At 45.4% G+C, this 143,567-nt stretch overlaps 1 protein-coding gene and 1 pseudogene across 5 annotated transcripts; one reads left to right on the plus strand and one right to left on the minus strand.

The window, feature by feature from the left end:
- The first annotated feature begins 5,919 nt into the window (after positions 1–5,919).
- On the plus strand, positions 5,920–102,909 carry LOC146785740 (5' exonuclease Apollo-like). 5 transcript variants are annotated; one of them, XM_085634961.1, is made up of 5 exons: positions 5,920–6,078; positions 6,206–6,427; positions 31,819–31,984; positions 63,378–63,560; positions 100,598–102,907. In XM_085634961.1, exons 2-5 carry the CDS (start codon positions 6,239–6,241, stop codon positions 101,803–101,805), a joined length of 1,746 nt encoding a protein of 581 aa, XP_085491087.1. In that variant the 5' UTR covers positions 5,920–6,078; positions 6,206–6,238; the 3' UTR covers positions 101,806–102,907. The 5 variants fall into 5 exon arrangements, with proteins under 5 accessions (XP_085491087.1, XP_085491090.1, XP_085491088.1 ...); XM_085634962.1 differs by having other exon boundaries at positions 5,927–5,945; XM_085634964.1 differs by lacking the exon at positions 63,378–63,560 and having other exon boundaries at positions 100,598–102,909.
- On the minus strand, positions 21,434–22,680 carry LOC146785741 (small ribosomal subunit protein mS31 pseudogene; annotated as a pseudogene).
- Positions 102,910–143,567: the final 40,658 nt, after the last annotated feature.

The raw sequence follows: 143,567 nt of genomic DNA on the forward strand, positions 1-143,567 counted from the left end.
GGTGAGCATACTCCTTACATTCAAATAGAAAGTGTGCCACAGTCTCTTCTCTGGACGTGCAAAACGGGCAGAGATCAGTGGTCTGATCTTTGGATTTCCACCGAGAGGTAAACGCACGAAGAGGAAGAGAACCAATTCTGAATTTGAAGTAAAGGGACCTATCAAAGGGTCTTTCGATGATATCTAGGTATGGTTCCCGGAAAGGTAAGTCCTTGAATTTCAGGAAGTCCTCCGTGAGGCTGCCCAAGGCGTTATTAGCATTCCGCTGGGTCGCGATCCAATTCCAAAATAATTTCTTCAAGAATGCTTTCGGAGGAGAAGACCTATTCTCCCAGGCTTCACTTAGACCCAAATCACATAAAAGGGCTTTCAAGTCTCTCAGCCATTTTATCTTGTGCCACCCGGGGGATGACATTACTTCGGAAAGGCCCTTTGCATATTTTGCCAATTCAGGGACTCTCCACAACCTGGCCCATAAGAGTAGTGGGCGAAGTTTTGCTAGATCGCTAATGGAATGGCGACCCAAATCTAACAGCAGCGGGATCATTGGAGTGCCCTGAGGAAGTGACATAATCGCTCTATAGAACTTCCTCTCAGATCTTATTAACTCACTGATATTGTATGAGCCCCAGAGTTCGGCCCCATAGAGAGCAGAACTGACTCCCCTAGCAGCATAGATTTCAATGACAGGGGCAATAGGTCTAGATGCACAAGCGCGCTGCTCTTTCAAAAGTGCCCCTGTTACCCTCTTGTGTGCTAGTAACATTTTGCTTAGATGGGGAGCCCACTGCATATTATGTGACAATCGGATTCCCAAGTAGTCGAATACATCCACCCTCCCCAAGGGTATAGCGTTCAATTGTGGGGAACGAACAGATTTTTTTGGGGGGGGGTTCATCACCAGGAACTTGGTTTTTTCAGTATTGATAATCAAGCCCCTTTGTACACAAAAATGCTGGAAGTTGTTAAGCAATTTTTGGAGGCCCATCGGGGTTTTAGACAGTAAGAGCGTGTCATCCGCAAAGAGGAGGGTCGGTATGCGCTCACCCGCTAGGGAAGGTTCATCTGAAGGATCTTTCAGCAGATGCTCGACCACTCCGTTGACATATAGTGAAAAAAGGGTGGGAGCAAGAACACATCCCTGACGGACCCCTCTCTCAACCGGAATTCTACTAGTCTTCTCGCCTTCTGATCCCCATCTAATCTGGGCAAAAGTGTCTTCATGGAGTCTTACAATTAATCGTAAAATATAATGGGGTAACCCCATGTCACCAAGCACTCTCCAAAGACTCAGCCTAGGGACGAGGTCAAAGGCAGTCTGCAGGTCAATAAACGCAAGATAAAGACTGCCTTTGCCTATGACCACCACCTTCCAATATATTAAGAGAAGTCTGAATGCTTGTTCTATTGTGCCAGTACCTGCTCTGAAGCCTGCCTGGTAGTCGGAAAGGATGTTATTATCACTAATCCATTGTGATATTCTTAGCAACAATACTTTACCGACCACCTTTTGAGTTATGTCCAGCAGGCTTATGGGTCTATAGTTAGCTGGGTCATCCCTCGCCCCTTTTTTAAAGATGGGTACGACCTCAGCCCCTTTCCAGGATGAGGGGATTCGAGCACCCTTGGAAATTGCAATGAGCAAGCAGTGAATAAATTTAGCCCATTTCGGGACATCAGAGCGTAATAGATCGCCAGGGATACCGTCTGGCCCCGCCGCCTTTTGGGGCTTAATAGTACTAATGGCATGCTCTATCTCTTTTATGGAGAAGGTGGAATCAGAGTCTACTAGGTCTAACTCCCAATCCTTTTGTGCTGGAATGATATTAGTTATATCAGTGACATACTCAGCTCTTCTTGTTAGGGAGTCGCAATTTACTGAAGTCACCTTCCTTTCCTGGTCATCCTTGGGAGTGCCAATTATAGTGTTGTTAGAAGGGGAAGAGTACAGCTTAGCAAAGTGGTTGACCCAGACTTGACTAGAGATATTACAAGTTATAAGGTCAGAGTCTGGTCTTTTTTTTTTCCTGATTATGTCCCAGAAGCGCCTTAGATCTTTCCCTTGGCTTGCCTCTTTTAGAGAGCACCAAAAATCTTCTTCCCAGTCCTTCTTAGCACTAACTAGTAGTTGTTTGTAGTTGTTTCTAGCTCGTTGTATAGCTACTTGGGATTTGCTTCTTATAGCCCCAATCAAGAGAGTTTTTGCGTGCCTACAAGCCGATGTATACCATTCGCTTGTCGCTCTTGAGTTTCGAATTACCACATTTTTAGAAGAGGACTCCCTTTTCAGGAATACATTCCCAATTAACGTGAGTGCTTCCTCAAAAACAGTTGTAGCTTTTCCAGGATTAGACAAAGCCAAATCAAAACTGTCCAACTTCGTCTGTGAGGCTAAAAGGACAGTATTTATAGTATTGAGTTTGGTCTCGTCTACTGATACTATATTCCACTTTAGTCGTCTCCCACATGCGGAGACTGAAACGTTCTGGGTTAGTTTGGAAGGGTTTTTAATAAAATTACTAATCCAAGGATTTTTAAGGGATAGGGAAAGTGAGTTGTGGTCGCTTTCAACTGAGGGTAAAACTACCATATCCTGTACCAAACACCAAAGTTTAAAATCTAACAAGATATAGTCGATCCTTGAGGTGTGATTAATTCTGTTATATGTGACGGCACCCATGGTATCTGAAGTTGTGCGGCCATTTGTGGCTCGTAAGCCAAACTCCAGCGAAAGGGCATTGAGCTGAATCGCGCATTGAGACCATTTTTTGATCGGGGGGATTGTTAGAGCAGGAATTCCCCATCTAGCATCGTCCTCACCCAAGTCAAAGGTGTCACCCAACTGTAGTGGCTCATAGGTGCAGTTAAAGTCACCCGCCACCAGGACTTGAGCACCAGCTGTGTGTTCTCTAAGCTCTGTTTCTAGGATTGCCACTATCGGGGACATAGACCCATGTTTGGTACCTCTAACATATATATTATACAGGTCAAGCTTTAAGCCTCTACTGGGGCCTCTCAAGGATATTCCTAGAATATCAGGGCTATTGATTTGCTTAGGTTTTATATTACAATTTAAGTCGATGCTTACCCAGATAAGAAGGCCTCCCGAAGGACGACCCTTCCCGTTTCTTGGTGGCACTGCTGGAACAAAATGCGTAGTATAGCCAACTCGATATAGAGGATCCAGACTCCAAGTCTCTTGGAATAAGCAAATCTCATGGTTCCCCACTAGAACATTCCAGTCAGGGATGCTCAATTTCCTTTGGATGCCAGCTAAGTTCCAGCTAAGAATCTTAAGGCTACCCGTAGGATCGTGGGCAGTCTTAATAACAGTGCCCAAGTGGTCAAAAGAGGACGGGAATACGGCTGGTTGACTAGGTTCAGCAGGAATAGAAAACTGGGCATCAATAAGCCCTAAATGAGAAGAAGGGGAGGAACATAGAGCTACAGGTTGCAAGATTACTTGATTATTAGTTTGGGAAACCAGAGGTTTATAACAATTATCGGAATTTTCCTTAATTGTAAGACTTTCAAAAGGTTGTGAAATTTTGGTGCTAAATTGATTAATGCCCTCAAGTCCATATCCTAATCGCTGTGGTGGTCAATCCACTGCTTCCAGACAACTAAATCTATTGGTAACTGGAGCACCTTTCCAGCCTACAGGGGGGGCTATATTTCTAGCTTCCTGTACATACCAATCGTCCCATTCCTTTCTACTATCACGCGTACTGATATGGGGCCGGTTGCTAGCCAGGTTATCAAGATACCTATTTGTAGGAGGGTAAAAGAAAGAGAGCCTTTTTATTTCTATGCCATCAGTCTTATCCCACATACCTCTATGGCAAATATAGTCAACCGTACGTGGGTCATCAAAGTTAACTATAACACAATCTCCCCGGATCGATTTCATCTCATTACCTAGCCAGGGTACCCTACGCACCATTAAGATCTTACTACGACAGTGTGCTGGGAGCGGTCTATTGGTGGTGAGCCAATGGAGTGCCTTATTTTTTAAGGACAGTGTCGGTTCCTCAGTGTTTGGATTCAGCTTAGGGACCCCGGTCAGAATTGCAACATATGGGCCTGCTTCAGGTGGTAGATGGATATGGAGCCCTCTAGAATCTTTAAGTAACTTTTGTTCCGTTTGAGCTAGAATCAAGATTTTTTTGTTGAAATCTGCAGATTATGTAGCAAATGCAGTACACTGATAATTATGTGGAAAACGCTGCTGCAGAAACTCCTAATTCCATGGATTCTTTTTTAACTTTCTGCACTACCACCCACACTTCGATTTCAGGTAGAGGCATCTCAAAGTCAGTATTAACCATTCGGGGGCAGTTTTTTGTGAAAGCGGAGTCCATGGGGTGGCAGGCAGAAGGCCAGCAGGGTTGCATTCAGATGCAGAGCCCTAATCATCTCGATCCTTGGGGCCTCACAGTAATGGTCTAGGAGACAGAGGAAAGGAGCGAGATTCATAGATATTGTCAAAGAGAAGGCCCAGAATAGGGAGCACTGTATGCGGACTCATTTTTATGTTTACAAATGGCCAGAGACCGCTACTTCAGAGAGATACCCCAAAGAAGGGGACAATATAAGTGTTTTTTTTTTTTTAAAGAGACATTCATTAGTGAAGCTGGTACTGCTGCCAAGTGTGTAAGTGGCCACTGCTGGTTATCATAAAGTAGCAGATGCAGCAGGACTGGGGCCCATGGATTTGGGGGGGCCCACTGCATCACAATTATGACTACCTTTAAAAAAAGGGGCATCAGAGCTTATTGTCCTTTCAAGCATTGGGACAGAGGTGATGATCCATCAAGGAGGGGAAGAGGTAAAAAAGGCAAATGAGATAGCCTGCTACTCAGGACTGCAGTTATCATTAGTGCAGCAGTTGCGGTCAAAGAGTGTGAGGGGCTCACAACACCCCAATTATGGAGAGCAGTTTGTTTGGGATATCTGTTTTTGTTTGATGCATTTGCTGTTTTAGAAGTCTCATATTTGGTGCAATTCATAAGCTATAGAAAAAGTATTCCTGAAATCCTCTCATAAGCCCCGCTCCCTGCACGCAGCCATGTCCCTCCCGCTTCCCCAATCCTTGTCATACAGATGTGGAGGGGGGCCCGACCTCAAAACATTTTGCTTAGGGGGGGGGGGGGGGGGGGGGGCTCAGAGTAAAAAAGTTTGAAGACCTCTAGTCTAGTCCTTCTATGTGAATGAATCCCTTCACTAACGTCCCTCACTCTGTCCATTAATTCCAACATAACGTTCTACTCCTATGTCTCCCCTATGTCAGTCAGGGACCTGGAGTCCAGAAACATAAGCAGCAACCCAACGAGCCATCAAGTCGTGAAATGAGCAATCAGAGCCTAACCGGCTCCGAAGAGCCACATTTATTTAACTTATTTATTTCCAGTTTTCTATAGCGCTAACTTGCCCAGAAGGTATTTACGTGAGCGCCTAATACATTACACAAGGTCACGCTCAATTTATTTTTTAGACACGGAGAGATTAAGTGATTTGCCAGAATTCACAGGCTGCTCAGGGACGCACGCCGAGACTCGATCCCAGTTCCCAGGGTCAAAGTCTGTGTCTCTGACCGCAACGATTAAAGTATCACCCCCGCAACCTTCTTTCCCGAATTGTAACCCAAATCATGGGGAAATAGCAGCAGGCTAAAGCCCGCAGTCACCACCCGGCACTAATTTTACTACTTGGAAACACCCGTTACCTAGCAGTCAAATTCAGCCCAGAACTGGAAGCCCCGAATCTGTAGAGAAGGCTCCCACCGTGTTTATTAACTCTCAGACGCACATGCGGTTTTCACAGCCAATGAGCTCTTCCAAATTATGTTCCTCGCGCTAGTATTGGCTGAGGTTTCTACAATACTCCAACCCTAAATTGCATTACAAAATACGAGTCCTTCCAGACGACACGCAGAATATGCTTCGGTATGGGACTGCGACCCGGAAGTTTAGAATAGTGCAAAATTGTGGTCTTTCAAAAAAGGATGTTGAACGGAATTTATGGACTGTCCGTGCAAGTAGAGGCGTGGCTGTCATCTTTGAGTTTAATAAAAAAAATGTAGGTACATTAATCAACGAATATAGTGATGTAGTTGAGCTTGGAAAGAATTAATATGCACTTGTTTGAAGATTCAAAAATACCAAGTTTGCATGACTATTCATTATATCCGTATATTTTGGTTTAGGTTTTCTAACTCTGCAGAATCGCTAGTTTGGAAATGAACGGAGTAGTGATCCCAAACACGCCGATTGCGGTCGACTGTTGGAAATTAAGAGGCAGTAGCCACGTCCGCTTGTTTTTCCTCAGCCATATGCACTCGGACCATACTATGGGTTTAACATCTACTTGGATACACCCGATTTATAGCTCTGCTGTGACTGGCTTAATTCTTCATCACAAACTACAGGTACGAGTATCAAATTCGTCATTTGGGTTTGTAATCCAAAAGACCAATGGAAAACGTATTGCAGTTTATGTTTTGGAATGCATTTTGGCGCGAAACTAGTTTAGTAGGAAAGGGTTTGATCCTACGAGCTGAAACTGTCAAAGCTCTGTGCAATAATTACATAATAAGCTCTGGCAAACCCAGCATGTCTCACCTTTGGGACCTCTCGGCTTTGCCAGCCATTGGCAAAAAGATACTGTGAGATGACACTTAAGCGTTTGTGTATCATGACGCTACCGGGACCCAGGGCTTTCGTTAAGCATGCATGACCATTTAACAATAATTCATATTTGTAAAGCGTGAACATATCACCCCTTAAAGTTTCAAGGCACTGGGTGCCGTCGGGGATATTAAAGGCCAGATGTAGGACTGTTGTGTTTATTGTAGCGCGCAGCGCATGGGCAGAGAAATACGAATGTAAACATGTATTGGCACGGACCCCGGTTAGACTCTATAGATGTTCTAGAGTCTGGGTCCGTGCTGGGGGAGTTCTTGGAAGGCAGTTACGAACCTGCCTTAGCTGTTTGTGGATGTATTTTGTGTGGTGCTGTTTTCTACAATAAATCTTTGTGTTCACACATTTTACGGATTCTGGATTCATTCACAACAAACTTGGCGACGAGCGGGATCTACATCGGCAGCACCACCATTTAAAAAAAAAAAAAAAAAACTTGTGTATGGGAAGAGAGGCTCACACCTGATTTCCAGTGTGAGTTTCCACATCTACTTAATAAGACAACATTGGATCCCTTTACCGGGAGCGTCTATCTATCCCAGGTACATTTTTGGTGAATTTCGAACAAATTCATCATTCTTGAGAACTGAAACTTACTGTATCGACAGAGTTCCGCTGTTGCTAGGGCGTTTGTCTACATTGACGTGACTTCCTACGAGGATTTGCACGCATTCTCGACGTCTCGGGGAAGCGTCAGCAACTCTCTAGATTCTGAACTCTAAGGTTGTTTACACCACGTACGCAGCGTGCCGCCATTTTGTTTCTACTTTATCGTGCCAAGTACAAAATAGCCTAGCAACAAGGTATCGGAACTGGGATTTCAGCTTTAATGTCCGATTTCATTCAAGGTACTTTTCATTATACAGCGGATTCACCGCTTTAAATTAACACGACTACTTTGAGAACGAGTTATTTATTTTAACTGTTCTGTTGTACTTTGTCCACTCGTTTTTTTTAAAATTTATTTGGAAAATGAGCCATTTACTTTAACTGTTCAGTTGAGCATTTCTACATTTTATTCTCTTGCAACTTACTTGAACATTCCTTAAAATAATAATGGCCAATGCTCAAAACTACAATTTGGCTCCTCCTCCGTGCTTCTGGCCAGCTGGGGGTAATCCCTGCATGGAGTGGGCAAAGTGGAAGGCTTACTTCATCAACTATATAGAGACATTAGATGTAAAAGGTAAAATGTCTCCTGCGGAAAAAAAAGGTATTTTTCTACATTCAGTGGGGCCCGAAGGCCTCAACGCCTACAACCAAATGTCTAGAGTTACTGGTGGCACTGATCAAAATGTCTTTACAGCAGCTGTCAACGATTGTGACCGTTACTTCTCACCTAAAGTATGCATTGGCATATTGAGATATAAATTCTTTTAGAGGAAACAGAATTCTGACGAATCCGTGGACAATTACGTTTCCGCCTTAAGAACACGTTCCCTGGACTGTCAATTTGAAATCCTACAGGAAGATTTCATAAGGGATCAAGTCGTCATGCATATTAAAAATACTTCCATCCAGGATAGGTTATGGGTTAATGGTGATTCTAAATTAGATGATATTCTTGCTATTGTCAGGAAGGCAGAAATGTCTAGTAGAAGTGCAAAAGTTAAAGTTGAGGAAAACAGTAAATTGAGCAATACTGTAGCTAAAGTCGATAATCCCAAAACCAAACCACTCTACAAAAAAACCAATGTTGTTAAAGAAAATGCTACAGACTCTAACAAGTTCAGATGCTACAGGTGCGACAGTAGCTCACATTTGGTGAATTTCAAGGGATGCCCAGCAATTAAACAGAGATGTTCTGTCTGTGGTGTAGTAGGCCATATTGCAAAAGCTTGTAGAAAAAATAAAAGCAAAAAAGTACAGTGTGTGGAAGACTGCGACCCTAGCGATAATGACTTTGACACCAAAGAGGGGGACTTTGAAAAATCTTACATGTTAAACATCACCGAGGGTCATCCCATTATTTTGAATATCGACAATAATATGATTAAAAAAAAAACTATCTGTGAAATGACTATTGGGGGTGTACAACTACAAATGAATGCAGATTCAGGTTCTCCCTATTCTATAATCAATGAGAATGTATGGAAATCCAAGTTTATAGATAAACTAGGTCCTGTATTGTATCCTGGGGACATTAATCCGCAAGGGTATTCAGGTGAAAAAAATCGACATCCTTGGCTTCAGAGTACTTGTATTCACATTCAGAGATCGAGAATGTACTGCCAAATTATACATATCCAAACACGGACCTTCCGTCCTTGGGTGGTTTGAGCAAGGGAAACTTGACATCATTCTTAATCCCAAAAACCCAAACCCCGTAATGGTTATTGGAGAATCTGGTCAATGTGGTAGCACCATGTTGAACAGGTTTCCCAACGTTTTCAATGATAGTATTGGCGAATTGATTAATTTCAGGCACAAAATCATTTTAAAAGACAATGCTTGTCTCAAGATTTATAAAGCCAGGAACATTCCCAGCACAGTTAGGGAAGAAGTCAAAAAAGAACTCGATAAGTTAGTTGAGAGTGACATTATAGAGAGAGTAGAATCCTCTGAATGGATTTCTCCCATTGTGGTGGCCAGACGTTCAAATGGTAATATTAGATTGTGTATTGATCTGCGCCATTTGAACAACAACATTGTCGTGGACCAATTTCCCCTTCCCCGAATCTCTAAAATGTTAGCTTTAGTGGCTGGAGTGAAAAAAAATTCTTGTATCGATTTGTCATCTGCTTACCACCAAATTGTCTTAGATGAAAAGAGCAAGAAGTACACCGCTTTTGTTACGCCGTTTGGATTTTTCCAATTTAAGAGAATGCCATTTGGTCTTGCCTCAGCTGCTGCGGTGTTTCAACGAGTCATGCATGATATTTTTGGTGATTTTAAAAATGTTATTTGTTTCCAAGACGATATACTTGTGTTTAGTGACAACAAACTTTCTCATGATCAGGTTCTTGATGTTGTCCTTAGCAAATTATCCGTGAATGGACTTACAGTTAAACACAGCAAGTGTAAATTTGGAGTTAATTCTGTTACTTATTTGGGCATGCCCTATGTGCCAATGGTGTCAAACCCAAACCTGATCTCGTGGAAGCCATTCAACTTGCTCCGTCTCCTAAATCTAAAGATGACATCCGATCTTTCTTAGGGTTAAATCTGCTATTAGTAATGCTGCTGCATTGAATAATTTTGATCCTCAACTCCGTTGCATTGTCACGACCGACACTAGTTCAAAGGGTTTAGGGGCCGTCCTCTTTCAGAAAAGAGAGAACGGTAGGGAATCTACCATTGCATATGCATCTAGAGCTTTGACCCCGTCTAAAGAGAAATATTCAACTATTGAAAGAGAAACATTAGCTGTAGTGTGGGCACTGGAACATTTTAGAGTGTATGGGGGAAAGAATGTGAACCTAGATCTGACCACAAACCTCTTGTGCGATTACTTACTACTGATGGTTTGATTAAAGCATCTGCTAGGATTGTACGTATGTCTATGAGGTTACAAGATTTCATATATAAGATGGTTTATGTTCCCGGTCAAGACAATGTCACAGCAGATTTTTTATCCAGACTACCTTTACCCTTGAAAGGGTGTATTCACAATACTTGGGATGATTTTCACATTGCCCTTGTCCATGATGAGGGAGTACCACCCATTAGGGTTGAAGTTTGGAATATGGAATATTCCAAAGATAAGGTTTTACAAGAAGTCCAAAAGTACTTAATTGGAGGTTGGCCCATTAAGAAGAACCTTTCTCCCGAGTTGAGACATTTTTGGGAGGTGAAAGAGGAGTTATCTTTTTCCGATTCTACTATCTGGAGAGGTGATAAAGCTGTTCCTCCTTCAGGTTTGAGAGAGATTATTGTTAAACATGGCCATGAAGCCCACAATGGCATCATCAGAACCAAACAGTCTGTCAAGAGTACGTTCTGGTGGCCTGGGTTAGATATTTTTGTTGAACGTATCGTTAGAGATTGCGTTCATCGTGCAGACTGCCTATCTCATTTCCCATTTCCCTGTGGTGACGAGTTGGATGGTGATCATAACACAGAATGTGTAGTGGCTGTTGTGGATTCTTTGACAGCTTATAATGACGGCATCACTGAGAGTGAATGGAGTATGGTAAGGGCTAAAGATGAGATTTTGTTGAAGGTATTACATTACATCAAAACAAGTTGGCCTTCAAAAAATAATCTCACTTGGAATCTCAGGTGTTTAGGTACGATAGCATGGGACTTTCAAGTGAGACCAACATATGTTTAAGGAATGGTTTGTTTGTCCCACCTATTGAATTCAGGGACACAATTATTAGAATTGCTCATGAAGGACACATGGGTGTTTCCGCTACTTGAAGTAATTAAGGCAAATTATTGTTGGCCAGATTTAGGCAAACAGGTTTCCATTCTTATTGAAAAGTGTCCACAATGCATAGTCTCTGACAAATATTGTAAAACAAAACCTTTGTTTTCAGTTCCTCTTCCTGAAAAGTTCTGGGATTAGCTGGACTTGGATTTTTCGGGGCCATTTAACTTATTACATTGGGATAAGAGATATCTTATAGTAGCTATAGACTATTTTTCAAAATGGATCTATTATTCCATTGTGGAAATGCCCAACTCTAAGACGGTAATTCCTTTCCTTGAGAATATTTTCATGATTAAGGGATCTCTCTGTAATATTGTTACCGATAATGGTATGCATTTTGTTTCCAGAAAACTTACTAATTTTATGGAAAAATGTAACATTATGGTTTCATAATGGAACGGTTTGGTTGAGAGGGCTAATCGCAGTTTGAAGGAAGTAATTAAGACTGCATTTGCAGCTAACATTGATGTTTTTTTTCCCTAAAATAAAAGATATGGGCATAGCTCACAACTCCACATTCCACAATGGTGGTGGCTCTTTTTAAGGCTCTCGGAGTCAGAGAAGACAGGACTAAGTTAGTACCAGAATGGTTGACAAATATTTCAGCAGGTAAGCATGTTGTAGTTGGAAGTAAAAATGTGGATTCAGTGAAACCTATGACCGAGAGTGTTGGCTAGACAAGGGATACAATAGAGCAATTATGATTTCAGAAAAGGAGTCCAAGATGTCCAAGTCGCCGTGAATTATTAGGGTTTGATTGAAAAACCATTTACGGCCAGAAAAGGGGAGTCAAAATTTGCATTGCCTGTGAAAGTCATTAGAACCAGCAGAGCTTCTGTTTTGTTGGATGGGAAGAGATGGAGGAACAGAGACAGTGTGGTTCCTCCATCTGATTTGCAAGCTGATATTTATCTGTACAAATACTGAGATGGGAGAATCTAAGTTATTGTGATGGTGGGGAGTGGCCCCGTGCGTGGAACAATGAAGACCACTAGTCCAGATCAAGAGCTGTAAACGTGTTTAATGATCACAGTGCAGTACACGAGTGAATAACTGCCCCTCTCCTCCTTCTTGGTTTCTGTTCCACCTTCTTCGGGGGTTCTAGGTCCGATGGGATGACTCCGGCGTTCATGCAAGGAAGAGAAAGACCACTCGAAAGACCACTCTTAGATCACTGTTCACCGGTTTTGATAGTGAAGGGGGGGGGAAGGAGTAATGGGTCACCGGGGGCCCGCCACCAACAATGCTACCTTTGGTCCTGGTGAGGTGATACTGGGATAATGCCCTGTTAACCAGCCCCCACAGAACCACCCCCGTGACCTCCCTGCTACTTTTACCCGGTCTACTTCCCTCCCCTAGGTGAAAGAAAACCCAGGATTCGACCCCGTACCTTTCCCAGCCACGCTCCTCCCGTGGGTGCGTGGCAGGGCGAGACGCCGTGTCGTTGGCCTCCAGGCACTCCGTCCTTCTCGTTGTTGGGGTAGTAGTCTCCTCCGTTCCCGGTTCTCCCGACTCTTCCTCCGTGTGCTTCCTCTCTCTCCTCGACTCTCGCTCCGTCTGCGTCCTCGCTCTCCTCGACTCTCCTTCCATGTGTCTCCTCGCTCTCCGTCTCCACTCGCTGTCCGATCTCCTCTCCTCCGTGGGCTTGCGCGCCGGTCCCTTCGAACACTTCCTCCTTACGTGCGCTGCTCAAAGCGGATTGGTGCGCCTGGGGTGATGTCAGGAGGGGCGTGTCGGCCTCCGCAGCAAGCCAGGCCGAATTAAAGGGGCCACGGGCGTCCTGCAGAGATGGTGGAAAGGCAAAGTCACTAAAAGTTCGTTCCGTCCCCTCCTCCTCTCCAGCGACCACGCGACACATCCCTCCCCCTGGATTTTCCCGATCGGGGGAAATCTGGTATCTGGAGAGAAAGTCGGCATTTCCCTGGTCCATCCCTTTTCGATGACGCACTTCAAAGCAATAGGGCTGTAAGGCCAGGAACCACCGGAGGATGCGCTCATTGTGACCCTTATTCCTCTGGAGCCAAGTGAGAGGGGCATGGTCCGTAAAGAGAGTGAAGGGCCTACCCTCTAGATAGTACCGCAACTTGTCCACCCCCCACCGAACAGCCAAACACTCCTTCTCCACAGTGGAATAAGCCTGTTCACGTGGAAACAGCTTTCGGCTGATGTATAGGATGGGGCGTTCGCATCCCTCAGCGTCCTCCTGGGAGAGAACCGCCCCAATCCCAACCCCGGAGGCATCAGTCTGGAGGATAAAGGGTTTCTGGAAGTCTGGGGTCACCAATACAGGGGAGGAGGTGAGGGCGTTTTTGAGGGACTGAAAAGCAGCAGCTTCCTGGTCGGTGGGAGCCCTTAACCGGGGAGAGGCATGAGACTTACGGAGAAGATCCGTAAGGGGCCCTGCCAGGGTTGCGAATTGGGAGATAAACCTTCTATAGTACCCCACCAGTCCCAGAAACGCCCGAAGTTCTCTTTTGGTTTTAGGGTAGGGTAAGGCCTGAACGGCTGCCACTTTTTCTTTTTGGGGTTCTATGTTGCCATCCCCGAGGAGATATCCTAGGTATTTCACCTGTTTAAAAGCCACTCTGGATTTCTTTGCGTTTATGTGGAGCCCCGCCTTGCCTATACTCTCAAGAATGTTGGCCAGATGTTGAAGGTACTCGGTCCAGGTCTTACTGAAGACCACTATGTCATCCAGATAGGCGGATGCATAGGGGAGATGTGTGGAAAGGAGGGTATCCATAGCCCGTTGAAAAGTGGCCGGAGCACCGTGTAGCCCAAAAGGCAGTACGGTGAATTGGTAATGACCAGACGGGGTGGAAAAGGCGGTTTTCTCTTGGTCTGCCGGGGCTAGGGGAATCTGCCAATAGCCCTTGGTGAGGTCGATAGTTGTTATGTATTTGGCCTCACCAAGGCGTTCCACTAGTTCGTCAACGCGGGAAAGCGGGTAAGCATCCTGCTTGGAAACTTTATTAACGGCCCTAAAGTCTATGCAAAACCGGATACTTCCATCCGGTTTTGGCACCAAAACCACTGGGGAGCACCAGTTGCTATGGGAAGGCGTGATCACTCCAGTTTTGAGCATTTGTTGTATTTCTGCTTGAAAGGCCACTCTTCGGGCTTCCGGTATCCTGTACGGTTTTTGCTTTACAATAACCCCGGGTGGGGTAGGGATGGTGTGTTCTGCTAAGTGGGTTCTCCCTGGTTGATCGGAGAACACCTCCGAGAACCTGAGAAGAAGGGACAGTGTTTCTTCCCGCTGGGTTGTATAGAGCTCAGGATTGATAGGGACGTCCTTGACGGTATGTACCAGGGGCAAGGTGACAGAAACGTTTTGTGACGGTTGTGGAGGTTTTCCTAACCACTTCTTCAGTATATTGATATGATATATTTGTGTTTTGGTTTTTGTCATCTGTAGGACATAAGTGGTTCTCCCTATCTTTTTAATTATCCGGAAGGGACCCTGCCACTCCTTTTTTATCTTTTGTGTGGAGGTGGGCAATAACACCAGGACCCAGTCACCTACATCGAGCTCTCTCCACTTCTTCCCCTTATCATAGAAGTATTTCTGTTTTGTTTGGGCGATGGCCAAATGGTCGTGGGCTAGGGTCCTCAATTTGTGTAGTCGGGACTTCAACTGGCGAGTATAGTCTAACAAGGCCTCAGCTTCCTGTTTCCCTTCTTTTTCCCAGCTGTCTTTGGTTATTTCCAGCAAGGTTCTAGGTTTCCTGCCAAAGAGAAGCTCAAAGGGGGAGGCACCTAGGCTGGATTGGGTCTGGCTCCTTAAAACAAACAAAGCCAACGGCAAGAGCTGGTCCCAGTTCTTTCCATCCCCAGACAGAAGTTTCTTCAGGGTCAGTTTAAGACTTCCGTTGTATCGCTCAACTAAGCCATCTGTCTGGGGGTGGTACACCGAGGTCTTTATATGTTTGATTCGTAACTGTTGGCATACCTGTTTCATTAAGTTGGACACAAACAGGGTCCCTTGGTCTGTGACTATTTCTCTGGGGAAACCCATTCGTGAAAACACCTCAACCAGACGCTGCGCTATGGCGGCGGAAGTGGCTGCTCTAAGGGGAAAGGCCTCTGGGTAACGGGTGGCGTAATCAACCAGGACAAGGGCGTATTGATGTCCTCTACTGGACTTGGGTAGGGGTCCTATGAGGTCCATGCCTATTCTGTCAAATGGATTGCCTATGATGGGCAGGGGTTGCAGGGGGACCGCAGGTGGGACGTAAGAGTTTCTTCGTTGGCATATCTGACATTCCTGACAGTACCTCTGTATTTGGGCATATACACCCGGCCAGAAGAAGTGCTGAAGAATGCTCTGCCCTGTTTTTTCAGCCCCAACGTGACCCGCCATAAGATGGGCATGTGCAAAGAAAAGTATCTGATCCCTAAAGTCTGAGGGAACAATAAGTTGAGGTGTCGCGTCTGCTTTCGCCAAACGGTAGAGGAGACCGTTTTGTTCAACAAACGTGGGATACACTCTGGTTGAGGGGTCTTGGTCGGCTCAGGCTTTGTTCCAGGCATTGATAAGACTGGCATAGTTTAATTGGGCTGTTCGAAAGTGGGTATCCCTGGCCCAGGGTTCGGACGTCAACAGGGAGACACGACAAGGTTTGGGGGACATGAGGGCTTCGCTCATCATGGACGTAAAGCATGGATTGTCAGTCCCTATAATGAGTGGTTCGGGAAGGTTTGTGAGGACCCCTACTATGGCGTCCATGGTGGCCCCGGTGTGGGTTTGTAGGCTGATTGCAGCCAGAGGATATTCCCTTACGTCCCCGTGAACACAACGAATGCCCACCCTCCTGCCAGGCAGGATCCATGAGGGTTGAATAAGATCCTGCCTGACTACGGAATGTTTGCAACCGGAGTCTAGCAGGGCCCGTACCCCTTTTCCCTGTATGGTTACACTCACATAGAACACCGGTCCTGTTTCCTGAGCGAAAAGAAGGGAGTGGGGCAAGTAGCTCACGTCCATAGGTTCCTCCTCTTTCTCCCTCTTCTTCCTGCAAAACCTGGCTATATGTCCCCACTCCCCACATTCATAACACTGAGGGCCTGAAAAAGGGGGGAGATCTGGCCGGACTCCTCGTGGTCGTACTGACTCAAAGACAGGCTTAGAGGGTTTTCTTTCTCCTTTTCTGGGGACAACAGGTCGAGCGTGGCGTTCTAGCTCTCTTGGGGTGGGTCGGCCTTGCGCTCTGGCGTACGATGTGGCCATTTCTACAGCCTGTTCCAGAGTCAAACCGGCGTGTTGCTTCAGCCATCGCTGGCTGGCATAGGGGAGAGACTCAAGGAATTGTTTGAGGTAGATTTTTTTCATCACGTCCTCCATACTGGACTCCTGGGGTTTCAGCCATAAATCAGCCGCCTCTTTGAGTTTGAAAAGGAGAGTTTTGGGTATGTCCCCAGGGGCCCCGCGTTCTTGTCGAAATCGTAGCCTGTGTGTCTCATCATCCACTCCCAACCTATCCAGTATATACTGCTTTACCAGCGCATAGGTGGCGGTTCCATCTTTATTCACGGTTTGGTAGGCCGCTTGAGCTTCACCCACCAACAAAGGCGCCAGGTAGAAAGGCCATCTTTCTCCAGCCCAGGCACTAGCCCGGGCTGCTCTTTCGAAATTCAAAAAGAATGCCAACGGATCTTCTCCTGGCGTAAACTTCTGAAGGGGGACCACCGCTCCCGGAGGGGCGGCTGCTCTAGTTTGCCCTAGCGAAGCCATGATGAGTCCCTGTCCTTCGGCCAATTTCACTAGATTATCGGCTTGGTTCTGAATAGCCGAGCTGAACATGGCCCGATCGGCTTCCGCCTGGGAGGTGGTGCGTTCTATGGCCCATTCCATTTTGGCCTGGCTCTCCTTCATCTGGTGAATGAGCGTGTCCATCCTGTATCGGTGGGGCTCGCACTAAATTCTCCTATCTGGCTCGCCACTTGTGATGGTGGGGAGTGGCCCGTGCGTGGAACAATGAAGACCACTAGTCCAGATCAAGAGCTGTAAACGTGTTTAATGATCACAGTGCAGTACACGAGTGAATAACTGCCCCTCTCCTCCTTCTTGGTTTCTGTTCCACCTTCTTTGGGGGTTCTAGGTCCGATGGGATGACTCCGGCGTTCATGCAAGGAAGAGAAAGACCACTCTTAGATCACTGTTCACCGGTTTTGATAGTGAAGGGGGGTGGAAGGAGTGATGGGTCACCGGGGGCCCGCCACCAACAATGCTACCTTTGGTCCCGGTGAGGTGATACTGGGATAATGCCCTGTTAACCAGCCCCCACAGAACCACCCCCGTGACCTCCCTGCTACTTTTACCCGGTCTACTTCCCTCCCCTAGGTGAAAGAAAACCCAGGATTCGACCCCGTACCTTTCCCAGCCACGCTCCTCCCGTGGGTGCGTGGCAGGGCGAGACGCCGTGTCGTTGGCCTCCAGGCACTCCGTCCTTCTCGTTGTTGGGGTATTCGTCTCCTCCGTTCCCGGTTCTCCCGACTCTTCCTCCGTGTGCTTCCTCTCTCTCCTCGACTCTCGCTCCGTCTGCGTCCTCGCTCTCCTCGACTCTCCTTCCGTGTGTCTCCTCGCTCTCCGTCTCCACTCGCTGTCCGATCTCCTCTCCTCCGTGGGCTTGCGCGCCGGTCCCTTCGAACACTTCCTCCTTACGTGAGCTGCTCAAAGCGGATTGGTGCGCCTGGGGTGATGTCAGGAGGGGCGTGTCGGCCTCTGCAGCGAGCCAGGCCGAATTAAAGGGGCCACGGGCGTCCTGCAGAGATGGTGGAAAGGCAAAGTCACTAAAAGTTCGTTCCGTCCCCTCCTCCTCTCCAGCGACCACGCGACAGTTATCTTCTGATATTGCTAGTAGTATTGTTCTTTTACGAAATGCTCAAGGTTCTATGTTATCCATTAATGTGACCAGCAGAAATGCTTCCTTAAGAAGAGTTCAAGTGGATGTTAGTAGTACTGATAGTGGCATGAATTGTGCTGCCAATGACGCTGACAGTAGTGCTCATGAGTCATCCTCGACTTTGAATAAGTGTTCCAGTTGTCCTGAAACTGGTTGTTATGATTTGGGTAAGGAAAAGGTTATACAGCATAAGCTCATACAGGAACCTGTTTGCACACCAATTCTGCATGTGGTTAAGTTACCTGCCAAACTACATGACTATCTTTTGTCTTAATTGTGTTTTCTTTGTATAAGGAAAGGGGGTGCTGTTGTATTCATATGTATAGGTAGGCTTATGTCATGAGTTTCTTTGATATTCCTATTCATTGCGTTGCTTGATATGTGATTGGAATTCTGTTGGAACCATGCTGACATTGAGCACTGGGTTTGTTCTGGAATACATAGGCTAGTGTCAGTTGCCTGGTCATCTCAGGACCTGTCTGGTGGTTGGTGCAGTTGTGGGTCCTTTACTAATAAAGGAATTTACTTCAATATCAACTACTACATCTCCTAATCTGTCTTTGGATTTCTGCCAAGCTGTTCTGTTCAGGATTGTGTTTTCAACATCGCCTTGTAACACATTCCTGATGAAGCCTGTTCCGATAGAAAATGAATGACATCCTTTAGAACTGCCCCCATGGGATCTAGATTTTGTTCCAGGGACCAACCCACCTACCTCTGCCATGCCGAAGCATATCATGTGTGGATGGCTGGAGCCCAAGCTTCGGTTATGAAACTGGCAGCTTCCTTTGAGATTTCAACGATCTGGCCGTGTCTCCCGAAATTTTGTAGGTCGTGAGAGCCGACTGGCCCTGTATCAGAGGTGGGTGGGGCATCACTGCTGGGTACAACAACCGCTCCGTGAAGATCAGAAGAGTCAGCAGAAAATCCATCATCATCTCCCAAGGTACAGGAAACCAAGACTGGGTCTTCCATATGGAAGTTATCAACACCACAATTGTTCACTGACGTCTCAGCTTTGTAGCAACCCTGGGAATCATTGCAAAGGAAGGAAAAGCATTTTCCAATTCTGTCATCCAATCCTGAAGAAAGACATTCATGGCCAGTGCCAATGAGTCTGGCCTCTAACTGAAGAATTCCTTCAACTAACAATTCAGTCTGGAGGCAAACAGATCCGCCGTGTAAGGACCCAAAGCCTGATGAAGTGCCTGAAAATCCAGGGAATGAAATCTCCAATCGTTGGGGTCCCTCAGGAACATGGAGTACCAATCCGCCACAGGCAGATACTCCGCTATCACCACAATCCTGTTCTGGAGACAGAAGTCCATGGCAATCTCCGCCAACCTACGAGACCTGTTTCCTCCCGGTCTGTTTTTATATTCCGAACCGCCGAGACATTCTCCATCCGAAGGAGGATGCAGCAGTAGACCTTGTTGGGCGAAAGGGTTTTGATCACAAAGCATCCTGCCAAATGTTTGAGACAATTGATGTGGAGAGTGACCAAGGACCTCCTGTGGAAAATTCTCCACACCAAGATCCCCAGCCCCACAGGCTTCCATATGCTGCAACCACCATGCGTTCTGCTGTCACTTCCTGAGATAGTGGTATCTGAGAGTCCTATGTCGGAGGTGATGGATCTTTAAGTGCTGTAGAGCCCTGTAGTGCAACGGTTTCAGAAGATTTCTTGGATGGAAGAGGTTAAGAGACCCACGCCACCAGTTGTGAAACAAATCTCAATGAGACAGTCTGCCTGCTCAGTACAGATTTCGATTCCTCTAAATTGATTTCATCTTGGCGGCTGAGAGTAGCAGTTGAGTATTGATCAAGTCTACTTGGAATCCCAAGAATTACATCTGCTTGGAAGGGATCACCACTCATTTGTTGAGGTTTAGAACAAAGGTCAGTTCCTGCAGAAGGGTGGCCGTCCATGAAAGATGGAGAAACTAGGTATCGCAAGACTGGGCCATAATGATCATTCCGTTGAGATAATCTGTAAAGTTCAAAAATGGGAACCGTGAAGTAGGCGTCTTTTAGATCCAAAGGGACAATCCAGTCCCTTTCCTGAAAGAGGACTCGCAAGAAGTGCTATCCTCCACCTGGAAGTGTCGATATACCACCCACTGGTTGAACTGTCGCAGATTGAGCACCAGATGATAGCTTTTGCCCTTCATGTGGACAAGAAAAATCGTGTTGCAGAAACCCCTGGAATGATGGCAGGAGGGGCAATGGCCTGTTTCAAAAGCAGATTGTGTATTTCTGGGTCTATTAACTCATCTCCTGTAGAGGAAAATGGAGCGGGGACAGAATAGAGTATTGGAGAGGATGTTGAGTGAGATCTATTTCGTAACCTCATACAGTTTCTAGAACACAAACATCTGAAGAGATAGTGGGCCACGTGTGTGCAAAATGGTGAAGTCTGCCCCCATAGGAATCAACGGAAAGGGAGTTGGATTCACCTGACTATTGTGAGCCAAAGGTAGCTTGTAATCCACGGGCCACTCCCTTGTTGAAATGACCTCTAAAGCTTCTTGATCTGGAGAGGAAAAATACAGCTCAGGAGATGCCTTACCTTCCCCCACGATCCTGGAGGCCAAAGCCCCTATGAGTACCTTGAGAGAAGGAGCGGCCAGCCAAGCCTCCTCGACGGCCTGCCGAAAAGGGGCTGAAAAATGTTTGTGGTTGAGGTCTGGGCCTTGTATTCACAAACTTTCCAATGTCCTTTACTAGGCGGTCTCCAATCAGATTGCCCTCAGCTCGGAGCCAGTTACCAAAGTGTCCATGGTTCTCATTTTGTTGCCCCCTGAAAGGTTGGAGGCCGAGTCAACCTTATTAGAGTTGGACTCTTAGTATGAAACACAACAGGTACATTAATACATAGAACTATGTTGTTGGGATTAAAAATCACAATTGCCAGGACAAGGTCTATGCATAGTCATTTTTTAATCTACTATACTGGGAATTGAGCTGGTGACTAGTTGCAGCTGGATCACTGCGGTGGAGGCATCAATCCACTGAGCAAATTGGAGGTAGCTGTTGGCCACTGGTAGGGAAGCACAGGTTGGGAAGTCAGTGCTTCCTAGGGAATTGAATGAGGAAGTATGGCAAATGCCAGTCCGTAATTGCACATTGTAATTTTCAAACAAGTCATGGGCATCACATTTCTAACTTAAAGATGCCAGCAGCAACTAACACCACTCCAACTGCAGTTGTAGCATTTGAAACAAGCATTTGCAATGCATCGGTCTCGCCTTTGGGACCTTATATGTATTTAACAATGCAGCATGTGAATACTTATTATGAAATACTTTTTTCTCCCTGCAGTTACATTTCAGCATTTTGTACTTTCTCCTCCTCTCTGCTATTGTTTTCTTCCCGCCAGCTGAGTGCCAATAGTCTGACTAAAAAACAGAACAGACTGCTAGCTTTATTGATCAGACAAAATGAAATTAGTATTTAAGATACTTTTATGTTATCAAAAGAAGCACAAAAACTTTTCTTTGAAAATCAAACATAGCTTTAAGTTTACACAAAAACTCAGACTAGCTTAGTTGACTCTTTAGTTGAGGCACAGGCCGCTCTCACGTAAAATGTCCTCCTTTTGTTGGAAGTAATCATAGTACCACTGAGTGTGCTTGGTTTTTTGCTTCACAGTTAAATATGGGTTCTTGGAAAGCCCACAGATCACTAGTTCCATTAAGTGGCGAATTGGTCCTTGCTTTGGAAAATCTTCCAAGTGTTTTTCCAGAAACACATGCTCGTGAAATTCAACTTTCTGCTCCTCTTCAAGACCTGCTTCGTTGTTAATGGGGAACTCCCAAAGCTTCCCTTCTTTTGTCCACTGGATCATCTCCTCTAACCCGTTGCGTGGCATTCGCTGGTTGAATGATGCAATCTCATTTGCCAGCTCCAGATCCCACAGGCTTGGCTTGGAGTCCAATTCAGTAGACACTTTGTCTGGCATTGTCGCAGCATTAAATATATTGAGTAGTTTTCCTATGTACAGCCCCCGTCTACTTTTGACACCAGCAAGTTCTTGAGTGAGGCCTCTGTTGAGTGTATATCCTTTCCCATCGTCATCAAATCGAATTTGATTGGCAGGCCTGGACCCAGGTCGGACTAATGGGCTTTTACCAATCCTCATTTCTGAGATGATATTACTAATATTGTTGAGTTCTCCTCGCTTCTGGGCATCAGTCTCCTCATCGTGTCTCCTCAGCTGTTGAAGTAGCTCAGATTCAATCTGTTTTTTGCCAAATGGCAGTGACGACGCAACTGCCGAAGCAGCAGCCGTGAGTTCTGGAGTCAGTGACTTGCTCTTGGCCATGTTGTCTTCTGTGGCTTTCTGAAACATGCTGCTTGTGCTTTCAAGGTCATTATATTGCTCCGTAGTTTGCTCCCTGATTCTGGGCACTTTCATGGCTCTCAACCTTTTCTTTGAACTGAGTTCCACTTTCATGCCACCAATAAGGTTTATCAAGTTCTCCTTGGCATTCTTTGGTGGCTCTTTTTCAGTCACAGAATCCTTCTCAGTACCCTCTTCTGTCTGAGAACCCGCCACATCTTTACTGCTCCTGAAGTTGGAGCTGCTGCTTAACCACCTCGGGGCATTTTCTTCAATCCTTATGCGGGGAACATACACATCCCATCTCCGACTAAGGCAGCCCCGAGCACCCCGGCACAGGGTCAAGCTCCTGCGCATCTTTGAACTATCGCAGGGTACACATGTAGGTACGACTGGTGCTGTCGCTGCCACTGTCAGTGACCCTGAACAGTACTGTCGTTTATGGAACAGACTGCTAGATGATGGCACCGGTCCTAAAACGTGCTGTAAATGAAACCACTGGCCATTCCAGCCTCCCGTAACCTGAAAACGAATGAACACCCTATTCCCAGTTTTAGACATTTTCCTGTTTCAGGTCAGGGTTGAAATGAGAATATATTCAAATAAAATGGACCATGCGAACAACATCTCAGAAATGTTCGAGTCCACAGTCTGTCAAGAGTGTTAGCAGATAGTAAACTGCCTGATGCTATTAAACACTTCTTCCATACTTAAAGAGTTTAGCAGAGCATGCGTGCTTTTTGGTCTTCATGCCGTGCATCGCGCTGCATGTCATTACAATACCTTTTTGTTTAGTGGGTAAAGAGATGGCCAATCAGCTTTTGAATAAGTATATACCCGAGTACCATAACCTCCTTGGCAGTGCTCGGAATTTAAAGCGGTTTTATCTGCCTATTCGGAGAAAAGCACCATCCAGCAAGAACTCAAGTGTGTCACAATTGAATATTATGCTGCATTATGTCACTGTTATATGGCAGCGTTGATCTCGCTGCAATGCCCTTCTTGTATCAATTATTTTTGACCCAAACATGGAATCTTTCTACCTCTCGCTGCCTGCCTCACTCTTTTTCGTGGATGTCATGTTTTCTTTCACACTCAATATAAATTACTGACATGTCCCTCTTGAATGACAAATTCTGCCACGGGACGGTGATGGGAATCAAAATATTGTTTCGTAGACAAACACATAGCTTGCGGCCTTCTGCACAGTCATACTTTTCCTTATTAACCTCACTCGCTCATGTCACTGCGCGGGTCGAGATTTCTCTTGTGAGCATTAGTGTATATTAGTTGGCTGTCAGTGTCACACGGCTACCAGTCTAAACCGGCAAGAAAAACATTTCTTTTTAAAATTGCTGTATAACCAAGAGCCAGCGTTTTACATCAAGGGTGGTGTTCTTGAAAAATGAGCTGCCCTTGCCGCCGACCCCACATACGGTCGACAAAACCGTTTTTCTCAGCAGCTTCTCGTTCAGCAAGCACAAGCATCTCCATGAATCTTTCGTGAGATATGTTCAGCATGTCTGTCTTTGGTGAACCATAAATACAAAAGCTAGGCAATTGCAAAAGCTGTCTTCTTTACTGACTCATTATTATATTAAACTTGGCTTCTTCATGGGCTTATGCAAACACTGCCATCGGCGCCCTTTGGAACCAGTCCGCCGCCCTCGTCATCTCACACGGTACTTGTGGGTATGATCTTAGTGTGCAGTGTTGTGCGGTTGTGTCAAGCACGGATCCCGTGTCAGTCAGAAATGCCATACTTTGATCACAATCTGCAGTATGACTGTATATTTGTAAACAAGCCTAGACAAACTCTTAACCTCTCCTGTGAATGTATGATTCCTCGTGCATTTAAGGGACGGGGATCGAGAAGGCACCGGACTGAGGAGATGGGGTGGGGAGCGAGAAGGCACCAGACTGCACGGGGGGGAGACGGGAAGAAATTGCCTCGCGCGTAACGCGAAAATGAAACCATTACTCCAGAGCAAATAAAGTCGCATTGCGAGCCGCCGATATTTCTTTCTTACTAAACACAGCATCCAGACTGCAATACACCACCGCGCCCACAGCCCATTTTTACAACAATTCTCGACGCGATGCAAGTGCTCGCTTTAACCAATTAAGAATATATGTATAATACTAAACCTTAATCAGTATCTTACTAATGCACTACGCCAAGGGTCAGTCAGTACAAACAAGCATTTGAAGGCACGAACGGGGAGGAGGAGGAGGGGGGGCGGCGGGCGAGCAAAAAGGAAACCGGACTGCGGGGGGTGGGGGGGGAGGGACTGACGGGGAGCGAGAAGGCACCGGACTGCGGGAGGGTGGGCGGAGGGACGGGAAGAAATTGCCTCGCGCGTAACGCGAAAATGAAACGAGCTTGCCTTGCAGTAAAAAAAAAGAAAAAAGAGAGGCACATTTAAACCGGAGCAAAGAAAAATAGTCTGTGCAGTAAAGGGGCTGATAGCCATGGAAGGACACAAATAACGGCATGGCCGTCATGGGGAGGGACTTGGAAGCTGAAAACCAATCAGAATGCAGCATTTAGGATGTAAGCCAATCCAAAAGATGGGCGGAGAGTGGGCGGAGCTTAAATGAAGCTTCCCTACTATAGTATTTACTGCATGTCTCAACGAGACCGCGCACGCAATGCCTAGGTGAGACCTAAAAAGTATGCTACCGCTCACTGCCTCTCTTTTAATAAAATACATTTTCCTGTCTGAGGTCTCGTATATCTCCCTCATTTTTGGTTCTTTCCCTGAAAACATTAAACATATATAGAACAAGCATTGGCATAGCCAATAGGTCTTGCCTTTGGGGCCTTGTAAGTATTTAGTTATGCAGCACAATATCCTTCGTGCAACTACATCAACTATTGCATGGCTAAACATTTATAAGGTCCCAAAGGCGAGACCTATTGGTTATGCCAATGCTTGTTTAAATCTTATTGAAGTGACTGGCCACATTAGAATTTACTGGAACGAGATTTGCCTTCAAGGTGGATTGCCCCCATATGTTATTTCCATCCTCAAATATCTTTGAAATCTATTCAACGGACCAGATTACACCATACAGCCCTCAATTCTACTACAGATAGTCACCTGCTTAGCATTCCCAGGGTCATTCTACATCTGAAAATACCATCTAACGGATGTCTAACAGTTCCAAGTATGTTTCAGGGCGCGCTGATCCTGGTACGGGTAGGGAGGGGTGGAAGCAAGTCCTGCGTGCTTTTAAGCCTCGACAAAGTATTTAAAGTTGATGGCCGGCAAACAGTCAGGCATAAAATTACAAACAAGTGCCAAAATAAAAAAAGACACATTTTGAGGTTGGCTGTGTAGTGAAATATAAATGTAGCCGGGACACCACACTGGGCAAGTTCTGTATTTTATTCCCAAGAATATTCTGATATGGTTTCAAAGTCTCCAACTGGATAAGACCGCTTCCAGCTTGTACGAGGAATTCATTTACAAGGGGATTCCCAGCTCTGTGGGCCAGGACTCTCTCTCAACTGTGCGTACAGTTTTACTGATGACTTGTTGCTTAATTAGACCATGAATCATCGGTGCTGTCAATGGCCCCCACCAAAGCCCCCTAACACGAATGCAAGTGGGGACTGAAGGAAAAGGTACCCAAATTTATCTTAGACTTGCTGCTTGGAGACATTCAGTGGTGAAAGTAAACGCTCAACACACGTGACAACTCTAACCATTCCAACACACAAACAACCAAGCATACACATGAAAGCAAGTCACTTTTGATGATCCAATTTAAACAAGTCTGTGAGCAAACCCTGATAGACCAAGGTGTGAAGGTATTCGAACTCAGACAGAGCCACAAAGTCATATTATTAGCAATACAACACTAGACAAATCTCTGTGACATAACGTAGCAGAAAATACAAAATTTTCGTTTACAACCAAGAAAAAATTATATTTTCCTACTAACGCTTGCACCAGGTGTTACTCTTGTAAATGTCATTTTGGCTCCAGAGAAGGTCGTACAAAAAACGAGGAAAGTGATTGTCCAGCGGCCCAGGATACTAACAATGTTATGTTATGTTATTCATGATTTATACAGCGCGCGGCTACTCCAAGAAGTGTCCCGGTGCTACAGAAAACCACCAACAACCAACCAAAACGAAAAACACCCCTAGTCGCCGTCCTAGAAAAAAAAGGAGACAAAGCTGAAAAAGCCACGTCTTCAAGTTTTGTCTGAAGGTCAGAAGGTTCGAGCTCTGGCGCAGTGAGAGAGGGAGGCCGTTCCAAAGTGAGGAGGCCATAACCTGAAATGATCTTTCTCCAACCCGCGAAAGCCTGATCCTTGGAATAAAGGTCAGGGACTGGGAGGAGGATCTTAAAGAGCGCTGAGGTACATAGAGCTGAAATCTTTCCCGTAAATACGGGGCCCCGATCTCGTGGAGAGCCTTAAAGACCAGAACCAAGGCTATAAAATAAATTTTTTTTTGCACTGGAAGCCAGTGGAGTGAAGACCGCAGATGTGAGGTATGCGTTCTGGGCTTAGTTAGAAAAATAGCCCTGGCAGCCATATTCTGGATGATTTGTAGCCGACTCTGTAGATACTCGGGAAGTCCCAGATACAGCGAATTAACATAATCCATACTCGACAACACCAAGGCCTGGACCACTGTTTTACGATGTGATACTGGGAGAAGCGGAAGAACATTTTTCAACATCTTCAAAATCCCAAAGCAAGTGCCAGCCACAGATTGGACTTGCATCTTCATAGAAAGAGTAGAGTCCAATTTGACCCCCAGATTCTTCACAATCGTGACTTCCGAGAGTGGGGGAGACATGTACTGTGGCCACCAGAAAAGCCAAGCTTCATGGGATTGGGATACAAAAAAGATGATCTCCGATTTATCGGAGCTGCACTTTAATTGGTTGTCATTAAACCATGCAAAAATCTCCCCAAGGCAGTTTTTTATACTGTCCCCATCAAACTCCGAGCCCTTCTCACAAGTGAACATGGGGGTGTCAGCTGGGCCAACCTGCCCCAGACCTCACACTTTTCATGGTCACATGCTGCCACAACAAGATGCATTAGTGAATGGATGTATTCATAAATGAATGAGTTAATGAGTAATTAGATTTATAAGGCAGTATCCACCTTAGTGATATATTATGAAAGCTGGCCTTGCTTATTCTGTGATGTATTCTCAATGAGGTAGGTAACCACAGCTGCCGCTATGTGGCGCCATTTGCTGGAGCCATCTATAAATGTTTCTAGCAGTCATTATTTGTATTTTGGACCAGCTACTCATGCAGACAGAACACCAGCAAGGGGCCAGGCATGATGTTTGTGCCCCATGACCCACATAACATTGTGACACGCATGCAACAACCACATCAAAGAACATCTGCCCGACGCCACTTAGATGGGTGGAGTAAAATTGAAATTTTATGGGTGTGAAAACGCTTTTCGTGTACTGGAGCGCCCGGCTTCAAATGGCAGCTGCCGGGCCCTCTAAGAAAATGAAAGTAAAAAAAAATGTTAATCACCACAAGGGGTGGAGGTGCGTTGGAAAAAAAAACCACAGTGAGTAGTGAATGGTAATCGGGAAGGGGGCGGGGGGATGGAGAACACGGCCAACGGGAGGGGGTGGGAACAGGAAAGTAACACGACAAAGCTTCTGATAAGAAGCTTGGTTGCCATGGACAGCGAGAAGGGAAGCTATTGGGACAAGATGGCGTCTGACTGTCCACAGTCCGACGGACACGCGCATGCTGTCTGCTATGGACAAATGGCAACAGCAGCCATGTTTGTCCATGCAGACGCGTGCACGAAAGCCCTGGCAGAATTGATTCCAAAAGGTATTCGCAATAGCGAGAGCAGCGCATGCGCTGCTTTAGCCAGGCGAGACCTAAAAAGGTCTTGTTTCTCCTCTCACAGACTCTGTTTGCAACATTAATCTGTGTACAAAGCTTTCTGTAAACTACTTTAACGTGTCCATCTCGCTTCACAACAGCTTTGAGCATTTTAAACAAGGTGCCCGCCTACCTTTGTCAGTCACTATTCATTGTTTACAGAACACCCCAGACATGTGAGTGTGGGAGGGTATGCTCAGACGTGAGTCCCTTGCTCATTGCACCATCGGGATTCAGGCAAGCCGGGCCGACGAAGGCTGTGATGCCAGAAACCGGTCCCCGGAAGCTTGTTTCATTCCCAGTATAAGAATTGGCTTGGTAGTTTGGTTTGCCCTGTTCCCATCATGCACTGGGACAGGTACAGACTAATTTGCATGTAGCCAGGTTCTGAGCTGGGATGGTGCAGTGAGCTAAAAAACGGTGATGGATTAAAACCATGATCTCTTGACTTGGTAAGAGTATTCTGCATCATTCAGAAACTCTGTCCATCACCACCCCCTTTTTCCCAAATCGATTTTATCCACACTCAGTGTGGGAGGGTATGCTCAGACGTGAGTCCCTTGCTCATTGCACCATCAGGATTCAGGCAAGCCGGGCCGACGAAGGCTGTGATGCCAGAAACCGGTCCCCGGAAGCTTGTTTCCTTCCCAGTATAAGAATTGGCTTGGTAGTTTGGTTTGCCCTGTTCCCATCATGCACTGGGACAGGTACAGACCAATTTGCATGTAGTCAGGTTCTGAGCTGGGATGGTGCAGTGAGCTAAAAAACGGTGATGGATTAAAACCATGATCTCTTGACTTGGTAAGAGTATTCTGCATCATTCAGAAACTCTGTCCATCACCACCCCCTTTTTCCCAAATCGATTTTATCCACACTCAGTGTGGGAGGGTATGCTCAGACGTGAGTCCCTTGCTCATTGCACCCTCAGGATTCAGGCAAGCCGGGCCGACGAAGGCTGTGATGCCAGAAACCGGTCCCCGTAAGCTTGTTTCCTTCCCAGTATAAGAATTGGCTTGGTAGTTTGGTTTGCCCTGTTCCCATCATGCACTGGGACAGGTACAGACTAATTTGCATGTAGCCAGGTTCTGAGCTGGGATGGTGCAGTGAGCTAAAAAACGGTGATGGATTAAAACCATGATCTCTTGACTTGGTAAGAGTATTCTGCATCATTCAGAAACTCTGCCCATCACCACCCCCTTTTTCCCAAATCGATTTTATCCACACTCAGTGTGGGAGGGTATGCTCAGACGTGAGTCCCTTGCTCATTGCACCATCAGGATTCAGGCAAGCCGGGCCGACGAAGGCTGTGATGCCAGAAACCGGTCCCCGGAAGCTTGTTTCCTTCCCAGTATAAGAATTGGCTTGGTAGTTTGGTTTGCCCTGTTCCCATCATGCACTGGGACAGGTACAGACTAATTTGCATGTAGCCAGTTTCTGAGCTGGGATGGTGCAGTGAGCTAAAAAACGGTGATGGATTAAAACCATGATCTCTTGACTTGGTAAGAGTATTCTGCATCATTCAGAAACTCTGTCCATCACCACCCCCTTTTTCCCAAATCAGTTTTGGGGAAAGAACATAGGTACTGGGAACTGGTTGGCAGGATACCAGCATACACTCATTGAAGTTTGAATCAGGTATCTGGCAAAAAGTTATGGCGCAACCAGGCAAAAACAGGCACTTTCCTACACAAGTGTTAGATACTTATTAAAGATTTTGAGAATAGCATGTTGCTTGGTTTACAGAGTGAGGTCTGGTGGTTGGGCGGTGAAGCAAGAGCATATACGAGCTAGGTTACGTTTTTTCCAATGTCTACTCTTTGGAAAGTATCCATTTTCCCAGACCTAATAGTCAAATCCACTAGCAGAGAAAACAAAACGGATATTAAAGTGTTTTGTCTAAAACAATGAAAATGAATCAAATCGAGCCCTTGTTTCATTGAATTCCCTTTCCACCCTTGATTGTGGCAGGAACCTGCACTTTCCCAACCCCCTCCTATGTACTATCATCTTTTCTTCATTCCTCTTCTGTTATCCACATTGCCCCCTCACCCCTACCGCATCTGGTTTTTTTCTTTACCCTAGTCCTTGATCCCTGCTTGTACTATAATGGCACTATCATTTCTTATGCCTTAGTACCTCTAAGCCTGCGATCTCTCAAGTATGTTTCCCCACTTATATCTTAGTATTTCTATACTTGCCTTATGTCTTGTACTTCTACGTTAATAGACCATCAAGCACAAATAATCCTGCTATTATGCTTGTATCTCTACCCCTACCATTTACTGCGTACCTCTATCAATAATATTTATTCAACCTTTGCTGGCCATACCCTAATTCCACTACGCAAAATTGTAGCCTTTTATTTCTACACATGACTATAGCTTAGTACTGGTGGACCCTGGTACTTCACCGTACCCATTGCTAGTTCTTCCTTCTTTTGGAAATTCACCAAATGCCAATCAATTCATCATTTTGGTCTTTTCCTGAAATATGGTAAATCCATTTTAAATGTATTGTTGTAGGCTACATCCCTATAAGGATAACATTCTGTAATCTATACATTAGTGATATCACTGGCTAATGTTAAAAATGTGTACCAAAATCTCATTGATTTGCGGTAAGAGCCTAGTGCCAGATGTACAAGGTGTTTTTTTCCTTCGCAAACGGCATGATTCTTCGAATCGGGCTGCTTTCGAGCACAAAAATTATTTTTCAAATGTGCAAAAGCACAAATTGCGATTCTGTAACATGCTACCGAATGGCAATTTGTGTTAGCAATTCAGTATTTGGAAGGGTGTGTTTAGGGCAACCCTTCCAAATACTGATTTAGTATGTTTTGCACCCAAATTCCAGTCTCAAACATTAATACTTTGCCACCAGTTTAAAACTGGTGGTAACTCAATGATAAAGGGAAAGGGGTCCCTCCCCCCTTTAAGAATGCTTAAAAAAATATATTCTAAGAGCATGCAGTGGTCCCTACCTGCTCATAAAAATTAAATTTTTCCTTTAAAAGCAGGAACTTTCAGTAAAGAGCAGTGGCCACTTTCAAGTGGCACGCTGTACTTGAAAAACAAATCCATGAATTCAAAGGACCAAATAACCATGTGATATATAGTAACATAGGTTGGGTGTAGTGGAGGCCCTTAACCTTTAGTTACTCCCCCTTACCAATTGTGCATGGGATCTTTAAGTACGAGGTTCTTTGCTCCTGAACACAGCAGCCATGCAACAAATTGAAAACAAATCGGCTCCTGACCTTACAGGAAATTCATTGTGCTTAAAGTCTACCAAACTAGATCAGCTTCCAGGTTAGTAATACTTGATTATTTATTTTAGATTTGTGTGCATAGTACGAACTAAATTGTTTAAGCTCATGACTGCAAAATAAATAATGAAATTATCAATACATATTTGGGTACTGAACATCCTTACTGAGCTTTAAGAGTCTTTCCGAATCTCGTCAGTGTAGGTTTGATACTTATTTTCAATGGTAGCGCAATGACAGAGGATCAGTGACAGAATCTGTTTTAAGACCACATAAATCTTAGAGATTAGTTCTCCTCTGTCCGTTCTTACCCAGCCTGTTTGATCTTTCCTACACTAGGTAAATCAAAACTTGATTCGTCCTCTAGAAATAGGTGCGGGCCACAAGATAAACCTAGATGAACTTGGCCTGGAGACAATGACTGTTACCTTAATAGATGCCAATCACTGTCCGGGTTCAGTCATGTTCCTCTTTGAAGGGTACTTTGGTACAATTCTTTATACAGGTAAGTCATTGCAAATTACCAATTTGATATTGTGGTTATCACCGTATGTTTGTGCATTGAACTATAAGAAATCTTAAGTTCCAGTGACATCTATATAAATGTCTCTCTTTTCAGTGTGGTTATTTACTACTTTCCTCAGAGCCAGCTTCCAGAAGAGCAGAGAATTTGACAATTTGTTAGTTAGCAATAATCTTATAAATCTGAGCCTTAGATCTAATGTAATTTCGGGGGATTGTGTTCTTTCATGGCATGTGAACAATAATAAATTCATAGTAATTTGCCACTCGTTATTGATTTGATGGGCGGCAACAAGCACATCCAACACCAGAACTTATTAAGCTGTTATTCATGACTTCCTGGTTTCTTAAAATGGTAACAATGGACCACTGTTTTTAAGCGTCCTTCAGGCTTCAGTAAAGTAGAACAAATGTACTTAAATTGAGCTAGAATTCATTTATACTGTATTGGGCTAAGACATAGCACATACCAGAGTGAGGGTTCGAGTACATTTGGAAAAAGATGATTGCGTGAACTATTTTATGCACCATCGGACTTGGACAGTCAAAAGAAGGTGGTGACTTGCCTTTTCTCCATCTGCTACTGAGATTTTCACTGGCTTCATTGATGGGTATGGGAAGGGATGTTCCTGGAAAAAGTCCCTACTGTTGACTTTATCCACCATGGTGGGAAAACAATACATCTATTTAGTCTTTGTCATCACATGCAAAACCAGTGATAACTTAAAATAACCATTAAACAATCTTGCCTACTTTTAATGCCAGGCACAAGGTCATCACAATCAACCAAGTAGTCATCTGATCATTGCATACTGATGTAATGTGACCTTGTGGTAGAAATGTAGGAACATATTTAGCTTCTGTTCACTCTACATTACACTATGAAGTAAAGATAAGTGGGTTGGTTCATGCAAAGCCCATAGTGCCACATGTAGCATCAAATATTTCTCAAATTCAAAATTGAAATCACCCTATTGTTCAAAGAAGATTTCTACAAAAAGCATCCCGTAGGAACCACCTAAAACAGATTGAATGTTCCCTCTCCCTTAAACTAATACAGTACAAATACATACAAAAGCATAGGGAATAATAGGTTCTAACATGATTTCAGGGTGGTAACGTTGCAACAGATTCTACTATGTGTGCACCACTACAGCTATTTTTTCGCCCATGGCTCTGGGCGAAGATTTCTGTTACATATCTATTCATTCACAACACAGTCACCACCTACGCTTGACTGTCAAAGGCAAATACTACCAGCTCAAGGCCTTACAGTTCAGCCTTAAATTTGGCCTTTTGCATCTTCTTAAGGTGCATGATTCCAACCATCTGCAACTGTTGAAGAAAAGTGTGTATACCTACGTAGATTATTATCCACTCAATGCTACCTGCTTGAGAGCCAGGAAGGTAGCAGATAACTTGATGCAAGTACAGTACAGAATTAATTGGACATAACCCTCTGTTCACCATTTATGACCTATTGCCTGCAATCAGTGCTTACTGGTAGTGTAACATAAAATGGTTGTGTACTATTAAAAATATGTATTGTGAACGTTTTTGTTAGTTACTGATTTTTAATTGCTTGTTTATATGATATGAATATGTCGCTCATTAATGTTTGTTTGCAATGTTATGTAAAAGCATACAAATGTGTTTTGTTTCACGAATGGTTTGTGCATCATTTTATTCATTATCTCATGGAAGTATAACTTCTACGCTGTGGCCTGATGATAGTTCAGTGATAAATCAAGAATTGTAGAATATGTAATTATGATTTACTTTAACTTCTAAGAACAAAGTGGTACATTCCAAGTACAGAAATTACCTGTGAGTCTCTAGCAGGTCTGAAATAGTCTCCATGCTATGCCCACTTTCTCCCTCACTCTGTGCCTGTCACTTTCCAGGAGGCCTTTTTATGCCAGTGAAGTTTGTTTCAAGAATTGCTTGATTTGTAGGAGTCCTCCTTAGTGCCTGATTCCTGTGCATGCATCTGATTTTGGTTAGGTAGTGGTCAGCTGATATACATCTTCAACACTAGAATTGTTGGATCTTGATTTCTTAAAGAGTTTCAGAGATTCCAATGCAAATGAACCATAGATTGTCCTACTGTTTAAAAATACTACAAAGACAGAGAAATCTTTTTTCCAGGTCTAAGTGACATTAATTGGTTAAATACATGCTTTGCTGTCAGGTAGTATTAAATATCCAGAGCTTATTTTGGTTTTAACCGACTATAACTGTTTTTCTCTTCTTAAAAAATATCAACAAGTAAGCCAATATCCATACTGGCTATCTGACAAGAGGCTAGATGTAGTCACACCTTGGCTAGCCACAAATGTTAAATTGCTCAGATTTAGTCACAAACTGACCTCTCACCCAGACAGACCTGGCTAGGAAAACCAAGACTTCATGATTCCACTTTGTGCTGTTGAAGGAATTGAAGGAATGAAGCTCTACCTCCCAGAACAGCTGTTTAAGCATCGTCTTCAAGCATGTGGATGGGGAAATAGTGTGCTCACAAGTGCTTGCTCAACTGGCAACCCTGACTCTTATGTTTGTCTCAATGAAGGAATTCCTACACGCTGCCCATCTACTCAAAGGACTGAAGGAATGCAACACATCAGCTCCACTTGGAAGGACCTGCTCTGGTTGTCTTTCTATGCGTGCACCATCTTCAAAATGTGATGCCTCTACTACGAAACAACAGGAACTGGTGCACCAGTAGTCATGTCTGAAACCCTATCCGCGCAGGTACTCATGGTTGCACAAAAAACTCATCAGGCAGAAAGGCAAGAAGCTCAAAAAGAAAACAGGAGTTCAACCTTTCCCATCCAAACACAGGCATCATTCTTGTACCATTCCTCCTATAATTCAGAAATCATTTTAAGACCCAGCTATTTTAATGATCACATCATGAACCCATGATAAGAATCCACCAAATTCTACAATCCTCTGGCCCAGCCTACGAACTCCATCTCTAAAGTACACAGTCTCAAATCATTCTCTGCTCTCATACCCACCTCCCTGCTTAAATACTGCACTTTATTGCTGAACTCAGGACTTGTTCTGACTCATTTTTTAGGTCTCGCCTTAGCAGCGCATGCGCTGCGTGCGCTGTCTCAGCGAGACCTAAAGTAATCCCTATATGTTGGCAAGCAGCCGGTAGTTTTTCCGGCTGTTTGCCTTTGGCTTAGTGTTGGCGTACTGTTTCTTACCTTGTTTTTCAGTGGCCCAACTGACTTCCGTGTAGTCCGTAAGCAGCGGCCACCAACTACAGTATTAGTCTGCACTGTTTGGACTTTTTGTTTGTCTTGTGCATCGCTGCCTGGCCTAAACATGGCAGCGGTGCATGCGCAAGACAAACAAAAAGCCAGCCGGTGTGCGCGAGGGGTGGGCAGCGCATGCTGCTTGTTTAAAGTCACTTCATTTAGTTTAGCCGACCTCGGGGGGTTAACCACAGAAAACGAAATAAGGGCATTTTTTAATCTGTCGAATAGGTTTCAACAAATACGACGAGCCGCTGAATATACCATATATTTTTGTAAGGGGTTACATGTTGCGTCTGTTGTGCAGACCCTTCCTCCGGTCCTCGATGGAGAGACTGCTCTGCATGGAGTCGGGCACCTCCATCTGACCTCCTTGTGGTGCAGCCGGGGGCTCCGGTGTCACCCTGCTTGTGCTTTCTTCCTGGTGGGTGCTGGGCAATCGCTTTTGGTGACTTCCCCTTCCCTTGAGCACGAGAACGTAGCCTTGCTCATGCTCACATTGGCAACGAAGATGTTTTCTGCTTCAACTACGGGTCCAGTAGAGCTTCTCTGACCTCCGTCCTTGGCTTTCTATTGCTGTTTGTCTTCAGCTGCTGCTGCGCTCCAGGTAAGCATGGCTGAAATGCAATTTGTGTCTGCCACGCCAACGCTCACCGCCTCAGAAGCTGCTTTGTTGGCTGAGTGGCCTTCAGAACTTGGCAAGTGTCGGGGCCCTGACTGGCCCCCTCAAAGGCCTTGGGACAAAGCTAGAAGACTTTGCACCTGTTACCTCGTCTTTCTTGCCTCTGGCGCAGGCCCTGTTGACAGGTTATTATGTGGTGCTCTAGGCAACCTCTTCAGGCCTCTCCACCTTTGCCCTCCCCCCGATGGAGAGAATAGGCTCGCAATGTCCCTTAGAGTGTTTCCCTGTTTGCACACACCCTCGGCACCCGGTCTTCGGCTGGTGTAATTCTCGCCCATCTTCGGCTGAACCTTCGATACATGCATTTGTGTGTGAACAGGGTGGGCTTAAAATCAGGAGAACACACAGCGCCCGCTTTGTTAGTGCAAATGAAACCAGCATTAAAAATGCAATAAGTCTCGCCTTTAATTACGTTAAAGCCATTTGCTTTGCTGTACAATACCATTAGCAAAGCAAATGGCTTTAACTTAATAAAAGCCGAGGTCTATTGCATTTTCAATGCTTGTTGTAAAATGTTGGGTTAATAGACCATAGGTCTACATGGTTGAGCTTCTGAATTTGTTCCTGTCATGGTTTCATCTTGTAACAGGGAATGCCCTGCCCTCATAGTGCCTTGAATAATCTATGCAGTCTTGCAAACACAGTCGGTGACCTGTGATCTTCACAGACCGGTTAGTAGCCTTCCAGCGATATCATTCTCACCATTTTACTGACCAGCCTAAAGGAAATGTGGACCAGTGGTGAGTCCGATCCATCCTGTCTAATGAAACTCTGCATATTATTCTCCCACAATATCTGCATTTTGCCCCACCAAAGTCACATGCAGACTTTTTCAGGGACCAACTTACTTCTTTCATTGATTTGTCTACACTCTGAGGTTTCTTTCATGAATTGTTACATGGCGTTTTTAATCTTATCCCTCATATACCACATTCCTCCTAGATCAGGTTGAACGGAAATTTGTATAGCTGACATACTGTCCTCTTCCATTTTCCACTTGTGGCTCATAGAGCATGGAACATATCCCCTGCCTCTCAGCTTGGCAAGCGGGAGTGTTGGTTGAATACTATATATCACTTGAGCTTCAGGTTGCAGATAGCTAAAATGCTTTGTCCATCTAAATGTTGAAAGATTGTGGTCTCAGGATTCAGTTAGTGCAAGCTCTTTCCTGCTTGGTATTTTCTCAATTTGACAATAGTAACCTTATTTATTAGGACTTTCAGTATATCTGATTAAAATATTTGCCTGTGAGTCTACAAATACCTATCTTGGAGATATACATTTGCTAGCAGTGGAGAAATGTGTTAAAAAATAAGTTGATCAGTGTTGTTCAATCTGGACGTTCATGCTCACGAGCCTCTCCTCCTGTAAGATGAAACCATCTTTTACCACTCCCGATGTACACTGCTTTCGACTTCAGCAAGGCTAGTACCTAAAGTGGCTGGGCGGCGTGGAGGGTTTGGGGGAGTTTGGGCAATAATAATAAACTAATTAAAAAAAAGACTTATCTGCCATCGACGCTGCCAGCCGCTTCAGCGCTCCTCTCCAGCTCTTCTCCCTGCAGTCCATAGGCCACAGCACAGGCTCTCCACCAAATTCAGACGCTGCTTTCATTCTATACCTAGCATGAGAGAAGCGCCTGGATTGGCCAGAGTGGGCTGGTCTGACGCTCACTCAGAAACAGGGAGCCTGTGGCTTTTCTACAACCTGGATGTGCAACACAGCTAGGTTGCAGAAATATAAGTGCCCATGTTTGACCAGCCTGAGACAGCCGGCCAAACTGACATGCGCACTTATCATTGTCCACCACTCCTCCTCCCCGCCATGGCCCGGCCCCAGACTCCATGGCTCAGGCTGCTAAGACACTGATAAATAAAGTGATAATAAAATTGTAGTGGGTTGGCGCACCTCCACTATTAAAGAGGTCCTGCGCCTGCTACTGGGATTTACCCCCACATAGTTCCACCTCAAATAAGCATATGTGGTCTTTATTATCTGTTACATTCGTATTAATTGAACGTTCAGTTGTCTCTCTGGACAACACTTGTTACACCTAGAATTGGTTTCCACCACTCTGTATGAACCACGTCTCCTGTTTTCAGTTCCAGGATCTCATGCCACTAAGAACTCTTGGGTGCATTTCATATCTGTTCATCTGGTTAGGCAGGATCAGCTCCTCCAGCCTGGAAGGCTATGACACTGAGTGATCCTATTCGACACATGCATCGTCTAGTTGTTCTTTTCCCAATGGCCACCGCCATTGTACCTGTAGTCCGTGGGAAGAGGAAATGTGGATTTTGTTTGTGATTGGATGTCTGCAGTGTTGATCCAATGCTGCAGTTCCTGGTCTTTTGTTAACTTGTTCTTGGGTGATGTTGGAATGTCTAGCTTGTGGCATGGAATAGAATGATCTCATGGGAAGGTCATGAGTAATTCATTCCGTCAATGAGCTGGCCTGTCGGTGGTACCTCTCATGAATAAAGAAACTTATAAGGCTACTCACTTTCCTGCATTCAATACTGGCAATGAGCGACTACGCCTGATTGGGGACAGGCAACCTGACCACCGACTCCCCTGCTCACTTTATGGAGCCTCAAGGTAGAAAAGAAATTCGACTGGACAATTTTGGAAACTAATTGTCCCCAACTGAACTTAAATTCATCCGAAATTCTACTCGGATCATCGAGTCACCGTATATCAAACACACTGGAGTGTGCAACTTCGACTACAAGCTACAAAATAAAACTGTGAGTTAACCGTTTGCTCACCTTGTGTCTCTAACGGCTCCAAGCCTCGACCTCACATGCCTGCCTCTCGTGCCTGTTTGTTCTTCGCCACTCCGATCTCTTCTCAGTTGATTCTTTTGTCATCACGTCTGCGCTGATGGTTGAAGTACGCGTCACCCCGCGCAACGTGCAGCCATTTTGGTAAAGGCTGATCATTACGGGGTGAAACAGTAAAACGGCAATACTTTACTGACGCATTTCAAACACCAAAGGAGGAACTTTCTACTTTGCAAGCAAATGGTGAGGTTTATATACAGTTTTACAATTAACCACGACATTTAATCTTGAACAAAGAATTATCAAATTTTCTCAATGATTTCAACATTGTCACAAGTTTACTACCATGGCCACGACAACCAGCAGGTAGAACATTTCGAAACCGCAGGCCACACTGAGGACGATATACGTTGGACAGTGGTTTCTGTTGTGAAAATACCACCAAGAGGCGAAGATCTCTCCCAACTAATGAACAAAGAGGAATTAAAATGGATTCTAAAAACTGGAAGTATACACAGAGGGTTGAACCGCCACGAGGACTGGACCTCCCTACTTTGAACTTTTCTTATCTCTCTTTGCCATGAACTTCTTGGACCCCTCCTTTGCCAAAACATCTAGAGGAGTTGAACCCCCAAACATTAACATGCTGAACTCTTTTTCACTCTTAATGGTGTTTACCGCGGTCCCTACGAACCATTTTTTGGATTAATGACATTACTATACATAATCTGCATCTCTTACAATTCAATGTATACCATTGTGAAAGTACTTATTTAATGTTTATTTTATATTTACTTTGTTCAATGTAACGTAATGTTTTATTCCATTGCCCACCTCCCCTTTGTATCTCTCACTCACCCAATATGGCGCCCAGATACACCCCCTCCCTCCTATTCACTCACAGTGCACTCCTTCTGATCACATGACCACCCACGTGATTGACCACATGACCAGTACTACCATGAATATGTCGTCGGTTCACTTCCATCTCCCAATTCACCCGGCATTGACCGATCGCGCTGTCCTCCAAATCGGAATTCGTCTCCTTCATTGCATGGAGGTAAGATTATTCACAGGCTGCCACTATGCTTGGCACTTTATCTTGCTCCGGTCCCTTCCCCTAATTTTGACATATTTACTCACCAGATATCTCCCCACCGTGCCCATTCTCCGGACCTTGAAATTTTAAGGTAAGCTCACTTCCTCCCATTCAAAGCGCCCGTTTCATTATCTTTTTCCCGCCAATTCCTCATTTAGTTCTTCCGTTCGCAGGCACTGCACCTTTACACGCCCAGTTGAACTTTTACCACGGCTACCAAGCCAAGACGCGGCGCTAACTCAGTTGCCATAACAGGCACTACCAGGTAATTCCTTGCCGCCCCGCGATTTGCTTCTCCGTATCTATACCTTGTTACCTCTCGTCACAAATCACGGCATGAGATCACTCTGCGCCCTTCTATCTTCCTAACACGTTCTCGTCTAAATTGGAATACCGCTACCTGGCCAAGACGTGGCGCCTTGCCTTATATGGCATGACATGGCACTTCGCTCCCTATGCCTTTTCACCGGATTCGCACCACGTCACCTCCCGCCTTGATTCACGGAATGCCTTGAGATTACACGGCGCTCTTCCGTTCCACCCCGCTTATTCCGGCACATCTTCATCTCGAGGGCACGTTCACCACTCCTTGCCTGAGATTTCTCTCCCCTTAATTTCCCGTGTCTTTCAATACCACCTCCCTGTCTGGTTCACGATCGTAACGCCATTATTACTATGAGTTCACATGCAATCCGCCCCTGATCTGACTTCAATGTTGTTTGATTGGTGTTTTATATATTTTGAATTTATTTCCTAAACGTAAGAACTATTATGTTGTTATTTTGTTTCCCTTTCCCCACCCATTATTGTATGTTGTCGTTGTTTGCCACATTCCTTTATGTAATTTCAGGCATTCAAATATGGGAAATTTAATTGATTAGTCCTGATGATGATCCTAAATCCCTTAGAGAAGGATCGAAACGTCGTCGACTTTGTTGCCTGCCTTACACATGCAGAAATTTTGTATATAATACATTGTGAAGGTGGCAAGATCTGTATCAAGATGTTTCACTACTTATCATTTTCTCAAACGGAAACATCATTGTAATTGCCTGAATGTGTGTCACAATTGTATGTCCTCTTGATATGTAAGTCTCAGGATACAGGCTTGTGTCCCACTACGACTCTACTTACATCTCTTGGATTGTTGTTAATTATTCCTACTTATTAAAGTTGCCATGTCCGGCTGGACACTGGCCAAAATATAGTACCAACCTTGGCTATATTTATTAGATGGGTAAAACAATTTCGTTTTCAGGGACCACTGTTTCCTGTAATACACGACAACCAGCATGTCACAACCCCCTACATTTTTATCAAAGAAGGAAGAACCGATTCTTCCATTGAAAAGATGGAGGAATCTTTTTGATTCTTATATTGTGGCAATTGGTGGGGAAACGTTTTCCGCCTTCAGGAAGCAAGCTATCCTTTTAAACAATTTAGGAGTAGAAGGGATGAACATATATGACAGCATGGATCTAATACCTGTTGGCAATGGAGATGGAGAACCTGCTGACATTTTTGAAATATCAATGACAATGTTGGAACGATATTATGGACCTCGCATTAATGTAGTTTTAGAGCGTCACAGAGTTTCACAAGGGTCCAAGGGCCAGTGAAACGTGTGGGTAGTTATGTAGCTTCACTAAAGACTCTTGCACGAACATGTGAATTTGGTGAACTTTATGATTCTTTGGTGAGAGATCAGTTGGTGAGATGCACCAACAGCACCAGAGTGCAAGGGAAAATTCTATCTAAAAACCCATAGTTGGCAGAGGCTATAGCCATTGTTGAAGGTGTTGAAAATACATCGACTTGGGTAAAAGAAATGAGGAAAAATCTTGAAGACAAGAAGGAGACCCAAATTGACGTTCACGCTTTGTCAGACGCTGACAATTATCAAGGGTTTTCTGATAATGTTGCTAAAGTTTCTTCTAGTGCTAAAGGAAAAGGGGCTGAGAAAGACACATGTGTTGAAGGCAGCTCTGACAAGGATACTCAGTCTCGTCCTGAACGAGATGTACAACAGCGAAATTCTGACTGTGACTTTCATGAGAAGAACACCAGTGATACTCAAAGGGGAAGGTGTTACAGGTGTGTAAGTTTTTCCCACCTATCAAATAATCCTAACTGTTATGCCAGAGGGTCGGTGTGCAAAAATTGTGTGATTAAGGGACATTATGGTCGAGTATGTAGGTCCTTATAGAAATATCGTATGACTGAGAGCACTCCCGAGGAAGTATGTACCATTGTTTTGGATGTCAGTGGTGGTGAAGGTGAAGTTGACTCAGGGAAGGTGATCATGCCGGAATGTAACATTCGGGTGGATGGCCGAGATTTTGATGTGTTGGCTGACTCGGGTTCACCTTTTACCATGATTGGTAAAAAACAATGGGGTGAGAAAGTGGGATTGAGTAACATGACTCTGCTTTCTCCTGTTATCAATCCGGTTAGTTATGGAGGTTGTCACATCAATGTTATTGGATATGTGGTAGCGAAGATTGAATTTAAGGGGAGGAGCTCTGTTAGAAAGGTGTGTGTGGCTGAAAGGAGGGACAATTTATTAGGGTGGAGACACCAGCGTGATTTAGGTATCATTTTGAACCCTGGTGCCAGTAACCCCGAGGACCAAGTTATGTTAGTTTATGATGTGAGTGGGGGAGAAGAGTAGTTTAGAGATTTTCCTGAAGTGTTTGTAGATACGTTGGGACGTCTCAAGGGCTTTGAGCATCGGATTATTTAGAAAAAAGGTACCAAGCCTTGTGTACATAAGGTGCATAGAGTGCCTAACATGATAATGGAACCCTTAAAAATGGAACTCAAGAGATTGTTAGACTTAGGTGTGATTGAGGAAATAGAAGCCTCTGTGTGGTTGTCCCCAGTTGTTTTGGCCACTAAGGATGGTGGTGCCAGGGTCAGGATGTGTATGGACTTGCGGGGGATGAATAAATGGATTTGGGTGGATCGTCAACCTCTTCCGAATATTTCTGAGTCCATTAGGTTGTTGAAGTGTGCCAAGATTTTCAGTGTGTTAGACCTTTCGTCTGCGTACCATCAGGTTGTGCTCCATGTTGATTCCAGACACCTAACCTTTTTTGAGGATGCCCTTTGGTTTAGCCTCAGCGGCAGCGTCATTTCAAAGTGGTCCTAGGTAATTTGGCAAATGTCCTTTTCTTCCAGGACGATATCCTGGTTTATGGTAAGGTAAGGTAATTTTATTATGCTTGATTAATTTAAACTGTTGCATACATTAAATGGTCATTAAAATCACAACACCATTCGCTATTACAAAAAAATGAAACAATTTTAAAATGATCCACATTGTGTTGTACATAAAACAATAAAAAAATTAAAAAAGTATCTCGTAATAAGAGATCCTTCACACAGTTAGTGCTAAATCAGGTTAAAAGTCAATCGCATGTGGGTTGTGTTATTAAGCAATCGACCCCCATGTTCATTATCAAAGTTTTTGCTCTTTGAGTTAATATTTTTCTTCCAAGAGGTACTCTTGCCACTCAAGGTGTTCAGGGCTATGAAAACAGCTTCAAATTATGTCTGTTGGTGAACTCGTGATGCTGTGATTAAGGTTTTGAAGTGACATTGCTGAGCTAACTGAAGTAGTACCCAAGACCATCATGTGGAGCTAGTTCGTAACCAGCGAGGATATGTTTTTCAGTCTCTGTTTGGTGAGATCAAAGAATTTTGTAAGGCGACATTTCAACTGTACTAAGATTGGATTAAAGCACAGGATTACCGCCTGCCTGCAGGACCTGATGCCATGCTAGTTAAAGGATGGCTTTAATAAGGTATTACTTATGTCCTTTAGTTTGTCACAAATACAAATGATGTGGATAAGGTTCTCGACTCCGCAAGCACATAGCCTGCATAGCTGATCTCCTAATCTTCTTTCCCAAGGTGGCAAGAACAGGTTAATTGAACCAACTCCCAAGCAAAGTTTAAAAAAAAATCTTTAGCCGTTATCTTTGTTTATGCGTTAAAAGTTGGGGTTTGCAGACTTCATAATTGTTGAGCACAACCCAGCCATGGGCTTGTTTTGACAGTGCTTCCTTATCCTCTATAGCTGATATAAGTCTTGTTGACTTTGTAACTAGCTTTTTTAATACACAGTGAGCCATTGAGGTATTCCAAAGGTCTGTCAGACCTAGAGCCTTGATAGAATCCAAGAGATATTTGTTAGCTGGTGATTTCCCTGTACGCATCAGTTCTACCAAGAGGTGGTTGTTTAGGGATCCATCTTTGGCAGCTCTGATTTTGTGCCAGCATTTTACATAGGCTCCCATTCTCTCTGTCGCCTGATTTTGAATCCCAAATTCCAGCTGTAATTGGGCCGGAGAAACGTATTTGGGGGCTGGAATATCGCTCGGTAAGAGGTTGCTATTATGCTGTCTAAAGTTGCTGCGTCTTTTCCTCTCATTGGTTCACTCCCATAGGTAATCGAGGGCTGTAATTTGGCTTTACGGTTTAGGCTTTGGTTTATGGAAGAGATGAGACAGAGCATGGAGTGACTCTAAGGAGAGTATTGGGAAGCTTGTAGGAGAAAGGGCTTATAGTTCAAAAACAGAATTGTCGTATTGGCTTGAGATCTGTAACTTAACTTGGTCATATCGGGAAAAGGGATTCAGACTAAGTTGGAACTTGCTGAGAGTATTGTGAAGGCTCCTGCGCCTGTGGATAAGGAGCAAGTTAGGTCCTTTCTTGGACTGGCCGAGTTCTACTCCAAATTTGTCATGGGCTTTACAAGTGTTGTTGAACCTATCCTTGCTTTATTGAAGAAAGGAGTGCGTTTTGAATGGTCTTCTGACTGTGGAAAAGCTTTTGAAACAATTAAATCTGAGATTGGTAAAATGCCAACACTGAGCATTTTGATGTTAATCTGAAGACACTTTTGACCTCAGATGCCAGTCTCAAGGTGCTAGGGGCTGTACTTTCTCAAGTTGTTGGAGGAGAAGAAAAGATTATTGTCATTGCTTCCATTGCACTTAGAGATGCTGGAGCCAACTACTCTTGAATAGAGAAGGAAGCTTTAAGTGTGTTTTGGACAGTGAGACATTTTACATTCTATCTCTGGGGTATTCCATTCCTAGGCAGGTCTGATCATCGACCTCTGGTGCAGGTTTTGTCTTGTCACCATAGTGATCACATGACACCCAGACTCCAGCGTTGGAGTGAAGGACTTCAAGAGTAAACTTTTCATGTTCAGTTAATTCCTGGCCAGAGCAACAAGTCTGCTGACTGCTTGTCATGTCTACCTTTAGGGTGTGAGCAGAGTGTGGAAGAGGTTGAGTGTGTGAACTGGGTGACTGAACCTACCTTGTCTAAAGAAGAATGGTCAAACAGTGTCAGTAAGGGCAAGGTGTTTTCTTCCCTCAAGCTCATCATCTCTAAGGGTTGACCAGATTACAAGAATCTTGATCTTGAACTGAGACCTTTCTGGGCTGGTAGGGATGACTTGACCTTTTGTCACCGTAATCTCATGAGGGGAGATAGAGTTGTCCCGCCTTCTGAGCTAAGAGATAAAATTGTCAATCTTGCTCATGAGGAGCATCTTGGCAGAAGTCTCACTAAAGCTTGTGCTAGAGAGAAGTACTGGTGGCCTGTTATGGACCACATGATTGAAGGTGTGGTTAAAGATTGTCATCTGTGGAGGGCACGGCGAGATGGCCGCTCACTAGAGAGGCTCTGCCCAGCTGAGCCTCTAATCCGCCTACTATCCGCCTTCAACACTGCATTTTAGTGCTGAAAATCGAGCGCTCCTTACCTCTGGAGTGTTCTGCCCGGATTGGAGTAGCTAACGCCGTTTGGAGTCGCCGATGCGCTCGCTGGCGAGGAGAACCTGATTCTGGCGGCCGCAAATGTTCTGTGGCTTTCGGCGCCAGCTGTGGACATTGTAGATGCCTGTGGGGCTGGCCCTGATGACCGTGCACACTCTGTGCTAACTGGCGGCCTGCCCCTCGGACTGCCGCCCTGTGCAGTGAGTTTTGCCCTTGTTGCTGGAGGAGCTAGCAGAGCGGTGCCCCTGCTGTTTTGGGGACTTCGGATCCTTCCTGGACCGCCCGGAGCTGCTTGGAGGACCTGCTCGAAATCCTGTGTTCCCGGCGCTGGCTGTGGTGAGTGGGGGGCGGCCTACCCCCTGACCGATGACTGTGGAGGCAGTGCCGGTGGGGGCCGTGCCGCGACCTGCGAGCTGGGGCTGAGTGTAGGAGCGCGCTGGAGTGTGGCGGACTAAGCTGGGTGAAGGCTCTACGACGAGGAAGTTTGTGGGGGTCAACTGGCTGACTGAGACCATGCAAGGCTCTTGTATTGCATTGCACTGGAATAGCTGCTAAAGTCCGGGGTGCAGTGCAGCTGTTGCTCTACTGAGGCACATTGAGTGATCACTGGGCGCTGTATGTGACTGTCTGCACTTGCGTTAGGTGGTGGCCTCCCTCCGCTTCAGTGCCTTGGCCGGAGATTTACATTTGGAAGGCTGCGCTCCTCTCTGCCCCTCGACCCCGGGTGTGTCTGCACAGTGCTGGCATCTCTTGGGTGGCAAACTGTTCCTCTTTGGGGGGACCGCTGCATCTGGCGCCATAGTGCTCTAGTGTGATTGTGGTGTTCCCCCCTGCAGTAGTGGGTTGCACTTCACGGTCTTGAGACACAAGGGGCATACTTGTTGTGGCTGAGGTCTCCCCGGGCTCGTTGTCTGCAAGAACCGCTATAGTTGAGCTAATTGGGCCTGTGATCTCGTGACACATTTTGCCATGGGGAGGACTGATAAAACACAACCTCTCCTCATCTTTGAGGCGCGCAAATCCTCTAAGACTTCACAGAGAGCGGCCTCGGACTCTGGGCCTCCCACCCTTGAGACAACACCGCAGGCCATGCAACACAGCTTGCAGTCCATAGCGATGACTGCAGTGAACCATCGCTTGGATCATATGTCAGCGCAACTTGAGAAACACAATGCTCGTATGGGAGAAGTGGAACAGCGTGTGTCTGCGACGGAGGATGGACTGAGTGAGGTCACCGGGAAGACGCTGAACATGGAAAAGGTTCTCTCTCTAATTCAGGCTAAGAATGAGGATTTGGAGGCCTGTTCCTGACTCAATAACATTCGCCTAACGGGTCTCCCAGAATTCACGAATGTTGGCAAGATGGAGCTGTTTGTCGAGATCTTGGTCAAGGATATCTTTGGTACAGAAAAGCTGTCGCCCATGTTCATAGTCGAACGGGCGCATAGATCCTTCACGGCGCGGCCTATTCCGGGCGCTTCACTCCGCCCAATTATAGCGTGCCTGTTAAACTACAGGGATCGAGATGTGATTTTATGTATGGCCCGTGACAAGGGGAACATTGTGCACCAGGGCAACTCTCTTTCATTCTTTCCCGATTTTACAGTTGCGGTGCAGGCAGCAAGAAGGGAGTTTGGTGCCGTTAAAACATTTCTACATTCCGAAGGGGTCCCCTACGCTATGTTATACCTTGCTCGCTTGCGTATTGGCCCTGAGGGTATTTACCAACCCCAAGGCAGCCCTTGAACACTCTAAACATTTGAAACGGGCAAGGCAAGAGTCTCAGGTGCCTTCAGACAATGAGGAACAGTAGGGGCTCAACTGTTCGTCCTTTAGCCTTATTGATTTTCTCTGTATATTGCTGCATTGTTGCCTCAAACCATTCTTTTTTTTTCTCAGGTTGTTATATTTGGGATTTAATGCCTATATATGCCTCTCTCTGATCGGGGGCGGGGGGACACTGTGCTGTTGTGTGATAGGCATAGCTACCAGGAATGCTCAGCCACCTCCTACTAGTTGGGAGGCTAGAAGCTCTCTGACACCCCCCTCATGGGAGTACCCCATCTGTGCTTGTTCGCGTTATTTTGTTGGTTGGGTTGGGTGGGACGGAGTGGGGATGGCTACTCTTGGTGGGGTTTGATTTACCAAAACTGGGATGGCTTTGGCAAGTTGGGGAGGCCAAAGTGGGTGGGTGGTGGTGGTTGGGGTACAGCTGGCACTGTCTGATTGGCTGATGTCTGACCTCTGGCGCAAAGATCTGAATAATTTGTAAATCTAAGCATCGAAGGTCTTTTCAAACTCATGAGTGGTACTTTTAGATTCCTAACTTGGAATGTACTTGGCTTTAACAGTCCTAAGAAGATACGCACCGTGATAGCGAGCCTGGACAGGCTAAGTATTCAAGTGAAATGAAATGGGGCGTCATCTCGCCCCAAGCAAATGCACAGCTAATTTTGCCTCATTGGCAGTAATATATCCATCTATAATAATCAATTCTAATCAAAGTACTCCTTGTCTTCCAATTTATGTCGCTTTTCTCCAACTCTTTATTGCAAATCCACACGCAAAGTGTATATGCCATTTTTCAAGTTTCTACTGTTCCAACTGTGTCATCCGACCTTTTGCAAGAACATGACTGAAGCATAATTCATTTCAGGCAGCGTTTATTCAATAACAAATACCCAATGCATTTCGGGCTCAGCGCCCTTCTTCGGGGGTCACTGCCATTTGATGTTAAAAACCAACCGACATCCCTGTTTCTGTCGTCTCAATAGTCGACAGTATTCAAGTGGCCATGTTACAGGAGACCCATCTCACTAATCTCTCTGAACGGACCGTGGGATTGCAGTGGGCTGGGGTGCGGATAGCCTCATCTTATTCCTCGTATTCCCTGGGGGTGATGATTCTGATCCCATTTCAGGTTCACAGCACAGAGACAGATGATCAAGGCCGGCTGGCTATTGTGCATGGAACGCTTGGGGGTACGAATGTGCTTTTGGTGAATGTCTATGGTCCGAATGTGAACGATCACCCCTTCTTCGCCGATGTGTGGTGTCGTATCTCTGCTTCCCCCGCTGCCGAGATTCTTTGGGGGGGGGGGGATTTTAATACATGTTTGGATGTTAACGCTGATAGGGTGGGAATTGGGCATCGAGACATAGGCTCTCCACTGATGCACTCCTGGGAATACTAGATGACGGGAACTTGCATGACATTTGGCGTGTGAGGCACCCTAGGGTCAAAGAGAGTACGTTTATCTCTATGGTACATGGTCCCGGTTGGACTATTGGTTGCTGTTGGAGGCCGCTTGTACGTGGGTGGTGGATGTTCAACATCTGGCCAAAACTCTGTCAGATCACTTTCCTGTACTCCTTGAGCTGAGAGTTCCTGGTTGTGAACGCCCCCCGTTCTCGTAGCGACTGCAACCATCCTCCCTGACTGATCAGGTTTTTAAGCACACAGTTGGCAAGGCTATTCATAATTATTTCAGGGAAACTGATGGGACGGCCGTCAATCAGGGGGTTCTTTGGGAAGCATTCAAAGTTACAATCCGCAGGGTCTGTATTGGTGCACAGGCTGGGGTCCTTAGGGATCTACACCGTAGAGTACATAAGTTGGCTGGGGAAATAGCTGCCTTGGAACGGGCCTATGCTTGTGATCCGGTCCCCGAGACGCTGTCCTCAATACGCGATCTAGTAACGGAACAAAACGAGAGAGTGGATCAAGAAATGGCGCACAGATCCCGACGATGCACTGCCCGTTATTATGGGGAGGGGGGACGCCCTAGTCGCTTGTTGGCGCAGAAGTTGGCTGGCCCCCGCAGCCAGGCTTACATCACCGAACTGCTGGACGGGGAGGGAGTGGCGCACTTTGGCACTACTGAAATTAGCAAAGTGGTGCTGGACTTTTATTCAGACCTATATGGGGACCGGAAACGGCCAGTTTCGGAGGATATTCATGCCTACTTGGATGATGTGGCGCTGGGTTGGCTGCCGCCACACTATTGAGAATACCTCACGCAACCGTTTGATGTTGAGGATGTTAAGCAGGCCATTATGTCTCTCCCGTCTTGCAAAGCAGCAGGGCTAGATGGACTCCCTAGCGAATTCTATAAGGCCTATGTGGACGTCCTCGCGCTACGCCTACTAGAAGTATTTGCAGAGGCGTATGATTCGGGAACTCTGCCTCCCTCCCTTAAAGAGGCCCTACTAATAATGCGTTTGAAACCTGATAAGGAGGCAAATGTATGCGACTCCTATAGACCCCTCTCTATCATAAATATCAATGCCAAAATACTGGCTAAAATGATTGCAACCAGGCTCCAGCCGTTAGTTCCCAAACTGGTCCTTCCAGGCCAGTCGGGGTTTGTGCTCTCAAGATCCACAATGCACAATCTCCGCACAATTTTTTCCACGTTACATTATTTTGAGCAGGATTTCCAGGCAGTGGCCGTGCTCCTGGACGCAGCCAAGGCCTTTGATTCCCTCCAGTGGGAATTTATGTTTACCGTCCTGCTGCGGATGGGCCTACCACCGTTCTTTTTAAAATGCATTCACATCCTGTACGCAGCACCAGTAGCACGGATTTGTGTGAATGGATGGGTCTCCAATCCCTTTTCTATTAAAAGGGGCACGCGGCAGGGTTGCCCCCTGTCGCCCTTGTTATTTGGATTGGCGCTGGAGCCTCTAGCGTGCAAGCTGCTTCAACTGCATGCCCAGGCGGCGTTGCGGTTTCGACAGAGACCCTTGGTGGTGTTGTTGTATGCCGACGACATGCTGCTCTATGTCCGTGAACCCGCCACAAATTTATCGGCATTATTACGAGAGTATGTCAAATTTGAGAGATTCTCGGGTTTGGGCATCAACTGGGCTAAGTCCACAGTGTTTCCATTAACGGCAGGTACTAAAGAGATTGAATTAGACTATCCTTTGCAGTGGTCAGTTGACCCAGTGAAATTTCTTGGGATATGGCTCCATAGGGACCCTGAGGTGGTGATCACGGCTAATTACGGCCGGGTCGTTAACACGATTACAGACCAAGCTACGCGATGGGCTAAACTTCCTCTTTTGCTTGCGGATCGCATCACGGTCATAAAAATAACTTTCTTGCCCAAACTTCTTTATTTATTTGTTAACATCCCTATCCGTTTGAATAAGGCACTGTTCACTGCGCTGCAGTAGACTCTTTTAACATTTGTTTGGGGGAGGGGGGTGGAAAGCCCAGTTGCAGCTGGTGTGTACTGACTGCCATTTGACCGCCGTGACTTTGAGGCCCCTGACATGCACTTGTATTACTTATGCGCCTAGGTGCAGTTTGCGCACTTTTGGTATTACCCCAGCCGCACACTGCGATTGAGGCAGACTCCGTACTGCCGATGCCTCTGATGGCGGCGTTGTTGATGGGCAGTAGAGGGGGCCCGCGCGCTGAAATTTGTCCAGTTCACTGTACTGCCTGGGCGTGGAAAACTCTTGCTAGTAGATCACAGTTGGATTATTTGTATGCACCAAAATTGCTGCTTGCTGCGCACCCTGGTATCTCTGCCGTTCGAGAACTGGCAGCCCTAAAGACATTGAGTGCTGTGGGGATTACTCATATTGGCGACTTATATAAACAGGGTCGATTCCAGACTCTGTTGGACCTGCAGGTGGGTCAAGAACCCAGTCTGATGCTGGGGTTTACCTATGTGCGTGTGCGGCAGGCAATTCGGGACGTTTACCCCGCATTTCCGTAAGAACCGCGAACACTACATGCCTTGTGGGCGGTGCTGGGGAAGGCAGGGCCGCAGTGTCATGATCACTAAATTGTACAATGCGTCTCTTCGGGAGCAAGAAATAAGTGCATCTCCTTCTTACAATAAGTGGAATAACATCTTGAGCTGTACGCGGACATTGGATGCCTGGAAGTTTTGCTGCGCCTTATCTGAGCGCCTGACGGCAAATTGTAATCTCCGCATCATTTATTTTAAATACTTGCACCAGCTTTACTACACGCCGGTTGAATTATGTAGGTTTGGCTTGCGTGAAAGTGTGTGCTGTGTGCGATGTGGCCAGAGTGACACAGATTTTATGCACTTAGCTTGGTCTTACGGTGGTATTTCCAAATTTTGGTTACGTGTCACGCAAGTCTTAACTGATGTTACTACGGAAACCTTTTGGTGCGAACCTGAGGTATGTCTGTTAGGCTGGGTGCAGAATCTCAAGCCCTGTAATAGGCGTCTTGTGGCCATATCTACCTTGTTTGCTAAGAGGGCGGTAGCACAATGCTGGGGTGCAAAGACTGTGCCAACTGCTAAGAGGTGGATCTGTGATCTACTCTGTTGTAGGGACCAATTGGAAATATATGCGGAGGAGCTGCCTGAAGCGTACCGACCTAAAGACATTTAGGCTCCCCTCTCTGGGTATCTCCTTACGAATCCAGATTTGCATACTCTCCTGTACGGATCTCTATTGTTTATGGGCCGGTAGGAGAGGGACTGTTATGTAATGCTAATAGATGCCACACTATATTACTGCCAGATGTCTCCGTTGTACGCATTAGTGCCGGGTTGTGGGGGAGGATGGGGGGTGAGGGCTTGTTTGTAATGGGTTTTTTCTCTCTTCAAATGTAAAATGGCTTGTATATGATATATTGGCACAGAAATTCTGTTCAGCCCTTACCGTGGGGGCGATGTATGTTAGTTGCTTTTACAAGCTGCAAAGATTGTCATCTGTGTGCCACCAATGATAAGTTCCACGTCCCGAGCCACGCTCCCTTGTCTCCTGTGGAAGTTACAGAGATGGTGTGGTCTAAATTGGGGTAGGACATAATTGGTCCATTCGAACTTATGCCTTCTTATGAAAGATTTGTTCTTCTGCTGGTGGATTACACTTCTAAGTGGGTTGTGACCAAGTGCGTGAGTGTGGTCAATACTAGGACGGTGACTGAATTTCTGAAGGATGTGGTTGTGTCTGAGGGTGTCCCAAAAAACGTAGTCACAGATAATGGAGTGCAATTTGCGTCCCATGAGATGCAAACCTTTCTCAAAGATTTTAGAATTGTTCATCAAAGAAACAGCCTTGTATGTACCACAGGCCAATGGTTTAACTGAAAGGATGAATAGGGAGGTTAAAAGCTGTGCTCAACGGGCATTAGACTCGAGGCTGTCTTTTGGGAGTGTTTTGAGAGAAACGTGGTGGGCTCATCGTACCGTTTCCAATATGATCACATAGAGATCTCGCTTTGAGGCTTTGAGGGGAAGAATGGCCAATTCTAAGTTGAACTCTTGTATGGCTACCCGAGTGTGACAGAGCAGGCATTTCTAATGAGTCAAGGAAGGCCAGACTTTTGGATTATCAGCAAAAATATAAAGTGAGATATGATGCTAAGATGTCTGTTAAAAGAAAGAAGTGGTGTCTTGGGGACCAAGTACTGGTGAAAAAGGTGAGGCACAACAGTTGCAAGGGATACTCTGTTTTTTTGGGTCCTCACAACATCACAGCCATCAGGAAAAATGTTGTAACTGTTGACACTGGTTGTACCTAGAGCTTGTCCAGACTTGTGAGATTTGCTGGGAAATCTCCTGGTGTCATTGTTATTGGTTTTCCTGATGGCAGTGTTCCTCGGGAGGATGACATAAGTAATTCTTCCTTAAGCAGGTGCAGGAAGATATCTGGAAAGTTCAGGGATTATGTTCTTTACTAGTACAACTGTAAGGTTTCTCATTTAGATTACAGATTACTTTTAGTCATGGTTATTACCGTGTTCATGGCTTGTCACATGCATATGTGAATTGAAGATGCTTGTCTTTCCTTTTTCTTTATTCCTCTTTAGGTCTCGCCTGAGGCAGCGCATGCGCTGCTCTGCAAGACATTTAGTTAGGGCTTTTAAAAGTGCTGCCACACGGCCAAGCGCTTGCGTTCATGTGCGCGTGCACGCCCGCAGCCGCCAGCTTTTAGCGCCCTGGCTTTCCTTTTTGGCTTTCCTTTGCCACCAGCACCATTCGCACTTTCTCGGCCGCACGCGCTAGCCACCATCGGCCCGCGATCGCGATGACTTTCACTTTCGCGGCTGCGTCACTTTCGGGCGGCCAATGCTTGTTTCTTTTGACTCCATTGGAGTGCATGTGTTTTCAAGCCGACTCGCTCATGCATATCTCTCCCCGTGGACTCAATATGTTACTATCTGATGCCTGACTGCTTCTACTAATTACTTCGCCATCCATCCCATTCGTGTTTCCCCAAATCCCTGTGTTGCTTTCCCTCCCACCTGTTGCTTTCACATCCCCACCTGCTTTGTGTCTGCATTCCCTCCTCATTCACTTCACCTTGCACCCCCACACATTCTTCCCCATGTTGCTTTGGTTTTCCCCCAACCTCTCGTGTACGGTTTCCCCTTCAGTTGCCCTCCTAACAGCATAAAAAAAGGTGCTTTAGTAACCAAGACTGCTTTGGTTGTTTCCCACCTGCTTCTGTGGAACTGAAGTCGAAATATGTGCGCTACATTGTTGTGTTTTCTTCTATTTTGTATCAGGCAAATTTGGGGGACCCATAGTCTGTGTGTCACTGAAGGAGCATTTGCAGCGTACATGCCTGGCCACGCAAAGGGATTTTGGAACTCTCCCTAGCATAATAACCCTGATTTTAAAACAGTGGCAAATGGTGCATTTGACATAAAGATCTCCCAACTACGGCCCTTATGAAGGTGCTGGTAACTCTGCAGAGAGGAAGAGTGTGCAGTACTTGGGTTATCAGTCATTCTTCTACTGTGTACCACACAGGTCTCAGGTATTACTTTTAGATACAGTGGTAATACAGCAAGTGAGAGACAGTGCTCCTTAGAACACTTTGAAATGAGGAATAATGTGCATATACCTTTGATGTCACCGTGTACCCGAATGTGAGCAAAGGTAGAGGAGGAGGAGGAGATGTGGTCTAGATGTGGGTTATTGGCTAAGTTGCAAATTTCAGCATGGAGGCATTTTCTTTGAATCTCTGCTTCTCCACTATACCAATTGCGTGTGATCCTGGACAAATAATGTCCTGTGCTATGCCTAATCTTATAGGAAGCATTTAGAGCTGGCTCAGTTCATGGTTCGAGATATGCTATCTGTTAGCCAAGCATAATGCAAAAGAGCACGCGCAATATGGAAGCTCATGGGTGCCATTAGTGAACGGTTTGTAGCGGTCTTGTATTAATTGCCTTTCTTGACAGATCAAAGGCCTTATTTAGAGCTGGGCAGTAACAGAAAATTGCGAAGAATTGGCGGATTTCCCGACCACCATGTTATGACTCCCCAGTTTTCTATAGATTTCAGGATCACAGATTTCCCACCGATGGGGCCACCATCAGTTCCTACATCAGGAAACCCCTTTTTGCCGGGCAAATCCATCGACATAGGGCAGCTTTCCAACACTATATCTGACAGCATTTTTCCTATGTAGATGTGCCGTAAGCACTATGTTGTTCCTGGAGAGGACAAGTGCAAGCAGCCACTGCGGTGCAGGGGGGCCTCCAACCTTTCAGGGGTCCCCAACCCTTCAAGGAACCTACATTCAGATCAATAAATATCTGTGGGATTTTGAAGACTCGGGGGCCCTCTTCACATTCCATTCTGCAGGGGGGAGCATAATTTTGCATTGCGTCACTGGACAACCAATGAGGTGACTTGGAAATTGGCTTTTTATTTTCCCGAAGAAAGGCCCTAACTGCGGGCGGTTCAGACTTTGAAGAACAAACACAAGGGGTGACAAGTCCCACATGCCACCACTTCTTTTTTCACCAAAGCAGCTCACACCATGCAGGCAAGAGCCTCTTTGGCGATGAAACACCTTCTAACCAGGGCTTAATTTGTGCCAGTGTTTTCCGGTGCTGGATGCTGACACTTTTATCTTAAAACCGCCGCATATTTAATTCAGTCCACCACATTGTGATTCATTCACTCTCTTAAAAAACAACAACATGGGCAAACTGTAATGATAAACTATCCGATTAAAATAATAACACCAGCGTGTTCAGGCCATTGTTACAGCTTTGAGACACGTGGTACAGTCCAACTTCTAACACTTGGAGTAGTTTAATAGCACGTGGCTGCCGGTACTGGTATCTGGCAGTGCTGGTAGGGACCTGAAGTGGCACAAGCAGCAGTGGGCTCCTGAGAAATAACTTGAGCCCTGGCACTTATTATTTTACAAATTAAAAACTGCTGCCAACACGACGGCGAATCCAGAATACATTGGGCTGGCAGAGCGTAGCCCAGCCCCTCCAACACCCTGACTTTTAGCTGCCCATCATATCCTAACTGAGTTCTCCGGTGTTTTTAGTGGACTGAAGTATTTTTTAGGCTCTATGAGAGTAACCAGGAGAGTGAGGAAGGTCGAGAAAGGTGGGTTGCATATCAGTCACATTAAATGATGCATTGCTGTTAAAATAAACTTGTGGAGGACATTTTATTTTAGTTGTTGTAGATATACCTTCCAACGTACAATGTTTCCATTGTTTCAGACTGTAGAGAAGTAATTTCTTAGTAGTGTTTGAGACTGGGCACTACTAGTGTAAAATATTTTCATCTGATTCTGCAACAGATGCTTGTGAATGGGCACTGAGGCCAATTCTTTTCCTCTAAATTTGCAGCGGCAGTATTTTTTTGTTTAAGCTTGTGATGGAGTTCTGCAGCTTATTAGCCTGCCAGAAAATTAAAGAAAACAAGCATTGGTATAACCAATAGGTCTCGCCTTTGGGACCTTACAAGTGTTTAGCCATGCAACGGTTGATGTTGTTGCACCAAGGATATTGTGCTGCATAACTAAATACTTATAAGGTCCCAAAAGCGAGACCTATTGGCTATGCCAATGCTTGTTGTTTTGTTGTAAGAAGGATGAGTTGTAACTAATTTGTTCTTGGGTGATGTTGGAATGTCTAACTCATGGCATGGAATAGAATGATCTCATGGGAAGGTCATCAGTCATTCATTTCATGGACGAGCTGGCGAGCTGACTTGTCGGTGGTACCTCTCATGAATAAAGAAACTTATAAGGCTACTCAGTTTCCTGCATTCAATATATTTCTTTTCAGTCATTAAGTTAAACCTCATAGACGCAGTCATTTTATAATCCCTCATGTATTTATTTGTCCATTGCAAACGCGTTACCTTTCATCCGTATTAATTTATGAACTACAGTTCAGAGTGCAGCGGGATTGAGTCTGCATGTAGTCACATATAAAACCAAAATAGATCGCAGACTTCGAGACTGGCATGATGCCTCATTCTCATTGGTAAATCAGGAAGAGAAAATACCTGTAACTATAACACAGCGTAGGAATATATCCTTCAGCCCAGCGTGCATGGTGTAGCGGTCTAGTTGTTGGCGGCTTAACAGGATGGAGACCCCGACCCGGAACACACTGCGGACATTGTATCACCTTCTGGCCAATCGTGGCCAGAAGGCTTTAAATAAACGGACCGGAGTCGCACAGGACTTCCGGTCCATACCAGTTATCCATGTCTCCGTGTCACCACATTTATTGTCCTGCTGCATGACCCCCCCCCCCCCCCCTCCCCCAACTGGTGAGAACCCAACACATGGTAGCGAGTTAACGTTTCGCCAGACAATTCTCATCGATAATCTGTCAATATTACATGCACACTGCTTAAAAGCGGTTATTCATTTGGTAGGGATGATTCTACCATCTTAATAGCACACAATCATGTTACCCACTGTCTGCTCTTATTGGTACAAGTATGCACATGTCCACTCTGACAGGATTCCAGGCATGCTAACAGCTGCTTTCTCACAAAATCTGTCTAATGCAGACCAGAGTACAGCTTTGGGTGAGAAAGAGTCAAGCGGCAGAGGGTGTTGGGGAGGTCACTTAGAGCCACAGTGTAGAAAACAAATCCGTTAATAGCACCTACCGCTTGTTATTGTATAAAATACAGTCTAATTTGGACATCACTTGTCATCTATAATACGAAACGGACACGGCTACTCTACTGTAAATTATTACATTTGAGTTGGGACGTCACACTGTCTATTGCCTAACCAGCAGACACTGTGAAATATAGAAGAAAGAGTAGGAGACCAAAGTTTAAAAAAGAGCCTGGCAATGATTATGAGGTTTCTGTCTGTTACAAGGAATATCATTTCATGGCAAGACCGGAGGCTATCATAATGCATATCCTTTTATTACTCCACACCTTGCAGCACTAAGAAGTATTACATCACCAAAACTTCTAGAACATAGAATGTCCAAACAATATATATTCCTCCACACCGCAGCCATCTTCCTCTTTTATTATGCTGCTCCTTGCAGATAAGTATAGTTTTGGTGCTTGTGTTTGAAAGAAAAACTTTTGATGAATTGTCGATGGTTGGCTTGAGGAGAGAGTTCAAGGATGAGTTTTGGACGTTTCATATTAATGCGATCGTTTGAGTGAAACGAGTGGTGAATTTAGATGAATTAATTTTTCTGGTATAACCCAATTTTCGGGTTAGTATTTTTTAGTGAGTAGGTTTTAGTGATAAGGTAAGTCAAGGTAGAGTTTTATTTAGAGTGCTTAAAAAAAAAAGAAGTGTAACGTTTAGAAGGATATAAAAAATCGCGAGTGTACTTACTCGTCTCGCGGCGGGAGTCGAGGCTTCGGAGAGTGTGCTCGAGGGTTAGGAATCGAAGTTGAGATGATAGGAGGTGCGTCATCACGCGTGCGTGCGTGGTGACGCACGGCAGCCATCTTAAATGAGGACTAGAGCGCGTAGCCTTTGTTGGCAGTAACGCGAAATATTTTGACAGTTGCAACTGTCTCGGGCAGAGAGAGGACGGTAAAGAAGAATGGTTAGTTGGAAGGAGGTTGTTTAGGTGCCGTTTGAGGGAATATTGTGAGTTTTTGGTGCTGAATTGAATTTTATAATTTTAATTTGGGAATTGAATATTGAAAATGGAGAATAATGAGAATAGCCAAGGTGCTGTGACAGGGAACTCTTAGTTGAGAAAAATGGTGCCGGAGGAAATTAAGAGTTCTATGAAAGATGTTTTTAAAAGTGTGCTAAAAAGGAAAAGGAGATTAGATGATGATTCTAAAGAAGAATTTTGGTCATTAATCAAAGAGGAGAGTAGTGAGAATAGAATTAAGGGGAAAAGAGCAAGAAAAGTAAAGAATATAGAAGTTGGTGTTAAGTTTAAAAAAGGAAATGGTGTGTCAAGCGCCACAAGAGATGAAGGTGTCCATCGGGGCACAAAAGAAGGTGTACCTTGCAGCACAAAAGACATTGAAGAATCTCAAGATGAGATTTATGATGAGGAAAGTGAAGATGATGATGATGAGTTCATTCTGGACGACTATTTGGATGATGGTTGGGATATGGACAGAGATAAAATGGTTAAGGAGAGAAAGGAGAAGGGTTTGGTTAAAGACCCTCAGGGGGAGGATATGTTTAGTCCCGACCTAATTAGACATCCAAGGAGCACTGATTGGTGGCCATTGCCACATGTTGCTGAATTTATCAAACTATGGATTCGGAAGCCGTTGGAGAAAGAAGCCAGGGCAGTTATAAAGGCTGAATGTTCACGGCCTGTAGTTGACGGGAAGTCTTGTCATACTCCCGAATTGGACCCTGACCTGATTAGTTTTCTTTTTAAGATGGGTCGTGACCCACGGAAAGGTATAGAGAAGGCTTTAAAGCAATGTGAGGACAGGTTATTAGACGTGTTGGGTCCAATTGCAAGAATACTTGATATGGCGGAGGAGGCCAAAATGAAGAAGGTCGAAGTAGATGTAGATCTTCTTAGATGTTGGTCACAAAGGGCTGTTTGCTTGTTAGGAAACACAAACGCGGCTTTAATTTCAGAGAGGAGGAAAGGAATTTTAATGAGAATTAGCCCAAAATTGGCAGAATTTTCAAAGAAGGAACCTTCAGATGACCCTAAAGGGCACCTCTTTGGAGAAGGCTTGGTGAATGGGGTAGGGAAATACATTGCTACCTTCACAAGCTTAGATAAAGCCCAATCTAGCCTAAAAAGGGTATTTAATATAGGTGTTTTTGACAGGGCCGGGGGAAGGGCCCGTTTCCCTGGCCGTGGATTCTCAAGGGCTCAATACCAATCTAGTGGTAGAGCCGCCTTCAGGGGTTTCCAGTCTGCAACTGGATTTTACCCTCAGAGAGGAAGAGCATCGGGAAGAGGGCGGCAGCCAAGGGGTCGAGCACAGTTTGCTCAAGGATCACATGGTAAGTATGAGGATGAATTTTGGTTTTTCCCCAGACAAGGTAGGGGGAAGGTTGAGATTTTTCGAAGAAAATTGGAAAAAGATAACAGGAGACAGTTGGGTCTTAGGAACCGTAAAGGGGTATGTGGTAGAGATGGTGGAGCTGCCTTTTCAAATGAGGGAACCAAATCAACTGGTATTCAGTGGGGAATTAAAAGATATTGTAGGCGTAGAGGTTATGGAAATGTTGAAGAAAGGGGCAATAGAGGAGGTTTCAGAGGAGTGCAAAGGGTTTGTAAGCACAATATTTTTGGTGGAAAAGAAAGGGAAAGGATGGAGGCCAGTGATAAATTTGAGATTTTTAATCAGTTTGTGGTTTACAGGCATTTCAGGATGGAGGGTATCCATCTTTTAAGAGATATTTTACAGCCAGAAGATTGGTTAGTGAAGTTGGAGCTGAAGGATGCTTATTTCACGATACCTATTGCCAAGGAAAGTCTGAGATTTCTGCAATTCAGATGGATGGGTCGATTGTTCCAGTTTACTTCTCTTCCGTTTGGCCTGGCATCAGCACCTTGGTGTTTCACGAAGGTATTGAGACCTGTGGCGAAGTTTCTCAGGGAGAGAGGAGTTCGGATGATTCTGTATCTGGACGACTTTTTGATTATGTCTCAGAGCCAGGAAGAATTGAGAGATCAGGTGTTGATGTGTGTGGAGCTTCTGGAAGGTTTGGGTTTTGTGGTGAACAAGGAAAAGTCTGTCCTGGTTCCAAGTCAGTGTTTGGAATTTTTGAGTTTCAATGTAAACACGGTGTCAAAGACTTTAAGTTTGCCGGAAAAAAAGGTAAAGAAGGTAAAAACAGAGGTGAAGAGTGTTTTGAAGAGGAGAATGGTGAATTTGAGAGCTTTGGCAAGAGTGATAGGGTTATTTTCTTCCTCAATTCAGACAGTGTTCCCGGGGCCTCTTCATTATAGGACATTACAGAGGTTAAAAACGTATGCTCTCAGGAAGGGCTTGTGGTATGGAGATCAGGTCATTATCACGGAAGAGGCACGGGAGGAGTTGGTTTGGTGGTTGGAGAATCTGGAGGCGTGGAATGGTCGAGCGATTTTTGGAATTTGCCCGAACTTTGTTTTGGAGACCGACGCAAGTCTCTTTGGCTGGGTTGCCTATCTGGAGGAACAGGAGACTGGAGGACGGTGGTCTTTGGAGGAGAGTACGGTGCACATAAATGCTTTAGAGATGATGGCGGGTCTTTATGCATTAAAGAGTTTTGGAAGGAAGTTGAAGAACTACAATTTGTTGTTAAAGATGGACAATGTTTCGGCAGTACGGTATATAATCGTTTGGGGTGAAGCAGATCAAGGAATATGTCTCAGTTGGCAAAGAAAATTTTGAATTTTTGTTTGGAAGAGAAGATTGGTTTGCAGGCAGAATATTTTCCAGGCCAAAGCAATGTTGTGGCAGATTGGAATTCAAGATATTTAATGGATTACAGCGATTGGAAACTGAATGTACAGATTTTCAGGAGAATAGTAAAGGAGTGGGGCCCATTGGAAGTGGATCTTTTTGCGTCAAGGCTGATCAGTTGGATCGGTATTACAGTTGGAGGCCGGATCCTTTGGCAGAGGAAGTGGATGCGTTTCAGCAGGACTGGAAGAAGGATCGATGTTATACTTTTCCCCCGTTTGCAATGATACAGAGAGTATTATTGATGGTAAGGAGGCAGAAGTGTCCGGTAGTGTTAGTGACACCGTTTTGGGCTGGACAGACTTGGTTTCCAGGTCTTTTGGAATTGGCAGTTGGTTCCAGACTCAGAGGACGTTCTTTTAGGAGAAGGAGAGGTATTTCATCCTTTGGTGGTGGAAGGGGCCTTGAGCCTTCTTGTTTGGAGGATATCAGGAGAGAAGAGCAGTTTGGAAAGCTTTCGGAACAGGCTGAGGAATTGCTCAATGAATCATGGGCTCCAGGTGCCAGGAAAAGGTATTTGGGAGCATGGAGGAAGTGGTCTGGTTGGTGCTTGGAAAGGGGTCTGGATCCCGTGGAGGCTTCTGCCATTGGCAAATTTCTTGTCAACTTTGTTTGTTAAAGGTTTAAGTTTTAGGACTATTGATTGTTATAGGTCTGCTATTGCAGCACGTCATAGTTTGGTAGGAGGTTGTTCAATTGGTAGAGAACCTTTGGTTTGCAGAGTTTTGAAAGGTGTTAAGTTAAGAAGACCTCCTAGGCCTAGGTATAGTGCTATGTGGGATGTTATTAGAATTTTAATGTCGTTTGAAAATTGGCCAGCCAATAGGTTCTTGAGTCGAAAGCAGTTGTCAGGGAAATTAGCAAGTCTTTTGTGTCTTATTTCTTTTCGAAGAGTTTCAGACGTAAGAGCGTTAGATATTCGTAACAGAAGCTTTACTCCGGATGGAGTTCTCTTTAGTATAACCAAAAGAACAAAATGCATGTCAAGCTCAATTTTTTATCCAAGATTTGTGGAACATCCTAAATTATGTGTGGCGATGTGTTTAAAGGAGTACGAAGCTAGGATGAGCGAGTTTAGGAGAGATGGAGATGATCAGTTGTTAATTTCTTTTGTGAAACCTTTTTGTCCAGTAACTACAGCTACAATTGCAAGGTGGGTGAGATTTTGCATGTCTGAAGCTGGTGTGGATCTGAATGAGTTTGGTGCACATTCTGTTAGAGGTGCTATGGCAAGTAAGGCTTTCTTGTCTGGTGGGCGTTTGGAGGAGATCTTGCGTGCAGCTGATTTGTCCAGTGCGGATGTTTTTGCAAAGTTTTATCTAAAACCTTTGGGGCATGTGTCGTCTGTGGTTTTGTCACAGCTTTAAACATGCATAATGATAGCCTCCGGTCTTGCCATGAAATGTAGATTCTCCAAGTTTTGTGAACAGAGAATCTGGATTTCATTAAAGACACGGAGGCTAGCATTATCCCTCCCACCCTTGGTTTTGGGTGGGTTGTGGAGTAGTGAAGATTTTTGGAGAAAAATCTGGTTGTTATGTTTAAGTGGGTGTACAGTTGATTTAAAATGTTGTTTGTTTTTCCAGATGTCCAATAAGAGGATTTTTGAAGAAGTTCAGCTGCGGTTTGGTGTTGTTATGTTCTCTACAGGAGCAGCGTAAAAGAGGAAGATGGCTGCTGTGTGGAGGAATATATATTGTTTGGACATTCTATGTTCTAGAAGTTTTATTTTGGTGATGTAATACTTCTAAGTGCTGCAAGGTGTGGAGTAATAAAAGGATATGCATAATGCTAGCCTCCTTGTCTTTAATGAAATCCAGATTCTCTTTTCACAAAACTTGGAGAATCTATATTCCCTGTCTTTTGCTCCATTGCTCTACATGGTCTTAGAACTCCTCTGTGACATACAGTATTCTTATAATGTACGATCAAGAGTACATTAACTAGTCCATATTTATTTTTGACCTTGAGAATTCTCAGTGTCTTTTAATACAAACTTGAGAGTTAACTACATTCTGATTTCCTTTGCATTGTAGAAATATATATTTCTAAAATCCACACAGTTGGAGAATTTCTATTTATACGTTAATTTCTTTTTCTTCCCACAGGCGACTTCCGTTACAGCCCTAATATGTTGGAGCAGCCTCCATTAAATAACATGAAAAAAATCGATGTTCTTTATTTGGACAACACACATTGTAATCCCAACCTCAAACTGCCTTCTCGCCAGCAAGCTACTGAGCAGATTAAAGCCATTATTTCCAGTCATCCAGAGCACAATGTTGTTATTGGTAAGTCTCCACTGACTAGATATTGTAGAAAAAACTATCTTAGCAGGACCCATGATGCTGTTGTACTTATATTTTGATAGCAAAAACTTTAAGATTAGAATGCATAAACCTCTGCAAAAACACACCTTTCAAACTGAAGTTAGAACGAAGAACTATGTCCTGACTTATAGTACAGCGTCGTCTCAGCCTAAATGCTCAATAAGGAAACTCCTTTTTTTCCACACCAGTAGACAGAAGGTAGACCAGCCGATTCCAGCCTCTAAGTGTAATACTGAGTTTGCTAGGCACTTAAATACAATTTTAAAGGATTGAATCTCCATGGGAAGCCATCAATACTAACACTAAAGCAAATCTTCTTATTCACGTTTAGGTTTTGTATCATAAACAGACTGTCCCCTCAGTGTCTATTCACCGTATGTTTTTGAGGGGTTTGTTATCAGCCGCGGTCCTTGCAGATAACAGCGGTGGGGATGCGTGGGAGGGATTTCAAGAGAGGATGCAGACGGAAAATTAAATAAATAATACATTTTCCCTCGGCATCGTCCCTCGAAATCCTCCACCCCCACGCGGCCCCACTGCCCCACCGCTGTTACCTGCCCGGAGAGCGGGGCCTGTTTGTTATACATTTTATTTGTCTTCTGAGTAAAGATCAGTCGCGGCTCGCATGACTCACGGGTGGGGGGTCGCACGGTGGTTTGCACGGGGGGGTTTAAAAAAAACTCACCTTACCGAGTCCCGCGCCGCCTCTGCTCCTGGCCGGGTCCCACGTTTTCCTGCTGCTTTCCTGCTCTCCTGCCTCCAGGAGGAACAGGAAGCAGGCAGCCTCCCTTCCCTCCCCATAGCATATCACAACGCTGCAATGGCAGCATTGTGATTGGCGGGGACAGCGCCCAGCCTGGCGCCTCTGGGGAGGCCATTTTCTCTATGTAGGGTGCATGCAGCCTACATAGAGAAATGTAGACTGCGCATGACTGGTTTGGTCGGCCCTAGAGGGCTGACCAAACAGGCGGGGGCCACAGCATTGGGCAAGCCACTCCTCCCCAAACCACCCACCCCGACCAGGCATACCCTTCTGCTTTCTCGCAGCGTGAGAACCAGAAACATAAAATGGTATTTAAAATACCATTTTATGTTTCTGCTTCCTGCACTGCGACACAGCAGTGGGGCGACGCTCCTCCACCCTAATGGAGGAGCCACCCCTGGTAAAGATTCATAACTTACCTTTAAAAGTGTGAAGAAAAAGGGTAAGAGGGAGAGTAAGCGTGTAAGCATCTTGACTCTCAGAATCTCTGATCTATGTTTGGTACAACATTTTCACTCAAGAGAGAAAGGTCAGTTTGTCACACAGACCAAGAGAAAGTGCCATTGCTTTCAAGCAATCTTAGGTTGGATTAAGATATATTTTGCAGGTATTTAGACAAAATATTGAGTGACACTAATATCGAGTTTTTAATATCGTTAATATCGTTTCACAGGAATATTGTGATGCAGGAATATTGTTGGCAAACATTTAGTTTTAAAAAAAATATATAATTTTTTAAGAATATCGCTGATAATATGGTTAACAATAATATTGTTGTTAAAAATATCATTCCTTAATTATCTTTGTGTTATAAGTAATATTGTAATTGTATATGTTCTATATTGTTTGTATAAGTGTTGTTAATGTTTTTTAAATATAGTTTGTAATTTTATGTTATTTATCATTTTAATTTAATTGTTAATTGTAATTTATAGTGATGTTGTGGGTTGGGAGGTTTATAGGGATATAGGGTAGGAAGTTAACAAAGTATAATTACTTAATAATTATTTTTTGATGAATATTAATTATTTAGTTGATACTTCTGTAAATCTTGTAATTTGTTAAGCTCTATTTTAGGTGCAGGTTGTATTTGTAGGGGTATAGGGTGGGAAGTTAATTATGTAATAATTAATGATTAGTTACTTTTATTGATTTGTTAATTGATAATTATGTAAATTGTGTAATTATTATATTTTTTAAGTTATATTTTAGGTTCAGGTTGTTGGGTTTGTAGGGTATAGGGTGAGAAGTTAGTTGAGTAATAATTCATTAATTATTTTTAATTGATTATGTAAATTGTGTAATTATTATATATTTTGTTTTATTTTAGGTGTGTTGCACTTGTAGGGGCCTAGGGTGGGAAGTTAAGTGAATATAAACATTTGATTAATTATTAATTTTAATTAAAATATGTAATTTATTTAATATTTGTTTTATGTTATATATTAGATGTGTGTTGTGTTTTAGGGGGATAGGGTGGGAAGTTATTTAAGTAATAATTAAAAATGTAATCGTTTTGTTAATATTGTTTAAATATATAATATTATTACATATGTGTTTGTGTATTTACTTTTATATTTTTATCTTAAGAAACATATGGTATTTTTAAGATACGTTTTGTAAAACGTATTCTTTTTTATCGTTTACTTTTTATGTAAGAGAAGTCAAACTTACATATGTAACACTTTTTATATCTGCTCCATGTGAACATTCCCCCTTTTGGAAAAAATAATTGTCCTTCAGTATCCTCACACCAAACAATAACCAGACACATTGGGATCCAGGGGCCTGCAATGTAAATCAGCAAGAACTGTACGGGCACTGGCGACTCCTGAGTTGGGGAGTCCCAGCCATTGTTCGTTAGACCGAGTGAATCTCCGTCAATTTGCCTATATTACAGTGCTGATTGACACATTGGAACTGAGTACAACAGAGCAAATTGATTTAGAAAGTGGCACAACACAGGGACCCAAAATGAGGAAGTACTGAGTAATCTTTGCACTGATCCTTCATGGAGGCAAAACTAAAATTAACAACTAATGTCATGGCACTCGGACTAAAGAAAGCCTGCAAAAGTGTCTCTGGAGTGTCTAGTGGTTGCATGCTTTACACTTTTGTCTAGTGGTGGAGAGGAGAGGAGAAGATTGAAGAGGCTGTACTGCAGAAGAAGCCAGAGAGAAGGTGCTAACTAGGAGAACTAACACAAAGAAACTCCAGCATCCTACACTTCTAACCCGCTATCACAGAAGAATGGATTCTTGCAGGCCCATACCACCAAAGAAGCATACCCAAAAGGTGTGACTAATCTGGCCTCGGAAAATCATACAAATGTTACTAGACCTGAGAGTCTAGTGACTTAAATAATTTACTTGACCTATTTGTAATGCTCTTGACCCATAAAAAACTGGGTTCAAATTATGTGATCGTGGGCACATAATGTAATTCATTGAGCCGCCATTTTCTTCATTATCACATGTGATAGCACCTACAAATGTGTGAGTTTAGTATGTCTGCTGTACAAAAAACTATATATATTTTTTTTAATAGACAAAACTTCCTTTCCACATATAATCCAAATCTAGCCACATATGACTGACTGAATATTTGTAAAGCGCACTATTGCCGAGGCGTTTTGACGCTGAGGAATCTGAAAAATGGCAAGTTTAGAGTTGCGTAAAAATCCAGGTTTTTATGTTTTTCCTAAAAAGCGTCCCGCAGGACTGAAGTCTTACTTGGACGGGGAGGGAGTTCCATAACTTAGCTGCTTGGAATGAAAATCGTTTTCCTCCCCATCTTACTCTTTTTTTCCTCGGATGATGTACCAGTCCAGTGTCAGTAGATCTTAGGCAGCGCGGTGGAGCATACCGAAGGAATAGAGATTGTAAGTCATTAGCCCCTCCTCCTTAAAGTGCTTTATGAACTAGACAGAGGGCTTTAAACTCCACCTGCCATCTCACTGGAAGCCAGTGGAGTTGCTTTATACTGGTGGAAGTGGGGTGGTGTTTGGGTAGACTAAGTAATCGTGCTGCTGCGTTTTGAAGTAGCATACCGAAGGAATAGAGATTGTAAGTCATTAGCCCCTCCTCCTTAAAGGGCTTTATGAACTAGACAGAGGGCTTTAAACTCCACCTGCCATCTCACTGGAAGCCAGTGGAGTTGCTTTATACTGGTGGAAGGGGGGTGGTGTTTGGGTAGACTAAGTAATCGTGCTGCTGCGTTTTGAAGTGATTGGAGTTTAGTGAGCTGCCTCGCGCCAGCTCCTAGGTAGAGAGCATTACAATAGTCTATTCTCGACATAACTAAGGCTCCTACCACTGTTTTCCTCAGAGAGAAAGGATTTAAAGGAAGAATCTTTTGTAGAACCCGCAATCTTTGTCAATCAGGAAGCCAAGGTTTCGAGCCTTTGGCACCGGAACCGGGCATGTTCCTGCTTCGATGGGCCACCATAATTGACTCCAAATCGATGGTTCCTGACCAAATGATCTCAGTTTTTTCAGTATTGAGTTTTAAGAAGTTGGTATTCAGCGATGTAAGACAGATACGGAACCGTTCAGCTGTCATGTCCCCATTTTGCGTAACAGACACCACTAGCTGCGTGTCATCAGCGTAGGACACGAGCAAGAGACCATGACGGGGGCAGGGCCGAGCCCTGGGGGACTCCCAATGGATTATTTGATCCCTGGATGACAAGAATTACGTTAGAAGGGCCAGGGCTTTACCACTAATACCGACGGCCTGCAGCCTTCGTATTAACGCCGCATGATTTACGGTATCGAAGGCTGCCGTAAGGTAAAGCAGTATCAGGGCGGCCCTACCACCTCCATCCATCACCTTACAGATCTCCTCTGTCGCCATGATCAGGGCTGACTCTGTGGAGTGTCGAGATCTAAAGCCATGCTGAGTGGAATCAAGGATGTTATGTAGATCCAAATAGGCCGTCAACTCAGAATTCATGGCTTTCTCCAATATTTTGGAGGGTAGAGGTAGACAGGAGATCGGGCGGTAGTTTTTAGCCTCTAGGGGATCGAGCTTGTTTTTTTAAAAAAATTGGTCGAATACAGGCCTTTTTCCAACATAAAGGGAAGACCCCTGATCTTCTGACTAGGTTTAATAGTGGGGTCAAGGATGTACACACATCCTCCGGCACCAGATGTAGGATGTGTGGGGGACAAGGATCAAGTGGGGACCCTGATTTAGTTTACAGCAATAAATCTATCACTTTCTCTTCACTTAAAGCGGAGAACTGAGTTAGGCTGCAATGGAATGTCTCCTCTTCCTGACCCTCTAGATGGTTTCTCCCCCTTGCTTCAGAAGTGTTCAGGAGTTCATTATAGACGGTCTGGACTTTGTTCTGGAAGAAGACCGCCAGTTTGTCCACAACATTTTGGTCCGGAACAAAAACAGTATCTCGCGGGCAGCTCGACAAGGCCGTCACTGTTTTGAATAGTTCCTTAGAGGAATTTGTGGAAAGCATTAAGTGGTAGCACACTGTCATTGGTAATCAGCAGATTTTACATTGAAATGGCCACAAATCTTTCCACTGACATGCAGCTTTACTGATAAAACTATATAGTGTACAAACAAAAAAGTTCGGAAATAAAGTTTCTGCAAATATGTGTCACTTGCACATCACCAAGTAAAGTGTTACGGTTTGTTTTGCTCCTATTTAACTCTGTTTGCATCACACTTCTTAATTACAAAAAAATGTGCTTTCATAATTCCTGATATATTTTGAAATATTTGTAATATTAATTTACAGGCTATTTATTTAAATGTTATGTGTTTGAGAAAAATAACTGACATCTTCAGACAGCTCACTTGACAAAAATCTCTAGCTCTAATAAGAGAGAGAAAAATAAACCTTATTTTTCAAACAGCAATTAGTTAAAAGACAAACTGACATTTTACCTCTTTTCTTGAACAGACAGAAAATGTGTCAAGCTAAAAACAAGATTTAATAGCCTCTTTATTGCTCATTCACTTTCTTAATGAACAGAACACCTGTTCCTTTCCAGCCTGAGTTGACTAGCCAGATGGGACTAGTAGGAGCTAAAAATAGTTCGACCTGAAAAAATTTGACTCGCAATTGTGAGTGGGCGAGTAGATTTTTCGAGGCCTGCTAATTTCTTCACTTCTTTTTGCCAGACATACAAAAAAGCCTGCATGGTCTCCATCGTGCCATTCTCAATCATCAATTGTGAGTTTGGGCTACACAGACCTCACTAAGGGTGACCTCTGAGCATTCAAAAAATAACTGAAACAGTAACTAAAACATATTAACAAGTGTGACCGACCTAAAAATAGAACATGGCTTCAAAATAAATCTTTGCAGAACATATGTGGGCTCTGTGGAGAACAGGATCCTAGAGAAGCCAAGAATAACATTTTGGAGAAGAACAAAGCCAAGCTGAAAACTAAAATAGTGTCCCTGCATACTCAGTCAGAAGCTACAATCCTCAAATATGAAGTCCTTCAGAGCAGGTCTAAATGCTGCAGTGGTCATGTTAGGACCCTGGAGCAGGTACAAGATGAAACCAGTCTGGAAGCATTCTTAGAGGGCTTATTCTTGAGTATACATAGAGATGACCAGCCTGAAGTCCACATAGAAAGGATGCACAGAGTGGGCCCCAAGTAAGGTGGAAAAATGAGGAAGCCTAGAGTCATTTCTTTATAAATAAAAAGAGAAAGTCCTTCTGGCAGCGAAGAATAAAGAATTAATCCCTTTCCAGAACTGTAACTGCTCCCAGTAGGAAGATATTGAACCAGCTACCCTCCGGCGATACCTGTAATCCAGTGCCACAAGGAATGCAGGTAAAGTATGACGAGTGAGTAGGTTGGGTTGGAAGGTAAGAACCTGCTTTGGCACTTATGGGCGTGTGTTCTGCTCATTGCTCTAACTCTATAAAGTGGGGAATGGGACACCAAAACTCTTTGAAGATGTAGGGTCCTGGGGAATGTTGAGAGCTCATTCTACACAGTATGTCAAAGCAGTACAAATGTGTTTTGCCAACAGTGGATCAACCCCTTATATATGAGTCCATGCAGTGCACTAGCCAAATATGGGTTTATTTACCCTAGGGTCTGTAGAAGGTTTAGTGATTGTTTATTTAGTTTCAAGTTCATGCGTTCTTTGGGATGTGGAAGGGAACTTGCTAGGAACTGATGGAGAAGCTGCAAATCACAGTTTGGCATTATCCTATTGTGTAGTAAAGATGTTAGGAATACTGGTCTCTTCATGGGCAACACTCACTCAACACTGAAACTGTAACTCCTTGTGACAGGCTAAATGATTGGTAGTATGTCGATTCAGGGGGATAGCAGTTGACAGGGAAGATCCAAAATTATCAAAGAACAGCCTCCACACTGAGCGCTTTTATAATGAGGAACTACCAGCAGTGACTGAGATGCAAATCCTTACGATCAGGGAGGGGCATATATTTAGAGGATGTAATGTAAAAACAGGAAAGGGCTCAATATTACTTAAATAATGCTGAATAGAAAATCAGTGATCTCTTTTAAATTAGTAAGTTGTTTAAGCAGAGGAACAGTAAAATTGTGCACGTTTTAGTTTAGCCAGATACAAAAGCGGTAATCTGCACCCTCATTGTCATGGCAGGAGGAATACAGGCTACTCCTACCCTCGTTTGAATGGGTTCTGGTATTTAAAGCATGATTTTTCTAAAAATTGTTAGATGCTGCCTTTATCTATGTCTCAAGAGGAAGCTCTTGATCTAAGGCAATGGCAAGTTGCAGTATCCAGATTATTAACATTATGAACAAAATAACATTTTGCTGTGGTGGGTGATTATCAAAAGCACCCATGAACTAAACAGTCCAAATTAAACACCTGCCATTCATAGTCTTTTGGACCGAGTCCTCCTCAACTGCTTTTTGTAATTAGATGACCAATCCCTCCTGCTACTTGTTTGCCATTAGTTCCTTCCCCACAGCCACCAGCTCTCATAACTCCTGCTGTAACCATGATGTAAAGTTTTATAGTCTCTTTAAAGCAAAGTCAGCACCTTGGGTATCATCCTCTCTAGCAGGTGAGGGGTAGCAGTGGTAAGTGTTGTACTGCAAGCTAACGATGAGCCAACTAAGAATGTGTCAGCTAGTAAGATCAGCAGATCTCTTGTCACCGAGGTATCTTTAGAATAACTTTTAGGTAGCCAGAGAACTACAACTATACCTTGCCCTCATTGGGGTGATGGAAGAGTTAGCCCAGATATTCATTGATGGGCAATGAAACTTGCAACTTTTGAATGTCATGTGCCAGTCTGAAAAAGAACCCAACTGCCTACGGAGGCTAATAGGAGCCTGTAGCCTTCCCTGTTTCCCTACTTATGACAGGGCCTGGCTAAACAACAACCCTAACCATAGCTCTAGGGACTAAATTAATGAGGTAACCTGTCCTGGAGCCTACCCTGGTCCCTGGTAAGTTGCAGGGATTCTCCTCCCAAACACATCACTCTCTCTATTGTGGCCTAGAGTGGTTAGGCTTCAACTTATATATTGTACTCCCTAACCACCTCATGTGCTTAAGACCAGTAGGGAGCTTAAGATCCATAGATAACCATAACCGCGTTGTACCACCCCCCAGGCAAAAACCCCATGTTCATAGACCAGCTGATAGAAATCATTACAGCAAACTCTGCTCCTCATTCCAATGATATTTTCTTAGGAGACTACAATCTTCACTAGGAAGATCACAATGATACTCAAGTCAATATGCTCAAAGACTTCCTTGAAGATCAATCTTTGGTTCAAGAATGCAAGCTACCAACCCACACAAAATGCTCTACATTAGATTGGATCATCTCCACAGAAAAAGCTGTTGATACAATCAAGATCATCCCTTGTGACTGGTTAGATCATCACATTATTACCTTCCAAGTACCCTACATAAAAAAGGAAAACATCTTCACAACCAATCAAACCCAGACAATGGGTTTGTGACACCAAAGGTCTCAATATGGAGAATCTTGTAGCACGATGTGAGAAAGAACTGCAACCTCCTAATAACCTGGCAGAAGTCAGCGAACTCACGGAATACTACAACACCACGATTACGAAAATAATTGATGTCTTAGGGCCAGATGTACGACCTGCCAAATAGCGACTCACAAATTGCGTCGCTTTTGTGACTTACAATTTGTGACTCACTATTTGGCATGTACAACAGTGTCTTGGACACTGTTTGCGATTCCACATAGGGACGCAAAATGCGAGGCTCATGAATATTAATGAGCCACTCTCATTTTGCGACCCCCATTTGGAATGGCGAGCCCTCCCAGGGATGGTGGCCTGCTGGACTCAGCAGACCACAATGTCTGGGACTGCTTTTAAATAAAGCAGCCTTTTTTTGTTTAATGCAGTCCGTTCTCCTTAAAAGAAAACGGGATACATTTAAAAAAGGAACGTTTTTGTCTAATTTTTTAAGGGCAGGTAGTGGTCCCTGGAACCACTGCCTTCCCTCAAAAAATAATTTTGCATGCATTTGCAAAGGGGAAGAGGTACCCTCGGGACCCCTTCCCATTTGCGAATGCATTACCACCTACTTGAAGTAGGTGGTAATTTGCGAGTGTTTTGCGACCGCAATTGCTGTTGCAAAACATTAGTACATGGCTATGCAGTCGCTATTTGGAAGGGAATGCCCCTTCCAAATACCGAGTCGCAAAACAGTATTTTGCGAGTCGCAATTTATTTGCGAGCCGCAAAATACTGTTTGTACATGAGCCCATGCTTTTTAGGGTGCGCAAACTGGTCTAAGACCCGTTTGCGCACGCTAAAAAACATCGTACATCTGGCCCATAGCCCCTTTATAACTCAAAAGAATACCGGACAAAGATAAAAACCCTTGGTTTAATGGATCCCTCAACGAAGAAAGATGGTCACTCAGACTAACAGAATGGAATCTAGAACTACTCAGACAGGCCAGAAACGCCTACAATAAGAGTATTCTAAAATCAAAAAAAGACTTCTTTAGGAGAGAATTGGATAATGCAAAAACAGACCGAGGAAACTCTTCGAACTGCTAAAAGATCAATCTAACAAAACAGCCAAATCCTCTCTAACAGCACCAAAATCGAACATCAGCTGTGAAGAATTCTCTTCCTTCTTTACAGCCAAAGCCAGTTCCCTGGAGGTGGAGCTCAAGAATGCTCTGGAGGATCGCTCGATCCAATAGCACTCCAGCTAAGCTTCGGTCTCAACCATTTCAGGCAATGCCTGAAAATAATACTCTATGGTCAGAATTCAAGTTATATGACCACAAAGATATTGCGAAAATTCGATTGACCATAAAACCGAACAATCATTTCAATGATCCTCTCCCCTCAAAATGCTGTTCTACAGTAAACCACTTTCTCATCCCCTCTTGGACCAAGATTATTAATGCTTCGCTATCGAAAGGCTCATTACCAGACTGCCTAAAAATCGGGCAAGTCACTCCAATCTTAAAAAAACCTACCAAGAGCCCCTCAGACCTTAACCACTTTCGATCAGTAACAAACATTCCCATGCTAGCCAAAGTTCTGGAAAAATGTGTTCAACAACAACTGAGCCAACACATTTCTGAATTCAAACTTCTGAATGACTGCCAATTGGGGTTCAGACCAAATCACAGTACTGAAACAGCAATTCTGCACATTGTGGATGACGCTCTACTTGCTCTAGACCTTAATTAAACCTGTCTCCTAATTCTGTTTGACCTTTCATCGGCATTCAACACGGTAAACCATTTAAAAATACTAGACCGACTGGAGGAAAGAATGAGATTAGTGGGCACAGTTCTAGAGTGGTTTAGATCCTTCTTGGAATATCAGCATCATCCCCAAATCTTATTGGAGTACCACAGGTATCAACAGTATACCCTGCTCTATTCAATTTATATGTAGAACCACTAACAGAAATATTACAGCAGATAAACATCTCCTTCCACATTTATGCAGATGACACTCAGCTATATATCAAGATTACATCGTTGGAAGAGATCATCATCATGAACCAGGCTTTAAAGAGGACCATTCATTGGCTAACTAAGAATCATCTCAAGCTTAACCCGCATAAAACAGAATTCCTTCTGATTTCCCCCCCAGAAAAGCACTAGGAGTATAATAACATAACAAGTGTATTTGTAAAGCACACGATTACCCGAAGGTATCCTGGCGCTGAATAGCAGATGTTTATTGTTACCCAACTCAATGGTACTCATTTTATCGACCTCAAATGGATGAAAGGCTGAATGGACCCGCCAGGATTTGAACCTGTGACCATGAGGTCGAACACAGGCCCGCAGTGGCTGCTTTAGTCCACTGAGCCACCAGACCCGGCTGAATGGCTAATGGAATGGACCAAGTTGATCACTGCGTTAAGCTGTACTCCGAGTCTTGTAGACTCAAAGAAGTCTCTTGGAATTACTCTAGATAAGAACTTGAACATGCAAACCCACATTAACACGATGGAAAACAAATGCCTGCTTCCATCTTAGCTATCTTAGAAATCTGAAACCTTTCATAGCTAGACTTGAAAACGGCAGTTAGTCATCTCAAGGATTGAGTACGGATACACAACTTTATCAGGACTACCCAAGATTTTAACAGCCCCGCTAAAAGCTTGTCTGAATGTGCCCACGAGATTTCTAACAGGCTCCAGAAAGTTTGACCACATCTGAAAGCGCTTAATTGGCTACCTTACGAAGCAAGAATCCAACTAAAGATGGCATGTATCACACACAAAGCAATACATTACAAAATACCACTATACCTAGCCCAGAAAATCACATTATCAGGAGGCAGCAGAGTCTCTCGGACCAATGGAGATCTTACTGAAGCCTGCCCTGTTCCGAAAGAAGGGAACTTATGACAGAGCATTTTCTGGTGCAGCACCAAGAATTTGGAACTCACTCCCCCCAAGCATTAGAAGAATCTCGTCCACTTCCGCTTTAAAAAAGAGAAGCTAAGACTTTTCTTATGAGCTGAGCAAATTCTTCCCACAATAACAGTAGACCAGATACTATTAGGATACTTTCCTGCTCACATGCTATGATAATACAAATCAATCTCTAGTGGTCGATAGGACATGTATATAAGTACAAACGTCTCTCTCTCAAATTGATCTATGCTTGTTACTTTTGTTTAAAGGTTGTTACAAACCTGCTGTTGAAAGTTTAAGGCTATGTAAATGTAAGCGCTCTGATACCATAACCGGGTCATGTCCGCGGTATATAAAACACTGAATAAATAAATAATATGGGGCAAACATGGCCTCCCGAGTATGGGCTCTGGCCCAGTAAGCCAACTGTTTCTTTAAGCCAGTCCCATGTTCCAGTATCCCTCTACATAACAATAAATATATATATGTCAGGCTTAGATGGCCTCGAGGACCTACGTAGGAGGCTTGGCTTGGCGTTCCGTTGGACCATGGCTTGCCCTGGTGCCCCCGGGCCAATCAGTGCTGAGTCAGAGCCCACTGGCATGACCTCAGGCCAGGGACGTTGCTGGAGTCCGATCAGGTGGTCCAGTCACCACAGTTCTCCATGTCCTGGCACTGATCTGCAGTTCTGGAAAGAGTAGAAGTACTAGCTCCTATCTGCCCCCAACCCACCTGGGCTCAGTTTGACCTACATGAAGGCCCAGCAGGAGAAGAGGATTACCTTCAAACTCCTCACCCACGCCTACAAATCCCTCCACAACATCAAACCCAAATACCTCAACGACAGAGAATCCTTCCACGTACCCAAGAGGAACCTCCATTCCGCCGACCTCGCCCTGGCAGAGGTCCCCCGCATCTGCAGAAACAGAACGGGCGGGAGAGCCTTCTCCTACATCGCAGCCAAGACCTGGAACGAGCTCCCTGTTAACATCAGACGCTCCCCGACCATGCACACGTTCAGGAAGGACCTAAAAACCTGGCTCTTCGACTGATCCGGAACTGCTCCCTCCCTTCCCCCAGCGCCTTGAGACCCTCACGCTGCGCCTTGAAACCCCTGATTGATTGATTGATTGATTGATTGATTGATTACCTGCAGCAGACCAGGCCCACCGTCAGTGAAGGGAGTAGGTGCTTGCCCCCTCCATCACTCAGGTGAAGTACGAGGGGCGGCGTGTAAACTCCAGTGTCATGGTGTTTGTGGGTGGTACTGATCTGCTCAGATTAGAGTGTTAGGCAAAGCCCACATATGGTAATTGAGCCCTTTACCCAAATGGGCACTCTTAGCCGCCAGTATTCTGTCCTCTGTAAGCTGAATGTAGAGAATGGTCAAGTTGAAAGACCATTCTCCATCTCTTTTCGAGAATCCAGAATGTGTTTAAGTGTGTTTAATAAGTGTGTGCAAGCCAATTGCATCTGACCACAGGGAAAGAATGGGGGACACGGGGTAGAATGAAAGCAACTTGCCATGCACACACACACACACACCTAACATATGCACTTGAGTTGGACCATCTGAGATCACAGCTGTATGTCATAAGATTGCCTACAAGTACCATGCAGGATTTTACATTGCAGTTTTTACCTCCGTTACCACAACTTCGTTTGTCTACTTCTATAATTAAATATTATGCCTGTATACTATGTTTTGTTTTTTACATCGTTTTTACATCAAAGAATAATATTTTTGGTACTTTTTGTGTTTTCTGCTGCTTTTTATTAATAATTGAAATTACTGCTCTTTCTCAACCCTAACAACTCAAGTTGAAAGTCTGTGAGGCACCTGTCAAAATGGCTAAAACCGGAAGAGTAACTTTTTAATAATTGTAAAAAAGAAAAGAAAAGAATATTTTTTTTACATATTTCTGTCACTAATTAAATCTACATTGAAAAATGAAGAAAATATGTATTATTTTATGACAACATGATAACGTATCACAGCCAATATAGATGAATGTAGTGCTAGCAAAGGTCACTCCGGAGCAGAGTGAGTAAGGGAGCCAATATGTACGCTGTTCATCACTTCTCATAGGAGAGAGAAATCCAGAAATAATAGTGTTATGAACAAAGTGTAAATTAATAGTGCAGTTTTTATAAAAGAGATAGTTTCACCTTTTATCAAAGAGGGATTATCTGAAAGTGGGAATAGTTTGAGCAAATGAAAAAAAAAGTGTACCAATATTCTTGACTGTTAAATTCACTACACAAAAAGAGCATTACAAAGAAAAAAGACCAAAAAACATAAACTCTGTGTGAATAATAATTTTATTCAGTTAAAATTAAATCAATAAAATAAAGTTTTAAATAAAATGTTTTGCTGAAGACAACGTAGCATTTTAAAAAAAATACTCAATAACAAAAAACTAGTTTAATCCTATTTTCTTTTTTTTGTGGGAATTCAGCACTCCAGCTCGAAAACACAACAAAGACACAAAACAACTGAAAGTGTCGACCAAAGGAATAAAAACTAAAGAGTAATATTCAGTTAAACAAAATGAAAATAGTAGATAACACTTTTTTTTATCACAGATTGGTGAGTTCAGTATTTTTGCAAACAAAGGTTTTTGAAAGATTAAACCAATACAATAACTAAATTCCATTTTCTTCATAGATTTTCATACATTACAAAAGCAAAAACACAATAATTTTTTTATCGGCATTAATTATGTTTACGAAACACTACACCGAAACAAAACCAGGCAAATCAGAAGAACCAACCAAAGAACTCAAAAGGTAAGCATGATAAAAAAAAATCAGATAAATACATTCTCAATAAATACACAAAAGAACTATTTAAATAAATGTAGAAAACATGCCAGTGAACATGCCAGGTACCACTCATATCACTTCCAGAAAATAAACTAAAACTTTAAGTGAGCCCTTGGAAAAGATCATTAAAGAACAAAGGAGAAGCATACCACCCCATCATGCATCAGATCAACTCCCTGGCATTCCCTATCTTAAGAGAATCACGAATCGAAAGAGGCAAATGATTAGGAAACACCCTCCACACACCGAGTTTTTGAAATATTAACATTCCAACTTCTTCTTAAGAAAACTGTTTCTAATATACGTTCCAAAACATTGTATTATTTTCCATCTACAGAAACCTAACTAACCTTAAAAGAAGTAGTGTTTGGCTGCTGTATGGGAATTTCAAGTCATCCACAGCAATTCACACAAATCTACACAATGCTTGAAAAATAATATTATCATATCACTCATATACAATTTGGTACCAGGCAAGCATTCCTCACCTTTTTCTGAATTTCTAACAATATCAGAAAAAACCTGTTTATCAAAATCCATAAGAGACTTTGAGACTCCAGTGTTAAAACAATATAATATACTCAGCCAGCCAAGTACAGGAATGATTCTTTCAACTATATCAAGCAATTTGGGGAAAAATTATAAAATAAGTCATGCCTAAGAAATATACTTCTGATTGAAAACTGCAATTTGAATTAGTTTGGTTATTGGTTGCTGCACCTCCAGCCCAAGTAAATGATCATTGAAGTACACTAATACAAAGTAAATATTACAATCTAATTTAGAAAACTATTGTCCCGGTGCAACAATTTTTTAAGAAAACACATGGATTAGGCGTTGAAACAGGTCAGGTCTTTGGAATCAAGCAAGATTTAACAAGGAATGATGAAACTGTTGCTTAACGTGTTTAGAGAGGGGTTGATAGCAGTTTCCCGTCCTGCCCAACAATGTGACAGATTATTCAGGAGGGATGTGATCTGATGTTGACAACCCACAAGAGGCCATAAACCTAACTGTAAAGTGCTCACCTACATTGTCAATCTCAACATTACCATTCTCAACATTACCATTTTACTCTGAACCATGTTGAAACATTATCAGTAGGCACAAGGAGTGTAAAATGGAGTACTGGGGGAGGTTGGTCAGTCATGCAGGCAGGAGAATTAGACGACCTTTTGGAGGGCTGTTAAGGACATCAGTGCCCTGGGGGTCTAGTCACATTTCAGTTATCACTATCATTAGTACAGAGGCCTGGGTGAGCCACTTCATTTCCCTCTACTGTTATGACAAGCATCGGGATATCCCGGAGCTCGAGGTGGTTTATCCAATCTCTATGAAGCTCACTTTGGAAGTGGTCCGGGAAGCCATCCGTAAGTCCCTACCAAACAAGGTTCCTGGATAGGATGGTGTCCCTGTGGACATTTATAAATCAGCCCCATGTCTGTGGGCCCCGTTACTTTGTAATTGCTTTAATACCTTTACTTGTTGTGGTCTCTCAAACACATGGCCCGCCGTCACCATCGTACCCATCTTTAAAAAGGGCGACCCACAGTCTACAAGTTTTTATCACCCAATATCCCTGTTGTACTCCACGGTAAAAATCGCAGGGAGGGTTGTACCGAAGTGCTCGTCCTGGGTTATGGAGATGAGCACACTGTCCATGGTGCAGTATGGTTTCTGTGATGGGCTGGGCAGGATGGAGCAATGCCTTGAGTTACATCTGCTTGTTAGCAAATACACCATTGTGAAGCAGGCTCCATCTGACTGGCCGCCATGTACCTGTCTTGCGCCTTCAACTTTGTAGTTAGGTCTAAGCTGTTGGCCTTATTGAGCGATCTGGGGGTGGATCAAGGGCTCGTCCAATTTTTGCGAGCATCAAATTTTGATCTGTTAAAATCTATTAAGTACGGTCCTGCTGCTGAATGCACCTCTAGCTTGCCTCTGGGGAAGGGCGTTCGCCATGGATGTGTATTGGCCCCAATCCTCTTTCTGTTGTATATCAATGGCCTTGAGGAGACCTTGTCCGCTTGTCCTGTGGATATCCCGCTGGTGGGCTGGAGAAAAATCATTGTTATACTTTACGTGGACAGCGCTGTTTTAATGAGGAGAGCACCCAAGAGCCTAAACACCCTCTTTCAGAAATTCATTAGTATCATGGGGTCCTTGGGCCTAACGACAAACAACTTGAAAACCTACACCATGCTCCGTTAGCCCAAATCCATGAAACAAAGGAGTGTATAGCTCCAGGGCTACCAGGTTGCCTCCATTCAGGATTTTTCTTACCTGGGGGTCTTCCTTGATGCTAAAGAAAACTGAGTTCCCTGTAAGTATAAAGCCTACCAGAGGTTTGCTATTGCCGCCAGCTATATTTACAGCTTAGCCTCTCGCATCAGCAGAAAACCTATGGCCCCCTAGCTATAGGTGTTTAGAAGCGAATACCTTCCCATTCAGACTTACAGGGATGGCATTTGGGGCTATTCTAACCCCTCTGCCGTCCAGACCAAAGAGAACAGGATCCTGCGCTGCCTCCTGGGTGTACCCCCTGGCATGTGCCACTCACATTGTCCACCAGGAGCTTGATGTTGAGTTTCTTGAAGACCATATCAAATTGGCCCCACTGGTGCTCTGGTGTGCTATCTAGGCAAATTAATGCGCAGGCCTGAACAGGAAGGTGATCTTGGATTGCCTTGCTTGTAATAGAGGTTGCTTGTAGTAGAGGCCTTGCCATTCTCTGGTTGCAATAAATAGAACAGGAAAATTATTTTTTAAGGAGACCTGAACTTTTTTCTTCCCCCTCCAGCATATCTAAGGCTGACCTAACTAGGGTCAGGAATGTAATCCGAAACAGGAATAGACAGCATAGAGAGGAATGTGAATCAGCAAAAACTCTTTCAGGAATTATGTTAACCTGCAAACCATCCCAAAATGGAACCGTACCTGTCTTGGATGGATACCACCTGGGACAGAGTCTTGTTAACTAGGTTTAGGTTCAGTATTGTGAGGTCACATTTAAGTGTTCCACTTGGCCAATTGGATCTCACCAATGTGTTAATCTGCCCCTGTGATCTCAGCGCTGGGATGCCTCAGGGTAGCTTTTGCGCTATATAAATGTTTTTTCATTTCATTTAATTTCATTTCCTCACCCTAGAGTCTGCTTTACTTTCTCGACTTCTGTAAGTACTATAGGGTTTACTGTAAAAGCTTTTTAGTCACAGTAATTAGAGCGTGTGGTATTAGAAGATATGCTGAGGCTTTGTTATATTTGCAGTCACTGAATTCCCCTACGCTCTGTTGCTGTATTTGCTCATATTTAAAGGGTGCCCTTGCTAAGAGAAAGTGAAAGGTCTTTTAATAGTCTGAAGCTGTGTGTTGTTGGTACTTTCCGCGTGTTTTTATCCTGATTGTTTTATTATTTATTTATTCACCTGCTGATTGTATGAGACTTGGAACCCTTTTTTTAACGATGTCTTTAACATTTGGACTGAGTAAATTATGGCTGTCTTACTGCCGAAATAAAGTCTGACCTGTTCTGATCGTAAGCAATGGCTTTTTGAAGGGGCATGTTTGTTTCTGAAATGTAGTCACAGAAAACTATTATTTTACTGCCACTCATTATGAGTCGGAAACCTGTTCGCATACGGAACGGGGTCTCCAGGGTACACTTTGTAAATGGTCCCAAAAATATTTTTAGGAGTAAGCAGTAGTTCATGGGACCACTGCCTACTTTTAACAAATAGTTTTACAAACTTTTCGCATTGTGTTTTAAACACAACCTGTTTTCCTTTAAGGAAAATGGGCTGCATATAAAAAATAAGCAGTTACAGACATGGTGGTCTGCTGACCTCAGAAGGCCACCAACCCTTTGATGGCAGCGATTCATAGTGCATTCCAATTTGCAATCTACCTCAATTTTCATGAGCTAGGTCCAATTGTGGCCCACTGTGATTCAGTATTTTGTACATAGTTCGGTTCTCAAAATACTGCTGGATTCGCTAAATGTCGGTGCGCAAATTGAACCACTTTCAGGGAATGTGGTATATGTAGGTCTGGCCCAAAGTCCCTACTTCATTTTCAAAATTTGTTAGCTCCCTAGTCGCCCCATTTCTGGTTTCAGGAATAGACACCCAGGAGGTGGGGAAGTAATTTACACTTGTGAGTACCTTACAAATGTGAGTTTACTAGTACACTTTGTAGTAACTTTACTACCCGATCTTCACTGCCAGCGACAGAGCCAAGAGGCAGAGTCAAGTACAGTCATGCCACAGAACTCACTTGGACTGACCACACCATCGTCCACTTACCCATTGCAGGATCCTAATGCACCACCACCAGGACACTCCGCTCCTCACACTGCAGTTTGAACAAAGTGACAGAGACCCAATGGACAAATGCCCTCAACACCACTCAACCCGACTTTGCAACCAAAATCGAACAGGCCATCCAGAATTCCTCTGCCTGGTTCATCAGCTGCGCTGACAGAGTCACCCCCATCAAACCAGCCAAGACCAGCAGATACACCGAACAAGCTAGTTGGCATAAACCAGAATTCAGGGAAATGGTCGCAACTGTGAATGGCTAGAAAGAAGATGGCACACCAGCAGAGATCCCACAGACCAAGCCACCTTCTGTTCAGCCTTCAACAAATACCACAAATGCCTAAAAAACACAAAAAGGGGCTCCTAGCAGATCGAGACTGAAGCAAGCTCTAACCACAGCAAGGAACTCTTCAATATCATTAGAAGAGTTCTCATCCCCGTCAGCCACAGAGAACTTGAACTCCCCTTCCTAGGAACTCTGCAACACCCTGGTTGACTACGTCCACTACAAGATATCCAACATGTACACTGAATTCTAACGCAAAAACAACAGTTGATGGACAGAATGCAGAACAATGTCATACATTCACCCCAGTACAGAGATCTGGCCCTAAATCCAATGTGTAACATTCCGTCCATCATCTTGTGTGTTTTGCTGTTCGCCCTACTATGTGGGAAGGGTATGCCCAGACGTGGGTCCTGTGCTCACTACGCCACTGGAGTCAAGCTATCCTGGCTGAAGAGGGGTGAAACCCGGAAACCGGTCCTTGGATGCTTGATTCCGGTCCAGGGAAGACATGGCTTGGCAGTTCGGGCTGGACTGTTCCCATGAGGCACAGGGTCAAGACTGATTTGCATATGGCCATGTCTGAACTGGGATGGCGTGGTGAGCAAAATAACGATGGATTAAACCCAGATCTGTGTCTGGGGGTGAATGTTTTGCCAATGTGCAACATTCCGTCCATCATCTTGTGTGTTTTGCTGTTCGCCCTTCTATGTGGTAAGGGTATGCCCAGAAGTGGGTCCCATGCTCACTATGCCACTGGAGTCAAGCTATCCTGGCTGAAGAGGGGTGAAACCCCGAAACTGGTCCTTGGATGCTTGATTCCGGTCCAGGGAAGACATGGCTTGGCAGTTCTGGCTGGACTGTTTCCATGAGGCACAGGGTCAAGACTGATTTGCATATGGCCATGTCTGAACTGGGGTGGCGTGGTGAGCAAAATAACGATGGATTAAACCCAGATCTGTGACTGGGGGTGAATGTTTTGCCAATGTGCAACAGTCCGTCCATCATCTTGTGTGTTTTGCCACTGAATTCTAACCCCAACCCACCAAACTCTAAAACCTCCTCACACCGACTGACGCTACCCACAACCACCCACACACTGCATGGGAACAGCTTACCACTTACAGCACCATAGCCACCATTAACTCCATCCACTCTGGAGCACCCGCAGACCCTTGCCCCCACTACTTCTTCAACTTACCTCGGAAGCAAGAAAATCAGCGGCGAGCTTACCTCAATTGTCAACACATCCATCACCACAGCCACCTTCCCCAGCGGATGGAAACGCACCGAGGTCAGACCCTTCGTCAAGAAACCCTCCACTGACCCCAGCGTACTCAAGAACTACCACCTCATCTCTCTGCTCCCCTTCCCCACCAAGGTCCTTGAGAAGGGCACCAACCAACAACTCATCAAACACCTGGTGAGAAGCAGCCTGCTGGACTCCTCCTAATCTAGTTGCTGTGCCAACAACAGCACCAAGACCAAACTGATCGCTACTGCTGACATCAGAACCCTCCTTGGGTAAACAGCAGCCCTGGTGCTCCTTGACCTATCAGTAACGTTCGACACTGTATCCCACCACACATTCATCAAGAGACTCCACAGAGACGCCCTCAAATGGATCACATCCTTTCTCACCGGACGACCCCAGTGAATCTGCCTACCACCCTGCATGTCAGAACCGAAGGGCAGCATCTGCGGCGTCCCTCAAGGTTCATCCCTCAGCCCTATCCTGTTCTCCACTTTCATGGCGCCCCTGCTCAACATCATCAGAACCCATGATCTCAACATTATATCCTATACAGATGACACCTAACTCATCCTCTCAGAAGACCCCTCCACCATCAGGACCAACTTTCACAACTGCATGACGAGTGTCGCCGACTGGATGAAGACCAACTGAAGTTCAACAAGAAGGTTCTGTTTTTTAAATACAACACCTCCCATTTTAACAACACCTGGTGACCCTCCAAACTCGGACGCACACCAACAGACCATGCCCGCAACCTAGGTATCATCCTAGACAGCAAACTCACCATGAAATGCCAGATCAACACAGTCTCCTCCTCCTGCTTCCACACCTTCTGCATGCTCCAAAACATCTTCAAATGGCTCCTTGTCAACACTAGGAAAACCTTCACTCAAGCCCTAGTCACCAGCCGGCTGGACTACGGCAACATGCTCTATGCAGGAATCACCACCCAACTCCTGAAGCGACTACAAATGATTCAGAACTCAGCTGCCAGACTCATCCTCGACCTCCCCAAACGGACTCACATCCTCACCCACCTCAGGAACCTCCACTGGCTCCCCATCCAGAAGAGATGGCCAATTCAAGATGCTGATACACTTCTACAAGGCCTGCCACAACCAAGGACCAGCATACATCAACCACCACCTGAACTTCCACAACCCCACCTGGCACCTGCGCTCTGCTCCCCTCGCCCACACTCCCCGCATCTGCCAAAGCTACAGTGGAGGACGATCCTTCTGCTACCTTGCCGCCAAGTCCTGACATACCCTTCCCCTTCACCTTTGAATATCTTCCGCTCTCTCAGAATTCTGAAAGGGACTCAAGACCTGGCTCTTTGACTGATCTCAGCAAAAACCTAATGGCTGATTACCCTCTCGGTTGATAGCTGCGCTCTATAAATCCGAGTTGATTGATTGATTGACTACTTTGGGCTATTCACAAATTCCAGTTGTAAGATTACAGAAAAGTCTAGACTTACATGTCTCTACTCCTTGTTTCAGTTTACAACTGTATTTTACATTGTCCATATTTAATGGACCTACCTATTGATGCTGAAGAAGTATGCAATATCACTATTTTGAAGAGGACAGCCTTTGTAGGTAGGTTTGTTTCAAAACACTACAAGCAACTACAAGGGCTGCCTCTATTCACCCTAAATGTGATACAGGATACAGTCTTACAGCATTAGGTGGCAAGCAGTCTAAATGCATTGGGGAGGAGGTTCGCACTGTGGGGTTATAAAAAAAATGGCAGGATGAGTGGGGTGGATGAAGGAGAAGTTCACCAGGATTCGAAGAAGCTATCCTCTCTACGATGCACCCCCACTTGCTATATGGACTGCCTGTTTCCATAAACACGGTTGTGGTTCCCATAGGTAAGAATTGAATTCTCCCTCTCCCTCTTTCCATTCACCCATCCATATCTGTCTTTCACTTACACCTGCATTGTTTGTCAAAAAACACATATGTATTACTCTAAAACACCCTCTAACACAAGCCCTATCAATTACTACTACTTTTATAAATATCTGTGTTATTTTTTATTGTTGTTTCATACTGCCACTCATTCTAGCATGTTGGTAGCTTCAGCTGGGCAGGAGTCATCATAACAGTAGCAGGGCAACATACAGCTTGGTCTTGCAACGCATCCTATCTACACGCACAAGTATGTCCTTAAACTTACAATCTTACAGAAATACTATAGCCTTCTTGTCTCATGTGTTTCGATAAATCCCAATAGTATAATTGTTAATGTACTTTTGAATTTCTGTGCATTGTATCCTAATGTTCTTCCAACAACAGTCAAATGTACGGGAGTATATTCATGCAATGGCGACTACTGTGCATGAGATGGCTGCCCCCAAAATTACTCCCTCAGATGAGTTTCCTTAATGCAAGTGCTAATATTGTGGAGTCTTTAACAAACGTCTCAATATGCTCAACTTTCCCATTCGCATTTTGATAATTACCAATAGTGAAACAAGAAAAAAAAAATTGTGAACTCAGCCATTTAAAAGAGGTGAAAGGGTTGTATAAAGAGATGCTGTCTGTGAACAATCCACTTTAGAATGTTTCCACACATTGATTATCGGAATCAATCGAGTATTTAAACATGGCAATACACTATGACATAGGATGGTGAACCAGTCGATATGTTTTTGAATACATATTTTACATATTAATAATTAATTGTATGATATTTGAAAATAAAACAATTATGTGTTAAGGAATTAAGGCAGTGTCAGCATCACATAAATTAAAATTGGCAAATCGGAAAAGGTACTGAATACGAATACGAATTTTATACAATGCATTTCCGTTTGCCAAGGTCATTTGATTAATCAAATTACTTAACAAACAATAAACATGCATGTTAGCAAAGTTTAACTTTCAAAGCTTTCATACAACAAAAAATACTTGTAAAGTATAACGATGGAAGTGTATGTGGTTATACCAAGGCTTACATTGAAAACATGACAGGACACAACTCTCAAAAACGCATGTGCACTTAATGTATTATTCCACTGTATTAGAAGAAAATGTTACCACATGCACGTGGGAAATTAAAAGAAAATGCACCCAGTGTGTGTGTGTTAAGTAAGGATTGAGTATGTTTTCTCATGAGTGTAGTATGTGAGACTGATTTTGTGCCCGTGTTGTTAATGATAAGTGTTAAAAGTTCCAAGAAAATCAAGAATCAGCTAATATTTCCCAAGAACAACGCATGTTACTTGTTAACAATATGTAAAATTTACACTTAAATGCAGCAACCAAACTAGCAGTTCAAGAAAAAATATTTAACTAGTCAATCCAGCATCTGTAGTTCTCTGACCTCTGTTCTGTATACGGATATGGGTGTACATCAAGGTCAACGTTTAAATATTTGCCCGTCGCATACTGATGTGCAACACACACCAGGAAACAATCGTGGGGAGTACAACAGCACCCTTTACCCCCTTATAGGCTCAAGACATTTGACTTCAGGATACCAAAAGTGCATTCAATAATAGTTTGTGTACCTATGTGTGTCTGCTCTATTTTTTGAGGTAGTGTGGTTGGATGTCTGTAGGGCCTAAGGAAATGGGGAGGGAGCGCATACTGGCATCACCTGTAACAAAGGTATTTGAAATGTTTTTAAAGACACCTCTGTTTTGCTTGTAATGCATCTTGCATACAAACATGCAGTGGATGGGAGGGTAAAGTGTGCTGTTGTGTGATTGAGTATGTGTATGTTACTAATGACACCCTCAGATGCACATGTAACTCCAAAGTGAAATGTTGTTACTTACCTGTGATATATGTCACCAAAATCCCCAGAGACCTGGTGGCCTGTGTAACAAATTGGATTATTAATTGGAGTGGGTGCCTATCTACCTTAAGGAATAATCACAACCCAGGACTTGGGCCAAGGCATAATTTATTGCTGACCGCTATGGAGCGCGGGTTAGATGCTACTACCACCTTCGGCCTGGTCAAAGATTAATATTCTGACTTCAGTCCTTTAAGTCCTTATCCAACACAGAGGTACACTATTAAACCTCCCAGGACCTCAGAGTAGGCACTTCGAGACTCCCAGTATGTGAGACAGAGACCAACAGTAGTGTCCAGCACAGATCCTGTTGCCACTAGTCAGCTGTACAGTTGCAGGAAAGGTCTCTTGTGACTTATTGTATCCCTGTAGCTTGAACAAAATGAAGCAAGCTTTATGACCCTGGGTGTTCATGTTTTTTGTCCTGGGTAAAAGAGAGCAAAGAGAGAGCAGAGACAATCCTTAAGGGAGCTTCACATGTCGCAAATATCAGATTCAGTCCTGTTTTGATCATCCTCATGTCTGGGAGTGTTCTGAAATGGGTGCCTAGAGGCCCCACATTTCTGCCTGGCATGAACTTATGGGCAGGAATGACTCTGAGGCACACCATAACAACTGATATAAATGTTCCTGGGGCCAACTTTCCCACTTTTGGCATTTTTAAGATGACAGACTTCTTCAACTACACTAAAGTTAGGCTCTGAGGGCTAGGTGTGTGAGGGGGAAATGTAGACTTGCAATCCTAGTATTCTTCCAAATCCAGTTTGGGTCAGCCACTGTATCCGCAGTAAACCAAGGATCAGAGGTCTGGTTCAACAAAACAGGGGTTTCCAGCAACTAGACAGTGGATACACAAGAACATTTTTAGTTTGTGCGCCAACATCCTACCCACCTTATCTCTAAATTTGCATTATATCATCCCTAAACAAGTAAGGATGTGGTGTTTTTATCATTTTATCGGGTCCATATCCTGCCTCGAAATGTTATTAATTATGCCAAATGGCCCTGGCTGAGTTTACTCTACGTTTAGCATCAAGGGTTCTCAGCTGTTTAAATGGTTTCCTTTTAAGAGCTTCCCTCATCGCTTTTAGGCCTCTTTGATAGCGGTTCCTCCTCAAGAGGGCTTTTTGTTCATCCCATGTTCTGCTTTTACCAAGGTCACCTCAGTCATTGAGCTCCAAGTGCTCCTACATTTGATGTTGAATGTGTCTGGTTCTGCTGGGTCCTTAAGGAGTGAGTCATTCAGGCTCCAGCTACCTCCCTTGGTCTTCCCTCTGAGGCTGGCCATTACAGCTTTCCCAAGATTGGTCCATCTGGGTACTGAAATCTGTCATCTGTTTATCAAAAATAATGAAACTACATTTCTAACTTTTAAAACAGCAGTCTGAAATGCAGGATTTTACTCCGTGTTTGCACTGACTTAAGGGGTAGTGACTTTAGCTGTTTTCTGTGGCCGCAGTCAGAAATAGTCTCTTGCTGACACAGCTGCTTGACACGTAAAGGCGTCGAATTCACACGCCTTTCAAGTCAGCCTTTCGAGCCAGCACAAATCTGTCGTTCTGTAATGTGTATTTTAGTTCAGCAACAACCAACTCACTCAGATAATGTGAATGCCTTTTAATACCTAATGCAGAAGGATAAATGCTGTGACATTTTGTATCTTAATTTTATCTATTGCAAAACACACAATTTCGTTTTTTTTAAGCTTTTTTATTCCTATTCAATGTGGATTCTAATTTTATCTTACATTGTGGCAATTTGCACACATGTATAGTGTCTTACTCTGTCAATTTAATGATAGCGTGCAGCTATATAGCATATACTATATAATTCATTGCTGGATTATTTTAAAATATATATTTTTTTAATGATTTTTTGCGTAACAGAATAATGACAAAAAAAACATTGAGCTCATTCCAGACATTGTCAAAACGGTGTCATATACTCAGAACACATAACACAGAGAGCTTAAGGCGAGCCATTCTTGCACCAAGAGCGCAATCGCTACTTACTCACACAAATACCACTAATGACAAACCACAGACATTTAAACACACATTTAACCCACAGATCAACACTTAAGACAGAAACAAAAGCCAGCCCACAGACTGTACTTAAACCAAACCATTTGTAAATACTAGTTGTAAGTCATATTCACTAGATTTGGCTGGCAGAACACCAGGAAAAAAACGCTCTGCATATCACCACTTATGAATGTTACTAAGTGCACAGACCAGGATCCTTTCTATGTACATATTTAGTTCCTCGGTGTACTAGTCACCAAAGAAGAAATACTTTTTTATACCTAAACCTAGTTACGTATCCCCTATAGGGGAGCCGGCTAATTATATACAAGTTTAAAAACGATACATCCAAGAATGCAACACATTCATAAATTCACCTGGGGGAAAACAAAAAGACAATCACGCATTTGCTTACAATTAACTGCTTTGTTCTTCAGCTCTAATGCTTTCACATAAATGTTCTTTCGCTGTTCTTTTTCAATCAAGGCTTGCTCACGCTTCATTCGTTCACGCACTTCTTTCTCCCACATTCGTACACAATCATACATCTCTTGCCTAGTCTTTCGCTTAAACATACATTGTTCCACATACTCAATCTTTCGTAAATCAAATGACCCATACATAGGCCAACGCAACTCAGGATCCTTACGAGTGTATTTATTCCATAATGCGCTGTACATTATAGAAGAAAGACCATACTTAATATACATATCTCTAATAGGCGTCCCCTCCGGGGGCCGGTTGTGCTTCATTAAGTCTCAAATTGGTACCACTACAAAAGCAACACATCCTACAAAGTGTGCTAAAAACAGGCATGCCAAAAATAGTGCAGAATATGCAGTATTATAATCAAAGTAGCACTTAAGGTACCTTTAGTACGATGTGCCGTTCAAATCAATTCAGATAGAGAAAATTCTCCTCATTACCTGCCTATATAAATTGCAATCTATATATAAATCTCATAACAATCCAAGTTGGCCAACACAAATTTCAAAATACAAAAGCCACAGTAAGTGTTACTAAACTACCTTACCAATCCCAGGCATCAAAACCAACAGCAAGTGCCGCAGAAGGACACTTACCAATCACTTGGTGTCCAGGTTCCAACTGCCAAGTTCTAAAATCGACCAAATGGTCACTGCACGGCGAATCAACAGAAGAGATCTCAGTCGAGGACCGGCACCACCTGGATGGTCAGATCAGAAAGAAAGGAAAAACGCCGTGGTTGCCAAGACTCTGGTCTCATCGGGCAGCGATCGCGTCCAGAGCGAGATTCCAATCCTTCGTTGCGACCAATCCTTTGGGCATCCGAGTCACCGATGAGCCCCAGTAGTTGGGCGCCAATTTGTTGATGGTGACCTCAGCTAGGCCTACCAGTGCAAGGGGTTCGCCCTTCTCTGCACAGAGTCCTCAGACCAATAGGACGAAGTTGACACAGAAACTGGAATAGAAAATACAAAGTTTAATAAACCTCATGAGGTGGAACTACATTCACACAGCACCCTTCGGTGTTGAGTGAAGTAGCACACTGAACAGAAGAAGCATGGTCCTTTTATACCCACACAGGGGCTGAAAAAGGCGGTACAAGTACACATGAGAAGAGTTATGCACATAGATGGTCATACAGAAACTGCACAGTCAACAAGTAGGTAGAGTAATAAGTTGCTGACATCAGTTAGAACAGCCTGACAGTTCTATACTAGGAACAGGTGCACTCTACTAGCTAGGCACATCTGAGCATGTGCAAGACTCTGGGAGAGGGAAACAGCAAATGGCCAGCACATAGCTTACTAAAATGGCTGCCAAGTACAAAATGGCTTTCAGCTCATGCTAAGAGAGTAATGCAATCTTCAACACCTTTGTCTACGGTACCATGTTGTAGGTTTCTGCACACGTGCAGCGCTCCCCCATCCTCACTTTGCACTGTAAGGCACTAGCAGCCACTCAGTTTCTTAGTGTTTTTTCATCCACTGTTTGGTTCTACGGTAGGCCTCACTCTGGCTTCCCACTCTTCAGGCCTGCAAGTCACAGCAGGGTCTCCTTTCCTCCTGTATTGGTTGTATCGGTAATTCAGCAGCTTGGTCCTCCTTCAGTCGCGGTAGCAATGCAGTTCACTTCTCATTGCGGATCTGGGGGTAGCAGCTGAGTGCAAGTTCACTTCTAGCAGTTTTGGCACATATTGGGCAAGTGCCAAGATATAATTTCAGGCACACTGGGTGCAAGTGTCACAGCTTCAACAGCAAAGTCAATTCAGGCACACTTGGTGGGTGTCATGATTAAATGATGGTTTCTTCTTCAGTAGCAAATCTCTGCACACATTTGGCAGTTAGGGCTGGACTGTTCCCATGAGGCACAGGGTCAAGACTGATTTGCATATGGCCGGTCTAAACTGGGGTGGCATGGTGATCAAAAGAATGATGGATTTAACCCAGATCTCTTGACTGGGGGTGAATGATTTGATTTGTTTTGCATTCCGTCCATCAATTGTGTGTCTTTTGCTTTCTCGCCCTAAGTGCGCCGGGTATGCCCAGACGTGGGTCTCGGGCTCACTGTTCCACTGGAATCAAGCTATCCTGCCTGAAGAGGGGTGAAACCCCGAAACCGGTCCTAGGATGCTTGTTTCCGGTCCAGGGAGGACCTGGCTTGGCAGTTTGGGCTGGACTGTTCCCATGAGGCACAGGGTCAAGACTGATTTGCATATGGCCAGCTCTAAACTGGGGTGGCATAGTGAGCAAAAGAATGATGGATTTAACCCAGATCCCTTGACTGGGGGTGAATGGTTTGATTTGTTCTGCATTCCGTCCATCAATTGTGTGTCTTTTGCTTTCTCGCCCTAAGTGCACCTTGTATGCCCAGACGTGGGTCCCGGGCTCACTGTTCCACTGGAATCAAGCTATCCTGGCTGAAGTGGGGTGAAACCCCGAAACCAGTCCTAGGATGCTTGTTTCCGGTCCAGGGAGGACCTGGCTTGGCAGTTCGGGCTGGACTGTTCCCATGAGGCACAGGGTCAAGACTGATTTGCATATGGCCAGGTCTAAACTGGGGTGGCATGGTGATCAAAAGAATGATGGATTTAACCCAGATCTCTTGACTGTGGGTGAATGGTTTGATTTGTTCTGCATTCCGTCCATCAATTGTGTGTCTTTTGCTTTCTCGCCCTAAGTGCGCCGGGTATGCCCAGACGTGGGTCCCGGGCTCACTGTTCCACTGGAATCAAGCTATCCTGGCTGAAGGGGGGTGAAACCCTGAAACCGCTCCTAGGATGCTTATTTCCGATCCAGGGAGGACCTGGCTTGGCAGTTCGGGCTGGACTGTTCCCATGAGGCACAGGGTCAAGACTGATTTGCATATGGCCAGCTCTAAACTGGGGTGGCATGGTGAGCAAAAGAATGATGGATTTAACCCAGATCCCTTCTTGACTGGGGGTGAATGGTTTGATTTGTTCTGCATTCCGTCCATCAATTGTGTGTCTTTTGCTTTCTTGCCCTAAGTGCACCTGGTATGCCCAGACGTGGGTCCCGGGCTCACTGTTCCACTGGAATCAAGCTATCCTGGCTGAAGAGGGGTAAAACCCTGAAACCGGTCCTAGGATTCTTGTTTCCGGTCCATGGAGGACCTGGCTTGGCAGTTCGGGCTGGACTGTTCCCATGAGGCACAGGGTCAAGGCTGATTTGCATATGGCCAGGTCTAAACTGGGGTGGCATGGTGAGCAAAAGAATGATGGATTTAACCCAGATCTCTTGACTGGGGGTGAATGGTTTGATTTGTTCTGCATTCCGTCCATCAATTGTGTGACTTTTGCTTTCTCGCCATAAGTGCGCTGGGTATGCCCAGACGTGGGTCCCGGGCTCACTGTTCCACTGGAATCAAGCTATCCTGGCTGAAGAGGGGTGAAACCCCGAAACCGGTACTAGGATGCTTGTTTCCGGCCCAGGGAGGACCTGGCTTGGGAGTTCGGGCTGGACTGTTCCCATGAGGCACAGGGTCAAGACTGATTTGCATATGGCCAGGTCTAAACTGGGGTGGCATGGTGAGCAAAATAATGATGGATTTAACCCAGATCTCTTGACTGGGGTGAATGGTTTGATTTGTTCTGCATTCCGTCCATCAATTGCGTGTCTTTTGGTGCCATGACTGCAACATCAAGGTCGAGAGGATGATCAGCCCAGGCACACTTCAGTAGGGCCACAACGTCACCATTTTGGCGATACCAGCTCTGAGCGTGAAGTATGGCAGTCACACTGCCACAAGCCTTTGTCAGACAGACAAGCATCAATTCTTTTTGCCCACACGAGTAGTCCACTCTCTTCTGCAGGGTTAGCTCACTCCTTCCCTCGTTTTCCAGGTACGATCCACCAGGTATTCCAGGACAAATAATAGCTTTTCTTTCAAGTTAGACTCCAGGTGATGTCCCCTCACCTCTGGGAAGCTTGACCTGTGAGGTTTCCCTTGTGGCTGTCTGGTGAATATCAGCCACAGGGAAGTCTCTTTTGAGAACACTAGGAGAAGCCAAAACCCTTTTTGGGTGGTCACGAATGGCAGCTGGAGGGTATTTCTTGGACAGGGCGTAGTAGAACTTCATGCAAAGCGTAACCGAACGTGAAATTGTATGTTTTTATATTTTTTGCTCCATGAAAAAATGCAACAAATTATATTCTATTTAAGATGCTTGAGCACCCGCACTGTCATTTTTCACTGCTCAGAGAGCCTTCAGAAGCACGTAGGTCTAAGGCATTTCCTTCCAAAGGGCCTGTTCATGAGTGATGGATGGATATTCTGGGCAGGAATCTGATGATTCTTATATGCTACATTTTTTGTAGTTTTATACATCACAAACTTGCCCCAAGGACATTAGAGCACTTTACGTTTCCATCAAATTACATTACACAAGGTCAGAGTTTTGTTTCTTGTGTTAGGCACAGGGAGTTTACGCAGTTTTCCCAGAATAACGGGTTGATCAGTCAATGCCTTGACTCGAAACTAGTTTCTCAGTTCCGAAGTCGGCAGCTTTGACTGCTAGGCCTCATCTCCTCTGCATTATATGAGCAAAATTCTCCCAGTGTGAAGGTGAAACTTGTAGAACACATATTTTAGGTGCACTATTTCCACACACAATACCTTGAAGGCAGGCATTCTGTGTTAGATGTAACTACAGGTCAGGTGGTTTGATAACTGTGACTGGTGAGCGAGCAAGGTTACTCATGCTCTTTTGGCGCAGTAACTCTTAAGGGTAAAGTAGAAGCACATGAATTAATCATTCTGTGCCCTAGCAATTGGGAAGCAGATATTATCATGCAACATGGATTTTGATGGGCATTCTTTGGCATTTCTCAATATGAGTGCACTACATCTCGTGTTTCATAAAGTGTATAAGTGTACAGAAGCGTACTGGATGATTTCAGGAGTTCTTGATCAGAACTCACTTCAAAACATGGCTTTTTGCAAGTAAATATGCTTTATGTAGCAACATGTAAACACAAATGTACAGAGCGGGTAATTCCTCCAAATCTTACAGTAAATGTACAGGACTGTTCGCAGTTGCATGTACCCCGAAACACGGATGCAGGCAAACATTCTCTTTCCACACAAATAAAACAAGCATTTGCAATGCAATAGGTCTTGCATTATAAAAGTTTGAGCTATTGGCATTGCTAATAATAATGCAACACCAGTAGCGCAAACATTCAGTAATGCGAGACCGATTGCATTGCAAACGTTTTTTGTTTGTTGCTTTTTTATATAGCGCGACTTGACCCAAAGGCGTGTATTTATGTTGTATTGAGTTCAGTGCAATTATGTGGTATGTTATTATGTGGCACGGAGTGGTATTATGCGGAGTGTATTTATGTTGCATTAAGTAGAGAGTAATTATGTGACGTTGAATTATGTAGTATTGAGTGGTATGTGGAGTGCATGTATGTTGCATTGAATACAGTAATTATGTGACGTGTAATTATGTGGTACTGAGTGGTATTATGTTGAGTGCAGTTATGTTGCATTGAGTAGAGTGTAAATATGTGGTGTGTAATTCTGTGGTACTGAGTGGTATTTTGTGGAGTGTATTTATGTTGCATTGAGTAGAGTGTAATTATGTGGCTTGCAATTGTGTGGCACTTAGTGGTATCAGGGCGTATTTATGTTGCATTGAGTAGAGTGTAAATATGTGGTATGTATTTATGTAGCACTATGTGGAGTGTATGTTGCATTTAGTAGAGTGTAATTATGTGGCGTGTTATTGCGTGCCACAGAGTGGAGTGCGAGAGTGAGAGGGAAGAGGGATAAAGAGAGAGAGGGAGGGGGAGAAAGAGAGCTAGAGAGAGAAAGAGGGAGAGAGACAGGGTTAGAAAGAGTGAAAGAGAGAGAGAGAAAGAGAGAGGGAGAGAGATAGAAACATGGGGAGAGAGGGAGGAGAGATAAAGAGAGAGTGGGAGGGAAAGAGAGAAAGATGGAGGGAGAGAGAGACAGAGAAAGAGAAATAGAGAGGAGAGGGTGAAAGAGTGAGAGAGAGAGCAAGAGAGGGTGGGAGAGACTGAGAAAGAAAGAGAGAGAGAAAGAGGAGAGAGATAGAGAGGGGGAGGAGAGAAAGAGATAGAGGGAGAGAGAGAAAGAAAGAGGGAGAGAGAGAGAGAAAGAGAGAGGAGAGAGAAAGGGAAAGAGTGAGAAAGAGAGAGAGGGGGAGAGAGAGAGATAGAGAGAGCGGGAGTGATATCGGGGTGATTCCCACTTCCGAAATGAATAAAGTAAGGCCGTGAGAAATGTGGGGCAGAGGGGTCATTATGTCACAATCCTCACACTGTGTTTCAGGTCTCTTGTGCTGTGATATTTACTCAGAGCTGCAGTTAAAAATGTTATGCTACAACTCCTGCTTTGTAAAATTAGGATAAGAGCGAACTTGGCACCTCGCTGCTGTCAGAGGTATCATCGTTTTGAGTTTAACAAGGGTCAGAAAGCACTTGAGACAAGAGAAGCTGTTTAAATGCAGACAGACATAGATAAGTCACAGCTCCTAACAGCCTTCCAGCAGCCTTTGAGTGCTATGTACCTGGGATCAGACTGGTCGCTCTCGTCTGGCCCAAAGTAACCGACTGCAAACTGAGTGAAATGTTGACATTAATATGGATACACTAACAGACATGTTCCAGTCAGGAAGGCTTTAGAGATAAGTACCTCATTTAAATAAACATGTTCAAATCGGCGAGATTTTAGAGAAGAGTGCGGTTCTTTGTAAATATTACTGGGAACAATGAAACTGCATTTCCTGGGATGTTAACGCTACCTTCAGCAAGGCAAAAAGAGCCTTTCAAACATGCAAGCATGAAAGGGAAGGATATGCAGAGTGCCGGGCAGTTTGTTACAGTAAGAGGTCACATTGGGGGGAAAGACTGTAACTACTGTGATAATACCAAGCCAAGCCACCTGTGATGCTGGGCCATGAAGAGCCGAAAAACCCCACCGCTTTATTACAAGCATGCTGAACTACAAATCCGAGCCGCCAAGGGAGGGGGTGGCAAATGGTGATCACTTTCGCGGCCGCTTTGATGTTCTCAGTGGCCGCGCGGCTCACTGAGAACATCAAAGCGGCAGCAAAACTGATCAACAGGCTGACAAATGGTGCGTGCGCCCGGTGCACATGCACTGTAGCTGGAGGCCTGAAAAGCACTAGTCTGCACTTCCAAATCCCCCGTTTACTAAAGCTTTCGCCAGAGCAGCGCTAAAGCGCTGGCTCAGGCGAGACCTAAAAATGATTAGAGGGACTATTATCCAATGGGATCATGATACACTGTGCCTTGCCATAAACAGTCAATGTAATAAGATACTGCATACATGGAGTCCATTCTATTCTCCGGTGGGGGAGGAATGAAAAATGCTAGAGTGACAGTCTGGCCCATGTGAAAGGCAGACACAACTTAAGGTAGGAATGAAGGGTATGCACGAAGAACAAGTTTATCCAGCCAGAACACAGTGAAAGGTAGCCGGACCATCAGGGTCTTAAGTTCACCGTCTCTATAGGCCAAAGTTACTACCAATAAGAAAACAAATTTCACTGTCAGTAGTCAAACTGGGTAACTGAACATTGACTCGAATGGGGAAACAATGAGGAAGGTTAATAACAAATTCAAATCCATTGTGGAATAATAAATGGAGAGGAAGGAAACAAATAGATCAAACCTTTCAGAAAACTCGCTACAAGTGTCAACTTAAATAATGAAGGCTGGTTAGAGAGACACGTGAAGCTGGACTTGGGCAGCAAAATAGCCCTGCAACAACTTACAAGCACTGTTAGGCAATATTCAGCACAAACTGTCAATCATAGTAAAGTGGGAACAGAAAGGGTTCAAACCTTTAGTCACATCAGTCAACAAACTTATTTCAGTGACCTGCATAAATGTGTTTTTTGTGTGGCAGATTTACTGTTATGCAAAATGATATCTGCCACTTCAGAGGTAAACAGAAGGTTGTTGGTTGACACAGCTCAATCTCCTTGTTTGGAGTCATGGTGCTAGAGGATTGGCATAGAGGATTCAACCATCCTGCTGTGAAAGCAGGTTCACCCTCTTTGGGTGATGAAGAGGGGGCCAAGTGCTGAGTTCTAACAGATGAGCATATCAAGCCCTCCTTACCTAATCCGAGGCTATTGATTATGCTCGATCCTCCTGCACCTTCTGCAGGGCTTTGATAGAAACAAAATCGGTGGGTATTAAAACGGGAATATTCCCTGCGTGCTAGACAGTTTTGTGCCCAATCACTTGTATCTGGTACTGTGGTGTGTGGAAATTAGGCCCTAACCTTATCCTAATGTAGTTTGGATGCAAAGGCCTCGGTCTGTCCCTTGATGTGAATCTGGTCCTGGACCTGGAGGGTGCACGGAGGGTTCTCTTCATAGTGACAGAGGACTACCGATCCTGTCAAGGAATCAAGCGTGTAGCGTTGTGGTGGCTACATATGTTTTTAGTGATCCTAGTGAGACCAGACTTTTTTTTTTATCTGTATCATAAGAGCAGTTAGGTACTGGCATAATCATGAAAAGTTCCATTAAACACGTGTCTGTGTATGTATGCTTGTGGTCTTTGTGTTAAACACATTGTCCTTGTGTGATGGAACTAAATTAAAGGTGGCATGTGGGCCCCATTGGGTCCCATGTGCACAAAAGGAAGTTGAGGTTAGTTTACCAGACAGTGAAAGTATATTCAGGACATTCCTGAAACTGGAGAGAGGGGACGTAGACATTGAAGCGCGGAAAGAGTTCCCCATAGAAATCGAATGAGTTCCTTATGCTGCAGAGAGCGGTTGATAAGTCCCCCTAAATACTGGTGGATGATAGAGGTGAAGGGTGGGGCAGCAGTTGCTGTTGTCAAGAGTGTGAAGGGGTCTTTTGAAAGACTTTTCTCTCTTACGGAACCCTGGTAGTTGCGGATGTTGCTAGCACGGTACAGAAAGTTCACAATTATTTGTACATCTTTTGGGGGGTTTCCAACAAAGTGATGACCCTGCTGTGAGAATCATCACTCTAGACAAAGGCTTAGTCTGGAGGACAGCCTTAGAAGAACACATGAAAGACGGACCAATCCAAACCGTTTGTGAAAGTGTAGACAGAGAATATATATCCCCGTCTGCTGTACCTGTATAAGAGTGAGAATTGATGAATTCTTTCTTGCTCCAGTTCCAAGTTCTCTTTGATCATGCAGGAGGTACTCAGCTGAGTACACAGAGTACTACTGCACAGCCAGGGCTGGTTGGCAGTACTCTTTCCAACCTCCTGGTGGGTATTTCTTTGAAAAGAAGTATCCATCAGAAGAAAAACGTGCCTTCCTTCGTTAACACTTTACCATGTGGACACTATAATATTCGCTGCCTTCCGACTTCCCTTGTGAGTTTCTAATGTTGCTAATAAGATTCCAAGGTATGCAGTGTACTGTGTGATGTTATTGTCTCTGTCATGTACGATCTCCATTCCTTTTTGCATGAACTAGTGGGGCATGGAAAAGCTCATAGGAACTGAATCCAGCATTACATTTAGTGCCTTATATGTCTTTGTGCCTTGACATTCTGGGGGTGAGGGGGCTAAAGCCCAGCTGTATGTGCCTGGCGCCACCTGATGGAGCGGTGAGCTATTGGGGGCAGAAAAGTTTCTGGATCCAGTTTCGCACCTGAAGGATATTCATAAGATGAGGAATCTGCCTGAAGATAAGCAGAAATATTGCTTTAAAAGGTATGTAACTAAGTGTGTACTTACTAGTTTGTAATTGTTTTCAGCAGACAGTACAGTTGGTGATATTAACCAATAGTGCAAACATATCATCGAAAAATGAAAATAGTAGAATACCTACTCGCTAAAATAACATGGAGTAACACCCGTATCATGAGGCACCACAATCTGAATGGATTGAGGTTGAGGATCACTTGACCTAATACTCCCTTTCCCCTTCACCACCATAGGAGCACCCTTCAGTTAGGAGCAACTCAATAGCAGACCAGTACCTCCAAATAGAGCCAGTTTTGTCAATTAAAAATTGTGAACGTTGCAGTAGGAAAAAAGCCTAAAGTATCCTACTTGATATTCTGGAGTGCACTATATGACCGTAAATGTTTAGCCAATTATACAAGCCAAACTTTGGACAAAACGAAATAATGACTGGTAATGTTTGAGTTACTTCAGAACTTGTAATAAACTTTATTTATACATTATTGCTAAGTATCTGCATTTGCTCTTACCCAGTTATAAATTTAAAGACTTATTCCACAATTGACCTTGGATTGACAAACTATTGTTAATTGTTTAATTATACAGATCGTCATGTTATGCTTAGCAAGTTTTTCTCACATTAAAATGTTTTCTCCTTTACAGGTCTTTACAGCATAGGTAAAGAGTCATTACTGATTGAATTAGCCAGGTTTTTTCGAACTTGGATTGTTGTGAGTCCCCAAAGACTTGAATTACTAAAGCTTTTAGAACTGGAAGATGTTTTCACATCAGAAGAAGCAGCAGGTAGGATCAGCGTTGTTGAGCAGTCTGCTGTAAACTATACTAACATGATGCACTGGAATCGCACTCACCCAACAATTGCAATTGTGCCATCCGGCCGACAAGTTAATATGTGGCACAAGGATATTCATGTCGTCCCATACTCTGACCATTCGTCCTTTGAAGAGCTGCTTGATTTCGTAGGCAGGTTGAAGCCCTGCTCCTTAGAGCCTGTTGTGAAGACCAAAATGTGTCAGGTGTATTTCAGGGATTACCTAGGCTCCCCCCAAAACACGTTGTTAAATGTAAAGGTTCCAAAATCTGTTAAGGAGTTTATGAGGCACCCAAAACAGTCTGTGCACTGTGTGGGTAGAAAAGATGAACGATGGCCAGTACCATCCAACTCTCTTCGCTTTCATAAAGGAGTAATATTTGAATCTGCAGAGAAAAATGGACACTATCAGACGGCATTGTGTAGTCTGAGAGACAATCAGGAGAGTGAAACAAATTCACAGGTAGATGGAACATTAGCTACTACGGAAAAGGGTTCCAAGACCGCTTCGCCACGTGACCGGAAGAGAAAAGATGCAGAAGTGAATGGTAACTCAAAGAAATGGCAACTGAAGGGAACTCTTCAAGAACCCATTTGCCCCAGCCCATGTAAAAGCATAACTCTTGCTGTAATGGAAGACAAGAAGGTATATCCGTTCAGCTCTCAGAGTCGCTTGGTTCAGTGGCTCATAGCAGGACGCACTGGCAAAACTAATAGTTGCAAGACATTATCAGAGAAAGACATTCTATCTTCCTCAAACTCTGAGCATATTGACTTCACCAAGCAACATACATCCACGAAGGACCACTTGGTAAATGCCCATCCTATTGATGGAGTAAGGACACGTTCTGTACAAGTGAGGCAATGCTCTGCCAGCAGTTTTTCCAAAGGTTCTGCTGTTAGGGTTCATTGTGGGGCACAGAAACTATTTCCTTTGGTTCCTCCAAGCAAAGTGATTGTCTACAATAGTGAACAGTTCCACAGAGCAGTTGACAACTATTGCAAAAAATTCAAAATCAAGCCAGTAGAGATTATATGATTACATATTTAGGAGTAAAAGATGCAAGAACACTACTAATGTGTATAATAAATGTGAGAAACCAAAGGTATGGCTTTGTGGCCTTCCCCTTCTGAGTACCTTTTTTTCTTGTCATTAGATACCTCTGTCTCCGATCAGGTGCGTTTGCATTGCCTTTGGATAGGTCTCCTTCTCAATATACTAATCCTATATCCCTTGCAAAATCAAATGTTCCTGTTTTATAGGCTAGAGGAGGGTGGTGGAATATTTCTAGTAGAGTGATTCGATGTTATTGAATATGGCAAGGATAAATCAGATTGGATTGCAAGTAACATTGTGCAGATTAAATAGGACATATTTTCATTTTGCAGCAGATATATCAGAAACTAGTTTTCTAGGGTTGTACTTAATATATTGCTTAATATTTGTTTTTCTTTTTCAAGCAGTGGTGCTTTTGCTAGTAGTCACCAAAGTGACAACCGTAAGAAAAAGTGCAAAAATAGCACCCGTAAATTAAAATAGTAAATGTTGAAAATCAACAAAAAGAAAAAAATTATCCTAATTATCTACATTTGATGCATTACGAGTTCTATCAAAATTAGAGATGCTGATGAAAAACCAACTGAATCAGGTCCTCTTAATAGCAGTAGTTATGTTGGAATTTTTCATATTTTGACCAATTTTAACTTTGTTGCTGACAATCCATTTTATCAAGTAGCAGTCCCGCAATTCGTACTACTGTGTTGCTTCAAGTCAGATTGACAAGCAATCTCATCGATTATCTTACAGCATTTAGATGTTTCCTTCAGTATCTGTAAGGGAGTTTTATTAGGGTCCATACAGTTTTTCCTGCTTTTATTGTATTTCTTAGGTTTTTGTACATTATATTGTCAATTTGTATCAGTACTAATTTTCTAAAAAGATATGTGTTCAAATGTAAGTTCAACGTTTCTGAGTTTTTTTATATAAAGATGTTAACGGTAGTACAAAATGTGTATGTCAAAAGAATAATGATGCTGAGGCTGGCTTTATTTGGGGACCATTGCAATCCGTCTCTAAAATTGTTCCTATTCCTCCCAATAAAGATTGTGTGCTCCATTATGCAATCGAATGCTTAAGTATCATACTGACCATTAAGGATAATGGGGCAACCCAGTAACCCTCAGAACCTGGGCGTAATAGTGAAAGCAAAGAACAATGGTTCTGTCGGGAAGTAAGCAAACTTGCTTGGACATGTACTGAATACACTTTAGAACTGTACGGGACACACACAGACCCAAAGAAACAGAAATGAATTTGTGTTGCTGGATGGAATAGTATTAATTATTGTAATGAAAACACCGAAGTGTTTACAGGGTGAACCAACCAGAATACACATACAAAATTGAACAATTGGTGAAACAGTGGTTACTTGAACAAAAAATCACATATAACAGATATGTACAATAGACAATACATAGAAATAATAAACAATCAGATCCAGCTTGAAGTACATAGGCTACTATAGGCTGTGATTTCCTTGTTCTATATGTGGATTTGCACGGAAGCATAGGACAGGTAACGTCGACGTTTCGACCCAATATGGTTGTGCCAATTAGTATGCATCAAAGGGGGTCTTCATCAGGACAAGGAATAGGTTGGGGACCTGTAAGCACAAAGAGTTTGGTGTCAGGGCAATGTGTGCGTCACATGTAAAGGAAATGGTTAAATTCCCTTATGCGGCAGAATAGCTCACCTGGGAAAACGATTTAATTAATTGGAAATAGATTCCTCGTGTCTCTTGTGCAGGAGGCCGACATCAACTTTGGTAGTGAATTCTGCTCAAATTCTGCAAAAATTAAAGAGGAGGGGCTGTTGCACGGATTAAACAGACTACGTGTCAACGTAATTAAAGTATACCCGGTTTTAAAAGAAAAGCACGTACCTGTAGGACGGTAATTTCGATTTGAAAAGAAAAGTGGTGCTGTCACGACAATCGCCACGTACTGCGGACAAAAAGGGGGCACTATGATTAAGGTTGCCAAGGAGGTTAAATTAGAAGGGGTAATAATCACTTGCGAGATATCTAAGGACATATGTACACATTTATACATCAACAAATGCAAGGAACAGCATAAATTGAGCTGTTTCTAGTACATGTAAAGGGCTGTCATACCCCCAATGTTACCACTTAAAAGATGGGGGGACAAACCGGTGGCAATTAGACAATTGTAGCAAAATCGTTTAACATGGAAACTAAGTTAAAGGAATGCCGAACGCTGGAAAGCAACATTAGGTAGAGCAATTACGGCACAGTAGTTTCACAACATCGTAGTGAAACTGAGCGAAAGAGCCATGACGTTAGTGAAACAACTTACAAGGAGTTAAAATTGCCGAACGCTGGGAAGTAACATTAGGTAGAGCAATTACGGCACAGTGGTTTCGTAGTGAAACTAATTGAAAAAACCCTGACGTTAGTGAAACGACTTACGTGGAGTCCGCGAACTGGACGTCTTTATCCGTCAAAGGCTCAGCTGCAACTGACAGCGAGCGCTCGCTAGAGCCGACTATATGACGTGTTCAGATAGGCCGTGTACGTGCGGGGACCTGAACTCGTAGACCGATCGGGAAAACCCGGGGTGGATTAGTCGGGAATGAACTCGTACGGAGTGATTGAAAACGGAATGGGCTTGTGCAATTTGAGGTACCCAAAAGGCAGAGGACAATTTTATGCAGAGCGAATGAGAGCCGAGCGTGTAGGCGTCTCTTTCAAGACTCTTCAAGTGTAGTATTTGTACAATGCAAACGAAGTTTCATAGATCGCAACGCGGGATTTCCTCACGCTGTGCCTATCAATGAGCTTTCTAACATAGTCAAACTGCAAAGCAAATACGGGCCATTATATTACATGTGTACGAAGATAAGGATGTTTCAATTATACAAGTTATAAAAACGTCATAGAATACAAAATGGATTATCCCACAGTATACATGACAATATCCCAAATGATTGGACTGCACGGTATACATTATAGTTTCATGATGTACATTATTAAAATAACATGAAGATGATAATGACATATGACGTATAAAACAATGTCAACATGTTATGCTAATAAAAAAGTCAAATTCATATATATGCCAGGATTGCAAGTGGGAAAAGATCCAAGTAATATGTCTTACTCAACCAAATGGCATATAAAGCAGTTGAAGAGGTAAGGAAAATGACCAGCAATGAAGTTAGAGCTTACTCATTTGCAAATAAGTCTCCTCATGTTCGTTCAGGCCAGAATTGGTTGCGTCAAGGAGATGGATCCAACGACATTCCTTATAGTTAAGAGAAGTGCCCATGTTACCACCCCTTCTGTGTAGTGTGATTTTTTCTAAAACCCACCACTCCAGTTCTTGGTATGTGTGTCGTGCGTTTGTGTAGTGTTCAACTAGTGGAGCTCCTAGTGATTTGCACTTGATCCTGCTCTGATGTTGTTGGATCCTATTTTTGACTTTTTGGGTAGTTTGACCTACATATATCATTTGGCATGGACATCTGATGGCATAAATCACGTTTTGGCTATTGCAGTTGGTAAAGTGATTAAGAGAATAGGTCTTTCCATAGTGATTAAAGCTGATTCCAATCATGGTATATTCACAGACCTTACAGTGACCACATTTATGATGTCCTAGGATCTGTGGTAGTTGGAGCAGAGATCTTATGTTTGGTGTAGGTGGTGGTTCTAGATATGAGGATACAACAAAGTCCTTGATATTTTTTGCGCGCTTAAAAGCAAACAGGGGGGCTTCAGTGTAGCCAATGTCAGATCCAACCAAATTCCAATACTTCTTAATAACTTTATTTATCTCGTTACTTCTAGTATTGAATGTTGTAACACAAATAAGTTTTTCCATTTCTCGGGGTTTGGGTTGTACTTCCAGTAGAGTTTCTCTTGGCCTGTACCAGGCCCTTTTGCGTGATCTATTGAGAAGTCCCTTTGGGTATCCTCTCTCCCTCAGTTTGCCGATAAGTATATCTGTTTCCTTGAAGTAGTCTTTTCTTCTCGAACAGTTGCGTCGCAATCTTAAAAATTGTCCGTACGGTAGGTTGTCCCTTAGGTTTCTCGGGTGATGAGAATTGTATTGTAGCAAGGTGTTACGATCAGTGGGCTTTTTGTATAGAGACATCAGAATACTTCCCTCTTCAGCTTCTAATGTAAGGTCCAAAAAGGGAATAGACTCATTATTGTGTACCATAGTGAATTGAATGTTCAAGTTTCGAGAATTTAACCATGCGACAAATGACATTAGTTGGGCTTCTGACCCTGTCCATAACATAAGGACATCGTCAATATATCTCTTCCACGCTGTGATATTGTCAATGAAAGGATTCAGGACAGAGTAGATGCTTGTGTCCTCAAAATGGTCCATATACAGATTCGCTAGACTCGGCGCGAATCCGGCCCCCATAGCTACTCCTCTACACTGAAAATAAAACGTGTTATGGAAGATGAAGTAGTTTTTCTCCATTGCGATTTGTAATAGTTGGACAAGAAAGTCTGTGGGAACCCATTGTGGTTTTAGACGGGAGTCTAGTACGTTCCTGATGACTTCTATGGCTTCATTTTGTGGTATGCTGGTGTATAGTGAACATACATCCAGAGTTACGAACAATTGCAAAGAGCTGTCAAAAGGTTGGCCTTCAAACAATTGGATAGTGTGCATAGTATCCCTGATGAATGATCTTGTTTCCAAAACAAAAGGCTGTAAAAAGCTGTCGAGGTATTGATTCAAGGGTTCCAAGATGGAACCACAGCCAGATACTATTGGTCTTCCGGGAGGTTTCTGTAGGTTTTTATGAACTTTAGGGATGGTATAGATGGTAGGAATCCTGGGGTTGGTTTTGTTAAGGAATTTACTTTCAGATTCTGAAAGGAATCCCTGTTCCATACCAGAAGTAGTAAGGTCACGGATTAGCTTCGCAATTTCCTTAGTAGGATCACATGGGATCTTTGTGTAACTGTCCGGACAGCTGAGTTGTTGATTGATCTCTTTTATATAGTCTTCTGTGTCTTGCACCACTACGGCTCCACCCTTGTCCGCAGTCTTGATAATGATGGATTTATTTTTGTTCAATGTCGAAAGTGCAAGCCTTTCTTCTTTGGTGATGTTATGTTTAATATACTTGGTGTTACTCAGTAATTCCATAACTTCACTCATCACTACCTTCTCGTAGGCCAAGATCTTATCATTCATTAAGTGAGAGGCCGGTGTGAAAGTGGAGGGCGGACAAAATTCTGTAGTAGTCATCTTCTTTTTGTAACTTTCATTTTTCACAAAGAAGTATTTTAGGCGGATCTTTCTGAAGAATTGTTGCAATTCCAGCTTAATGTTAAAAGAGTTTGGAATGGAGGTGGGAACAAAGGACAGGCCTCTTGTTAAGATATCATGCTCTGCTTTATTCAGAGAGTATTTCGAGATGTTCAATACAGGGTCCTTCACATTCATACCGATCTCTGTTGTTCCTTGACGTGTGGTTAAGTCTTCCATATTAAGATTAGAGGTATTATCTGGTGCGGGAATTACCACCGATAGGTCTGGCGTCTGGTGCGAATTTCCCCGTTGTTCTGTTGTGATTGGGTTTGGAAGCGCACCCTGGAGTTGCCCCGTTGGTTTCCACGTGTTTGATTCCATCTGGGTGGTCGCCCCCAATTCTGATCTCGACTGGTCCAAGTGGGTTCCCCTAAAAAAGCCGAGTTGGCTGGTCCGAAATTGTCTTGGTATCTAGTGCGTGGTTGGTAAGTTGGGCCTTGTTGGAAAGTAGGCTCAAGTGGTTGAAAATTAGTACCCTCTGTGTATGGGCGAGGATCGGAACTGGTACTTGCTCTTTCAGACTCGTTCTCTGAACCACTCCCAAAAGAAGAGTTAGAGAAAGTAGCGAATCTCCGGGAATATTGTCTATTCCTATTAACGTAATAGCCCTGTGAGTCTTGGATATAATAATCGTCACTAGTGTATGGATATGTGGCCTTTTTATCATAGGCCTTAATATCCTTAGCTAGTTTTTCCAATTTTTTATTCAATGTAATCGTGTTGAATTCGGATGTAGCTTTTTCTGCTCTTTCTAGAGCTTCTTTTGCATTCTTCAGATTTCTATCTTCCAAGATCTCTTTCTTCAATTCCGTTATCTCTAGGATTATCATACTGGTTTACATGTTCACTTTGATTATCCATTATAGGTTGTGAAATGTAGACTACACATACCTAGTTTATACATTTTATAAACCTCTGCAACTCATGTACAATGAACACTTATCTTAATGTTCTGGCGCATCTACAACCCATTTTCCTAAATCAATGCATACCTTGCAAACGTCCTGAAGTGGGTAAATTATAGATTTTTTTAAAGTAGATTTCTGAGTGGAAACGGTAGTGTCTGTATGCAGATACACAGTATAATATGCTATTTATTATCAAGTCAAGTCAAGTCAAAAAGGCTTTATTTCGATAAAAACATATCATAAAAGCTTTACAATTAAAAAAGAGTTTAAATTCATTTAAGTTAAAATCATTCTAGAACCTGGGGAGGGGACATGACTCAAGAGGCGAAGTCACAAGGTGATGATGACCCTCTATGCATCTGCATATATGGCTTTTGTTATGGCATTTCTTATGTGGGTTTGTTTTTACAAAAGCATTTAACCAAAACCTGGATGCAAGTAGTTAAATGTATGCAGTAATCAAACATAATTTGCTAGAGGCTGCATGAATAGTGGCAGAGTTATTTTGCTGTGTAAAGATAACATTCTTGAGGCAGTAAACAGTGTTGTCCTGTCAATTTTGCATAATGTGCTAATAACACAGAATTGACCTTTCCAGTGTAGTGAGAGAAGTGTGAATGTATGTTTACTAGTACAGTCGCTGTAAATAACATGTTAGTGGGCAGCATTCATTTTCACTGCCGTGGCACATACATAGATCTATATTTATGTCAATAGCAATTCAATAACTCTCTCTCTCTCTCTCTCTCTCTCTCTCTCTCTCTCTCTCTCTCTCTCTCTATATCTCTCTCTCTCTCTCTCTCTCTCTCTCTATATATATATATATATATATTGTGTGCAGCAATGTGATCCTTCACTTCTATGCGCTCCAATAACGGGTGCTCTGCGTAGGGGCCGGATCCTGGCCCAATTTTACTTCAATTTTGTAACAAAAGCCCCTACCCCGCAACCTGTAACTGCAGTTCGCAATCTCGGGTTTCTCATTGATGAGAAACTTACAATGAAAAAAGCAGGCTGTAAAGGTGGCCTCTATCTGTTTTGCCACCATGAGATGGCTTCAGAAGATCTTGTGGATGTTGCCCCTTTCCACACAAAGAACGGTAGTCCAGGCGTTGGTTGTTTCCCGCCTGGACTATGGCAACGTCCTATATCTTGGAGCCGACCTAACAACCATAAAAAAACTTCAGGTTGTGCAGAACGCTGCTGCCCGACTGCTCTGCAATGTTCCTAGAAGAACATCGGCTTCCACAGCACTTCGTGACCTTCATTGGCTTAAAATCCCAAACAGAATTAAATTCAAAGCCCTGTGTCACGTTTTTAAAATCAAACACGGCTCAGCCCCAAAATACCTTCAGGGCCTTATCCAGGCCTATAAACCCAGTCGAACTCTAAGATCATCAGTACACAGTGATTTTTCTGTTCCCAGATTTAGGCTGGCAAAAATGGGAGGCCGTTCTTTTGCCTATTTAGGTCCTAAATTTTGGAATGCTCTTCCTGTGACCCTAAAGACAGAAACTAATCTCTTTCGTTTCCGCAAAGGACTTAAAACTTGGCTCTTCCAGCAGTAATTTGTAGCCCAGTAAAATCAGCTTGCTATTTTTTCTTCTTCAGTCTGTCCCTGAGCGCCAAGAAACCCACTGTGGGTAGCTGCGCGCTTTAGAAGTTTAAATAAATAAATAAAATGCTGGAGGTAGTGTTTTAGGGTAGTGCAGTGGTGTTTGTGTAGTGTAGGGGTTTGTGCTGGGGATAGTGTTTTAGGATTTAGGGTAGTGCAGTTGGGTTTGGGTAGTGTAGGGGGTCGTTCTGGGGTAAGTGTATAGGGTTTAGGGTAGTACAGTGTTGTTTGGGTAGTGTAGGGGGTTGTGCTGGGGGTAGTGTTTTAGGGTTTAGGATAGTGCAGTGGTGTTTGTGTAGTGTAGGGGGTCGTACTGGGGTAGGGTTTTAGGGTTTAGGGTAGTTGAGTGGTGTTTGTGTAGTGTAAGGGGTTGTGCTGGGGTGTATTTAGGGTTTAGAGTAGTGCAGTGGTGTTTGTGTAGTGTTGAGGGTCATGCTGGGGGTAGTGTTTTACGATTTAGGGTAGTGCAGTGGTGTTGGGTACGGTAGGGAGTCGTGCTGGGGTAGAGTTTTAGGGTTTAGGGTAGTGCAGTGGTGTTTGGGGAGTGTAGGGAGTAGTTTTTTAGGGTTTAGGGTAGTGCAGTGGTGTTTGGGTTGTGTAGGGGGTGGTGCTGGGGTAAGTGTTTTAAGGGTAGTACAGTGGTGTTTGCGTAGTGTAGGGGTGTGTGCTAGGGGTAGGGTTTTATGGTCTAGGGTAGTGCAGTGGTGTTTGTGTAGTGTAGGGGCTCATGCTGAGGGTACTGTTTTAGGGTTTAGGGTAAGTGCAGTGGTGTTTGTGTAGTGTACGGGGTAGTGTTTTACGGTTTAGGGTAGTGCAGTGGTGTTTGGGTTTTGTAGGTGGTCGTGTTAAGGTAGTGTTTTAGGGTTTAGGGTAGTGCAGTGGTGTTTGTGTAGTGTACGGGTTTGTGTTTTATGGTTAGGGTAATGCAGTGCTGTTTGGGTAGTGTAGGGGGTCGTGCTGGGGTAGTGTTTTAGGGTTTAGGGTAGTGCAGTGGTGTTTGTGTAGTGTAGTGTGTGTGTGCTGAGGGTAGAGTTTTAGGGTTTAAGGTAGTGCAGTGGTGTTTGGGTAGTGTAGGGGACCGTGCTGGGGATAGGTTTAGGGATTAGTGCAGTGCAGTTGTGTTTGGTAGTGTAGGGGGTCATGCTGGGGGTAGTGTTGTAGGGTTTAGGGTAGTGCAGTGGTGTTCGGGTAATGTAGGGAGTAGTGCTGAAGGTAGTGTTTTAGGGTTTAGGGTAGTGCAGTTGTGTTTGTGTCGTGTAGTGGGTCGCACTGGGGGTAGTGTTTTGGATAGTGCAGTGATGTTTGTGTAGTGTAGGGGTCGTGCTGGGGGTAGTGTTTTAGGGTTTAGGGTAGTGCAGTGGTGTTCGGGTAGTGTAGGGAGTAGTGCTGAGGGTAGTGTTTTAGGGTTTAGGGTAGTGCAGTTGTGTTTGTGTCGTGTAGTGAGTCGCGCTGGGGGTAGTGTTTTGGATAGTGCAGTGATGTTTGTGTAGTGTAGGGGTCGTGCTGGGGGTAGTGTTTTAGGGTTTAGGGTAGTGCTGTGGTGTTCGGGTAGTGTAGGGGTCATGCTGGGGTAGTGTTTTAGGGTAGTGCAGTGGTGTTTGTGTAGTATAGGGGTCATGCTGGGGGTCGTGTTTGAGAGTTTAGTGTAGTGGAGTGGTATTCGGGTAGTGTAGGGGGTCATGCTGGGGGTAGTGTTTTAGGGTTTAGAGTAATGAAGTGGTGTTCGAGTAGTGTAGAGGCTTGTGCTGGGGTAGTGTTTTAGGGTAGTGCAGTGGTGTTTGTGTAGTGTAGGGGGTAGTGCTGGGGATAGTGTTTTAGGGTTTAGGGTAGTGCAGTGGTGTTCGGGTAGTGTAGGGGACGTGCTGGGGGTAGTTTTTTAGGGTTTAGGGTAGTGCAGGTGTGTTCAGGTAGTGTAGGGGGTCGTGCTGGGGATAGTGTTTTAGGGTTTAGGGTAGTGCAGTGGTGTTCGGGTAGTGTAGGGGACGTGCTGGGGGTAGTTTTTTAGGGTTTAGGGTAGTGCAGGTGTGTTCAGGTAGTGTAGGGGGTCGTGCTGGGGGTAGTATTTTAGGGTTCAGGGTAGTGCAGTGGTGTTCGGGTAGTGTAGGGGGTCGTGCTGGGGTAGTGTTTTGGATAGTGCAGTGATGTTTGTGTAGTGTAGGGGTCGTGCTGGGGGTAGTGTTTTAGGGTTTAGGGTAGTGCAGGGGTGTTCAGTTAGTGTAGGGGGTCGTGCTGGGGGTAGTGTTTTAGGGTTCAGGGTAGTGCAGTGGTGTTCATGTAATGTAGGGGGTCGTGCTGGGGGTAGATTTAGGGTTTAGGGTAGTGCTGTGGTGTTCGGGTAGTGTAGGGAGTCGTCCTTGGGGTAGTGTTTTTGGGTATAGGGTAGTGCAATTGGGTTTGGGTAGTGTAGGGGGTCGTGCTGAGGTAAGTGTTTTAGGGTTAGGGTAGTACAGTTGTGTTTGGGTAGTGTAGGGGGATGTGCTGGGGTAGTGTTTTAGGGTGTAGGGTAGTGCAGTGGTGTTTGTGTAGTGTAGGGGGTCGTGCTGGGGTAGTGTATTAGGGTTTAGGGTTGTGGAGTGGTGTTTGTGTAGTGTAAGGGGTTGTGCTGGGGGTAGATTTAGGGTTTAGGGTAGTGCACTGGTGTTTGGGTAGTGTAGGGGGCTGTGCTGGGGAAGGGTTTTAGGGTTTATGGTAGTACAGTGGAGTTTGGGTAGTGTAGGGGGTTGTGCTAGGGGTAGTGTTTTAGGGTTTAGGGTAGTGCAGTGGTGTTTGTGTAGTGTAGGGGCTCGTGCTGAGGGTAGTGTTTTAGGGTTTAGGGTAAGTGCAGTGGTGTTTGTGTAGTGTAGGGGGTAGTGTTGTAGTGTTTAGGGTAGTACAGTGGTGTTTGGGTTTTGTAGGGGGTCATGTTGGGGTAGTGTTTTAGGGATTAGGGTAGTGCAGTGGTGTTTGTGTAGTGTAAGGGTTTGTGTTTTAGGGTTTAGGGTAGTGCAGTGCTGTGTGGGTAGTGTAGGGTGTAGTGCTGGGGTTAGATTTAGGGTTTAGGGTAGTGCAGTGGTGTTTGTGTAGTGGAGGGGGTCATGCTGGGGTAGTGTTTTAGGGTAGTGCAGTGGTATCTGTGTAGTGTAGGGGATCGTGCTAAGAGTAGTGTTTTAGGGTGTAGGGTAGTGCAGTGGTGTTCGGGTAGTGTAGGGAGTCGTGCTGGGGGTAGTGTTTTAGGGTTTAGGGTAATGCAGTGGTGTTTGTGTAGTGTAGGGGGTTGCGCTGGGGGTAGTATTTTGGATAGTACAGTGGTGTTCGTGTAGTGTAGGGATCGTGCTGGGTGTAGAGTTTTAGGGTAGTGCAGTGGTGTTCGGGTAGTGTAGGGGGTCATGCTGGGGTAGTATTTTAGGGTAGTGCAGTGGTGTTTGTGTAGTGCAAGGGTTATGCTGGGGGTAGTGTTTTAGGGTTTTGGGGGTGTAGAGTTGTATTCAGGTAGTGTAGAGGGTCATTATGGGGTAGTGTTTGAGGGTTTTAGGTAATGCAGTGGTGTTTGAGTAGTGTAGAGGATCGTGCTGGGGTAGTGTTTTAGGGTAGTGCAGTGGTGTTTGTGTAGTGTAGGGTGTAATGCTGGGGATAGTGTTTTAGGGTTTAGGGTAATGCAGTGGTGTTCGAGTAGTGTAGGGGGTCGTGCTGGGGTAGGGTTTTATGGTAGTGCAGTGGTTTTTGTGTAGTGTAGGGGGTAGTGCTGGGGATAGTGTTTTAGGGTTTAGGGTAGTGCAGTGGTGTTTGTGTAGTGTAGGGGGTCGTGCTGGGGTAGTGGTTTAGGGTAGTGGAGTGGTGTTTGTGTAGTATAAGGGGTTCTGCTGGGGGTAGATTTAGGGTTTAGGGTAGTGCACTGGTGTTTGGGTAGTGTAGGGGGCTGTGTTGGGGTAAGGGTTTTAGGGTTTATGGTAGTGCAGTGGAGTTTGGGTAGTGTAGGGGGTAGTGTTTTTGGGTTTAGGGTAGTGCAGTGGTGTTTGTGTAGTGTAGGGGCTCGTGCTGAGGGTAGTGTTTTAGGGTTTAGGGTAAGTGCAGTGGTGTTTGTGTAGTGTAGAGGGTAGTGTTTTAGGGTTTAGGGTAGTGCAGTGGTGTTTGGGTTTTGTAGGGGGTCATGTTGGGGTAGTGTTTTAGGGTTTAGGGGAGTTCAGTGGTGTTTGTGTAGTGTAAGGGTTTGTGTTTTAGGGTTTAGGGTAGTGCAGTGCTGTTTGGGTAGTGTAGGGGGTCGTGCTGGTGTAGTGTTTTAGGGTTTAGGGTAGTGCAGTGGTATTCGGGTAGTGTAGAGGGTTGTGCTGGGGGTAGTGTTTTAGGGTTTAGGGTAATGCAGTGGTGTTCGGGTCGTGTAGGGGGTCATGCTGGAGGTAGTGTTTTAGGGTAGTGCAGTGGTGTTTGTGTAGTGTAGGGGGTCGTGCAGGGGATAGTGTTTTAGGATTTGGGGTAGTGCAGTTGGGTTTGGGTAGTGTAGGGGGTCGTTCTGGGGTAAGTGTTTGGGGTTTAGGGTAGTACAGTGTTGTTTGGGTAGTGTAGGGGCTTGTGCTGGGGGTAGTGTGTTAGGGTTTAGGATAGTGCAGTGGTGTTTGTGTAGTGTAGGGGGTCGTGCTGGGGTAGGGTTTTAGGGGTTAGGGTAGTGGAGTGGTGTTTGTGTAGTGTAAGGGGTTGTGCTGGGGTAGATTTAGGGTTTAGAGTAGTGCAGTGGTGTTTGTGTAGTGTTGGGGGTCATGCTGGGGGTAGTGTTTTAGGATTTAGGGTAGTGCAGTGGTGTTGGGTACGTTAGAGAGTCGTGCTAGGGTAGAGTTTTAGGGTTTAGGGTAGTGCAGTGGTGTTTGGGTAGTGTAGGGAGTAGTTTTTTAGGGTTTAGGGTAGTGCAGTGGTGTTTGGGTAGTGTAGGGGGTCGTGCTGGGGTAAGTGTTTTAAGGGTAGTACGGTGGTGTTTGCGTAGTGTAGGGGGGTGTGTTAGGGGTAGTGTTTTATGGTTTAGGGTAGTGCAGTGGTGTTTGTGTAGTGTATGGGCTTGTGCTGAGGGTACTGTGTTAGGGTTTAGGGTAAGTGCAGTGGTGTTTGTGTAGTGTACGGGGTAGTGTTTTACAGTTTAGGGTAGTGCAGTGGTGTTTGGGTTTTGTAGGTGGTCGTGTTGAGGTAGTGTTTTAGGGTTTAGGGTAGTGCAGTGGTGTTTGTGTAGTGTACGGGTTTGTGTTTTAGGGTTAGGGTAATGCAGTACTGTTTGGGTAGTGTAGGGGGTTGTGCTGGGGTAGTCTTTTAGGGTTTAGGGTAGTGCAGTGGTGTTTGTGTAGTGTAGTGTGTGTGCTGAGGGTAGAGTTTTAGGGTGTAAGGTAGTGCAGTGGTGTTTGGGTAGTGTAGGGGATTGTGCTGGGGGTGGGTTTAGGGCAGTGCAGTGGTGTTTGGTAGTGTAGGGGGTCATGCTGGGGGTAGTGTTTTAGGGTTTAGGGTAGTGCAGTGGTGTTCGGGTAGTGTAGGGAGTAGTGCTGGGGGTAGTGTTTTAGGGTTTAGGGTAGTGCAGTGGTGTTTGTGTCGTGTAGTGGGTCGCACTGAGGGTAGTGTTTTGGATAGTGCAGTGATGTTTGTTTAGTGTAGGGGTCGTGCTGGGGTAGTGTTTTAGGGTTTAGGGTAGTGCAGTGGTGTTCGAGTAGTGTAGGGGTCATGCTAGGGTTGTGTTTTAGGGTTTCGGGTAGTGCAGTGGTCAAGTAATGTAGGGGGTTGTGCTGTGGTAGTGTTTTAGGGTAGTGCAGTGGTGTTTGTGTAGTATAGGGGTCATGCTGGGGGTTGTGTTTTAGGGTTTAGGGTAGTGGAGTAGTGGAGTGGTATTCGGGTAGTGTAGGGGGTCATGCTGGGGGTAGTGTTTTAGGGTTTAGGGTAATGAAGTGGTGTTCGAGTAGTGTAGGGGGTTGAGCTGGGGTAGTGTTTTAGGGTAGTGCAGTGGTGTTTGTGTAGTGTAGGGTGTAGTGCTGGGGATAGTGTTTTAGGGTTTAGGGTAGTCAGTGGTGTTTGGGTAGTGTAGGGGACGTGCTGGGGTAGTTTTTTAGGGTTTAGGGTAGTGCAGGGGTGTTCAGGTAGTGTAGTGGGTCGTGCTGGGGGTAGTGTTTTAGGGTTTAGGGTAGTGCAGTGGTGTTCGTGTTGGGGGTAGATTTAGGGTAGTGCTGTGGTGTTCGGGTAGTGTAGGGAGTCGTCCTTGGGGTAGGGTTTTTGGGTTTAGGGTAGTGCAGTTGGGTTTGGGTAGTGTAGGGGGTCGTGCTGGGGTAAGTGTTTTAGGGTTTAGGGTAGTACAGTTGTGTTTGGGTAGTGTAGGGGGATGTGCTGGGGTAGTGTTTTAGGGTAGTGCAGTGGTGTTTGTGTAGTGTAGGGGGTCGTGCTGGGGTAGTGTTTTAGGGCTTAGGGTAGTTGAGTGGTGTTTGTGTAGTGTAAGGGGTTGTGCTGCGGGTAGATTTAGGGTTTAGCGTAGTGCAGTGGTGTTTGTGTAGTGTTGGGGGTCATGCTGGGGGTAGTGTTTTAGGGTTTAGGGTAATGCAGTGGTGTTTGTGTAGTGTAGGGGGTCGCGCTGGGGGTAGTGTTTTGGATAGTGCAGTGGTGTTTGTGTCGTGTAAGGGTCGTGCTGGGTGTAGTGTTTTAGGGTAGTGCAGTGGTGTTCGGGTAGTGTAGGGGGTCGTGCTGGGGTAGTATTTGAGGGTTAAGGGTAGTGCAGTGGTGTTTGGGTAGTGTAGGGGGTCATTCTGGGGTAGTGTTTTAGGGTTTAGGGTAGTGCAGTGGTGTTAGAAATGGGGGTCTCTAGTTGGCACAGGTATACACTTGTGACAAGCAGGGACTCTCAATTCCAAGTCAGGATAAGGGGATCACCCTTTCAAATAACCCCTGCTCACCCTTTAGGTAGTGTGGCGCAAGCAGTCAAGACTATTCTCAGGGTGCTATAGGTTATGCATTTGTGAACACATACAGTAATGCAATGACACACCACAAATGGACACCAGTCAAGGTTGTATCAAAAATAGTTCTCTTTATATAAGGCTTAGCACAAGACCAGAATAACGTTTAGAAATGACCACAGTATTATTTCAAAGTTCAATGTTCTTGCAAAAAGGCTTAAAATGCAAAAATAGGCTTCTTTTACTCAATTCTGCTTCTTTTCAGGCTTTGTACGGTTCGTACCTGGGTGTACGACTCGTCCGCATTAAAAACAAAGAAAGTACGAGCCAAACAATCGGTGCGGACTTCGGGGTCCGGGACGTGCACACTGCGGTGCGAACAGGACAAAGTACCTTAAGTTTGTGGGGTCCGCGACGGACAGTGCGGGACAAGTTGATGGGTCCGGGTCGTAGTTCGGCAGCGTACTCGGTCTGGTCCGGTCGCGGTGTCGGGACGCGGCGTTGGTACGGGACCTTCAGGGGTACGGGCGGATGAGCCGGATCAGCTTGCAGAGTCCGTGGCATCGGCGTTCGGGCCGTACCTTCGGTGCGGATCAGCGGCGACACTTCTCGGCGCCGTACAGCGTACGGGGATGATCAGCGTACGGCGGCTTCTCGGCTCTGAGTACGGCACGGTGCAGTACGTTAGCAGCGTACGGACCGTACCTGCGGGACAGCGAAGCTTGAGTCCGGCGTACAGGGTTCGGCAGCCAGGGATGTACGTCTCGAATCGGCGGGGACTCAGTTCAGGGGCAAGCTCTTCTTCCAAGCCCTTGGAGATAGTTGAAAAACAAAGTGCAAAGTCTCTTTCAGTCTTTTCCTCTCCTTTCTCAGCAAGGCACCAACTGCAGGCCAATCCCCCAGGTCAGGGAAAGTTACTCCTCCTTCAGCTTCTTCCAGGTCCTTCTAGTCAGGCAGAGTTTCTTCGTGGTTCATCAGGATCTGATTTCTTAGGAGCAGGGCTCCTACATTTATACCAAGTTTCTTTTGTCTTTACAGGCCAGGGGGGCCTTTGCATAATCCCAGTCCAGTTCTTTTTAGTGAGGAGCACTTTGTTGTTAAGACTCTGGCTTCTTCTTTCAGCAGGCAGGGCAGAGACTTCAGACGCTCCCCAGGGGGTGGAGCCAGCATTGTGGAGGCAGAGCACTGTCCTATTCAGAGTCAAGGTGCACTCCTCCCACCCATCCTGGTGTAATCTTCCTATTCACCACCTGGCAGCCCCAGCCTGTCTCCTGGAACTTCCCAGCCCTGTCACTCAAGCTACACACAAAGAAGATAGCCCTCCCCTCCAGAGGCGGACTGAAATGGTTAAGCAAGCAAATGCTAACTTTCTAAAAGTAGCATTTGCAAACACAGGATATTAAAATAAACTTTGCTAAAAGATGTATTTTATTATTCTCAGTTCAGGCATACTAAACACGAATTTCTACCATGCTTCCTGAGCCTGCTAGGATTATAGAGTGTTATAATCTAGCAGCCCATTCTGGCCTATGGAGAGCAGGTAGCCTTACAATAGTGAAAAACGAAAATGGCTGTAATTCACTATTAGGACATGCCACACACCTCAGGGCATGTCCTACCTTATCCTTACAATGCACCGTGCCCTAGGGCCTACCATAGGGGTGACTAATATGAAGGCAAGGGAAGGTTTAGGGACTGGCAAGTGGGGACACTTGCCCAGTCAGCATGACAGTACCAGACTGCATGCAGGTTCTGCAATGGCAGAGCTTAGACACATTTTACCCCGCTGCTTCTGTGGGTGGCACAACCAGTGCTGCAAGCCCACTAGCAGCATTTGGATATACAAGCCCTTGGCACCCCTGGTGCACTCTACTAGGGACTGATAGTAAACCAAATAAGCCAAACATGGAAGTCAATTCACATAATATATTTTACCATAGGGAGAGCATATGCACCTTAGCACTGATCAGCAGTGGTAAGGTGCCCAGAGTCATAAAACAGCCAACACCAGGTCAGAAAAAATACAGGAGGAAGGCAAAAAGTTTAGGGATGACCCTGCAAAAATGGCCAAGTCCAACAAGTGGTGTTTGTGTAGTGTAGGGGGTCGTGGAGTGGTATTCGGGTAGTGTAGGGGGTCATGGTGGTGTAGTGTTTTAGGGTTTAGGGTAATGCAGTGGTGTTTGGGTAGTGTAGGGGGTCGTGCTAGGCATAATGTTTTAGGGTTTTGGGTAGTGCAGTGGTGTTCGTGTAGTGTAGGGGGTCGTTGTGTGGGTAGATTTAGGGTTTAGGGTAGTGCAGTGGTATTCGGGTAGTGTAGGGGGTCATGGTGGTGTAGTGTTTTAGGGTTTAGGGTAATGCAGTGGTGTTTGGGTAGTGTAGGGGTTTGTGCTGTGGGTAGTGTTTTAGGGTAGTGCAGTGGTGTTTGTGTAGTGTAGGGGATAGTGCTAAGCATAGTGTTTTAGGGTTTAAGGTAGTGCAGTGGTGTTTGTGCAGTGTAGGGTCTCGTGCTATGGGTAGTGTTTTACGTTTTAGGGTAAGTGCTGTGGTGTTTGTGTAGTGTAGGGGGTCGTGCTGGGGTAAATGTTTTAGGGTTTAGGGTAGTGCAGTGGTGTTTGGGTAGTGTAGGGGGTCATGTTTGGGTAAGTGTTTTAGGGATTACGGTAGTGCAGTGGTGTTCGTGTAGTGTAGGGGATCGTGCTGGGGTAAATGTTTTAGGGTTTAGGGTAGTGAGGTGGTGTTTGGGTAGTGTAGGGGTCATGCTTGGGTAAGTGTTTTAGGGTTTAGGATAGTGCAGTGGAGTTTGGGTAGTATAGGGGGTCGTACTGGGGTAGTGTTTTAGGGTTTAGGGTAGTGCAGTGGTGTTTGGTTAGTGTAGGGGGTCTTGCTGGGGTAGTATTGTAGGGTTTAGGGTAGTGCAGTGGTGTTTGTGTAGTGTAGGGGGTCATGTTGGGGGTAGATTTAGGGTTTAGGGTAGGGCAGTGGTGTTTGGGTAGTGTAGGCAGTCATACTGGGGTAGTGTTTTAGGGTTTAGGGTAGTGCAGTGGGGTTTGGGTAGTGTAGGGGGTCATGCTGGGGGTACTGTTTTAGGGTTTAGGGTAGTGCAGTGGTGTTTTGTAGTGTAGGGGGTCGTGCTGGGGGTAGTGTTTTAGGGTTTAGGGTAGTGCAGTGATGTTGGGTAGTGTAGGGAGTCGTGCTGGTGTAGAGTTTTAGGGTTTAGGATAGTGCAGTGGTGTTTGGGTAGTGCTGGGGGTAGTGTTTTAGGGTATAGGGTAGTGCAGCGCTGTTTGGGTAGTGTAGGGGGTCATGCTGGGGTAAATGTTTTAAGGGTAGTGCAGTCATGTTTGTGTAGTGTAGGGGTCATGATGTGCATAGTGTTATAGGGTTTAGGGTAGTGCAGTGGTGTTCGGGTAGTGTAGGGGGTCATGGTGGTGTAGTGTTTTAGGGTTTAGGGTAATGCAGTGGTGTTTGGGTAGTGTAGGGGGTCGTGCTAGGCATAATGTTTTAGGGTTTTGGGTAGTGCAGTGGTGTTCGTGTAGTGTAGGGGGTCGTTGTGTGGGTAGATTTAGGGTTTAGGGTAGTGCAGTGGTATTCGGGTAGTGTAGGGGGTCATGGTGGTGTAGTGTTTTAGGGTTTAGGGTAATGCAGTGGTGTTTGGGTAGTGTAGGGGTTTGTGCTGTGGGTAGTGTTTTAGGGTAGTGCAGTGGTGTTTGTGTAGTGTAGGGGATAGTGCTAAGCATAGTGTTTTAGGGTTTAAGGTAGTGCAGTGGTGTTTGTGCAGTGTAGGGTCTCGTGCTATGGGTAGTGTTTTACGTTTTAGGGTAAGTGCTGTGGTGTTTGTGTAGTGTAGGGGGTCGTGCTGGGGTAAATGTTTTAGGGTTTAGGGTAGTGCAGTGGTGTTTGGGTAGTGTAGGGGGTCATGTTTGGGTAAGTGTTTTAGGGTTTACGGTAGTGCAGTGGTGTTCGTGTAGGGGATCGTGCTGGGGTAAATGTTTTAGGGTTTAGGGTAGTGAGGTGGTGTTTGGGTAGTGTAGGGGTCATGCTTGGGTAAGTGTTTTAGGGTTTAGGATAGTGCAGTGGAGTTTGGGTAGTATAGGGGGTCGTACTGGGGTAGTGTTTTAGGGTTTAGGGTAGTGCAGTGGTGTTTGGTTAGTGTAGGGGGTCTTGCTGGGGTAGTATTTTAGGGTTTAGGGTAGTGCAGTGGTGTTTGTGTAGTGTAGGGGGTCATGTTGGGGGTAGATTTAGGGTTTAGGGTAGGGCAGTGGTGTTTGGGTAGTGTAGGCAGTCATACTGGGGTAGTGTTTTAGGGTTTAGGGTAGTGCAGTGGGGTTTGGGTAGTGTAGGGGGTCATGCTGGGGGTACTGTTTTAGGGTTTAGGGTAGTGCAGTGGTGTTTTGTAGTGTAGGGGGTCGTGCTGGGGGTAGTGTTTTAGGGTTTAGGGTAGTGCAGTGATGTTGGGTAGTGTAGGGAGTCGTGCTGGTGTAGAGTTTTAGGGTTTAGGATAGTGCAGTGGTGTTTGGGTAGTGCTGGGGGTAGTGTTTTAGGGTATAGGGTAGTGCAGCGCTGTTTGGGTAGTGTAGGGGGTCATGCTGGGGTAAATGTTTTAAGGGTAGTGCAGTCATGTTTGTGTAGTGTAGGGGTCATGATGTGCATAGTGTTATAGGGTTTAGGGTAGTGCAGTGGTGTTTGTGTAGTGTAGGGGGTCATGCTGAGGGTAGTGTTTTAGGGTTTAGGGTAGTGCATTGGTGTTCGGGTAGTGTAGGAGGTCATGCTGGGGATAGATTTAGGGTTTAGGGTAGTGCAGCGGTGTTCGGGTAGTGTAGGGAGTCGTGCTGGGGGTGATGTTTTAGTGTTTAGGGTAGTACAGTGGTGTTTGTGTAGTGTAGGGGGACGTGCTGGGGTAACGTTTTAGGGTTCAAGGTAGTGCTGTGGTGTTCGGATAGTGTAGGGGTTGTGCTTGAGGTAGTGTATTATGGTTCAGGGTAGTGCAGTGGTGTTCAGGTAGTGTAGGGAGTCGTGCTGAGAGTAGTGTTTTAGGGTTTAGGGTAGTGCAGCGGTGGTTGTATTGTGTAGAGGGTCGTGCTGGAGTATATCTAGGGTTTAGAGTAGGGCAGTGGTGTTTGGGTAGTGTAGGCAGTCATACTGGTGGTAGTGTTGTAGGGTTTAGGGTAGTGCAGTAGTGTTTGTATAGTGTAGGGGGTCGTGCTGGTGGTAGTGTTTTAGGGTTTAGGGTAGTATAGTGATGTTTGTGTAGTGTTGGGGGTCGTGCTGAGGGTGGTGTTTCAGGGTTTAGGGTAGTGCAGTGGTTTTTGTGTAGTGTAGGGGTCATGCTGGGGTAGTGTGTTAGGGTTTAGGGTAGGGCAGTGGTGTTCGGGTAGTGTATGGGGTCGTGCTTTTGGTAGTGTTTTAGGGTTGTGCAGTGGTGTTTGTGTAGTGTAGGGGGTCGTGCTGGCGGTAGTGTTTTAGGGTTAAGGGAAGTGAAGTGGTATTCGGGTAGTGTAGGGGGTCATGGTGGTGTAGTGTTTTAGGGTTTAGGGTAATGCAGTGGTGTTTGGGTAGTGTAGGGGGTCGTGCTAGGCATAGTGTTTTAGGGTTTAGGGTAGTGCAGTGGTGTTCGTGTAGTGTAGGGGGTCGTTGTGTGGGTAGATTTAGAGTTTAGGGTAGTGCAGTGGTATTCAGGTAGTGTAGGGGGTCATGGTGGTGTGGTGTTTTAGGGTTTAGGGTAATGCAGTGGTGTTTGGGTAGTGTAGGGGGTTGTGCTATGAGTAGTGTTTTAGGGTAGTGCAGTGGTGTTTGTGTAGTGTAGGGGATCGTGCTAGGCATAGTGTTTTAGGGTTTAGGGTAGTGCAGTGGTGTTTGAGTAGTGCTGGGGGTAGTGTTTTAGAGTTTAGGGCAGTGCAGTGCTGTTTGGGTAGTGTAGGGGGTCGTGCTGGGGTAAGTGTTTTAAGGGTAGTGCAGTCATGTTTGTGTAGTGTAGGGGTCATGATGGGCATAGTGTTATAGGGTAGTGCAGTGGTGTTCGGATAGTGTAGGGGTTGTGCTGGAGGTAGTATTTTAGGGTTTAGGGTAGTGCAGTGGTGTTTGTGTAGTGTAGGGGGTCGTTGTGTGTGTAGATTTAGGGTTTAGGGTAGTGCAGTGGTGTTCGGGTAGTGTAGGGAGTCGTGCTGGGGGTAGTGTTTTAGGGTTTAGGGTAGTGCAGTGGTGTTTGTGTAGTGTAGGGGGACGTGCTGGGGTAACGTTTTAGGGTTCAAGGTAGTGCAGTGGTGTTCGGATAGTGTAGGGGTTGTCCTAGAGGTAGTGTATTCGGGTTCAGGGTAGTGCAGTTGTGCGCAGGTAGTGTAGGGAGTCGTGCTGGGGGTAGTGTTTTAGGGTTTAGGGTAGTGCAGCAGTGGTTGTATTGTGTAAGGGGTCGTGCTGGAGTAGTTCTAGGGTTTAGAGTAGGGCAGTGGTGTTTGGGTAGTGTAGGCAGTCATACTGGTGGTAGTGTTTTAGGGTTTAGGGTAGTGCAGTAGTGTTTGTATAGTGTAGGGGGTCGTGCTGGGGGTAGTGTTTTAGGGTTTAGGGTAGTATAGTGATGTTTGTGTAGTGTTGAGGGTCGTGCTGGGGGTGGTGTTTCAGGGTTTAGGGTAGTGCAGTGGTTTTTGTGTAGTGTAGGGGTCATGCTGGGGTAGTGTTTTACGTTTTAGGGTAGTGCAGTGGTGTTTGTGTAGTGTAGGGGGTCCTGCTGGGGGTAGTGTGTTAGGGTTTAGGGTAGGGCAGAGGTGTTTGGGTAGTGTAGGGGTTCGTGATGGGACTAGTGTTTTAGGGTTTAGGGTAGTGCAGTGGTGTTCGGGTAGTGTATGGGGTCGTGCTTTGGGTAGTGTTTTAGGGTTGTGCAGTGGTGTTTGTGTAGTGTAGGGGGTCGTGCTGGGGGTAGTGTTTTAGGGTTAAGGGTAGTGGAGTGGTATTCGGGTAGTGTAGGGGGTCATGGTGGTTGTTGGACTTGGCCCTTCTGGCCGGTTCACCCCGAAACTTTTTGCTTAATATTGTGACTTGGTTTAGTGATTTTATTGACTTCGGCGCACTTTACCGCTGTGTCCCAGGGTAAAGTGCGTGCGTGTTGTGAGGTTGGCCTGCCCTCCCATAGGAATGCATGGGGGAATGTATGAGTCCTGGTAGTTCCTGATGCGTGGGGTGTGCAGGCCCGTGTTTGGTATGTGCGGACTCGTGTGAGTGAATGCTGCGCGTTGATGTGTGCGGCGTGCATGTACCTAGTGTGGAAGTGCCACTTCTAGAAGTGGGCACTTCAGTGTGCAGTCTGAAATGTGTGGCTTGTCTGGCGATTGGCTGGTGAGGTCAGGTGACGGACTAGGGAAATCCCCAGAGTCAGGAGGAGTCACCCAGTGGTGAATGGGGAGTTAGCATGCTGATGGCTGGGGAGGAGTGTACCTGGGTCCTGAATAGGACAGGGCTTCCCCCACACAATGCTGGCGCCGGCCCCTGTGGTGCGTCTAATGACCCTAGCCCTGCCAGTGAATAGGGAGAGGGGCTGAGCAAAACAAAGTGCTCAGGAACCTGTTGGAACTGGTTCGCCCCTTCCCTGCACCTTAGACAAAGCCTTGTACTGTATAAAAAGGGGCTGTGTCCCCTTACATGGTGTTCTCTTGCAGGATCCACTTGAGGGGGGGCCTGCTGCTGCTGGGCGCCAGGAGAGACCGCCACTGGGGACTGCCTCCCTGCTGGAGGGCCCTGTGAGCTGGCTCTGGGCCCAGCCTTTGCCCCCTGCTCTCTGAAGGAACTTTTGGTTGCTGGACATTGCTTATAGCGCCTGGGAGCGCTTCCTGGACTTTGTAGCGCTGTGCGCGCTGTTTTCCTGGACTTTGCCATCTTTATAGCGCTGGGAGCGCTGTTTTGCTTTATAGCGCTAGGCGCGCTGTGATTGTGACAACGGGTGCCCACCCCGTGTGCTGCTGGTGACGGGAGCCTACCCCGTGTTTGGGTGCTTGTCGGCGGGTGCCCACCCCGCTTATTTGCTTGTTGTGGCGGCGGGTGCCTACCCCGCCGAAGATTGCATTTACGGAGGGAGCCCACCCCTCTAATCACCGAGATCACCGCTGCAGCCCGGTTCGTAACCGGAAGTCAGGCAGCCTTCGTGAGGACGGGGGCGGGACTTTGAAACAGGAAGCGGACGGGAGCCTACCCCGCGCTCCTGTGCAGTGAGGAGAAGTGCCCGGGAAGAGTAAAGGTCCAGGCGGGAGCCCACCCCGCGCTGGACCGTGAGAGGAGCGCGGCCGGAGCTTGTGCGGAGGGGGCGCGAGGCACGTTGTCGGTGCCTGCCCCTTCCGCGGTGTCAAGAAGCCTCGGAGCCTTCCCACCAGAGCGGAGACGACGCGGGAGTCCCCCGAACAGCCGGTGAGTGTCTAGAGGGCTGGGGGACTCCGCGCATGTGCTGGGGGTGCGGGGAGCCGTGCTCACGAGCCCGTGAGGCTCCAACGAAAGGGGGCATGCGTGTCCAGAGCGCGAGGTGCTCCAACGACCGGGGGTACTTCGAGAGAGCCCAGTGAGGCTCCAAAAGTTGGCACATTGTTTTGCGAGTCCCTGAGCAGGACTCCAACGTGTGGGGCATTGTTGTTTGAGCCCTGTGTGGCTCCAACGTGGGGAACCCTGCAGTTCTAGAGCGCGAGCCGCTCCAACGAAGGAGCACGATATTTGTTTACAGCCTGTGAGGCTCTAGAAGGCAGTCGGTGCGGTGTCTACGAGCCCCGTGAGGCTCCACCGGAGGGGCAAAGTAGTGCTTCTCGAGCCCAGTGAGGCTCCAACGTTGTGCAGAGCCACGAAGGCTCTAGAGGGCATATTTGAATGGTCAGAGCCCAGAGAGGGCTCCAGAGGCACGCAGAGTGCCTGAATTTCGTTTTCCAGCTGCCCAGCACTTAGTGGGCAGCTGTCACGTTTAGGTGGGGGACCATTTTCTTTTCAGCTTGCGCAGCTGGCGCAGCTTGACTAAGACAGAGTGTCCTAGCTTGGACAAGGCCAGTTGGCCCAGGGACTGCCACAGGTGGTGGCATAGGAGTTCTTGCGCAATTGTTCCTACTTGCACCTCTGAATGTGTGTTGATGCATCATGTGCCACTGCTTTACACCTCTGAATGTTTTATGCATCATGTGTGTTCCTTCCTTGCACCTCTGAATGTGTTTTGATGCGTCATGTGCCATTGCTTTACACCTCTGAATGTTTTAGGCATCGTGTGTTTTCCTTCCCTACACCTCTGAATGTGATGCATCATGTGTAACGTTCTATTACCCCTACAGGTATTGTGATACTTAGGTGGTTGTTGCTTTCTCCTAGTACAGGTGGTGCTAGTGAGGTTCTAGTTCCCTGCGTGACAGTCTCCTAAGATAGTTAGGGTTACGCAGGTGGTACTTCCCCGATACCAGTAAGTTCTGGTTGTGTGCTATACATCTTATTTTTGTGCTACAGTGATTTTATATATTTTTGTGCTAAAAAGTGCTAATTCCTGACAGTGGTCCAGGTGGCCCTGTCTTGTACATAATCCCTTGTAAATTCTGCCCGTGCCTGTTGGCACATTGTAAAGTGTGTGTTTTTATCTAATGTGTTGTGTATAATACAAAGGTTATTTTTATAGAATACCTTGTGTGGAGTTTCCTTTGTGGTGGGCCTTGGGTGTTGTTGCTGGGTGCGCGCGCAAACGCTTTACACATCGCCTCAGAGATAAGCCTGACTGCTCGTGCCAAGCTACCAAGGGGGTGAGCAGGGGTTATCTTTGGCGTGTAACTTCCTTGCCCTGACTAGAGTGGTGGTTTCTGCCTGGCTTTGGCGCACGCCTTAGCCAACCAGAAATCGCCAGGTCTAACATTGGTGATCAGCGGTGGGATTTGGACTTGCGTTTGCGCTGTACCGTAGCAGAGACTGGCTACACTGCAAAACTCTGCATTAGATAAATCACATTTTAGGGATTATTGTTTTGAAGTTCCTTTATTTCTTCTCCTGAAGGTATCATTGTGTAATTGTGTCCAGTACATTTGTCCCCCCGCCCTGCGCCCAGAGTTGGTACCTGTGTCACGTGGTGGTCAGGTTGAGGGATCAGGGGTGGTAGAAACTGCCTTACCAGTCCGAGGGGAGGGTTGTGTGTGGATGGTGTGTGTGGCACTAGACAGTGAGTGTGGGTTCTCCAGGATAGAGAGCTCACTGAAACCTTTTGTGAATTGTGTACTTCTGTGTAGCTCCGACCCCCAGGTTCCTTGTGTTAAACTCTTCTCAGGAACGTCCGCCAAAATGGAGCCTGCTTTTAACTTCTGTAGTCTGTTTAGGTACAGTAGGTTGGAGCTGGTAGGGTTCTGTGAGGAGAGGGACATAGAGGTGGGTGAGTCAGATACCCAGTCCAAACTGAGGGACAACTTGATCCTTTGGCAAAAGGAGGAGTGGGAGCGAGAGCGCAGCGAGGAAGATAGGGCCCGGGCCGCACGCCAAGAGGGTGGTGGGTCTGAGGGGAGCCCTGAGGAATCTGAAGAGGAGGAAGGTTACCTGACAGGGGCGCCAGTAGAGAGTGAAGACCCCATAGATAGGGAGTCCCTTGCTGGGTCCAGTGTCAGGAGCAGCACCCCATCCCTTTCCCTGTCCCCAGAGGAGTGGGTAGATAGGAGGGAAGAGAGGGAGCATCAGCTGGCCATGGAGAAGCTCCGGTTAGAGCATGCCCGGGGGATGGCGCAGCTGACTATAGAAGAGAAAAAGCTGGAGACCGAGAGGGTCTTAGCGCAGGAGAGGATGGCGGAGGCGGAGAGGGCCTTCGCCAGGGAGAGATTAGCTCTGGAGGGTAAGTTGTCCCCAGAGCGCAGTGGTAATTTTCTGGGCTCCCCAGGGAGGGTTGAGTCCAGTGGTGGCAGCAATAGAGAGACCAGTGCAGAGAATCCCATTCCCAGTTCCCCCAGTATGGTACCTAGTTCCCGGGAGGAGGAATGTAGGTTGAAGTTCAGGGGCAGGAAGAAGCTGCCTCACCAGTCTTGGGAGAAGTTTGTGGAGGAATGCGAGGATGCACTGTTTGATTGGGTAGTGGTTAGCACGAAGGAGGATTTTGAAAAACTGTATGATCTGCTCATCAGAGAGCAGCTATCCAGTAGTTTTTATCCCGAGTTGCGCCAACACCTGTTAGCATGGGGGCGCACTGATCCATGGGAGCTGGCAACGGAAGCAGACCGATGGGAACGGGCCCCGAGTTATGATGAGGAATGGGATAGTTCTTCCCACACTAGTGACTCAAGTAGTGGTTCAGGTACCTTCCAGCCCAGCGTGGTGGAAGAGGCTCCGTGTAGCCCAGCTAGGTCCCAGGATAGCGAGGAGGGTGTAGGGGCTTACGGCCTGGCTCAGTGGAGCGGGAGTAAGTGGGTGACCGAGGGTCCCCAGACGTACGAAATCCTGCCTCAGGACTTGTATGGTTTCGTGAGGGAACACCAAGTTGGGGACCTAGGCTGTCCGGTTAGCCCATTTGAGGAGGATCACCTAGTGAGTAGAGGACCTGGAGCGCCTGTAAGCAGGGCTCCTGTGGTTCTAGAGTCTGGCAGTACTGCTCCGGTAGGGAGGGTACAGGAGTCCAGCGTGAGGAGTGGTTGGGGGATGAGTTTCCCAGTGGATGCACCAGTGGACCAGGGGCTAGCCAGTTGGGCTAGATCTTCTTGGGGGGGACCCGGGTGGCGCCACTTCTGTTCTGGGGGATCTTCGCGCACTGTCAGGTGGACAGGGGACGGGAGATCTGCGCCAGACAGACGGTCACACGACACATGGGTCATGTGTAAGTCCCCAGAAGTCCTGGAGTGCCAGGCAATTATTCCACCGAAGGTTTTAGACCAGAGGTTGGGAGGCCAGGTTCAGGAGCAGCCTGACCTGAAGGGTCTGACTACTGTAACCAGTGTCCTGACCGGTTCTTCTTCCAGAGGGACCGCCCCAGTTGGTAGGGAGCAGGACTCTGGAAGGGGGTGCAGAGGGTGGGAGAGCCCACCTCTGACCCCGGTGCAACCTGAGGGGTTAAACCCTAGGTTGGTAGACCAGTTCTCAGGGAAGGGTCCTGAGCTGGTTGGTGAGTTATGTTACGAGGGTGCCTCTCAGAGGAGGAGAGGACGGAACCCTAGAAGAAGAGGTGGGGGGAGGAGAGCCTCACCCGTGACGTTTGGTCAGCTTGAGGGTGCAGACCCTAGGCTGGAAGATCAGTGGCAGTTTAGAACTGCCCTGATGAGGGGTAGAGTGGAGAATGGCTGCTATGTGCCAGGCGTTACTACCCCCCACTCTGTGGTTAGGCAAGGACCAGTGGCACCTGGGGGGCCTAGGGCCTGGTCTTGGCCGCGGACAGCTTGGGAGTACCAGTGGGGTAGCCCAGCTGGTCCGGAGAGTGGTTTGAGAAGAAACCCCATGGGTTCACCGTGGCGTAGAACAGGAGGGTGTCCCGGCAGTGGCGGGCCCGCGTCCGTGTTCTATCGCCCCAAGCAGGGAAGTCCATCACGGTGGTGATTGGTCTACCCTGCGTTTTGGCTGGAAGGGGGTTGTGTTGGACTTGGCCCTTCTGGCCGGTTCACCCCGAAACTTTTTGCTTAATATTGTGACTTGGTTTAGTGATTTTATTGACTTCGGCGCACTTTACCGCTGTGTCCCAGGGTAAAGTGCGTGCGTGTTGTGAGGTTGGCCTGCCCTCCCATAGGAATGCATGGGGGAATGTATGTGTCCTGGTAGTTCCTGATGCGTGGGGTGTGCAGGCCCGTGTTTGGTATGTGCGGACTCGTGTGAGTGAATGCTGCGCGTTGATGTGTGCGGCGTGCATGTACCTAGTGTGGAAGTGCCACTTCTAGAAGTGAGCACTTCAGTGTGCAGTCTGAAATGTGTGGCTTGTCTGGCGATTGGCTGGTGAGGTCAGGTGACGGACTAGGGAAATCCCCAGAGTCAGGAGGAGTCACCCAGTGGTGAATGGGGAGTTAGCATGCTGATGGCTGGGGAGGAGTGTACCTGGGTCCTGAATAGGACAGGGCTTCCCCCACACAATGCTGGCGCCGGCCCCTGTGGTGCGTCTAATGACCCTAGCCCTGCCAGTGAATAGGGAGAGGGGCTGAGCAAAACAAAGTGCTCAGGAACCTGTTGGAACTGGTTCGCCCCTTCCCTGCACCTTAGACAAAGCCTTGTACTGTATAAAAAGGGGCTGTGTCCCCTTACATGGTGTTCTCTTGCAGGATCCACTTGAGGGGGGGCCTGCTGCTGCTGGGCGCCAGGAGAGACCGCCACTGGGGACTGCCTCCCTGCTGGAGGGCCCTGTGAGCTGGCTCTGGGCCCAGCCTTTGCCCCCTGCTCTCTGAAGGAACTTTTGGTTGCTGGACATTGCTTATAGCGCCTGGGAGCGCTTCCTGGACTTTGTAGCGCTGTGCGCGCTGTTTTCCTGGACTTTGCCATCTTTATAGCGCTGGGAGCGCTGTTTTGCTTTATAGCGCTAGGCGCGCTGTGATTGTGACAACGGGTGCCCACCCCGTGTGCTGCTGGTGACGGGAGCCTACCCCGTGTTTGGGTGCTTGTCGGCGGGTGCCCACCCCGCTTATTTGCTTGTTGTGGCGGCGGGTGCCTACCCCGCCGAAGATTGCATTTACGGAGGGAGCCCACCCCTCTAATCACCGAGATCACCGCTGCAGCCCGGTTCGTAACCGGAAGTCAGGCAGCCTTCGTGAGGACGGGGGCGGGTCTTTGAAACAGGAAGCGGACGGGAGCCTACCCCGCGCTCCTGTGCAGTGAGGAGAAGTGCCCGGGAAGAGTGAAGGTCCAGGCGGGAGCCCACCCCGCGCTGGACCGTGAGAGGAGCACGGCCGGAGCTTGTGCGGAGGGGGCGCGAGGCACGTTGTCGGTGCCTGCCCCTTCCGCGGTGTCAAGAAGCCTCGGAGCCTTCCCACCAGAGCGGAGACGACGCGGGAGTCCCCCGAACAGCCGGTGAGTGTCTAGAGGGCTGGGGGACTCCGCGCATGTGCTGGGGGTGCGGGGAGCCGTGCTCACGAGCCCGTGAGGCTCCAACGAAAGGGGGCATGCGTGTCCAGAGCGCGAGGCGCTCCAACGACCGGGGGTACTTCGAGAGAGCCCAGTGAGGCTCCAAAAGTTGGCACATTGTTTCGCGAGTCCCTGAGCAGGACTCCAACGTGTGGGGCATTGTTGTTTGAGCCCTGTGTGGCTCCAACGTGGGGAACCCTGCAGTTCTAGAGCGCGAGCCGCTCCAACGAAGGAGCACGATATTTGTTTAGAGCCTGTGAGGCTCTAGAAGGCAGTCGGTGCGGTGTCTACGAGCCCCGTGAGGCTCCACCGGAGGGGCAAAGTAGTGCTTCTCGAGCCCAGTGAGGCTCCAACGTTGTGCAGAGCCACGAAGGCTCTAGAGGGCATATTTGAATGGTCAGAGCCCAGAGAGGGCTCCAGAGGCACGCAGAGTGCCTGAAGTTCGTTTTCCAGCTGCCCAGCACTTAGTGGGCAGCTGCCACGTTTAGGTGGGGGACCATTTTCTTTTCAGCTTGCGCAGCTGGCGCAGCTTGACTAAGACAGAGTGTCCTAGCTTGGACAAGGCCAGTTGGCCCAGGGACTGCCACAGGTGGTGGCATAGGAGTTCTTGCGCAATTGTTCCTACTTGCACCTCTGAATGTGTGTTGATGCATCATGTGCCACTGCTTTACACCTCTGAATGTTTTATGCATCATGTGTGTTCCTTCCTTGCACCTCTGAATGTGTTTTGATGCGTCATGTGCCATTGCTTTACACCTCTGAATGTTTTAGGCATCATGTGTTTTCCTTCCCTACACCTCTGAATGTGATGCATCATGTGTAACGTTCTATTACCCCTACAGGTATTGTGATACTTAGGTGGTTGTTGCTTTCTCCTAGTACAGGTGGTGCTAGTGAGGTTCTAGTTCCCTGCGTGACAGTCTCCTAAGGTAGTTAGGGTTACGCAGGTGGTACTTCCCCGATACCAGTAAGTACTGGTTGTGTGCTATACATCTTATTTTTGTGCTACAGTGATTTTATATATTTTTGTGCTAAAAAGTGCTAATTCCTGACAGTGGTCCAGGTGGCCCTGTCTTGTACATAATCCCTTGTAAATTCTGCCCGTGCCTGTTGGCACATTGTAAAGTGTGTGTTTTTATCTAATGTGTTGTGTATAATACAAAGGTTATTTTTATAGAATACCTTGTGTGGAGTTTCCTTTGTGGTGGGCCTTGGGTGTTGTTGCTGGGTGCGCGCGCAAACGCTTTACACATCGCCTCAGAGATAAGCCTGACTGCTCGTGCCAAGCTACCAAGGGGGTGAGCAGGGGTTATCTTTGGCGTGTAACTTCCTTGCCCTGACTAGAGTGGTGGTTTCTGCCTGGCTTTGGCGCACGCCTTAGCCAACCAGAAATCGCCAGGTCTAACAGTGGTGTAGTGTTTTAGGGTTTAGGGTAATGCAGTGGTGTTTGGGTAGTGTAGGGGGTCGTGCTAGGCATAGTGTTTTAGGGTTTAGGGTAGTGCAGTGGTGTTCGTGTAGTGTAGGGGGTCGTTGTGTGGGTAGATTTAGGGTTTAGGGTAGTACAGTGGTATTCGGGTAGTATAGGGGGTCATGGTGGTGTAGTGTTTTAGGGTTTAGGGTAATGCAGTGGTGTTTGGGTAGTGTAGGGGTTTGTGCTGTGGGTAGTGTTTTAGGGTAGTGCAATGGTGTTTGTGTAGTGTAGGGGATTTGTGCTAGGCATAGTGTTTTAGGGTAGTGCAGTGGTGTTTGTGCAGTGTAGGGTCTCGTGCTATGGGTAGTGTTTTACGGTTTAGGGTAAGTGCAGTGGTGTTTGTATAGTGTAGGGGGTAGTGTTTTAGAGTTTAGGATAGTGCAGTGGTGTTTGTGTAGTGTAGGGGGTCGTGCTGAGGTAAATGTTTTAGGGTTTAGGGTAGTGCAGTGGTGTTTGGGTAGTGTAGGGGGTCATGCTTGGGTAAGTGTTTTAGGGTTTACGGTAGTGCAGTGGTGTTTGTGTAGTGTAGTGGGTCATGCTGGGGTAGTGTTTTAGGGTTTAGGGTAATGCAGTGGTGTTTGGGTAGTGTGGGGTGTCTTGCTGGGGGTAGTGTTTTAGGGTTTAGGGTAGTGCAGTGGTGTTTGGTTAGTGTAGGGGGTCGTGCTGGGAGTAGTTTTTTAGGTTTTAGGGTAGTGCAGTGGTGTTTGTGTAGTGTAGGGGGTTCTGCTTGGGGTACTGTTTTAGGGATTAGGGTAGTACACTGGAGTTTGAGTAATATAGGGGGTCGTGATGGGGTAGTGTTTTATGGTTTAGGGTAGTGCTTTGGTGTTTGGGTAGTGTAGGGGGTCGTGCTGGGGGTAGTGTTTTAGGGTAGTGCAGTGGTGTTTGTTTAGTGTAGGGGGTCGTGGTGGGGGTAGTGTTTTAGGGTTTAGGGTAATGCAGAAGTGTTCATGTAGTGTAGGAAGTCGTGCTGGGGATAGTGTTTTAGGGTTTAGGGTAATGCAGTTGGGTTTGGGTAGTTTAGGGTGTTGTGCTGGGGTAAGTGTTTTAGGGATTAGGGTAGTTCAGTAGTGTTTGGGTAGTGTAGGAGGTTGTGCTGGGGGTAGTGTTTTAGGGTTTAGGGTAGTACAGTGGTGTTTGTGTAGTATAGGGGTTTGTGCTGGGGGTAGTGTTTTAGAGTTTAGGATAATGGAGTGGTGTTTGTGTAGTGTAAGGGGTTGTGCTGGGGGTAAATTTAGGGTTTAGGGCTGTGTAGTGGTGTTTTGGTAGTGTAGGGGATCATGCTGGGGGTAGATTTAGGGTTTAGGGTGGTGCAGTGGTTTTTGTGTAGTGTAGGGGTCGTGCTGGGGATACTGCTTTAGGGTAGTGCAGTGGTGTTTGAGTAGTGTAGGGGATCGTGCTGGGGTAAATGTTTTAGGGTTTAGGGTATTGAGGTGGTGTTTGGGTAGTGTAGGGGTCATGCTTGGGGAAGTGTTTTAGGGTTTAGGGTAGTGCAGTGGTGTTTGGTTAGTGTAGGGGTTGTGCTGCGTTAGTATTTTAGGGTTTAGGGTAGTGCAGTGCAGTGGTGTTTGTGTAGTGTAGGGGGTCATGCTGGGGGTAGATTTAGGGTTTAGGGTAGGGCAGTGGTGTTTGGGTAGTGTAGTCAGTCATACTGGGGTAGTGTTTTAGGGTTTTAGGGTAGTGCAGTGGTGTTTGGGTAGTGTAGAGGGTCATGCTGGGGGTAGTGTTTTAGGGTTTAGGGTAGTGCAGTGGTGTTTTGTAGTGGAGGGGGTCGTGCTGGGGGTAGTGTTTTAGGGATTAGTGTAGTGCAGTGGTGTTGGGTACTGTAGGGAGTCGTGCTGGGGTAGAGTTTTAGGGTTTAGGCTAGTGCAGTTGTGTTTGAGTAGTGCTGGGGGTAGTGTTTTAGAGTTTAGGGCAGTGCAGTGCTGTTTGGGTAGTGTAGGGGGTCGTGCTGGGGTAAGTGTTTTAAGGGTAGTGCAGTCATGTTTGTGTAGTGTAGGGGTCATGATGGGCATAGTGTTATAGGGTAGTGCAGTGGTGTTCGGATAGTGTAGGGGTTGTGCTGGAGGTAGTATTTTAGGGTTTAGGGTAGTGCAGTGGTGTTTGTGTAGTGTAGGGGGTCGTTGTGTGTGTAGATTTAGGGTTTAGGGTAGTGCAGTGGTGTTCGGGTAGTGTAGGGAGTCGTGCTGGGGGTAGTGTTTTAGGGTTTAGGGTAGTGCAGTGGTGTTTGTGTAGTGTAGGGGGACGTGCTGGGGTAACGTTTTAGGGTTCAAGGTAGTGCAGTGGTGTTCGGATAGTGTAGGGGTTGTGCTAGAGGTAGTGTATTCGGGTTCAGGGTAGTGCAGTTGTGCGCAGGTAGTGTAGGGAGTCATGCTGGGGGTAGTGTTTTAGGGTTTAGGGTAGTGCAGCGGTGGTTGTATTGTGTAGGGGGTAGTGCTGGAGTAGTTCTAGGGTTTAGAGTAGGGCAGTGGTGTTTGGGTAGTGTAGGCAGTCATACTGGTGGTAGTGTTTTAGGGTTTAGGGTAGTGCAGTAGTGTTTGTATAGTGTAGGGGGTCGTGCTGGGGGTAGTGTTTTAGGGTTTAGGGTAGTATAGTGATGTTTGTGTAGTGTTGAGGGTCGTGCTGGGGGTGGTGTTTCAGGGTTTAGGGTAGTGCAGTGGTTTTTGTGTAGTGTAGGGGTCATGCTGGGGTAGTGTTTTAGGTTTTAGGGTAGTGCAGTGGTGTTTGTGTAGTGTAGGGGGTCCTGCTGGGGGTAGTGTGTTAGGGTTTAGGGTAGGGCAGAGGTGTTTGAGTAGTGCTGGGGGTAGTGTTTTAGAGTTTAGGGCAGTGCAGTGCTGTTTGGGTAGTGTAGGGGGTCGTGCTGGGGTAAGTGTTTTAAGGGTAGTGCAGTCATGTTTGTGTAGTGTAGGGGTCATGATGGGCATAGTGTTATAGGGTAGTGCAGTGGTGTTCGGATAGTGTAGGGGTTGTGCTGGAGGTAGTATTTTAGGGTTTAGGGTAGTGCAGTGGTGTTTGTGTAGTGTAGGGGGTCGTTGTGTGTGTAGATTTAGGGTTTAGGGTAGTGCAGTGGTGTTCGGGTAGTGTAGGGAGTCGTGCTGGGGGTAGTGTTTTAGGGTTTAGGGTAGTGCAGTGGTGTTTGTGTAGTGTAGGGGGACGTGCTGGGGTAACGTTTTAGGGTTCAAGGTAGTGCAGTGGTGTTCGGATAGTGTAGGGGTTGTGCTAGAGGTAGTGTATTCGGGTTCAGGGTAGTGCAGTTGTGCGCAGGTAGTGTAGGGAGTCATGCTGGGGGTAGTGTTTTAGGGTTTAGGGTAGTGCAGCGGTGGTTGTATTGTGTAGGGGGTAGTGCTGGAGTAGTTCTAGGGTTTAGAGTAGGGCAGTGGTGTTTGGGTAGTGTAGGCAGTCATACTGGTGGTAGTGTTTTAGGGTTTAGGGTAGTGCAGTAGTGTTTGTATAGTGTAGGGGGTCGTGCTGGGGGTAGTGTTTTAGGGTTTAGGGTAGTATAGTGATGTTTGTGTAGTGTTGAGGGTCGTGCTGGGGGTGGTGTTTCAGGGTTTAGGGTAGTGCAGTGGTTTTTGTGTAGTGTAGGGGTCATGCTGGGGTAGTGTTTTAGGTTTTAGGGTAGTGCAGTGGTGTTTGTGTAGTGTAGGGGGTCCTGCTGGGGGTAGTGTGTTAGGGTTTAGGGTAGGGCAGAGGTGTTTGGGTAGTGTAGGGGTTCGTGATGGGACTAGTGTTTTAGGGTTTAGGGTAGTGCAGTGGTGTTCGGGTAGTGTATGGGGTCGTGCTTTGGGTAGTGTTTTAGGGTTGTGCAGTGGTGTTTGTGTAGTGGGTCGTGCTGGGGGTAGTGTTTTAGGGTTAAGGGTAGTGGAGTGGTATTCGGGTAGTGTAGGGGGTCATGGTGGTGTAGTGTTTTAGGGTTTAGGGTAATGCAGTGGTGTTTGGGTAGTGTAGGGGGTCGTGCTAGGCATAGTGTTTTAGGGTTTAGGGTAGTGCAGTGGTGTTCGTGTAGTGTAGGGGGTCGTTGTGTGGGTAGATTTAGGGTTTAGGGTAGTACAGTGGTATTCGGGTAGTATAGGGGGTCATGGTGGTGTAGTGTTTTAGGGTTTAGGGTAATGCAGTGGTGTTTGGGTAGTGTAGGGGTTTGTGGTGTGGGTAGTGTTTTAGGGAAGTGCAGTGGTGTTTGTGTAGTGTAGGGGATCGTGCTAGGCATAGTGTTTTAGCGTTTAGGGTGGTGCAGTGGTGTTTGTGCAGTGTAGGGTCTCGTGCTATGGGTAGTGTTTTACGGTTTAGGGTAAGTGCAGTGGTGTTTGTATAGTGTAGGGGTAGTGTTTTAGAGTTTAGGATAGTGCAGTGGTGTTTGTGTAGTGTAGGGGGTCGTGCTGGGGTAAATGTTTTAGGGTTTAGGGTAGTGCAGTGGTGTTTGGGTAGTGTAGGGGGTCATGCTTGGGTAAGTGTGTTAGGGTTTACGGTAGTGCAGTGGTGTTTGTGTAGTGTAGTGGGTCATGCTGGGGTAGTGTTTTAGGGTTTAGGGTAATGCAGTGGTGTTTGGGTAGTGTGGGGTGTCTTGCTGGGGGTAGTGTTTTAGGGTTTAGGGTAGTGCAGTGGTGTTTGGTTAGTGTAGGGGGTCGTGCTGGGAGTAGTTTTTTAGGTTTTAGGGTAGTGCAGTGGTGTTTGTGTAGTGTAGGGGGTCCTGCTTGGGGTACTGTTTTAGGGATTAGGGTAGTGCACTGGAGTTTGAGTAATATAGGGGGTCGTGATGGGGTAGTGTTTTATGGTTTAGGGTAGTGCTTTGGTGTTTGGGTAGTGTAGGGGGTCGTGCTGGGGGTAGTGTTTTAGGGTAGTGCAGTGGTGTTTGTTTAGTGTAGGGGGTCGTGGTGGGGGTAGTGTTTTAGGGTTTAGGGTAATGCAGTTGGGTTTGGGTAGTTTAGGGTGTTGTGCTTGGGTAAGTGTTTTAGGGTTTAGGGTAGTTCAGTAGTGTTTGGGTAGTGTAGGAGGTTGTGCTGGGGGTAGTGTTTTAGGGTTTAGGGTAGTACAGTGGTGTTTGTGTAGTATAGGGGTTTGTGCTGGGGTAGTGTTTTAGAGTTTAGGGTAATGGAGTAGTGTTTGTGTAGTGTAAGGGGTTGTGCTGGGGGTAGATTTAGGGTTTAGGGCTGTGTAGTGGTGTTTTGGTAGTGTAGGGGATCATGCTGGGGTAAATGTTTTAGGGTTTAGGGTATTGAGGTGGTGTTTGGGTAGTGTAGGGGTCATGCTTGGGTAAGTGTTTTAGGGTTTAGGTTAGTGCAGTGGTGTTTGGGTAGTAGAGGGGGTCGTACTGGGGTAGTGGTTTAGGGTAGTGCAGTGGTGTTTCGTTAGTGTAGGGGTCGTGCTGGGTTAGTATTTTAGGGTTTAGGGTAGTGCAGTGGGGTTTGTGTAGTGTAGGGGGTCATGCTGGGGGTAGATTTAGGGTTTTAGGGTAGGGCAGTGGTGTTTGGGTAGTATAGAGGGTCATGCTGGGGGTAGTGTTTTAGGGTTTAGGATAGTGCAGTGGTGTTTTGTAGTGGAGGGGGTCGTGCTCGGGGTAGTGTTTTAGAGATTAGTGTAGTGCAGTGGTGTTGGGTAGTGTAGGGAGTCGTGCTGGAGTAGAGTTTTAGGGTTTAGGCTAGTGCAGTTGTGTTTGGGTAGTGCTGGGGGTAGTGTTTTAGGGTTTAGGGTAGTGCAGTGCTGTTTGGGTAGTGTAGGGGGTCGTGCTGGGGTAGATTTAGGGTTTAGGATAGTGCAGCGGTGTTTGGGTAGTGTAGGGAGTCATGCTGAGGGTGATGTTTTAGTGTTTAGGGTAGTGCAGTGGTGTTTGTGTAGTGTAGAGGGTTGTGCTGGGGGTAGTGTTTTAGGGTTTAGGGTAGTGCAGTGGTGTTCGGATAGTGTAGGGGTTGTGCTGGAGGTAGTATTTTAGGGTTTAGGGTAGTGCAGTGGTGTTTGTGTAGTGTAGGGGGTCATTGTGTGTGTAGATTTAGGGTTTAGGGTAGTGCAGTGGTGTTTGGGTAGTGTAGGGAGTCGTGCTGGGGGTAGTGTTTTAGGGTTTAGGGTAGTGCAGCGGTGGTTGTATTGTGTAGGGGGTCGTGCTGGAGTAGATCTAGGGTTTAGAGTAGGGCAGTGGTGTTTGGGTAGTGTAGGCAGTCATACTGGTGGTAGTGTTTTAGGGTTTAGGGTAGTGCAGTAGTGTTTGTGTAGTGTAGGAGGTCGTGCGGGGGATAGTGTTTTAGGGTTTAGGGTAGTATAGTGATGTTTGTATAGTGTTGGGGGTCGTGCTGGGGGTAGTGTTTTAGGGTTTAGGGTAGTGCAGTGGTATTCGGGTAGTGTAGGGGGTCATGGTGGTGTAGTGTTTTAGGGTTTAGGGTAATGCAGTGGTGTTTGGGTAGTGTAGGGGGTTGTGCTGTGGGTAGTGTTTTAGGGTAGTGCAGTGGTGTTTGTGTAGTGTAGGGGATCGTGCTAGGCATAGTGTTTTAGGGTTTAGGGTTGTGCAGTGGTGTTTGTGCAGTGTAGGGTCTCGTGCTATGGGTAGTGTTTTAGGGTTTAGGGTAAGTGCAGTGGTGTTTGTGTAGTGTAGGGGGCAGTGTTGTTGGAGTTTAGGATAGTGCAGTCGTGTTTGTGTAGTGTTGGGGGTCATGCTTGGATAAGTGTTTTAGGGTTTAGGGTAGTGCAGTACTGTTTGTGTAGTGTAGGGGGTCATGCTGGGGTAAGTGTTTTAGGGTTTAGGGTAATGCATTGGTGTTTGTATAGTGTAGGGGTCCTGCTGGGGGTAGTGTTTTAGGGTTTAGGGTAGTGCAGTGGTGTTTGTGTAGTGTAGGGTTTCGTGATGGGACTAGTGTTTTAGGGTTTAGGGTAGTGCAGTAGTGTTCAGGTAGTGTAGGGGGTCGTGCTGGGGGTAGTGTTTTAGAGTTTAGGGTAGTGCAGTGGTATTCGGGTAGTGTAGGGGGTCATGGTGGTGTAGTGTTTTAGGGTTTAGGGTAATGCAGTGGTGTTTGGGTAGTGTGGGGTGTCTTGCTGGGGGTAGTGTTTTAGGGTTTAGGGTAGTGCAGTGGTGTTTATGTAGTGTAGGGGGTCGTGCTAGAAGTAGTGTTTTAGGTTTTAGGGTAGTGCAGTGGTGTTTGTGTAGCGTAGGGGGTCCGGCTTGGGGTATTGTTTTAGGGTTTAGGGTAGTGCAGTGGTGCTTGGGTAATATAGGGGGTCGTGATGGGGTAGTGGTTTAGGGTTTAGGGTAGTGCTTTGGTGTTTGGGTAGTGTAGGGGGTCATGCTGGGAGTAGTGTTTTAGGGTTTAGGGTAGTGCAGTGGTATTCGGGTAGTGTAGGCGGTCGTGGTGGGAGTAGTGTTTTAGGGTTTAGGGTAATGCAGCAGTGTTCATGTAGTGTAGGAAGTCGTGCTGGGGATAGTGTTTTAGGGTTTAGGGTAATGCAGTTGGGTTTGGGTAGTACAGGGGGTCGTACTGGGGTAGTGTTTTAGGGTTTAGGGTAGTGCAGTGGTGTTTGGCTAGTGTAGAGGTCGTGCTGGGTTAGTATTTTAGGGTTTAGGGTAGTGCAGTGGTGTTTGTGTAGTGTAGGGGGTCATGCTGGGGGTAGATTTAGGGTTTAGGGTAGGGAAGTGGTGTTTGGGTAGTGTAGTCAGTCATACTGGGGTAGTGTTTTAGGGTTTTAGGGTAGTGCAGTGGTGTTTGGGTAGTGCAGAGGGTCATGCTGGGGGTAGTGTTTTAGGGTTTAGGGTAGTGCAGTAGTGTTTTGTAGTGGAGGGGGTCGTGCTGGGGGTAGTGTTGTAGGGTTTAGTGTAGTGCAGTGGTGTTGGGTAGTGTAAGGAGTCGTGCTGGGGTAGAGTTTTAGGGTTTAGGCCTGTGCAGTTGTGTTTGGGTAGTGCTGGGGGTAGTGTTTTAGGGATTAGGGTAGTGCAGTGGTGTTTGTGTAGTGTAGGGGGTCGTGCTGAGGGTAGTGTTTTAGGGTTTAGGGTAGTGTAGGGGGTCGTGCTGGGGGTAGATTTATGGTTTAGGGTAGTGCAGCGGTGTTCGGGTAGTGTAGGGAGTCATGCTGAGGGTGATGTTTTAGTGTTTAGAGTAGTGCAGTGGTGTTTGTGTAGTGTAGGTTGTGCTGTAGGTAGTATTTTATGGTTTAGGGTAGCGCAGTGGTGTTTGTGTAGTGTAGGGGGTCGTTGTCTGTGTAGATTTAGGGTTTAGGGTAGTGCAGTGGTGTTCGGGTAGTGTAGGGAGTCGTGCTGGGGGTAGTGTTTTAGGGTAGTGCAGCGGTGGTTGTATTGTGTAGGGGGTCGTGCTGGAGTAGATCTAGGGTTTAGAGTAGGGCAGTGGTGTTTGGGTAGTGTAGGCAGTCATACTGGTGGTAGTGTTTTAGGGTTTAGGGTAGTGCAGTAGTGTTTGTGCAGTGTAGGAGGTCGTGCTGGGGATAGTGTTTTAGGGTTTAGGGTAGTATAGTGATGTTTGTATATTGTTGGGGGTCGTGCTGGGGGTGGTGTTTCAGGGTTTAGGGTAGTGTATTGGTTTTTGTGTAGTGTAGGGGTCCTGCTGGGGGTAGTGTTTTAGGGTTTAGGGTAGTGCAGTTGTGTTTGTGTCGTGTAGGGGTTCGTGATGGGACTAGTGTTTTAGGGTTTAGGGTAGTGGTGTTCAGGTAGTGTAGGGGGTCGTGCTTTGGGTAGTGTTTGAGGGGAGTGCAGTGGTGTTTGTGTAGTGTAGGGGGTCATGCTGGGGGTAGTGTTTTAGGGTTTAGGGTAGTGCAGTGGTATTCGGGTAGTGTAGGGGGTCATGGTGGTGTAGTGTTTTAGGGTTTAGGGTAATGCAGTGGTGTTTGGGTAGTGTAGGGGGTTGTGCTGTGGGTAGTGTTTTAGGGTAGTGCAGTGGTGTTTGTGTAGTGTAGGGGATCGTGCTAGGCATAGTGTTTTAGGGTTTATGGTTGTGCAGTGGTGTTTGTGCAGTGTAGGGTCTCGTGCTATGGGTAGTGTTTTAGGGTTTAGGGTAAGTGCAGTAGTGTTTGTGTAGTGTAGGGGGTAGTGTTTTTGGAGTTTAGGATAGTGCAGTGGTGTTTGTGTAGTGTAGGGAGTCGTGCCGGGGAAAATGTTTTAGGGTAGTGCAGTGGCTTTTGGGTAGTGTTGGGGGGTCATGCTTGGGTAAGTGTTTTAGGGTTTATGGTAGTGCAGTGCTGTTTGTGTAGTGTAGGGGGTCATGCTGGGGTAAGTGTTTTAGGGTTTAGGGTAATGCAGTCGTGTTTGGGTAGTGTGGGGTGTCTTGCTGGGGGTAGTGTTTTAGGGTTTAGGGTAGTGCAGTGGTGTTTGTGTAGTGTAGGAGGTCGTGCTGGAAGTAGTGTTTTAGGTTTTAGGGTAGTGCAGTGGTGTTTGTGTAGCGTAGGGGGTCCTGCTTGGGGTATTGTTTTAGGGTTTAGGGTAGTGCAGTGGTGCTTGGGTAATATAGGGGGTTGTGATGGGGTAGTGGTTTAGGGTTTAGGGTAGTGCTTTGGTGTTTGGGTAGTGTAGGGGGTCGTGCTGGGGGTAGTGTTTTAGGGTTTAGGGTAGTGCAGTGGTATTCGGGTAGTGTAGGCGGTCGTGGTGGGATTAGTGTTTTAGGGTTTAGGGTAATGCAGCAGTGTTCATGTAGTGTAAGAAGTCGTGCTGGGGATAGTGTTTTAGGGTTTAGTGTAATGCAGTTGGGTTTGGGTAGTTTAGGGGGTTGTGCTGGGGTAAGTGTTTTAGGGTTTAGGGTAGTTCAGTGGTGTTTGGGTAGTGTAGGAGGTTGTGCTGGGGGTAGTGTTTTAGGGTTTAGGGTAGTTCAGTGGTGTTTGGGTAGTGTAGGAGGTTGTGCTGGGGGTAGTGTTTTAGGGTTTAGGGTTATGGAGTGGTGATTGTGTAGTGTAAGGGGTTGTGCTGGGGTAGATTTAGGGTTTAGGGTAGTGCAGTAGTGTTTGTGTAGTGTAGGGGGTCCTGCTGGGGGTAGTGGTTTAGGGTAATGCAGTGGTGTTTATGTAGTGTAGGGGGTCATATTGGGGGTAGTGTTTTAGGGTTTAGGGTAGTGCAGTGGTGTTTGTGTAGTGTAGGGGTTGTGCTGGGGTAGTGTTTTAGGGTTTAGGGTAGTGCAGTGCAGTGGTGTTTGTGTAGTGTAGGGGATTGTGTTCTAGGGTTTAGGGTCCCCCTTCGGAAGAAAAATCAACAATAGTAGAGCTCGTCAAGCGACTGCATTGCTAGGCGAGACCTAAAAAGCATTGCACCAAGATGGCTGCCAACACTTCCTGGGTTGAAGTGTTGGCAGCCAATTAGAGCCAATCTTTTGCTTGTGTAGTTAGGTCCCGCCCAGATATACAAAGATTATTTTCCTTTAATATCTCAAAAACTACTGAACGGATTTATACAATTTGAAAAAAGGTCTCTTTCTGAACCAAGGGCTATCTTTTTGCCAAATTTGGTGTATTTCCATTCAGCAGTTCGGGCTGTAGCCGTGTCTACAGTTTCCCATGGAAAATAAAATGGGGAAAAAAACATGTTTTCGGACCCCTTTTTTCTCGGCCCCCGCCTGTTGAATCACCCCGAAACTTTCAAGACACAAGCTAACCGGAGGGGGACACTAGTTTTGACAATTTTGCGAAGATTAGTCAACCGGCGCCAAAGTTATTGGGAAAGTGAAAAACGCTTTTCCTATTGAAACAAGGTCGTAACTATAACTACCTACTGGCGACTATATATATGTGTATATGGCTAAAATTTGCCGTGATTTGTAATAATGAGACCATAGTATGTCATCTATGTTTATTGTTGAAGATTGCACTTGCACTTTAAAAATGGGTTACTCTGTGACGTGCGATCAGGTGATCAAGGCCGCTTGGACGGCCGAAACGCGTCCTGACACAGGAGGAGATAGAAAAATAAAAAATAATGCTGCAAAAGTTGGTCTGTACTGGTGATTTCCGTGCATAAGCGGGATTGCATCACGAGTTGCTGCGAGATATATATATATATATATATATATATATATATATATATATATATATATATATATTCATAGAAAAAAACACAGGTTTCAGGGGTGTTATAGTTAGCTGGCCATTTCACTCGTACAAAACCATAGAAATTCCTCGGTTATAGTTAGTTCTGCTAACTATAACTCGCTCGCCCGCAATGCACTGCTGATGATGTCACATATTGCATCATTCATTTCATGGTCAGTGACATCACTGATGACATCTCAAATGACATCACTGATGACATCATCCAGTGAATGTGTTTTAGTTTGAAATTTAAATATGTATTATATATATATACCAATCTGTATTGAAGATTGAGTGGATATATAAATGTCTGGATGGAGGATTTAGTAGCTGTCTGACTGTCTGTTTAAGTGAGTAATTAAAAGTGTCTCACTTAATACATGGATTAGTAACTAAACTATGTGAATGTGTGCAGCACTGTCTCTGTTGTTGTATAACATGCTGCAACCGTTGGTCACTAACTACATGAGTGTGTATATTAGTTATTGATTAGTTGGGTGAGTATTTGCATGGGACACTGAGTTTGTGTGTGGTTGGATGGGGTGTGTTTATCTCTATGCATAG

Source organism: Triturus cristatus, chromosome 11, assembly GCF_964204655.1.
Source record: "Triturus cristatus chromosome 11, aTriCri1.1, whole genome shotgun sequence".
In the NCBI taxonomy this organism is placed as follows: Eukaryota; Metazoa; Chordata; class Amphibia; order Caudata; family Salamandridae; genus Triturus; species Triturus cristatus.

Coding starts and splice junctions, on each gene's coding strand:
- LOC146785740 (XM_085634961.1), top strand. CDS start 6,239: ATGAACGGAGTAGTGATCCCAAACACGCCGATTGCGGTCGACTGTTGG. Junction 6,428..31,818: donor TTCTTCATCACAAACTACAG/GTACGAGTATCA, acceptor TTCCTACACTAG/GTAAATCAAAACTTGATTCG. Junction 63,561..100,597: donor AGAGCACAATGTTGTTATTG/GTAAGTCTCCAC, acceptor TCTCCTTTACAG/GTCTTTACAGCATAGGTAAA.